This window comes from Ammospiza nelsoni, chromosome 1, assembly GCF_027579445.1.
Source record: "Ammospiza nelsoni isolate bAmmNel1 chromosome 1, bAmmNel1.pri, whole genome shotgun sequence".
Lineage (NCBI taxonomy): Eukaryota > Metazoa > Chordata > Aves > Passeriformes > Passerellidae > Ammospiza > Ammospiza nelsoni.
In genome coordinates, this window is record NC_080633.1 from 108,219,757 (window position 1) to 108,363,935 (window position 144,179).

The following is a 144,179-nucleotide window of genomic DNA, read 5'->3' on the forward strand; positions in this document are numbered from 1 at the left end:
TTTCTTTAAGAGAGTTCAAGTTTTAATGTGTTAAAATCCTTTGATACCTTTATGCAAAATTGGGCAGAGAATAAAGACTCCCTTGAAGAGCTGATCAGCGGGAAGTCTCAAGAAGGAAGGGTAGGAAGAGGAGAATGCATACAGAGAATGGAAAACAGAGCTTGCTCCTCTCTTCAGGAGCTTCAGTGATACATTTACATGCATTCTGGCAGAAGCTTTCTTTTAGAGAAAAGACAGAAAAGGACCTTCCTAGAAACAAAATAGGTGACTATATGTAGGCAGGCTATGTATTTAATGAAGCAGACTTACTGAGGAAAAAATCCTTATATTGTTGCTTCCTGCTCAATGCAATTTTCATTTTTAACTTCACGTCTCTTAAAATTTGGAAAACTCCTCCATTATCACCTCATCTCTCTTTGAAGGAGTAGCAAGTACTATCACCAGCACAGAACTGAGCTACTGCAGGCTGTGGGCCACGTGCTGTCCATGGGAGTTGGTGGCTCGATGCTGAAAGAAGAAGCTGGAGTAAGGAGAATGTGTAGCTACATTAGACACACCAGGAGCTGTGTAAATACAGCGTGGGCTACTCAACATCTCGTAGCTGAAGCAATTTTCCTCTACTGATGTGAATAAGCCACGGTTGGAGGCTTATAGCCCATGTGAGCACCTGCCTTGTGTCAAGCTGAGGTGGTAATCAGGCTTGTGCTACCTCTTGTCAGGGCCAGTCTGTAATTTTCTGTGCCTTGCCTTTCACCAGCCCATTCCTTAGCCCTTTGCAGACTGGGTTGGTGGGTGGTGCAAGCTCAAAGAGGCCTCATCTCACACAGCTCTCAGTCTTTGCTTCTAATTTGAAAGCTTTAGCCTTCTTTACTACAGGGAAAAAAAAACCTGAAAGTGACCCAAACATCAGGTACAGAGGGCAAATATTAAAAGTAAGCTTGTTTTTGCCTTTGAAATTCCACACTTCTTAGAAGCTGTTGGGGAGTGATGCCCCAGAGCTGGGGAGGATGGCTCCAGAAAAAGATCCCCTCGAGTGTTCAATCAGCCCTTCACAGCAGTCTGCTCGGGATGCTGGAACAGAAATCAGCGTTTCGAGTTTTTTTTCCCATGCGGTAAAGAAGAACCTGTGGGAAGGTCCTGCCTATGTCCTTACACAAAACCAGGATATCCAGTTATTAGTGAGAGATCCCTCCAGGGCAAGCTCAAATTTTGCAACACTTCCCAAGGCAGGGAAAATGCCCTGGGCTAGGGCAGTCTTGGGAAGAGAATGAGTCAGGAGCCCTTTCTTTTCTTCCTTTCTTTCTTTATTCCTTTCTTTCCTCTCTTTCTTTCTCTCTTTCTCTCTCCCTTTCTTTTCTTTTTATCTTCTCTGTAGTCATGCTCAAATAAAAACTTTGTAGGAATGAACACTTTGCAGAGACCCGGCTGTTCCAGACCTCCCTGTGCCTGGGTGAGGCTCCTCCACCTCCCGAGCCAGACTCCTTCCTTTTTAGACTTTTTCTCCTCAACAGGATCAACTTTCTGCAGTTCTGAGCCATGTCTGGGAGCAGGGCTGACCCCAGGTGCAGCATCCCCCAAGGAAGAAAGCCCGCGAGGTGCCACCCAGCCCTGGCAGAGTGGAAGGGTGATTCTTTGGTGATTCTTTCCCCTCCCTCAGAAACACACGGATGATTTAAAGAAGGGATAAAGAAGAGATTTAAAATTCCTGTTCAGCTGTCACCCGCCTTGGGCGGCACCTGACACGCGGGAGCAGCCGAATCAGCACAGGGCTGTGGCAGGGTGGGTGGCACAGGGCCGATGGATGGCGGGCGCTGCCGTTCGACCCTCCGGCAGCTCCTGCGCCCCGGGAAGGGCGGAGAGGCTGCGCTGGCGGAGGCAGCCTTGAGAAAGCTCCGCCTTGGCTCGGGGCCCAGAGGAGCCAGCACCACCCTGCTGCCCCAGGGCCGCCGGGCCTGCCCGGCCCGGCCCAGCCCCAGGGAAAGGCCCTGCCCTGGGGAAGGCGCTTCCCCTCGACGCGCCGGCGGCTCTTGGCCAGAGGGAGGGTGGGACGCCTGGCTGGGGGGGTGTGAGCCCTCAGTAAGCCATGATTCCCTGGGTACTCCCTGGGTACATGGCACCAGCCTCCTCTGGCACATCTCTCATTGAGGTCTCCTTGAGAAGCCAGTCTGCATGGCGGGGCAGTAAGCCATGTGTGAGGGGCTCGAGCTCCTCACGTCGGGATGCAGCACAAGTACTCCCTGGCTCTTGTAACAAACATCTCCAGGCAGATCTGACCAACATGCAGTGGCTCTGCTCCCAATCTTGTCCTCTCCACCTGTTTTCTGTGGTGTTGGATCTCCTTTCCACCAGTTCTTTATCCCTACAGCTGCCTTAGTTTTGCATCTTTCCCCCCTGCTCGTGCCTTGCACAAACCTGCTGTAGCACTGCCTGCCTTCCCTTGCTGTTCTCCCCAGCCTTCCCTTTCTCAATGTTTTAAACCCTGGGATGATATTTTAAAAGTATAAGGTGTACCCCCAGTAATAAACAATGCTGGGATAGTGGTGGCAGCAGATGAGGACAAGGCTGAGGTACTCAACAATTTTTTGGCTTCAATGGCAACCTCTCTTCCACATCACGCAATTGGATGGACAGCAGGATGAGGACTTGGGGAGCAACGTGTTTTCCACTGTGTAAGCATGACCACCTGAGGAACCTGAATGTACATAAGTCTTCCAGAATCCTGAGGGAGTTGGCTGATGTAGTTGTCAAGCCACTCTCCATGATATTTGAAAAGTCATGCCACTCAACTGAAAACTTAGATGACTGGAAAAAAAGGAAACATGTACTCATGTCTGGGAAGAGTAGAATGGGGGACTTTGGGAACTATGGACCTGTCAGTCTCACCTTCATGCCTGGGAAGATCATGGAATAGATCCTCCCAGAAGCTGCGCTAAGGAACATGAAGAACAGGGACATGATTCAGGACAGCCATCACAGCTTCCCCAAGGGCGAGTCCTGCCTGACCAACCCAGTGGCCTTCTATGATGGAGTGACTGCATCAATGAACAAGGGAAGGGCTACAGATGTCATCTAACTGAGTATCTGTAAAACCTTTGACACAATATCCTACAACATGCTTCTCTCTAAATTAAAGAGAGAACAGTCCACCCAATTTGGTGGATGAACTATTAGATGGATAAGAAATTGGTTGGATGATCATATCTGGAGGATAGTGGTCTATGGATCAGAGCCCTGAAGGAAATCAGTGACAAGTGGTGTCCCACAGGGGTCCATATTGGGACTGGTGTCACTTAATATCTTCATTAATGACATAGACAGAAGATCAAGTGCACCTTCAGCAAGTTTGCAGATGACACGTAGCTGAGTGGTGCAGTTGACACACCTGAAGGATGCTATCCAGAGGGACCTGGACAAGCTCAAAAAGTAGGCCCATGGAAACCTCATAAGATTTAACAAGACCAAGTGCAAGTGCTGCACCTGGGTTGGGGCAACCCCAGACATGAGTGCAGATGGGGGAAGAAGTCACTGAGAGCAGCACTGATGAGAAGGACTTGGTGGTTCTGGTGGATGAGAGGCTGGACATGAGCAGGCAACATGTACTTGCAGCCTGGAAAACCATCTGTGTCCTGAGCTGCATCAAATGCAGCATGGTCAGAGGATCAAGGAAGGTGATTCAGCCCCTCTGCTCCGCTATGATGATTCTGTGAATTCTGAACTGGGAAGGAACTGTCTGCTTCATCCAGACACCCTCCAGCCTGACTTGAACTTCTGTGCTTAAGCAAAACCCAAGTGAAATGCTCATGGACCAGCAACACCCAGACCAGGTGCTTCCACCTTCATCTCTCACAGCTGTTGGGAACTTCTGCTCTGCCAGAAGGCCTGCCTTCCTCTTCAGCTTCCATGGCTGCTCTGATTCTCCTCCCCATCCCTCAAATAATTTGTTTCCCTTGGATGACTGCCATCCCTTCTGAGCCTTCTTCAGGTTTGCTGCTTTGATTGCCTTCCACGGGAGACGTCTCCTGCACAAGCAAGTCCTCAGCTGCCCCTTGTCTGAGCTGAAAGCTCACAAAGTTTATCGCAAACCTGTTGTCCAGGCAGGAGTTCTGAGCACTTGGGGGTTCCTGTGGACGTGTCAAGACATTAAATCAATTTGAACAGGGCTAAAATAGGGCTGTTACTTTCTCTCCCATTATCTTTGTTAATGAGTAGCAGTGCCAGTCCTGTGGTATTTGTGATCTTGAGAGCTTCCAAACCTTGAATGTAACTTCTCAAGAGCCTTGAGGAGTGCTGCCTGCAAAAGTCTCTGCTGTCATTTCTGCCTTTCCAAGGTGTCAGAGAAGCAGGTTCCCTTTTTCCCAGGGAAGGACAGCTGAGGTGGAGCAGGTTTCCTTCCCTAGATTCCTGTGTGCACCTCCTGCAGAAAGAAGGCACACTGTCCCAGGCAGCTGCAGTGCTTCTAGGCTATTAAGCTGTTTCAGATGTCTCGTTCAAGTTGGGCTTTGCTGTGATGCCAATAAAAACTTGCTGGTGTTAGGCTTCTGCTGCATCACGGAGAATGCCATGAGAAGGAAGCGTTCACTTTTCAGCAGCTGAAACCCTGCTCTGGGGATTTCCCTCCATCTAGTTTTTGGTAGTTCCCTTTCCCAGTGTGCCATCCTCTGTGGATGTCCATGGCCCATTGCTTGAGGCAATGTAGACCAAGGACAGCACTATATCTTACCTTCCTAAGATTTACCACAACAAAACCTTTTCCTGAAATTGGCTGTGAATCCCAAACTGACTGAAAGGTCACGTCTTGTGACACCTCCGAGCATGTGGGGCCACTATGGGGTGGCACTTTGCAAACCCTCTCCCTCATCCTTTTGCTTCCTGATTCTGCTCTGTGTTCAAATGGGCAGGGAGCTCTCAGAGAAAATGGAAAACAGTCTCCACTCCCATGGGTTCATGGTTTTGCCTTCCATTGTGCCAAGAGCAGGCTGTCTGAGGGAATACAAATGGTGCTCAGCACAGGGCTTGGATAATTAATACTGTTTCTTTCAGCTACAGTATTACTTATGCCTCTGGTTGATATCTACAGTGATAAAGATACAGTCATTTCTGTGACTGAACAAAAGAAATATATGGAAGGAAAAAATGGAATTTTTGCTGTTTGAAATTAATATGGGCCCAAAACTCTCACATTAAATCTCCCAGAACAAAACCATCCTATTTTCATGACCCCAGGAAAGGCCCTTAGATGCTCTCCTAGGAGCTTATGTGCCTCCCTGTACCCCGACCTCCCTCCCCAGGGCAGCTGGGGAGGACAGGGGCTTACCTTTCCCACAAAAACATGTGGGGACAGATAGGTCACATCCACCACAATGGTACAGGGCTTGTCTGCCACCCCCAGCATGGCTGCAGTGGGGAGACAGCATTTTCCTGCTGCTCCTTGGGGAAAAAAAACCCTTGCTCAGTGTATCCTGCCCCAAGGCAAAGCAAAAGCCATGAGGAGTCGCTCCAACCTGCTGTGGTTGGTTTAGACTATAAAATTGTGGGGGATTTTTTTTTGCTGTTATTTAGTGAGCAACTCACTGTGAATTTAATAGATGAGTTTTGCTATCAGTAACAACCCCCCTAACCCCCAAGCAGTTTATTTCATGTGTACAAGAGTAAAAAGAGGGAAAAGCAAGAACACCTCTGGGGAAAATAAGGGGTTGGGAAATGTCTGTAAGTGTAAGCACAGGATTGCCAAACCCACATGTTCAAAAAGTATGAATCAGATCTCCAGGAATCACAAGACTGGTGGTCTGAATTCCAAGTATGAAATCTGGGCAGTTCCTGAAGGGTATTTCCCTCCATGTTTTCAATGCTCTAGGGGAAGCTGTATGCCCTCCCTTGGGGAGAGAGTGTTGGTGGGCTGGAGTTGAGGCTTACACATGCTTATAAATCCATCCTCCCTTTGCTGGAGCCTGATGTGGTTGTGATGCCCTCCAAATCCCTCAAGCCTGCCTTGTTGCAGTGCTCTCCCCACTGTGGGGCATTGCTGCTGCTCCCACTTATCCCTGATGCGCTGCCTGGAAGCACAGCCAAGCCCCAGTGCCCACCTTGCCACAGCGGGCAACGACAGCTGCTTGTACCAGGATTATTCTCCTCTCTGTGGATAGGTGGTGAGGAAGAGGCATCTTTATTTAGTCCTCAGACTTTAAGAGGAGAGAGATACAGCTTTGAATAGTCCAAAGATGTTCTTAGCCAGGGCCATAAAGCCAGCTCGGCACTGCCCGAGGTAGGGAGAGCTGCCTGCAACACCTGTTCTGGAGGGACATCAATTGTTTTTCTGTACTCTGCAGGAGCTTGCTTTAAGACAAAGCTGAAGCTTTTTTATCTGGGGGTACAAATTAATACCTCCTCCCTCAAAGTTACTCAAAACCCCCAAAAACCTGAGAAGAAGAGTGCTGTGGCAGACTTCCTTTGTACTAGACCAAGTGGCCCAATTTGTTGGTGCCTGAGCCCCCAGGCAGAGAGCAGCCTTCGCCCACACCTCCAAATATGGATGTGCTGGCAGGAGAGAGAAGCTTCCTCTGTCTCCTGTCTCACTTGAGGGCCTCTAGATCTATAACTGATCTAAACTGCAGTTGCCCAACTCGGCCTTGCAGAGTCAGCTTTGCTGCAAGTCCTTTCTTGTTTCCCTCTGGAGTCCCTCAGTTACCATCTGCGCCACAAGGTCGGTCCTTGCAAGCTCTTTGGTCATGCTACAGCTGCTCAGCTACAGCTGTCCCCACCGAAGGAGCAGCATGACCATGGGAATCACTCCCTTCCTGGGTGATTGGCTACACAGCACCATGAGATGGCCTACCCAAGCCCAGCATGGTAGTGTTGCTTCCCTGTGCTGGACCAACTTCTTTTCTGTTTCAGCAGAAGCCACTCTCATCTTTGTGTGTTGCCTCCTTGTTGCTCTTACCTCTCAACTCGTACCAGTCAGGACTCATTAGTGTGAAATGTGGGGAAATCCCAGGCTGCATGGCTCTTCCTGAGCTTCTGTTGGCTAGGCAGATCACCTGTTGCAGGGAGAGGATTCAGGAGTTAGAGGGAATTGCATGCAAATGGGAAGAGCAACCAAAGAGCCCCAATTCTCCCAGATCTGCTGAGGCTAAAGACTGCAGCTGGCATTGCACCTGTTTTGGTGAGGGGTGGAGCTGTGGCTGTGCAATGGGTAAACCTCACAGCCTTTCTCCTTCAAAGCCAAGCATCATATTTTGCTCCAAAGCACTTGTACCACCCACCTGTGAAAGAGGAGTACCGGTGACTTCCAACTGGATGGACAGCAACCAGCAGGCAGCGAAACCACTCACATCTAACAGGAGCTGCAGCTCTTGTAATGGTAGCTGATGAGCAGAAGCTGGTCGGTTTCCAGGGCAGGAATGACTCACAGCCCATCTATGATTACCTGTGAGTCCTCATGCCCGGCTCCCAGCTCCCCAGGGCCTGGTGCAGCAACGTCTGCTTCCTGAGTTCAGTGAAAGGGAAAAGGTGCCTTGCTCCCTGTTGATGAGTGTGGATTAATCCATGCTTACCCTAGGTTGGAGGTAATACCAGTAGCACCACTCCCTCCTGCTGCATATCAAGTTTGGGAGTATCCTGGCCTGAAAGACCAGACTTATTAGCCTGACCCATAAGTGAAGCATCTGCATCAAAGAGGACGCAAGATTAACATGTACATGGACAGCTCGTGGCAGTGACCTTTTGTAACTATGCCTGCTTGCCTCGTTACAGGCCCTTTGTCTGGTAGATGGACTCATTTACCCATCTAAATACACACTTGCCAGCAGGAGTCAAACACAGTGCATAAAGTGCTGGAGAAACCGGAAGAGCAAAATGTGTCCAGCATACATGGCAATGCCAGGAGAAGAAGCACCGTTGGAGCCCAGAGAACAGACCCAGCCATATCACAGCATAGTTCTTGCTTTGATTCCTCTTCCCCCAGTCCCTCTATAGCCACAGCTGTCTGAAGGGGAGAGAAAAAGAACAGAAGTCCCTCTCAGTGCTCACTGCAATTGTGTAGTGATGTGCAATCACAAGAGCCCACGCTGTGGCTTGGAGCAAGGTGGTGGGACCTTGGGACCTTTGGCTGCTCTCAGGCCAGCTCTCTGCATTGTGGTGTCTCCAGAGCAGGAAAGTTCGCACACTCTCTCTCTTTCACTCTCAATGTACAGCTGGCCCTCACAACCCTCTCTCGTTTGCAACAACAGAGCAACCTATGTGGGCCATGCTTCCTAGAGCATCTGCCAACACAAGACTTGAGCCTCCTGCTCTCCCACAGTGCTGGCTCCAGGGATAAAGCATGTGGACATGACAAAGAAGTCTCTGCCTGTTCCCTCCCAGCAGGAGCTCCGCTACAGTTAGATCTTCATCTGAGTGCTGCTCTAGGTCTGCACAGTGAGCACCCTCCAGATCTCTGTGGAGTTCCCACTCTTCCTGGGGACCAGGAGTGCAGGGTGCTAGGCTTAGCATACCAAGCTCTTATCCACATTGCAAGCCTGGTGAGTGATCCCTACTTGCTAGGTTTCCTGATATGTTTTTCCATGTCCAGATGCTGCCCACAACCTGTCTGGAGAGCCATTCCCCACAGCTGCCTTGTACACTTCTCCCACTTGTCTCTCTCTTGTGAGTTGCATGCAGAGTGGATATTTTGAGATTTGGAATGTCAGTCCACAAGCAGCAAGTGAGCACTTTACCTGTTCCAAGCTCCCCATTAGGTTTTTCAGTGTATACAGACTCTGAAGAGCTATCAAGTTGTTTCTATGACAGAGTACCTGTCTGGTTGTAGCTACATGTGCCATCACTGCTGAATTCTTCTCTTCTTTGAACGGAGAGGAATTTCCCATCCTTGCAGTGAGCTTTCACTCATGAAAGAGCACTTAGTGTGGACAAGATGGCCTCACAAGTGATGGCTCCATTCTGGAGTTCTGAATACTGCTGACTCTTCAAAAGACTGGATTTGCTGCTCAGCCTTTCCCTCAGAGTAGCAGCCCTTATCCAGCTAAATTCAGCTGGGGGAATTCCACCTGTAAGATGTGCAAGTAAGGGCAAAGACATCCTTTGCCTTGTCCCTGTTAAGTTTCTGCTCCCCAAGGCCTTGCTTTCTCTGTTGGTAGCTCCTGCATGCAGCAGCAAGTCTGCTCCCCGCGTGTTTCACTAAAGCCAAGATGCCCACACATTTTTTCCATTGTGAACCTGGCTTCATCCCTGCCAGCTCATGCAAGCAGCTATTGTTAAGTAATTGTTTGAGTCATCCACTGAGCCCACACCCAAGCAGGCTTTTCAGATTTAGAACATGGGAGATTCACTGCTGTTGGCGTGGCTTTGGGGTACCCTACCTCTTGCCTCTGCCCAGGAGGATGGCAGCAATGAACACACTCCAGATGGGCTGTTTCATACCCATCCTTGCTTTCCCAGCCTCCAGCCACCAGTAACAGAAACTTAATGCAATACAGAAGAGCCACCAGCTTGCACCCAAGCTGGAGCAAGGGGTTTTTCTCGTGATGCTCCTGGATTTCAGAGGTATTCCTTTCTTCCCCTTTTCTCCCTATCTCCACTGTCATTACCAGAACAAATGTCAGAGCTGCTTCCCTCACCAGTGATGATGCTTCCCCCTCAACCCTACTTGATGAGTGGGGTTTATACTTGAATTTTAGTTTGGCACAGTTGCTACTCCTCAACCCTGCCAATTATAGGATTTGAGAAGTTCATTATGGAGCCCTAAGTTTTCATATGGTCATTCTGGCTGACACCACACTTTTTACCACCTTTTTACGTACACAGCCAAAATACTTGGCATTTATTCAGAAGAGGGAAGATTAAAAACCCAACTGAAAAAAAAAAAAAAAAACAACCAAAAAAACCCCAAAAAACAAACCACCAAAAAAAAAAAAAAAAAAAAACAAACCAAAAAAAAAACCCCAGGAAAAAACCCAAAGTGAATTACTAAAGTTTATAAGGCTAATACTTTATAGGGCTAGTATGCACAGGCCTGGGGCCTTCAAGATAATATAATCTAATACTTGGAGATCCCCTGATGAAAGGCACTATATATGCAAAGTGCTTTATAAACATTAATTAGTTAATGTTGAAAATTTTGCCCAGGGCAAAAAAAAAAAAAAAAATCCTACCAAAAATCCCCCTTCCCTCCCTCTCTCTAGTCCCTAACTATACAAAGTTAATGATTCTGTGTGTGCAAACTTAGAGTACATTTTAATTCTGTTTACTTCTGGGGAAATGGAAGCACTGGAAGTACTTTCATATACATTATGCTTCTGCAAGCATTAGTAACATGGTGGCTTCTCCTATTGAGGGCTTTAATCTCCATGAATGAGGACACCCCAACATCTACAGCATAACTTTGGACCACAGTGTTTACAGTAAAACTGCCCAGGCTCTACTCACTCATCCCTGCATAGTCTGTAGTCACCAAGCAACCAAGCAACCAACACACCAACCCATGTGTGAAGGTTTTTGTGACAATAGTTTCCATTCCAAGCCACCTTTTCAAACCATGGGCAATCAACAGGTGGTTTCAGTGTCATCACCACGTCACATGTCACCACATAATGTATGCAGAGGGAGCAATGGACAAAGTAATACACGTCTTGCTTATCACAAAAGGAAGGAGTCTGAAGGACAGAGCAGACCTTGCAGGATGAAGATGTGTTTCAAAGTAGGTGGTGTAAAAGGCAACAAGTTCTGCATTCAGTGATATTTCCAGCAATGATATTCCAGGTATATTTCATCTCTCCTTCATGATCTTTCCCAGGGAAACATTCAGCTTTTACATAACACTAGGGGTTGTTTTCGCTGGAAGCCCACATCTGCTATGGCATAGTAGTCCACCACAGTCCATCCCACTCCTTTCAGAGCACTGTGCTCACTTCCTGGCTTTGCAAAGCTTAGGGACCCTCATAGGTATCACTTCTCCTGAAAAAACCCTTTCTATCCCTGACAAGGCCTTTACATAGTCCACTCAAGCAAGTCTGCAGCGTGCATGCTCCTAGTATGCCACAAACTACCAAATCAGCTGCCTGACTTGAACTTGTCTTTACCACATCCACCAGCAAAGGACTGGTGGATGTGGTAAAGAGAATGTCCTATGGCCAGGGTGGGTGACTGCTTCCCACCACTCTTCTCCCAGGTGCAAGGGCAGCAAAGACCCCAAGAGAAGAAGATGTGCGGTCACACCCCTTCCCTGAAAAGCTGGTGGTATCTTCTGGAGTCCTTCTTCCCCATCTGTCATGTTGGAACCCCAAACTCATGCCTGTCAACCCAGACACTGGGATAAAAGTGCTTGATGGAGCAGGAGAAACGTTATTGACTGAGAGGCAGAATGCAATCTTCTTGCAGGAACAGGGCTGAGCCCAGCAGGGGTTTTCAGGGCTGGGTCAATCAGGTGTCCATAGCAGTGGCTGAATGCAGAGAGACCTTTTATCCTGCATCTGATGCCTTCCCTGCCAGCCGGGTTTTTGCAGGCATCTGATCTTTTCCCAGCACCCACAGCACCTTGTGCTGCCTCCCTGACAATGGATCTTTGGTGGGGGATGCTTTTCCTTTCCTTCTCCTGGGTCCTGGGGGTCTCAAGGGTTGCTCTTAGGATTTTGGCACCCACAGTACCACCCTGTGAGATGTTGCTGTGCACTAGCAGCAGGACACTAAGCCAGACATTTTCTGTCTGCCTGGACTGTCTCTGGGAGAGGCAGTATCCAGGGATGAGACCATGGCAAGGTACCACCCTTTCCCTTAGCCTCAGACTTAGTAACTGGTATGGGCTAAGTATTCAAGTGAAGTGGAGTCAGCCCAAGTGACCACAGGGGTGGCTGTCTTGTGCCTCCAGCACTTGGCAGCCAGGCAGCTGCATGGCTTGGGAATGCATCTGCTCTCCAGCAGCCCGTGAAGAGGTGACTTATTGAGCTTCACTGCATGTGGGTGCAGCACTGTGCTTGGCAGGTGAAATGATGGGGCTGAGGAATTGATGCATTCCCAAGGATCTCAGCTTTCATCACAGCCCCCCTTACTATCAATGGCAGCTATTGATGGAGTCTTTGGAGAATCAAAGGCTGTGAAGGTTTGCTCTGGTCTGTTCCAATCACTGCCACCTCTGGGCACAGCCAGGGTTCAGCTGAACATGCGACTCAGGTGAGTCATCTTGGGGGAGTTTTGCCTGTACACGAAAGCAGGATGAACTAGCGGAGAACAGTCGCTTACACATGTGTAATACGGATGTACCTGAATGAGCTAAGCTATACTTTCATCTTGTGCAGTTAGGAATGTTTAATTTTAATCCTGTGTCAATGGGGAAAAAAATTGTATGAAGTCCTAATAAATAAGTTATGCTGCCAAGTGCTCAGATCAGCACATCCTAGCTCGAAGCAGTACAGAAGAAGCCGCCTTCCAGCACTGCAGACTGCTTTAAAACATCCCTTCAAATAGATGTTGTTGCAAGCCACTGATACCATTGCTATTGTGTTGGCTTCAGATCATGAAGCATTTGCCATTCTGAGGGTGTGCAACTCTGAGGAAGAAGAAAAATGAGAAATATTTAGTATTATTTGATGATCAACTTGAGAACTCTTGAAGAACCCTGATTTTTCAAAATCATTGTGCATTTGCTCTCAGACAGCCTGGCTGCTTTCAGGTGTATCACGCTGGGCACATGCCAAGGCAACCACTGAAATTGCAAGTCTGCTTGGAAAATCTAGATGGGAGATTGTGATGGAGGAAACTGTCTGTGCTGCTATTGCTGAAGTTACTGATTTTTACCTCCTCTGTTTTTAAATTACTTTGTAGCATTATTTGCTCTCAAAGAGACAGCTAGGAATGCAAGGAGAAACTGGAGACTGGAAGCATGTTGTATATTGCTATGGGCAAAAGACTTGATTTTCCTGGGATTTCTTGGATGCTCAGACCCTGGTTAAGTTCCAGGGACAACAACTAGCACAGGGAACTGTTGTGTGTAGGTCAGATACCACCAGTTTCACCAAAGGTGTTGGTCTGTGCCCCAGCAGAATATTTGCAATTGTATTAGGACAGAAGCTGTTTACCATCCACTGATGAACTTTTATGTGTAAAACGTCCCTTTCAATTTGGGCTGAAGCAGACACTTGCTTTGATAGTTATATGAAAAAACCCTTAACTTTGCTTTGGGATATTTATAACCAAAACACGCAGAATTATTGCAGCATAAAATCTGCTTCACTGGGTCTTGGTGATATAAAAAAGGCAAAAAAAAAAAGAAGAGGAAGAAAAAGAAGGGTAATATAATAAAGAAAAAAAAGACAGATGAGTACACAGAACACACTCCAGATCTACAGCACTATATTGTCCCAGCATTGCCACCAATTCAATTTAAATCCTAAGGAAAAAGCTAATGCTATTGAAGCACTGCAAATTAACAACAGCCCTGGCCTTGTACATCACCCCTTCACAACAACCAGCCCATCAAACACCTTTGTGGCTCCACACAAAGACAGAGTGGAGGAAAAGTGAAATGGTTTCTCATCCTCTGCCCTGCCAGAGGCAAGTGCCAGCTCTCACTGTTGTAAACTGTAAGGCAAGGCAATCTGCAGTGCTATGGAAAGAAAACAAATACCACAGTAGTAGGCAGGCAGGCAGGCAGAATGAGACAGAGATATTTTTAATTGATGCTAGAGGAACATAAATAAATGAAGCTGGCATTAAGCAGCACAGCCCTTTTTCTCTCTCTGCCAGGTACCCATTTACCCAGGCTCATAACCAAAGGCCAACATGACATCAGAAGCCCTGTGGTGTTTTGCCTTTGGGCAACAGCCGGTAAAACTGGTTTCATCTGGCAGATGAGCATGTGAGCTGAGGTAATTGGTGTGTTCTTTTCTGCTTCAGATTCCTTATCTCATCCTGAATATTCCCATAACCTCCCTTTTTCCAGCCCCTTTTGTTTCTCAACAAAAAAAATATTTACATTGAAATAAACAGTGGGAGCCTCTAGATCGCATAGAGAGACAGGGTGCTGGTAACTTTGCGAACAAAGAGCAGTGCAGTGACAGCTGCAGGAAGGATAAGCTGGAAAGGGGGGCTTTTTTTACCGGGGCTGTTCCTGAACAGGAGGGGTTGGAACTGACAACATTTGATAGAGGAGCCTCACTCAAAACCAGCTGCCCTTCCATTTTTCTTTCACTCCTGAGGTGCATTTGGATTCTTTTTCTGAGGTGTTTTGCAGCTGCAGAATAAAACCCAACTGAATGTGATCAGAGCACAATGTGGCAATCTTTCTACACACCAAGGCTGAAAACAACCAGGGCTGACCATTCCTAGGGCTGTATTAGCAGTGCTTTGGCAGCACAGCCATCCCAGGCTATGCAGAGGTTGGGCAGACTTCCTGCAGGCATCCCTGCAGGCATCACATCTCTGACTGCTTTGCTCACTTGAAGAGAGCAGGGTCACAGAATAAATCCTGCCAGCAAAACTGTATTTTCTAACATATCACTGAATGTACATTACTGGTGGTTTTGTTGGATTATCTGTGTGGATGAATGACTTCACCCAAAGCAGTTGTCATTTAGGGATGGCCACAGCATGTCTGCAGGATACATGTGCTCAGAACACAACTGTGGGGCAGCACCATAGCCAGGTAATGTGTGACTGGGTAATCTGGGGGATTGGATGGAGATTTCTGGTTTGTTTGGAACATATGAACCTCTACAATCTTCCCCTGGAAAGAAGTTGGAAGGCAAAAGAAGGTTTTCTCCTTCCTTCCCTTTAAATATACTACTGATATGTATAAATGTAGCTGAAGGACTGGGCACCATGCCTAGCAGGGACATGCTGGGGATAAGGTTCCAGGTAGGATGCTGCCTCCATCTCTGTAACTTAAGGAAATGCGGCCTGCTTTTCAGAAGCATTGTTCTTTCTACTTATAGGTCCCTTTGGAGCTAAGAGATGCTGAAAGCATGGAGAAGCTTGGGAAATCTAGCAGTAGACAAACCCAGACACTTGGGTTTAGCCTCTCACATTTTGAATGTTCTCCCTCTTCTCCTATGGAAATCACTGATGAAACTTCCCAGTAAAGTGGAGATGGATCCCAGTCTGTTAATGCTGACATATTAAGGGGGATAAGAAAATGCAGAACATAAGATAGAAAAAAGAGCCTCCAACCTGCTAAACAAGGCTAAAACACAAATCCAGTGGTTATGTTAAACAGTCCAAATGAAAATTATCCAAATGTACAGGATTATAGAAGAAAGAAAACAGACAACTGGAAGGAGATGATGAAAAATGGGCTAAGGGAGGAGGAAGATATAAAAGGTGGGAAATTAATTGGAAAACCCACATGCAGATGAGAGAGAGGCCGAAGAAGATGTAGAAGGAGGATACAAGTGTAGGAAGGTTGGTGTGAAACACAGCTAGTTCTGGGTACAGGCACCCATAAGGGGGCTTTGACATCTGGCTCTGAGCCTCACAAATGACAGGAAGAAACACTTAGAGGAGTGTGGACACCTCCAGAGAGGCTGGAAAATGTCTGAGCTCTTTGTAGTCTCTGTGGAAAAAGACATAGGGGAAAATGGAGCAGGAAAGGAATGGAGGGGGGGTCCCTTGTCTGGCCCACTTTACTGGACATGCCCCAGAGATCAAGCCTGGACAGGTGCTGCAGGAGTTCCTGCTTTTCCCTGAGGGGCTTCAGGGTTTCTAGCAAGACTGAGAAGCCAAGGTCAGGGATGTGGTCCAAGCAGTGAGCAGGGCAAACCCAGATGGCTCCTCCAGAACATCTCCCTACCCAGACACAAAAACCTCCTACCACATCCCGCTTTGCACCCCACTGCTGCTCCCAGCCCACAGTCCAGCACTACAGGGCTACCCAAGACCTGAGCAGGAAGCCAAAGGGCTGCAGCCTGCGCTGCTCTCCACCTCAACATGGCACACAGATATTTGGGAGCCTGAGGATGGAGGAGACTTCTGAGCTTGTCAAGGAGGGTGGCTCTTCCCTCAGATTCAGCCCCACAGTGACAGCACATGATGCTCCCTGTCTGCCAGGTTTTAAACCAGATCCACACAGACAAAACTGGGAGCACTGTTTGACCTCTCCTACTATCCTTGTCCTCTCTCCTGCACTGAGAATGATTTGGCCAGGGTCTTAGCTGCAGAAGGACATGCCTCCCACTGCTTCTCCCTTTGGTGAAATACTAACCAGCACACCACTTCGGCAAGGAGACAAATGCCTCAGGTTCTGAAAACACATTTTGGACTTTTAAGAAGAGTGAAATGAGGCAGCTGCCCATTGTGGGCAATTTAGCTTAATGTGATATTGAATTCAGCTGTTTAATACACCCAGATGCTCCAGCAGTGAGTGTATAAAAAACCCCAACTTCAATAAATAATGAAGAATTTTTTTCTGTTTGTTTCCTTTTTTAATGAAAATGGCAAACTATTTGCTACTGTACATCTGCATCAGTTATTTAACATGACATCTTGCTGTAGTAATAATCCATCACCATCCAGTATTACATATGGATTCATAAAAGGGTTTATGCTTGTGTTGGTGCTTTTGCTGTCTGCCAAACTAATTATATACATTTTACAATAAATTATACATATTGAGCTGAGAACCTGCTGTGCTAATTGCTCACATTTTTGTAGGGGAAAAATGTGGTCATGGAGTGTTTTTTTTCATTTTGAGCATATTGAGAACATGGTAGAAGAAGACGCTATGTCTTCAGTTTTCAGAGCTGAAAAATCAATATTTAGCCCTACAATAAGTAAAACAAACAAAAAATCAGGAAGAGAGAACTTGGGGGAAGCTTTCTCTGGTGTATTCTTGCCCCTCTGTGTCTTCACTTGGTGAGGTAGGGAAATACAAACACAATTTCATTACTGTGGGTGTCCCATGAAATGAAGACTGAACTTCTACTGTACCAAAAGGTAAGGGCACCTGAAATGCCTCCAAAATCAGGACCCCACAAAGATGTGAAGGAGCTCTGCATCTGGCTTTCTTGAAGTTCTTTTTTTGCTCTTCAGCAACAGTGACATGTAATTATGAGATACAACTTCACTGTTCACAGAATTTCTGTGAGTAATACTTTAAATAGAGTTTATTGCATTAAGCCCAGCACTTCCACCCAACGGCTTTCAAGTCCCATTAGGACAGAATTCCCATTCTGCTCCCTACTGAAAAAAATGTTAAAGATGTCTCTTGATTGAAAAGAAAGAGAGACAGAATTGAATCTCCAGATAATATAACAATGGCACCAAGTAAAGAGGGCCACATCTCACACTTGAGGGAACTTTCACATTACAGTCAGTCCAGTCTTCTTGGAAATGACAGAAAACATAGAATGGTTGAAGTTGGAAGTGGTCTCTAGAGATCATCTTGTTCACCTGGCACAAGCAGAGCCAGCTTGAGCCCATTGCCCAGGACTGTGTCCAGATGCCTTTTGATCTCCAGGGACCCAGAGGATTTGCCTGATGCTGGAACAGGGAGCTGGGCACCCAGAACCCCTGCTGGCAGCAACACCTCTCCCAGCCCCAGCAGTGAGTACAGGCACTGCCCTGGGCTGCTGCACGGTTACAGCTGTAACATTTTTGGGTGGTTTCCCATCACTGGTGCTGCTCCTGCAGCTCTCACTCATGCAGCAAAGCCCCTTTAGCTGGGCAGGACACTGTCACAAAGGCTCTGTGGTCACTGGTGCCAAGCAGTCACCACATCTGCTGTGTGGAGCACCAGCTGAGGCTGGACCAGAGCAGGCTGCTGAGACAAAAATAAAGCCAAACACTGAGGACAAGTAAACGCCCTAATTTTTAAAGACATGCATTGAAAGGGTTGGCTCATCTTGTATTGCAGCTGTTATCAGGCCAATAAGAAAAGCAAGGAATAAAAGCAAAAAACCAAAGACATGGCTAAATCTCTCAAGTTGAAAAAAAAAAAAGACTACTTTTTAAATGAAGGCATATCAACTAAAAAAATCCCCAAAGATTAAGAGTAACATTTGCTACAAATGTATAGAACATCCTGGTCCTCAAAACACTACGAGCCCATATCATGTCTTTGATGGAAGAGGTTAGAAAAAGACCCATAGCATATACAACAGGGAACAGGAAATTAGCATTTCCTAAACACTTTTAAAGTGTGCACTTTTTTACCCTAGAAAAACAAACTATATGCTGTTCTGATTGATTTATTATCTCAGCATTGCCCTTCAGGCTCAGTGGATATATTAACATTAAGCAGGTAAAGACTTAGGAATAATTTAAAATAGAGTTTACAGCAGCTGCAGATCTGACTGAATTCTGCTGTGAGATCGTGAAAAAGACAGAAATGCTCCGTTAAATTTACAGCAAAAGACAGTTGAGTTTAAGTATGTTAGTGAGAAGAGGCTGAGACTCACTTCGGGCATGAATTCTCTGCCAAGCTGGCACATGAACATCATGGTGCATTTGGTTTGGTCTCACAGAGAAGGTCCTTCCTCAGAGCCTGACATTCCTTCCCTCTCCAAAGAGCAATGGACGATTTTTCCCTTTCACCAAGGAGCAGATCTATCAGGAATGAACTTAGATGCATGAAATATGTTGAACCCACCAAGGTACATGCACTGTATTTGGTTTTCCTTAAACATTGTTTCTTTGTACTTCCTTGCTAGCCTTCAAAGTATGCCAAGTACTCTGCTCATGCAATATCTGGTTTCAGGCAAACCAGCATGGCAGTTTGCCTGAGCTGAGAAAATATGCTTGAACTCAGCATTCACAGGCGGCTTCAACATCCTAAGGAAAATGCTTTGTTATTGTAGCCTGAAAGTATGTCACAAACATGAATAGAATTATACACTTGCTCTCCCTCACCCTCAATCCTCTTTACCTGAGGAAAAAATTATACACTTCCAATTACAGGGCCAGTTAAAATCAATACAAAGGTAGGAGAAAACAGATCATTTTTCTTATGGAAGTAACTGTTTTCATTAATTTTTCATTAGTCCTGCTTTTGTGGTGCTATCCATCACTGAAGAAGCTGGTATGCAGTAGATTACATTTAGGTTATCTTACATGCTTCCAGGATTTAGTAGATATTGCCCGATAAAACTGTGAGCTTTATGGCTTTGACTTACATCTATCAATAATGCATCAGAAGAGAATTTTTCTGCAGAACAGCTGTCCCTGATCCAAGCAGCTTTCTTCTGGAATAGCTGCACTGGTTACAGCAGAGATGATAGCACAGCTTTTACTCATCTAAAGGCTTCAACTGTGAGAAAGATGAGCGGATGCTTAAGGAGGAAGATAATCCATGAGGGTTTGAGCCCTAGTTTCCCACTGTTGTAATTTTTATTGTGGAGCATTTGAAGCTGGGACCCAGCCGTGCCTTGCCCCATCTCAACAACCACACCTGGAAAACATTCCTGCCATCCTGGCATGCAGCAGGATTTTGTTGTGACCACTGTATGAACAAACAAAGCTCTTTCACAAAATGTTCCTTCACCCATTTTAACGCCTGAGTTCTGTGTTAAGGAACATAACCATAAACAAATGATAGTCCCTATTGAAGAGCTGAGACAGAGAAAGAAAATGAAGTAGACCATCAGTTGAATTCACTTAAAACATGTAAGGTAAAGGAAATTTTATTTCATTTAATTTATTTTTCTCTCACTTTGGAAGGAATTAGAAAAAGAAATCAAAAGGTGTGTCAAGCATAACATGGTTGTAATGCTAACATTTTAAGCTCATTCAGACATCCCAGCAATGCCTTCTATGTGCTTGAATAGCTTAAAACTCTCAGCTTAAAAAAATAAATACGTCACAGTTCTCCTTGGTTTCCAACTCTTTGTGTGCTGCAAGAGGGCTTGTGGAAAAGGACAGCTAAGTGGGACTCCAGATGTGCAGTTTGAGACTCAAGTGAGTGACAGTCAAGCTTCTTCAGCCTCCCCAGCTGCAAGGTGAGTTTATTGCTGCCTTCTTCACTTAGAAGTAGAGAGATGCTTAATTGAAGCTCTGTACAATGCTTTGAAGAGACCAAGAATTGCATTAGGGCCAAAGTTATTACTCTTGAGCTGCCCAGGCACAGCCCCCAGCAGAAGAAAAACAAGCCTCCTGAGCTGGAGAAAGTGAGGGAAAGAAATGCACAGCTGCTTTTGGTTTTAATGTAAGCCACCCAGAACTGAAATATTTATTCAGAAGCAGCAGGGATTAGTGAAATTATGGCTCCAGATCTTCAGAACAAGCATCCGTGCTCTACTTGTTTTGCCTTTTGTTTTTGCAATTTCTTGGCAGTTAATCAAATGAAGTATCACACATCCACTGCTGAGCCTCACTGAGCCCTGTGGTTTGACCTGAAGTCAGAAAGAATGCAGTACATGAATTTAGGGGACTTCATCATATGCAGTTTTTGCTTTAAGTCAATGTCACCCTGTCTTTTAGACTGCATCCTAATGGTAAGGAGGCAAGGCCAGCCATCCCATACTTCACATTTTCCTCAGGAAAATTAATAACAGCACTGACAAGCTACATAACAGAAGCCACAAGACCATTTAGGGTTGTAGATGAGATCATTTATCAGTCCAGACTCCAGAGCACAGAGACAAATGTCCCTCTCTCCATCTGTCCTCAGACCAGCAAGCCAGAGCTGTGCTCTGAGGACCACAGGACAGGGATCAATGGGCTGGGCCATGGCACCAGCACTCCGTGCTCCCCAGGAAGCACAAATCCAGCCTGCTCATACTAGCAACAGCCTCTCCAGAGAGAACTCATGTATATGGAGCTTCAATGAGGCTGAGAGAGAAGAGTCTCATCAACCCATACTTCCACTGACCTGCAGTGGAAAATATTGTATTTTTAGAAGCAACGGAGATGACATACTATTGCTGTGGATGCAATGGCACTGACAGCCCATGGCCACACTGCACCCCTTGGGCTTCTGACTGGGGTGTGAGGCAAGTTCACCATGAGTATGGAGGGCAGAAGATGGGATCTGGCCCATAATCTCCAACATCACCTGAAAAGTATTACACCCTATTATTTTAGGGGCACAGGACTCCTTTTAGGTCCCTAGTCAAAAAAATATGAAAAATCCCCAAACAAATGAACAAAAAAAACAAAACAAAACCCCCAAAAACCAACTAAACAAAAAACCCCAAACAAACAAAACAACTCCCAAAACAGATTAAAGGAAAAGTGGGCTTTTCTCCATTTGTCAGATGACATTTCCATTTCTGGAGCCCTTACTTGTGCAAACAGAAGATGCTTCAGCAGGTTAGCACTTGGGTTTCCTCACAGCATCAATGTTAACATCCTAGTTACCAGATAGCTGAGCTAGCTCAGCTTATAAGAGGATGAACTTGTGTACCATGTGCCTGCATTTTTTCTTTTTAAGAGGAGTTAGGGCTATGATTTTAGCAAATTCAGCCTCAAATAGAGGACCCCTTTTCTAAGTCAGTTTTGGGGTCTTCAAAAAAACAGATCAATGGGGCAGCAGCCAAAGCCAACACTGGGACCTGGTGCAACATATTGATTTTTGGTGGTGGCGATCCCTCCAGACCCTCAAGAAACAATAAACCATTCAAACTGAAATCTGAGAAAAAGCAACTGGTCTACAGACCCTAAGGATTCCACTTAGTTTCACTTCCACTGTAAACAAACCTCAGGCAGCTTGAATGCCGACATACAAATACCAGTTGTCCAAAGAAATAATTCATAATATAGAATTCTGCAGTGAAAAAATGACAGATGGAAATAAATGTTTTTATTTCTCTGAAAAACTGACCATTGGTCAATAAAAATGCTTTCCTCACCCCCCAAAATCCAACCCTTCCCCCGCCAACTCATGCAATAGAAACATTAAAGAAAAATTCAATTGACAAGTCATTTGGATGTCAGTAAAAACCCTGTAATTAGTATAGAAATCAATTTTTAAAGCTTGCTGCAAAAAATTATGCTTATGAACAAAATGTTTGACTTCAAATTGAATTCAGTGCCTGTTCAGCATAAAGGAAAATAATTGAATGGGTGGCTCAACTTTCATGTTTTTGGAGTTTACTAAGTTTTCCCCATTGGTTTTCATTATGCATTTTAGTGGGCATCATAAAACAATGTGTCAACTCGACTTGCTTGTGCCAGTCAAGCACTGAGATGATCAGCTTCCTTCTCTAGACATAGGGCAACAGAGAGGAGAATCCTTCATTGGGCCAGAGTGCCTGGCTAGTACCTACCTGAAGACAGAATAAATTAGCAGCACCTATTTACCTGTGCTGCTTCTGGAAAGAGAGATTAACCCAGTGACAAAGCAGGACTTCACTTTCTCCAGCACAGAGTAAATTGGTTCAGTCTCCAATGGGACACTCAGTTCACCAAAGCATGCCAGGATCCATACTTACATTATGCAGTGTTTGGTACATTCAGGGGAAGAACTAAACCCTGGATCAATGGCTGTTGTAGAAATCCAACATTCTCATTACCCAAAGAAAAGGTGAGGACCAAATTCCTCTGCCTGTGTCTCGCTGTGGGAAGGGGAGTTGGTGCCATCTGCAATCTCTGCACGTCTGCAGGAGTTCTCCTGGCAGCTGCTTAACCAACTTGCTGAAGTACCACGTTGGCAGCTACCACTCACTGCAGTTCTGCCTCTTGTTATTAAAAACATCAATGGCATAAAATGGAGTCAACACTTTCTAATAAAAAATTAGATCAATTTAGATGTCAAAATTGCTAACCTCCAAAGACAAGCTGACAGTAATCTGGTCCTTCTTGGTTCCCCCCACTCCCCCCACATTCCTGGAGAAATTGCTCATTTGTTTGTTGATCAGTTTTTCTAAAGAACATTTTAAAAACACATGGTTATAAACCTCAATTGCAAACAGGACTAATCTCTTTTGCTCTCTAAAAATCTACAGCCAGCTTATTCCTGCATACATTTTTCATCAGCCATTACTTTGAATATTCATGACCTCTTACTCCATGACCACATTGTAACTGCAGAGACATTTACATTCAGGGTCTCAGAGTTATTTTTGACTCCATCAACAACAAAAGCAGGCTTGGTGAGAGGATGCCCAGCCAGCTGAGGACTTGGAAGGAGCACAGTGATATCTTTAAGGTCATTGACTTGGACAGGTACACGCTGAGCAAGCAAAACCACCAGGAGAGCACAACCTGCTGGCTCTGAGAGCCACATGTTGGAGAGCATCAGAGGCAAAGCTCCTGTGCAGAGGCTGCAGGCAGTGTGGGCCCTGCCAGCACTGGGGGGACACCTTTGGGGCTGCTGATGCAGCAGGCTTGCAGGGTTTGCTTGCCAAGGAGCAGGGAAAGGAGCTGCACCCCTCCCAGCTCCAGCCTGCACAGCAGTCTCTGAAGAATCACATCACCTTGCACTGGGACCCATGGACTCTCAAACCCACGGGGACTGGCATCTTTTTGGACAACACAAATTTCATCACTCCCAACAGTTTGAAGATCTGTTAAAAATATTTATTTCCCTGGGTTTTAGCTTTCCAACTTCTATGCAGACTAACAACCGAATTGTGGGCAGTAAGAGCAAGCATTTGTTTATTTTGTAAGAGGACTTCTTGCTGCTAATTGAAAACAAGCATTTTCAATGAGGCAGCTGTTTCAGTACTGTGAATAGACAGATCAGCATCACATTGAAGATCTAATAACCCACTAATGAACCTTAATTTTTAGAGGCCCCTCCCTCACCCATTTTCACACTTAAGTAATTCCAAACCATTGATATGTGATGCCAGTTATTTAAAGATGTCCTCAGACACATTTTAATAAAAACCAGAAAAAATGTAACTTTTTCTTTTTGTTAGACTATATTGGAACCTTGTTACATGTATCTAACAGTTTCTCTTTTTCTTTCTTAAATAAATAGCAAAGTGTCACTAAAATGAATGGACTGCCAGCACCATTGCGTTGATAGAAATTTCCACACCAGGATGAACACACATATTCTGTAACAGTGCAAAAAAGGAGACTTTGGAGGAAAGGTGGTGGTTGCTGGTGCATCAACCCGTGAGCAGTCTGTGCAGTGGCATTGGGATGTGGTGCCTCTGCAAAATCCTACAGGCCTGGAGCCCGTGCCTGCAGAGGTGGCCCCAAAGAGACTTTGCAAGAGAGCAGCTGGCAGGGCTTCCAATGCAGAACGTGGAATTACTGCCTGCTACCCAGGGACACAGCCGAGGCTGGCCATGTCACTCTCTGACAGAACAACGGCTTGAAATGAGGGAAATGAGCAACCTGAAAACCAAGCAGGCTAACACTCAGCAGGGCAAGGGCTTGGAGAGTCAAAGCTGCCAACTCCTTAATCAAGAGGGAACGATGCAAGGATTCGCTGTTACACTGAAGGTTACAGAACAAGGTGTCATTTTTTCATGGGTTTCCCTGGGCTGAGCTGGTGTTATTTTGATGTCTGACCAACAATTTCTCTTCCAGCTGGGACAGTGCTGAAGGAACAGCAGCCATGTGCACCACACCAGAATATCCCTCAACAGCTTCTGCTGCCTTAAACTCACTCCACCCTGTGCAGGCAGTTCTGCCTGCCCACTGCCTTGCCCCTCTACATGCTGGAGTGCAGTGCGATCCCCCTCTCTGCTTCTGTTGGCTTAAACCAGACCCTTGTTATTTTAAACAGGAGTTTATTGTATTTAATACATTATAAAATTTGAAAAAATTGTAGGAAAGCAGCAGATTCAAACCAGAGCATCTCTACCAAATATTAATTATTCTGGCCCCCTTTGAAAAACACAAAACAAAACAACAAAAAAAACTCATTCAAAAGAAAAGTTAACCTTTCACATCTGTGAGGGCTGACAAAAAGTGTGCGACTTCTGTACAAACTACATTTAAAATTTCAGCTTTCCAATGCAATGGATGGTCGTCTCCTGAACACCTGCCCATCCACCTCTAAAAAAGACAGACATAAACCTCCATATGCAAATAAAGTTGAGTCAAGGTGTGTACACATTAAAAAGTGGCTGGCTGTTTGGCAATGAAAATGGGTGAAGAACAGTCCATGAATCCCCCCCGGCAATGGCTTGTACACCGTTAAGTGGGCCCGGGAAGGGCCTGGAACACTTAATGGCCATCACAGCACCAACCTCATCTACCACATTTTGTCATTGCATTTCCTACCCTTTGACATATACATACATATATATATGTACAGACATACATATACATACATATTTTTTTTATGTGTGTGTGTGTTTTCTTTTATACCTTGAGGTTATTATTATTATCACTACTATTCCAAGTGTTCCCATATGAATTCAGGTGTGGTCTCTATATTTGATATAAATGTGTCTTTTATTCAATTTTAGTTCCAGGACTTGTTTGGAGTCCAAACTGCACATGAAATGTCCCCCTTTTTGTTTTTCCTCTTTGTTTTCCTTTTTTTTTTTTTTTGCATAAAGAAACATGTCCATTTTAGTCCAGAGGCTCTTGCTTTATTCGAATGACAGAGGGTGCACGAGATGTCCTTCTGAGTTCTCGTCTCAGTACGTATTCACTGAATTGGGAAGAGTCCACTCCACCTCCACATGAGCCAACAATCTCAAACCCTCTTTGCTGTAACCTCTCAAGTACCTGCAAAAAGAGGAAACAAACACCAATGTATAAGTAAATTAACAGATTATTTGCAGTGCAATGATAATAACTGCTGTTTTCAAATGGATTCAGTCATGGGGAAAAAAAGTGGTTACACAGCTTAACTGTACTGGATTGATTTCTGCTGACTATGGCCACTGAGCAGAGAAAAAAAATGAAGAAAAATTTATTTTATTTTTTTAGTACTGTCAATAAATCCAGTCTTCTTCTGCCCACAGAAACAGGACTAGAAAAACACATTCTCTGCTTTACAGAATTTACAACACAAAAGGGCAAATACATGATTGCACAGCAGATGCTGAGCAAACACCACAATGAAATGGTGACAGTGTAGATAACAATGGTCATAATTTCAGAAAACCTACCATGATATTTACTAGAGACTTAAAAACCAACTCTTTGTTACTTCTATCATCATCTTCACCTGTTCTAGGCTTCCTTTGCCTTGCCTGTGAAGGTGATTTCCTGGGATTTACCAGAGTCAGCCTGCTAAACCCAAGGAACAGGCTGATGCTCCTGGACCCCAGAGGATGTGGGACCCTCTATTCAGACCTCACAAGGGCTGTGCTGGAATCTGGTGCCTACCATGGCTTCCCCAGCTGTTTCACCAGTTGTGAAACTGGCTTGCATGCATGCTGGGACAACACTGGCAAGCAGAATGGCAGAAGACTGCAAAGGACTAGGGCAGGGGAAGAAGAAAGCTGAGGTTTAAAAATGCTTCAAAGAAGACATGCCACATCTTTACATAAAATGCTTCAGGTTGGCAAATGTCTTTCCAAAGTACTTGAGCATGGCTAACTGCACAGCAGTCATATAAAAAAGGAAGGGATAGGAAAAGAGACCTGGAAACAGTGATCAAAACACATGTGATCTGTAGCTTTTAACAATATATGCCAAAATCCCCTGCCCCTGCCCAAATGTGTCAGTGCAAGCCACTGGAAAAAAGAACAGGAGAACTTGTTCTCCTGAGAAAAAATATGGTGGAAGTAACTCTGGAAACTAGCTCAGCCCTGGACAATCCATTTGGTCTGTACCTCATCCTTCAGGTCTATTGGTAGTCCTTTCCTGTCTCCCATTTTTATTAGTACTGGGAGATACTTATATCCTCCCATTACCAATGTGGGATCATTACACAAGCCTGTACATATTTTGCCACTCTAACTCAGGTTTTTCACATCAGTAAATATGCTTTGTAATTCTTATTTGTGCAACAAAAATGTAAGCATCAGAATAAGTGACAAAGTGCTGAAGGACACAACTGCCTTGATAACTGTCATGTGATATAGCTAAGCAGTCATCCTTGAAACTTCTTTTCAGCTGTAATCTGACATCTAAGGCTGTCCTAAATTTGCATTAATCTCTATGACAAACAATTTTGATGTTTCAGCATGACAGTCAAGGCCAGTAAGAGACAACTGTCCAAGCCTAACTTGAGTTAGATAGGTCTAGATAGGTCTCTCTGGAGCCTTGTGTTAAGTGCTAGCACAGGTGTAGTGCCTGGCCAGCCTTCAGTGTGCCTCAGTGCTTCATCTGGACAAAAAGAGGCTCAGGGGTGACCTTCTAAAACTACCTGAAAAGAGGCTGTAGCAAGGTGGGTGTCAGGCTCTTCTACCAGGAAACCAGCAACAGGTCAAGAGGAAATGGCCTCAAGATGCACCAGGGGGCATTCAGGTTGGGTTGGACATCAGAAAGAATTTCTTCACCATGAGGGTGGTTCAGCATTGGAATGGACTACCCAGGGCAGTGGTGGAGTCACCATCCCTGGAAATATTCAAGAAATGACTGGATGTGGCACTTAGTGCTGTGGTTTAGTTGACATGGTGGTAATTGATCAAAGGCTGAACTTGTTGATCTTGTAGATCTTTTCCAGCCTTAATGACTGTGATTCTCTACCTGGACAGTGGGACCTGGCAGATGAAAAGATGCCAAGCTCAGCTTGCAAGCCTGTTCTGTAAAAGAATTCACCCATGAGCCTGCAGCACTTAGGAGGTGTGTTTAAGTCAAACAGCATCAATTGTGCCATTGATGATTTCACATGGGAAGTGCTGGCTATGCAGGATGTGTTAACTAGGGGCAGGCAGGTGTCTGAGGCTGGTTGCTTTTAACCAACAAAGGATAAAAACATAACAGTAACACTGCAGTTGATTATAATTATTCCAGGAATTATCTGCATTTGTCTCCCAGATTTTTTCTTATCCCTTATCCATTTTATAACATCTACTGATTTTAGACATTGCTAAATTGCATCATAGAATACTTTGAGTTTAAAGGAACCTTTAAAAATCATCAAGTTCAACCCCTCTGCAATGAGGAGAGACATCTATAACTAAATCAGGCTGCTCAGAGCCCTGTCCAGCCTGACCCTTGAATATTTCCATGGATGGGGCATCCACCACCTCTCTGGGCAATCTGTTCCAGTGTTTCATGACCCTCACTGAAAAATTTTCCTCCTTTCATCTAGTAAAAACCTACCCTATTTTAGTTTAAATCATTATCCCTTGTCCTATCAATTGGAACAGGTCTCTACTATGCTATAAAAAATCAGGAAAAAACACTGGAAGTGCAAGTGAAGGGTTTTCCCTATGATCACGGAAAATTCTAACACTACTGTAGTTTGTTTGCAAAGAGATTTGAATTGATACATAAATTAAATGGAGATACATGAATTAAGTGGATTAAATGGTGATACATTAATTAAATGGAGAAAGACAACTCGACACACAGAAGTTAAGTAACTTGCTCAAAGCCTCCAGCTGATTCTGCTCACCAAAACGCTCCAGTGACATGGAACAGGGTCAGCCCCTGGCACCTGGCCAGCAGCTCCCTTTCAAAAACTGCCCGTGTGACGTCTTACCTGAACTGAGTTGAGGTGACAGTATCCGTTCAGCGGGAAGCGGATGACGTGTGTGGAGTCGTGGTTCCAGCCGGCGTTGACAGAGTTACACATCACATCCCCGATCTCCGGGAACACCTCCTCTATCAATGACTTATCTCCACTCAGCGTAATCCTCTCGCCGAGATCTGGGGCCACTCGCACCACCAGGCACTCGCAGGACTTTGAGAAGCGGCCGCTCTCCCGGTCCTGTTTCCACCGTTCCATCTCTCCTAGCATGGGCTGAAGCTGGAAATACTTTGCTTCTTCATATAACAAGCTGTAGTCCTGAAAGACACACACATTAAGAGAGGCATTGCTAATGTGGTGCTTAAGGTAGATGGATATTCAGGCCGACGCTGCTCTAGGTTTGGAACCCTTTGGACAGAGCTCCTCATGACTGTGTAGGAAGGTGTAATAAAGTAACAGTGCAAGCAAAAAATAACCATCAGCTCTCGGGGGTCTCTGTGGTCACAATGACCCCGAGATATGTTAGTCTCTTTGCCCAGCCTGGCAGCTGAAGAAGGAGTCAGGATTCTTCTGTTTTTGTTCTCAAGGTTGTTTATTATTTCTTATCTATAACACTCTTTCTCCGACCTGCTGAGGTCTGTCTGGCAGGTTGGGTTGAGGCACACTGACTGCCTTCAAAGGTGGTGTTCTCTTTTATACTAAAAACTACATGTCCATTATTTACAATAATTTCCAAATACCGATCACCTATGTTAGACAGTGTGTTTCTACTCTAAACCAATCTAAAAGTGTCAACATCACCCAGAAGATGGAGGCTAAGAAGAAGAAGGAAGAAGGACAAGGCACGCCCAAATCCCTCCATCTTGGCTTCTGAACCCACAGTCTAAAAACTCAAAATTCTACATTTTCACCCTGTGATAAATTCACTAACACTCTATTCAAACTCTTGTGGCTTGCACATCTTCATACAAAGTTGGTAATTGTTTTTTCCAAGGGCTAAAATCGAAGGCACAGGTGTTTTTGACTCTGTGCCAAGGTTTCCAAGCCCCCTGTCAGGGTTTCAAGTCCTCCAGGGCAGCCAGAGAAATTTCCCAGATTCCAACAATCAGCTACTCGGAACACAATGAGTATAGCAGCACTTGCAAAAGTAAGGCTATGCTTGCTCAACTCCCTTCTGCAAAAAAAAAAAAAAAATCCCACTTTTCCCCATATTTCATCCCCACAGTGATGTCATATAATAATGATCTCATTGAACAGATGGAACAGAATTCAATCAGGATTCAGAAAATTCATCACTAGGATCCATTGTGTCTTACAGCAATACTAGCAGGCATTATAACAGGTATAAGAATGTAAATGAGGAAGCCTGCAATGTTTGTTAGTGTAAAATGATTCAGATATTTGCATAATGTTTGCACATATTAGTGCATTTTAAAAATTAAGTATTTTTTAATACTTCCCTATTTTGCCACTAGTATTGTTTACTACATCATCTCAAATGCCAGAGCAGAGGGAATGCATTTATAGGCATAGCCACTGCAGAAGTAATTTAGAACTGATGATGTGGAGTCTGCCTACTGCCATTTTTTAAATTTAAAAAATGTTTTTAAAAAATCTTATTTTTCTAGGTGTAAGAGCATAAAACCATTTGGAAAATATTTATACAGAGAAAAGAGATACATAAGAATTAGGGATGAGAGAGAAACAGAATGACAAGAGAAGCCTGGTAACAGTCAGTATGGTCCTGAATTTGAACTAGAAACCAAATATTTGATGAGGACACCTAAATCACGGTAAAAATACTAAATACTGCTTACACTTATTGTGTAACAAAAAAAAAGTAATGTAACACATATATTTCTAAGAAACAAGAAACCCTGTTCATTTTAATCACTGTTTTTTTTGTACACCTTAAAGCATAACTGGGGAGGACACCCCTTTGAACATCACAGTTGGGTGAACTTGCCAGGAATTACATTTTTAATTTCAACACAGCTACAGTATATTTATGTGTTTAAAAAGCTCTACATATGTAATTTCTTAATACTGCATGAAAGGTGGCTTTTCCTTTTTCTATATTTCTGATTACCTGCAGGAGAAGTGCCGAGAGCAGCACAAAGCCATGCTAAGGCTTCAAAAGAAGGAAGTGATGCTTATCTGTTTTCTCCAAACTCCACATTATTCAGGGAGATCTGCCCTTGTCACTAGGGGAGTAGCAAGGATGTGTCTACAGCAGATGATTCAAAGCTTGCTGAAATACAGCTCTTGAACTCAGCCTCACACCTGTTATGCCCAAATGCCTGAAAAACCGTCTCAGCTAGGAGGGGAAAAGGACTGAATACCAGTCCTGCTGCTCTATCCCTGCTTCATCACCCATCACCTCTCCTGTCCAATCCCAACTGCTGCATTTCCTGCAGTGAACCAGGTGGTCATGAAGTGAAGGTAAGGATCTGTTCCGACTGAAGACCCCATATATATACCCTCATACCTACTAGCAGATAAACATCGCATGGATTCTGAGGCTCTGCCTCTGTAAGCTTTGTCTGACATTGAAATACCACTAATTCAATTTGTTACTAAAAACTAAAAAAAAAAAAACCTAAAAAAAAAGCAAGCACTTTATTCAAGTTTAAATAATAAACATAGAACAATTCATTCCTGACTAAAACTCCAAAATTAAATTTGCAGTACGCATTCAAGACATTACCATGTGTGCAGTTTATTTTGTCAATATTGTGATTCACACACCATTTTCTGAATTTCAGTGTGGGAGTGGAAACTGGAGCTGCTGCAATCATTGGGGAAGCATAAAATTGGATGAAAGGACAAATAATCAGTAAAGCTCATGAGCAGTCAGTTGCAGATTGTCACTTCTGTTTCCAGGAGTATGGTACAACATTTAATTTCCCTGGGTCAAATCTGGCAAGGTTGCTTTATTACCACTATAGCCAGGAGGGGAAAGTTTAATATTGATGCCACTCTAGGAAAGGAAGACACCACTTTAGCAACCCCATTCTTACTTTTGCCATGTACCTGAAATCAAACACCATACCCTGCAAGTCCACCTTCCTTATCCAGGCCTCTCTTTTGACTACACACCAGATACTTGCTTTACCAAGGTGCATGCAAAACACCCAAGTCCCTTGAAATCTCACCTTGAAATCATCAGGAATGAGGAGTTTTGATGTCCTTAAGAAATTCAAGATATATCTGAACATCTGCCCATCTCTGTCGATGAAATAATGCTGCTTGAGACTGTCGAGGACAATGGGCTCTGTGCCATCGAAAAGCCGGCCAATTCTGGAGAGGAAACAAGAGACAAGGAGCACAGTCAGACCAAGCTCTGCTCAAGAGCTGCTCAAATAGCCCAGCACTACAAAACCCTCCCATGCACACTTCACTGAAGCAGCTCTGTGGCTTTGTTTCATTAGAAAAGGGCTGGTTTCAAACCACTGTGTAAGCCACATATTTTCTAGCATAGCCTCATTAAGTTCCAAGCAGCACAGCTGGGGAGGTGGAAGGGAAGAAGCCAGGCCAGCAGCCTCTCCCACTCACCTCACTGCCCCAATCTGTATCTCATAAGATGACAATGACTCAATTATTTTGGACACCTCTTTTGATAGTCCCCTTCAGCACAGCCCATCCCCTCTAGATGCTCCAACGCCCTGAACTGACTCATTCTGTTTTATAGAGCACTTAGGAAACCCGATTTAGTTTGGATTGCATAGGGAACTTGATTTAGTTTGGATTTAGTTTGGAAACTGTACCTGGGGAATAGTTTGGCTTGGTTCTTTGCTTAGTTTTCACTTGTTTTTAAACTCAGGTCACTTTTTGGATACTATTTACTGCAACCAACATTAGGGCAGGCACAGCTAAGGTGAGGGGCAGCACATAGTGGTAATGTAAAGATGGGGGTGCAGAGTTGATAACATTTCAATGTGAGGTAATTCTTTAATGTAAAAGTTAAGTTCTTGTGGCAGGTATCAAGCAGAACACCCAAATAATACAGAAAAATGTCTCAGCTTTTAGACAACACCCATTGACCACCAGAACCACACAGCCACTTAGAGAGCCTCCTCTTGGCAACAGGTCTTGCAACATCAACCACTGAGTACACATACATTTCTGCATGTGGGCCTCCCAAACCAGCTTTAGTTAGAGCAATAGGAAGGGCTGAAAAAGCCAAACAAAACCCTCAGAGTGACACCAAATAGATGTTTTGTTACTGCACTGGGGCATTTGCAAAACATTCCTGAGTCACTGATGGTTTCCCAATGAAATGAGCAGGAGTGACTGGCAGGTCTGATTTTGTGTGCCTGTTCACATGTCTGTAGTGCAATGTGGAAGCACTTTTTGTCAACAAACAGTCACAGCACACTGTTTTTGTTTTGTTTTAAAAGCAGTGAATAAACAACAAACCCCCACTACCAGCAATAAAAAAAAGCCACCAAATACTCAGAGGTGATCAGCCCTCCTGGCTGCACAAAGCACCCCAGGCTGAGATGCCCCATCCAGTGGCCAGCAGAAGGGGATATCCAGAAGGGATTCAAGAGGCAAAAGTCAGAAGTGGCTCCCAAGGAGGGGGAGGCAGCAGGGCTTGCAGCAGGGCCTCAGGGAACTGCAGAGGGCAGGGCTCCAGGCAACCATACACTGTGTTGCATCAACAGCCAAATATCCTCCCTTTGAAAATGGCACAGGCAGCCCAAATTGAGTTTGGAACAATGTCTGTGCCTGGAGCAGGTATATATATATACGTTGTGAACAGAATACAAATCTCATCTATAGCTTCTCACCAGCTGGGAGGAGACCAGAAAACAAATAAAACTCCATTAACCCCAGCTGGCCATTTACAATTCTGTAATAAATGCATGAACCAATTCAAGTTGCATGAAATCTGTAACATATAACAAATTAAATATATTTTGCATCATGAGCAGGTACAGAACACTTTTTTTTCAAAGCCATCCCTTGAACTATTCGAGCTTTCTTCCTCAAAGACTTGTTACTGCCTGCCCTGCTGCTCAAAAGCTGCGACAGCCCATATAACACAGGCTCCTGTTCACGTGGTGTATGAGCCACATTTTATGTCTAATATGGAAGTACTCGGCATTTAGAATTAATTTTCCCCCATACTCAAGCATGTCATCTTCAAATTTATCATGGAATTCACACACAAAACATGTATTTGGCCAAGTCAGTCATTACTGAAATGTATAATTGTAATTGGTTTCTGCAGCATTTTCCTAGTTCTAAATTACTTATATAATTACATATTTTAAACCTCTAGGCTTTTTGTCTCCATTTTATTAATTGTTTAGAGAAGAGCAAGATAGTATCAGAGGACGGAGCCTTCAGACAAAACCATAATGCTGAGGAGAGTGCTAAGCCACTGGGAGTGCTACCTGGGACCTGAATGGCTTTGGGAATGGACTGGAAGTGTTAACAGAAAGCGCTGCCTCGGTGCTCTGCTGCTCTGCAGCAGCAACAGCAGCAGCAGCAGCAAAATCCCAGGAACTGCAAAGTCCCAACTCCCTCCTGACTCCCCTCCCAGGATCACTCTGCAATACACTTTCACATATTAAAACAGCTTTGGAAGGGTAGACCCCCAGCAGAGACTTCTGTAAAGAAAATATTTTTTTTTTCCTTTTCAGATGGAAAAATGCAGATTACAGCATCCTTCATGTGGCCTTCAAGGAAAAAACCTGAGGTACGATGGGATCCAAATCTGGTGACATGGTCCTGGTTCCTAATCTGCATTTGCTACATCCATCAGGAGAGGAGACTGGGCTATGCCAGGATCTAGGGAACAACCAGCATCCTCACCTTCCAGCATCCTCACCAGGAACTCCTGTGTTCCCAGGGGCACAGTGGGAAGCACTCTCTCATGCCTCCCCTGTCACCTCCTCTGTACAATACAATTTGATCACCATCCTTCCTGCCACCCAAAGCTTTGCTGGCACTCCTGCTGGGTCTCACACTGGGATTATACATGCTTAAGAGACACCAGTTTGCTAGCACAAGAAAGGACTGGTAAGTCATTGCAATTTCACTTCCCAAGAAAACCTGAAAGATGTTTTTCCCCATCTTCTTCTTGACAATGTTGGCTGATGACTGGCAAAGACACCTTTCTGTTTTAAATGACAAATACATAACAGCTGAATGGAGTTTCGAGACAGGAGAGCACTTTGAAGGAGGCTTGCAAAATAAGATGATAATTATATGCAGAATTAGCCAAATATCAAGGGTAAAGGATAAGAAACTGTAGTCCATTTACAAGAAAATGTGCTTCTGAAATATTTAATTAAAACTAACAGGCAGGAATTTTCCATATATCAGGAAAATTAACGTCCCATGGGTTGAAAGTGTGACCTCCAATGTGTAATAATTAATGTCTGTGGCTTCATTCCTTTATTCATCATATTCCACTGTCAGAAATCGAATGCTTCAAGGGTTGAAAATATAACCAGTGGAAAACCCTGCTTCCATGTGAGAATTTGGTTTTACTTAAAGGACACAAACTAGGTATAGCTACAAGCCCTCGTTTACTGGAGAAAAAACAACAAGGAATGGAAAATATAATTGTTTTAATTCCATAAAATACTACAGAGATGGATGTTCCCACACATCAGCACTCCTGTAACAGCATTTCTATACCAAAAAACTAGCACAGGAAGATGATTGCTTGTAGGATTTCTCAATTTCTTCAGAAAAAAGTCCTACTTGTCAAGCATAAAAATATACTGTCTGCAGCAGAACTGTATACATAGTGTGCTTATAGCCTTGATCTCTCGTTGTATAAATATTTAAATATATTATTATTATTATACACATAAAGAGAAAAGACTTCACTTTAGTATATTCTGCCTCAGCTGGAAATGTGGGAAAGCAGCAATAATTAGGAACAAGATGCCCAGTAGTAATTAAACGAGTCAATTATTGCAAAACTCTCTTAATGCCAAGAAAAAATGACAGAGTTCTACCAAGTGTTTTACTGGCTTCACTGGACAGAGCTAAAATTCTTCATTTCTGTAATCAAAAGGATCCAATGAACATGGAAAAGCTGCAAGCCTTGATGTTTACAAACATGCAGAATATTACATTACTTTCAAACTAAGGTAAAAATAAACATTTCTCCTCTGAGAAAATACAGGTTTCTTATAATTGAATATATTCAGCATATAATTTCTTCTATTAACATCTTTATCAGAGGACACTACAAACTAACTGAAAATATTTTGCAATACACTACTTTCAACAGTTCTGAGCTGTCAGAGTTCTGTGCGCCCACGTCTTTCACAGAACAAGAAAAAGGGAGGAAAAGTGGTGAGAAGTCCTTTTTTTAACCCATCAGAGGGGGCTGTGCAGCAGGAGGAGCAGCAGTGGTGCCCTGGAACCTGCAACCCCACACTAATGGCAAGGCAAGTAACTGTCTGGATTTCACTGAGGGAGGATATTCAGCAGCTAGCAAAGAGCAAAATACTCATGAAAACACATTTCTTTCCCTCTAATGATGAATCACATGACAAAGTAAATGTATTTTATTTGAAATCTTACTCATCTGGTTGGAGCCACTGCAGCAAAGGGATTGGAAGTTTGGTCCTTAAAAGTTAAGTGCAAGTTTTATTTTCACATCATTATATTTATGTGGCTAATGGGAATGCTTATTTAACACTCTGGAGTGTGAGGAGAGTGAGTTGTAACGAGCTTTTACTTTTTTTTTCCTCTGCAACTTTTTAGTTCGAGCCATCCTTATTAATTTCTTTTCATTTTCTTTTACTGAGTGCTCAAAGGCAATTTGCATAAGAGTCCATTATAAATGAGATCTGTTTAATGGTATGCTCATCTCATGGCTATTTAATTTTACTTCCTCATATGTCTAAATTATATAATTTTGCACTGTCCCCTAGCAGCTAGTACAGTTGAAGTGGTGTCCATGCCAGTGAGAAATGTTATCCTACCCAAGTGGAGAATTATGAGTTCCTATTCTTTTTTTCCAGAGAACCACTTTGACAGTATCAACCTGCTTTTATTTTTTGAATAACTCACATAATTTGGATCCACAGAGACTGAATACATAGCAACCTTTATAATTCTGCATAACAAAAGTTGGCTCATAAACATAACAGAATACATTTGCAATTTTCAGGAACATATATTACGAAAACCACATTTTAACCAAATACCCTGTTGTAATCTCTTGCTCTCAGTGCTATTATAATTTGTTCTTATCTTTTTCTTCTTACATTTAATTTAAGGTTTCATGTCCATGAGTCTCAAGAATTTCTTGGCACATACAGTTCCTACATTATGAGAAGATGGATTAATACAAATAATTATAAAGCAAAGGTAACAGGGGAAAAATGCATTAAAACCTAAAAGCTCATTAAACCTTCTATAGAAAAAGTATTTATATAGGATCCAAAATTACAGAGAAGAAGAATGTACGGGAAGAAGTATTTAAACACCAGTTCTTACAAGATGTTAAAAAAAAAAGTTACATGGCATTTTAAAGAGCCAGATAAATGCCAAATCCTGAGTAAAAGGATGTCAGACCTTTGTAGAAATATTTGCTAAAGATTAAGGAACTGAATCATTTACATGAAGAAGATTTCAAACATCTTAAGATTGTTACTTCAGCATGACAGTAAAAGAAAAGGTGGGGACAAGCTCAGAGGGCTCATAAGGCATTTAGAAGGAAGTGAGATAGACAAAAAATGGTGAATAATCTTAAAGGCAGAGCAAAGTATGCGAAGAGCAGATGGGAAGGATCTGAAATGATGAGTGACAGGGTATCATCAGGGAACACACTAGAGACAAAAAAAACCCCAAAAAAACAAACAACTAAGAAAAAAGAGAGAAACATGGGATTTGCTACAACCTGCCTGATCAGAGGGAGCATCAGGAGCAGAGATGAAAGCCAATCAGACATATTACAAAATGAACTAATAGCTGCTGGATCTAATCCAGATGGACAAACTGACACATTAACTGGAAAAGTATGAATTGCACAACATGGTGTAGTCATGTTGCAGGAATGCTACTGACACGAGAGCAAACTACGTCTGTCTACGCCACAGATGAGTGTGGAGAATGAGAGACAGGTATGGAAATGACAGCGGAACAAACGTGGACACATGGGTCACTGCAAACACAGGGGTGCATTAAAAAATGGATGGCCAAGGATCCACAAGTCAATAGAAACACCCTAACCTCTGTTTGCCCGAAACAGAAATTTTTCCAAAAGAAACTAAAAGCTGTATTTTCCCTCCTAAAGAGGTGACCTAGCCACCTAGGAGTTTCACACCAGAACTAATGATTACACCATGAAATAGAGCTAATACAGCAACTCCCCTGGTGCACAGAACATACTGGTGGGCTGACAGTCACCCTGGTGGGTGTAGGGTGCTCAAATGTTCCACAGAAGTCAGTCCAAAAATGTAGCCTCTGTCACTGGCGTCCCTCGGGATGTTCAAACCCTCATTCCCAAACCATGGAATCAGGACCATCATCTGCCCAGACACAAAGGGCACTGGTAGAAATGCTGACATTTCAGAACAGAAAGGAGTAAATGGTTGGGATGGGATCTTGAGAGCTGTTGGCTCATGACCAGAGAACAGTATTTGCAGGTAGATGGAAACCATCTCCCACATTGCAAGATGGTAACAAGGGTGAGACCAGGAAAGCACTACCCCAGACCATGGATGGGCCAGGGAGTTTCTGTTTACCATATTCCTTCTCTCTCTGCTCTGGTGAACCAGGGAGATGCAGAACTGATAAGAGGAACAGGCTGAAACCCTAATCTGCATTTTTTCACACAAGGCTGGGCAGGTAAGTGTTTTAAAAGCAATTTCAATACTGTGTCAGCCAAATCTCCTGGATCTTTAGGCTGCATTACAGGCTTCATATGTGGTTGAGAGGGGTCTATCCACTGCTCACCAGTTGTTTTCCCACCCCAAACCACGATCTTTATACCACAAACCCCATCACTTTTAAGAAAGTGAGGTTCCTCCATCTGACAGACACTTCCCAAGACATGTACAGACCATTCACTTAAGAGCTGGACTTGATGATCCTTGTGGATCCATTCCAATTCAGAATATCCTGTGACTGAATACATCCCTGATCCTCACAGTTTTGCTTGCCTTCAGATACCAACACACCTTCAAGTACTTTTGCTACCATACAGATACATCTCCAGAAAACTTAAGCCTTGCAATCCCCAATTTGGGGGATTGCTTGTCTGTTTCTTCAGCCAAGCCACAGACTGGTGCCACAGCCCCTCTGTTCCTCTAGGACTTTGAGACACTTCTGGGAGCAGCCAGCACCCTGAGTGACCCACCTGCCAAATCTTGGAGACTCAGAGCAGGGCAGGAGGCTGCAGATGCCTGCCATCATCCCTCTCATCACAGAGGGCAATTCACTCAAGGTATTTGTGAGGACATCAGGCAATAAGGAGCTACACACATGGGCTTCCCTGCACACCCAGAGACCATAGCCACAGCTTGAGCACCAGGATTTTAACCTTTTAAAATGCCATCTCTACTATTCTGTCTTTTCAGGCTTGTCCATGCACTGGATATAACAGTGAAGAAGAAGAAGAAGAAGAAGAAGAAGAAGAACAGTCTACAAGCCTTTTAAGCCCCACATCTCCTACAGTGTTTGGTATCTTGCAAATAAGTCCTTAAACAACTTTCTAGTTTTCCAGAGCATATCAAAACCACTTTTCCTAAAATTACTTAAACCAATGAAATGTTAAATCAATTATTCATGCAAATACTTTTGCCATCTCTGTTTTTTGTAACCAAGTTTTCTTGGCAATGATAACATTTCACAGAAAAAATTAACAAATACTCTCTTTGCTTGCCAAGATGATTTTACTAAGCTTGAATCCGATTTCATTGAGGTATGTTATTTGTTTTATCTTGAGGGAAGCTGCCTATTAAGTTAGTAGCAACCGTGTCCTTTTGCTTGTGATATGGTTATTACTGAGCTATCAGGAGTACCTTTAAGTTATTAGAGTGCAATGGCAAATTAAGTACTTTGCGTCATAATTAGCTAATAACTTTTGAATTATATTTTAATCATGTTTAAGATGGCCAGGTTGGCTGTGAGTGCAGATAATGGAGGATAGGAGCAGAACAGGAGTGTTTATCATTCAATACCAAAAGCCAGAAAGTAGGTAAACTGGTGGATGCACAACATCCCAAAGGCCATTATAATCTATATATTCAGAACACTGAGCTCTTCACAGGCAGCAATGTAAAAAAGTAGAACTTGTGTCTTAGGATCACATTTAAGTAAAAAGCAAAAAATATATCAGTTTCAACTCAGCCTCCTTTGAGCCTGTGAACTTTTTGTTTTTTAATAAAATGATGGTTAACAGTACCCATCCTCAAATCACTGTTGATAAACCTGTTCATGCAGACTCCATGAACAGAGGACACCATTAAAGCAGCTTGGAAAAAACTACAAGAGCCATTTCCCTTTCAAAACTCAGGATCAAGAAAAACCAAACAACCAACAAAAAACCTTCTCAGAATAGGGGAAATCCTTTGATGTATTCCTTTGTACATCAAGTTTGCCCCTCAGCTTTCATGAATTTCATTCAAACCACCACTAGTTCTCAGTATTTCCTCTGTATCCTTGAGAAGACTCAGCATCAAAATTCCACATACAAATCACTGGAAATCAGGAAGCACTCCAAGTTTCTCCATGAAATGCCTTAGAAAAGTAATGGCAGAACAAGTTCTGGATCCAAACCCAATAGAGATCCCACTACAGCATGTATATGATTTGTAGAAACAGTAAGGGGTTGCTAATTCTGCCACTTTCCAGGATGTTACTTTGAGAACCTGCCATCACTCTCACATGCCTGGAACCTCTTTCTGTATAAATTGCAAACACGGCAATGAAACCATAATGAATTAAGCTTTCCAAGATCTTCCCAACTATGACTACTTAGGCAGAAATCACATCTATGTTGTTTTGTTAACTGCTGCCTTCTCTAAGAGAAAGGACAGTGCGTTTCCATAGACAAGACAAGAATACACTTGCCTTCCCCTTTGCAAGAGTTGCACAAGACCCTTCTTCATTGCAGCCCATAAAAGCAGGAGACTGCACAATTAACCTCTGTGTGCTCTGTGGGGGATTCTACAGGAACTGCTTCCTGAGAGAGAGAAAGAGGCCACCACTGCATTAAAGCCTAAGTAAAAGCTTCCCATTAATGAATAAAATTCAGAGAGACAAAGCGCTTCTAAAACTTTTACATGTCTGTGTCTTAACTATGTTTGTGCCTGTGTCCCAAGAAAACACCACCCTCCAGAGCCCAGAATGAAGCAATGAAGTATTCCCAAACATCCTCACTTTTCTGCTTTCAATAAATACCCATGAAAGTCACACACAAACTTTGTAACATCCTTTGTAAGTGTGGTTCACACAGAGAACAACAATTTGCTGCTGTTAGTTTGGGCAGCAGAAGCCTGTAAAACACATTACCAGGTCCCAGCCCTGCTGCTGAGCTAGGGCTTGGACTGTCAGAAGACAAATTTGCCAGGGAATGTGGAAAAGATGTTCAGTCTGATTTTTACAATCCCTACACAAACAGACAATGGAGAAAAAAATGCATGTACAAAGAACAATATTAAGTTAGTCAAAACAAGCTTCACAAGTTAAGGTACGTCAGATATTAGAGATGCTCCTGCAAGTCACATTTGCAAACCTCCCTTTGTGTGAAGGATTTCAGACTTTGGATTTTAATGATCCACTCTTTTCTCACAGCACCCTAACTTGGCACCCAAGCCAGGCAGAAGCCAGGGTTGTACAGCCTAGCAGGCTGTTGCCTATGGGACCCCTGCTTCATCTGCTGGAGCTCTAATGGATGAGGAAGGGGCTGCAGGAAGGGAAAATGGGTAAGGTACATGGGGGCTGACCTAGAAAAAGGGACTCTGTCCAAGCATTTCCTCTGTGATGCTACCACTAAGCACACCTGCCCTAATTTTTAAGCTCGTTTGAGTGAAGCAAGAAGGGACCAGACTAAGGAACATTGTGAAGAAAACACACAAGAATGACTCTTCAGAACAGGGCTCAAGTAATATGCAGAGAATACAGCCCAAAGGACACATGCTGAACAGAGGAGGAACAGGAGATGCTGATGACATGTTGAGTAAATAAGCAACACATCTCTCTGCACAGAGGCAGAGAAATGTATTGGAGATAATATTAATACACATATACTATGAAAACGGCAAAAGTTACCCTGGCTGCTCAAATAACATTCTTTTCCTATAAAGCTTACTTTAATTGCAATGAGAGAAGCTGCAAGGCTATCTACCCAACTGCACATTTATTATACTTCAAATATTAGTGTTTTCCCTTACTTAGCCCACCTGCTCAGAGATTCCTCTACCCAGACAGAAAGCAGTACGTTCAGAATAACACCCTAGATTACAAATTCCTCTAGAAGGGCAATCCATACAGCATAAAAGCATACACAACAGAGGCAAGGAAGAGGGGAGTGTTATGAGCACAGAATTAAATATGGGAAACACAAGACCATACACTGCTCTTTTCTTGATTAACTCACATCCATTACAATTACATTGCTGTGATTCCTCATGTGGACACACAAAAGTGTCTACATAGAGAAACGTGTTTATACCCGTATAACTCATTCCCATACATTTCCATGTTTAATCACTTCCATGCTAGAGGTTGCAGTGATTTATGCACTTCAGTAACTAGAAAAATCACACCATTAACCAAATCAGCTCATACAGAACCTGCGTGCTAATCAAGTTAAGAGGACAGGAAAGTCCACCTAAAACATCTTAGACAGTGGCTATGAGCAATAAATAATGCTTATTGCACAGATTAGAAATGCCAAAGCCACACCTGAACATTTTGCTGGTGGTGGGGTGATAAAATAACACACAGATAACATTATTTCCATTGACAAACTTACATATACAAAACAGTGGCTTTATTGTTTATTAAATTAGATGCTGCCATGGTGTAATCATCCCTGCAGCCATACCAAACCAAACAGTAGGTCAGATGCAATCCTGTGGAGGAGGTAGAGAGAGGAGAAAGGAAGAGAAGTGAGACACAGCACAGAAGCAATAGAGCCCCATAAACTAGTGGTGCAAGGAATTAATCTATGGATGTAAAAACAGATGCCATAACTGTAGAAAGCAAAATCTGCAAAAATACCACATGACAAAAGTAAATGTTACAACATGGTTCCTTTAATAAACAACATCCAGGGTGTGATTCAGCTGCCTGTTGCCACTAGAGATACTCTAGGGCATCCCAAAGTGCTGGGTGATGGCACAGGGACATTACTGCAGGCTTGTGCCCCGCTGGAGCAGCCACAGAGTCCAAGCAGAAACTGCACAGGCGTCAGCTTCACATGTCAAGGTGAGTGTATCCCACTCACAAAAATGACCAGAAACTAACTGTACCAAATTAAACAAAATCTAACATTCTTCCTAAACACTCTTTTCAATTCTTAAAAAGTCAGGCTCTATTAAATAAAAAATTACAAATTTATATGATATTAAGTTCAGAGCAAAAGTTTGTAGTGCTCCTAAATTGCACAGGAATTTGCAACATTTTCAATTTAAGAGTTCTTTTACCCGGCAGGTCAGGTTACTCTCACACAGAGGAGCTGACTGGTCTGAGCTTCCTCCTGAGCTACAGCTTCACTACATGAATACAGAGGAGTGACATCCAAAGTCACATTTAGGAGCCCTGCTTCCTAAATGCAGGCAGTCAGCCTCAAGTGTTTTAGTAGGGTGTTGAGGTGAGCTGACTGTAGAATCAGGCTACAGCCCAAGGACAGACAGAGACTGCTGTGGAGGGCAGCCCACCCACACGGGGCTGGCTCTCATCCACGCACACCTTGTGCACCACCGCAGCAGTGATGGTGCACCCCAAAGATTGCAACAGCTCTGTCACGCAGCGACTGATAAATGCTGAATGCAGGTGGGAAATGATCTGTGGAGAAACACTCAAACAAGCTCAACTCTATCAGTCTGGAGGATTTACAGCAGTGAGGAGATATGTCCTACACCCGTTGTGATCTTCCTGGTGGAAACCAGCACAACGCAATAGTAAAAATCTTCCTGGGGTGGTTCCAGGCTGCTAATAAACAAGAAAATGCCTATTAAGCTGAGCGCTGCTTTGGAACTAATAGAAATATGCTGCTGATGAGGCAGACTACTGCTTGAGTTTGTAGGTTTTCATTGTTGCATTCACTTAACTGTGAGGCTTTTCTCTAAAAAGAGGAAAATATAACTACACTTGGAACAACAGAAGCGAAAAAAGCACCATTTTCTAAGGGACTCTCCATACTGCATCTGCCCTTTTTTCCAGATGTTAGTAACACCACACAACCCTCATATAAATGAATTAAGTTGCAGCTTGCACTAATACTGGGAAAAAAAAACTTCTCAAGAAGCAACAGGGATATGTACACCAAAAGACCAGGATTTCCTTAACAACAAGAAGAAAAAACAGCTAAGAATTTACTGAGAAAAATAATGAATCGCAAACCTACAGTTTTTTAGAACAATGCAAGTTCTAATACAGGCATTTTTGGGGACAGAAAACTGTTCCAGAAAGTTCTCCTCCCCTCTGTTGAAAATCAAACATATTACAACCACCTTGCATTATTCCTTCCACTTGTGTACTTAGTTAATACCAATGCTTTTTGCTGTATATGTGAATGTAATAAAATTTTAATTTTGCAGAAATCCAGGTGTCTTGGTAGATTTCTGATTTTTTTTTTTCTTTCCTCTCCCCAAGGCATAGATATAAATTGTTTTCTGCTATCTTTACAGGAGATCTACGGAACCACGTTATCGAAAGTTGCAGAAGACTGAAAATAGTTTAGGGTAATCAAGAGCTGCACTGTTTCATCAAAGCCCCATCTCTCCAAAAGCCACTGGTGTTGCAAACAGTTTGGGGCTATAGCTTGATTTTGATTATTTTCCATTACCTTCCTAAAAACCTCCTCTTTTCGTGGCAGGCAGAAGCCAATTAGCACCATGAAAGGAAGAAGTCTGGAGAAAGATAATGTGTTAAAACGACCAACTTTGACTAGGAAGTCAGACCATCAAATTAAATATTGCTAACCACCCTATGCACAAGAGTCTGTATTTATTTGTTTTAACCTCACCGTCAATGATGGAAGCTGACAGTGCAGTTCTTGGCCCCTCACTTTTGCGCAGCTTTTCTTCCCTCAGTGTACACCACAAGACAACTACCCACAAGTAATGACGGAGGCAAAATGGAACTGAGTTTCCCAGTTGTCCAGCAGAAGGCAGAACCTACTGGTGAGCACCATGATGGGTTTTAACAGGAGGGAAAAGGCATCTGAGGTCAGGCTGGGCTCTTGTATCACCACTGATACTGCAGCAGCACAGTCAACAAGAGCAGCAAGACCACAGGGCTCATTTGCTTGCAGCTGCCCCTTGAATCAGATGCTTTCCCCAAGCCCTACTGCTCAGCAGCTGTGCCCACTCCATCCCTGAATCCTGCAGCCCACCCAGAGCTCCAGCCACAGTGGGTGCAGGCACACAATCCGTCTTTGCTGCCTCTAATTGCCACCAACATCTATCTGTGTGCTTTGATGTCAGAAGACCTCCGGCAGAGACCTGCCCCAGGGATTAATGCTGCAGTAAAGAACGAGTCTGCCACTCACACTGGTAACACAAAGGCATCAACAGCTTTGCAGGGATCCCTGAGAAGAGTTTACAGAGAACTGAGCCTCACAACAGGATGACAAAAGGAAGGGGTATTTCTCCACTGTGCTTCAAGAGTTGGTTGATCTTCAAGGAAAATCCTCTGCTAAACAAATACTGAGGGGCTCAGAAACAGCCAGCATGTGACTGTGGACAGCAGCTCAGGCTGCTTTGCAAGATTGAAGTCAGACACAATATGTTTGCTCTTCATGGTCTGTGAACGCAGGCAAAATTAAATTCCACATCTAACTTTGGGAGCACATCACTGGCTTATTATTTATTAGAAATAAAGACTCAGACATGACAATGAAGGAGCTTCACTTCAACTCTGAAGCAGGGAGAGCTGACAGCAACACTTTCTTGCTGGCTGAAGCATGTGGAGTCACTGCAGAGCAGGGGCATCAACTCCCTCCACACTACCTGCCCTACCACTGCCAATATTTTGTTACTACGGCAGAATAATATTAGGACATCAGTGAGGAAAATAAACTCTCTGCTATGATGGATGTGCATTTAGTCAGCAATGTGCTACAACAAACTTGACCTTTATCAGGACTAGATGTCACTGACTGCTTTTTTGGGATATCACCCCATTTATTGTGTTCTGTCTACAGCCTTTGCAATTTCCAACCGATAAAACTTTCATCACCTTTCCCAATGGAAGCGCACTGCAAAGAAAAATATTCTGTCATGCAAGGTCAAGGGACAGAGCCCTTCCTGCAGTCCTTCACAGCAACAGAAAGGGGTATTGGAAGAAACACTCCCAGAAGAGCTGCAGATGAGTTGTCCCAAAGTGAAACAGCCGGGCACAGCCCAGCAGAGTTTCTGCAGGCTCAGGTTCAGGTTTGCAGAACAACATGACTCATTTTTCTTCTCTGAATAGGAACTGCACTGCCAACTTTACATTTTTACACGGTACCAAACTATGTTCTTCATCACTCCCAGGGCCATTCATGTTTATCAGGTTTCCAGGTTTTCATTAATAAACAAAAGGAAGAAGGGCTTATGCCTCTGATTTAACTACTTTGCATTTTAATAGGAAATAATAAACCGACCCACATGGAAGCTAAACACAATTGAAAGTTGCACCCAAACCAGTGCTTTATGCCTTGTCATGATAGCAGACAGCAGCAACTTCCAATAGCATCTTTTTCATCCTTCATTTTGTTGAGCCTACCCAAGAGAGTAGCATGAAACATACCTGATTAGGGCTTTTATTTCTACTTCCCAAGAGGGGAATTAAATGCTCACCTAGAATCAGACCTCTGTGGTCTGGAGAGCAGCATCCATTCAGCTACACCATTAATCCAAAGTGGAAGTGGGGAAGTGCAATTGTAGCTCTGCTGATGAGTTTATCGAGGTTAGCTACTAAGCAAGGGAAGGCCAGTATGAGAGGCATGGCCCAAGGCCCAGCTTTATGAGACTGCAATATTAGAAACCGGGAAAATGAGAATGTCTGATGAAAAGTGGAGCCTCCAAATACGCTTTAGCTACAGAAAAGCAGCAGTTTTTCTCCTTTCCCTTTCCCATAAGCTCTTCCAAAGGGGAAATAAGCAGGCAGGTATCCTTCCTGCCACTGTTTTGACAGCTTCAATCTGCTTAGAATAACATTTGTCACCACTTCCCTACTCATGCATCTCCTTTGCATCTCCAGCCATGGACACTGGGCTTTTCTCTGTGGCAGCATGATGGAGCCAGAGTGGCTCCCCATGGCATTACTGCAGCAGGGCTGGAAGCTGCCATGAGCAGAGCACCACCCTCATCAGGTTTTGAAAGGCCAGAGGGAAGATTATCACTCAGGGGAGCTCATACACAGGAGAGGCCAGTAAAGCAAAATTAAACCTTAATATTCTGCAAATGATAAGGACATTGTTATTGAAAATGTTAGCAAGGCATGAGAAAAACGTACTTAAAAGTCAGTCACTGGCACATCAGGAGTCAATTGTGCTGGGCAGCAAAATATTCAGAAAAAAAATAAGGTGAATATAAATATAGCTTACATGTTTGAAAGTAAACATTAACTGCTTTTCACATGCTTTATGGCAACTTCAGTCCTGTGCAGCTGTAGCCACAGCACTTGGAGAAAAAGCAAAACATCTCGTTATTTCAAACAAACACGAGCAGTTTCATGTGACAAGCTCCAAGTAAAAAATGAAAAAAATATTTCTAAAACTCCCACATTATACCGCTAGTAAACTAGAATTTCATAGCAAAAGTGAATAGCTTTTCAGCTTCTGAGGCTGGAGAAATTACCATCATGGTGATATCTAATCTCTCCCCAGAAGTCAAGAATTATGACTAAACCCTTCCAACATAGATATAGCCTGAAATTCTATGTCAGAAGTATGTCCAATTGCATTTGGCAATCCTTAGCCAAGAGAGAGGCTGACTATAATTGGATGAATATTTGAAGTGCTTCATTATTCATGTAGGAAGGCTAGGTAAAAAGTGTTTTGTAGTCCCAAGACACTGGAGGGTGTGTGTTATTGGGTAATAACCAATTAGGAATGTTGACAGCACTCTGCCTTTGGGATCACCCTGGCCAGCAAAGCATCTGGGTGTATGTTGTTGTGCAAAGGCACACACCCTCTGCCTACTGCTCAGTTTATTTAAGCTAGGCTTTCACCAAAGGAAATGGAGGACACCCCAAAGGATGTGTGTTTGACAGCACAGTTACATTCAGAAATAGTGCTTCTTTGTTGTTCTGTCTTCCAAAAAAACACACCTTTTTCAGTAGTATTTCTGAATTACTGATGCTACTGGTTATTGAAAACAAATTCCAGTTCTTCTGTTTTACTGCTCATAATCCAGCAAAAGAGCAATATTCTTACTATTTCCAGTAAGGAAACACTGATGGCAAGAGATCAGCTCCTACCCCTGTAATCTGGTAAAAAACTCCACTGTGCTGCTATAAATACTTCAAACTCAGAACAACAGAAATCAATGATTTTCCTTTCATGCTAGCCTAAGAAAAACATATGAATCATTAGTAGAGACATGCAAAGATTTTTAAAACTTCAGCATTTAAAAACTAACAATCCTGACACTTGCTCATGAGAACCAGAAAACCAACACCAATTGAGGTAATGGTAGAGCAGTTCAACCCTATTACTACCTCCCACAACAAGGGTAGAAGGTAGTCATGGTACAAACACTGGTTTTTATTTGCTCCTTTATTATCTTTATCATTGTAATGAAAAAAAAAACCCTGCAAATTTACGTTCTCATTGAAAGCAAAGACATTACTGTACAAGCTGCCCAACAGGACTTTCTTACCACAAAAGAAACACTCAAAACTTTTCCTGAAAGATTTGCTTTTCAAACATGCAAAATTCAATATGCTATAAGGAGGAACATATCAGTTTTTCTGCAGCTCTCATTTTCTGGCTTGTATCACATTTAGCCTGTCCTGTGGCACTGAGAGTACTGCAGCATTTTCTCTGAAATCCCCCAAATGCCCCCTCACCCTCTCCCCCATGCATCACCAAGACGATGATGTTTTGATGAAGCATCAAGCACGGGCTCTCGAGATAATGGATTCAATGGGATACACTTAAAAGATCATTTTTCTCTTTTGTATTGACTGCTTGCACTGCTCTGAGACAGGAAGGGCTTTCATTTTTTATGTAAGCTGCAAGACCCCGAGGGTCCTCTAAACTGTTTAAGAGGGATCAATTTTCAGATGGGTAAAGGGGCCCAGCAGACCGTCACGGTTTGGAGCACCTTCTTCCCCTCCTATCACTGACAAGTTTGGGCAAACCTAAAACCAGCTCCCAGCTGAGCCACTCTGGCATGGCAGAGCTTCCCACTGTTTGGGATTTATGGTTAGCACTCCAACAGAACCATAATTTATAGTGTGCATGGAACAAAATAGGAAAAAAAAGTTTCACAGAAGCAAAATAATCACGGGGGCTGACGGAGATAAACAGCAATAGAGCTGCTAAGCAAAGCAGTGCTTGGCACTGGCACAGGGGCAGGAAACCATTGCCCCATGACAAGGGTTTAATGCAGTGACATTGCTGCAATTACACCCAGGCAACCTAACAAAACAAATTTATTGTACGGCACAAAATATTTCCAATTCAACATTGCAACATTTATTTTTTAATTGCAGAACAAAGAACAACTTTTGGGGTGTGGAAGGACATAATCCATCATTTGCTCTGAAGTGACACACTTATGGCAAATGCTGTATATTATAACTTTCTATGCCACAATAAGCAACTACAAGCAATTTCTTAGGCAAGGAATGCAAAGGGTTTGGGTGTGGTTCTGTGAGATAGTGCTTATCCCTCCATCTCCCTCTGTGTCAGCAGGGAGCCAAAGGCAAGCCACATGTTGCTGCACTGGGACTTCAATCACTCCTGTTTTGCATGTGTCACACAGCTTGTGACAGCCTTTCACCTGCAACACGCCTCATGTGGAAAGAGTTTTTACCGTTCAAATATGGCCTGAACGAGAACTTAAATACAATTTTTAATTAAAAGGAATGAGATGTTAATAGGTCACTTAAAGAACAATTATGTCTACCGTTTGATTGACAGGATTCTCACATTTTATCAAGAAAACCCCATTGTGGTCTAGGAGGTAGAATTTATCTTTCCAAATTGCTGAACTGTAGAAGCGTATCCCATTGCATTTAACACTGCTTTGTGCAACTATCTCACCTTCTGAATAAAACCCTTTCATCTTTCTGTCACTCTCCCCCTTTACCTCTTTTAATCCTTTGCAAACTGAAAGTTTTTGATTCACAGAAGCTGAATTGCCAGTGTTGCTCTCCATCACCGAATGCCTGTTCTGCAAAATGCAGCAGTGTGAAGAAATTGCAAAGATAGGTCTTCAGTAATTAGCTTGGGTACCAGCCGTGGCACAGCTGAGTTTGCTGGAAGCAGGAAAAACGAGTCCAGGTGGAGTGTTGCGCTGGATTGCTTTGAGCACCGGAGCTACCCAAGTGTCTGCACACACGCTGCTGCACGGAGGAAGGGCTGGATGGCAAAGTGACTGTGAGCCCACTGCTCTCCTAAAGGCATGTCCCTGCAAAGCAGTCCACAAGTAGCAGCTACAAGCTCAGCTTATAATGCTTTCAAATGGTTACAGAAGCCCGTTGGTTCTCAGAAGCAGAAAGTGCCTTGAAACTGCCCAGAAAAGTGCTCACATTTTCTGCAGAGAGCTGCAACTGTGCTGGAAGAGTCCTACAGACCCAAGCTAATGTACACATTAGGGCTAGAAACAATGTATTTGATACTGATTTAAAGAATCAGTGAAAGGAATCAATGTGAATGAGTCTCAGAGACATCCCTGAACTGATGTCACTAAGAGCAAAAGCAGTATCTGAGATATCCTTAAAACATGCTGGCTGCTTATCTATTCTAAGACAGCTCACTATTAACAAGAGCCAGAAAACCATACATGTGTGGGGGGAAAAGGACAAGCAAGCCAGCAGTGTGCTTTGATCTGGTCAGGTAAAGATCACTTGTGACCTCTGTGAGCTCTGACTCCTTCCAACAGAGATAGAAAAGTGTGTACGAAAAAGAAATGAAGACAATGCAACGAGGGACTTTACTTGACAGAAGTAGGGCCAATGCTCAGAGCAGAACAGGGACAGAAAAAAAGATACTGAAAGGCAAGAGTCAAAGAGACATCAACATCTTGCATGGTGTAGACAAAGGCCAAAAAAAAAGAGTTGAGAACAAAAGACAAAAGGAGAATAAAGCTTGCCAGATGACACTTGTCTGGTTATGATATTTGAATAAACTGCAGACTGGTTAAGTTACAAGAAAAGTTCACATAACAGGAACTGGTGACATTCCCTTGGCCAACACAACATTTGTGCCTTATTTGCATTTAAATGACTGCAGATAACCATTGAGTCCTGAGCAGTTTTCACCATTTCCTATGCAACCTCTGCAAATACATCCCCAAATGGCAAGCATACTTGTATACATGAAACCCAGCCAGAAGGCTGATCATCACCAGAAAGAAGTAAGCCAGAAGTTGGAATCTATATCCTAAAGCTTCAAACACACCCAAGAGGTGGCCGGGTGTTGACAGCAAAACTGGAAGCCAAATGTGTTAGCTTCTGCAATTATGTATGTACTAGATGCCAATTTGCTTAGCAACTATATTGCAATTTATGAAAGACCAACGAAGTACAAACAGTTTATGTGGGAGCAGAATGAAAACCTTGTGCTAACACACGCCTTGCCATCAGGAACCTCTGTAAGTACAGCAAAAGGCAAAACAAACCACTGAACCTCATGACTATGGTTCAAACCTGGGCCCTAAGAGAAGTGACCAATAAGCAGAATACTTCTGTGCCACCTCAGTTCCTAATGGGATTTTTTCTTATTAGGTCAGTGAGACCCAGAGACTCAGAATATTGTTTTATCTTCCCAGGTATTGGTCAGGCAGAGCAAGAAATACTGCTTGGGTGCCTTCAGTCTCGCTTATGAAACCATGCTATTGGGCAGAAAAATACAAAAGTTGTAAGGTTCCCATCCACAAATTTCCATCCACCAAGGATTCCAAGCAGCCTTTGCAATCAAATGATTTCTCAAAGCACAGGCCCTTAAACTAGTTATTGACAACCTCCCCTCTGCTGGACTTACAGGCTGATCCAACCCCTACAAACCCACATAAGCCAACTGGCAAAGGAATCCCTACACTGATTATATGGCTATGGATTTTCTTCTTTCCCCTCAAGAAAAAATGATTGTTACTTCTGAGGATTACTAGCCTCAGAAATAAGGAGCTGAAGTCTTTAGCTTTCTAACACTGCTGAACATAGACACTTATTCCTCTGAACATATTTCCTTATTCACTGTCATAGCCAGGCAGCCAGAACAAGCATGTAATGAACCCCTGTAGCATCAAGTCTGCACATCTACTTTCCCTGGCTCTGCATATATGCAAAGAGCTCTCCAACAAGCCACTATCTTGATTTTACTGTCATTTTACAGATTTGAATGCAAAAGCATCGAACAAGTACAGGACACCACTTTTTACCCTCCAAATAAATACACATAAGCCCATTTTTACAGACATTTAGAACAGGAAGACAGATATCAATTTGTGCCCTTTTCAGTGATGACTCACCACCAGTTACTGACCACATGATGTGAGAACCTGCTAAGCTGATGGTGCCATTTCTTTCACCAGTCACCAGCCACAAGCAACAGCAGCAACTTGCTGACCTTGCAAATTAAACATATTACAGGACTACAATTTGAAAAATATTTACTTCTACTGAGGCAACAGTGATGACTGACCTGTGGTGATCATTAATTGAGGCAAAATGAGGTCAATATATACACTAAATTCAATATACATACCTAGAGCTACAATTAATCTTGGTTCAGCCAGGACCAGAAAATACCCCTCCAAGCTCTTTATTGACAGATGTGTGTTGCAAGAGAGCTCTCTTTAAAATATCAGTTGTGTGAATTCTCTGAATTTCTTTAAATAGGCATGAACCATAGTATCATTCGCAGTTCTGTTTCCATTTTCTGTCCAAGTCTGTGTATGTGGTTACACCAACCAACACAACTGCACTGCCTGACTGTGTTCAGTCTGGTCCTCATGAATCAACAGTTAATTTTTTATTAATACATGTTACTGATGATACCAACATCATCAACCTCTATCTCAGTCACTCGATCTATAAATATTTATGCTTAGAGACAGTAATCTTCTACACTTTCAATCATCATCGCAAAGCACTCTACAAATTGCTTTTTTGTTAACCTTCATAGGAAGCAAGTGAAGCTCAAAGTTAAGTCCGTTATCTTGGGTCACAGAACAGGTCAGTGACAGTCAATGTATTTCCCTATCCCAAGCCCTCACTCTTCCTTGCCACAAGACCATGCAGCAATCAAATGATGAAATATAAAAGGTGAATAACGAGATGAGTAAAACAGGATCGATAACAAAGACTGAGCTGACCCTCTGCCAACTTCTTCTGCCTATCTCCCTCCTGCCAGGAATGTTACAAAACATTAAAAAGCTGTGACCTGGACCATTCATGCTAATACAGCAGACAAAGCTGGTTACAGCAATACTGAAAATTTTCACAGAGGCTTGCTCTTACACAGAAGCTTGCCCTTGATGTTGCTGTTCTAGAAAGATACAGATAGATCTGTACCTCTCAGGAAGATAAATCCAAATAAGGACAGTGGAAATAAAGATGCAGTAACACCCACTCTCTCAATTTTTCCTTTAAAAACCCAAATAACCAAATGCTCATTAGTTAGAAAATTTTGTATTTCTTCAAGTTTAGCACAACTTAGAGAAGTTTGGGAGGCACTTTCCAAGGTGAGCAGGAAAGTTGTGACAGGGTGCTTTCATGGAGGTGTTACAGAGGGAGGCCTATGCAAAGTGCAGACCACCCTCACCTCAGCAGGTCTCCTACCAAGACAGGAGTCTCCAGCATGGTGCAGCAATTTGCAGGAGTTTGAGCTAAGGCCATTTTGTCAGTTTGTTTTGGACCTGGGGACTGATAGCAGAAACTGCCAGAGCTGTGATACAGGCAAGCAGTGCTGCCTGATTCACAGTACATCCTTGGAAGTCTACCTACACAACTTGTGGAGGATAAGTCTTTCTTGCAAACTGTCAAAAAAGGCCAAGGACAATCTCCTAAGTAATTCTGTGCTCTTGATGCAAAAGAAACCCTTACCAATAAAAAAAAATAAAAAATGCCAGTGTCCTAACTGGATCCAAGTGTGTGAAATTTAATTTCCCTGAGGGCTGAGAGTGAAGATTGGGTAAGAAAACTTGGACACGAATGGATTGGTTCATATGAAAACCTGAAATTGCCCTGGGCAGAAATATGGAAGGATTGTGAAATACTGTATAAGAAGAATCCATCTTCATATGCAGGGAGTAACTCAAGATGGGAGATGTAGCAACACAAACAGATACTCCAAAAGGCTCTACAAAGTTATATACAAGTTTTAAGTGATTTTTTCCCATTCTGTGGTGGGAATATAGGAGTGGCAATCCAATGCCATAGTGTTATGCAAATATTTGTACCAGATGACTTGGACAGACCTAATTAAAAGTTCAGATGCTTTGAGCATACAAGATATACAACAGTGCTGATATTGCTGATATCAGAGATATCAGACAGCTGATGCTTGTATGATCAAAGTTCAACATCTTCCCATTCAGCTCTGATATTCAGTTGAGGTTGTCCCAGCCTGGTGCACAATAACTTTTGGTAGATGCCGTGCAGACAGCATTAAGGCTGAGAGATGTAGGAATGCCAACTCCAAGCAAAGGGTTCAATCCTGCTGCAAGATGATCGTGTGCTGGAAGGAGAGTAGGCTGCTGGGGTTAAAGTATCAGAGCTAACCAGCCACAGCTTCCTCTCCTCACAATCATAAATCCTAACACCTCAACCTGTTCTCCTCAAGCTTTTTGGTGACCCTTTTTTTGGGAACAAAGGCACTGCATGCATGTGCCTGAGCTCTTGGGGGAGAAAGGCTCCTTTGGCAGACCCTCATCTTGGATCTTTCTTTCCTGGAATAAGTTTTTTTTTTCCCCTGGGCAGTAGGAAAAAAAAAAAGTATTTAAAAAAATCTTTATTTTCGAAAAGCAAGCGATTAAAAAAATTTTTTGGACACCCAAGTCTTTAACAGATAGCTGACTGTTGCCAGATACTAACCTGAAGATCTAGTAACTTCAAGTAAACCAAAGGTTGTACAATCTTTGCAGGGCTGAATGCACCAAGGTCTACAGTCTCAGTGGAGAGAGCTACATAGATGGCTGCATACCTGCTCCCTCCTCAGACTTTAAAAAAAAAATGCTATTTATTTCAGCAGAGAGACCTCACATTAGGTCTTCTTGGTAGACAGGCTGATTCAAACTTAGGCTTCTTCCCAAAGCCTAAGTCTGGCAAATTGTATTATTGAGCTTCATGAAACCATGTTTGAGGCATGGTCCCACTGGTTTCTTGGGGGAATCTGAAGCCTGTTGATGAGCTTAAGTATTCATAAGGGATTTTCCTTGTGAAAACTATAGGTCTCCCTTGTCTAGATTATAACTAGGCTCTTTGAAATTATATGCTACTAGATTTTAAAATTAATTTTGAGGGTTTTTAAAAGCATTATTTTAGCTTCAGAATTTGTAATTCTAGGATTACTCAATTCAAACCGTCCATTAGATAAGCTGCTTGTCTGTCAGAGTGCTTCACTGAGTCAGCTTTTGCCCAAAACACAGATCAGGTCTGATTCTTTGGCTTCTTCAAGCACAAGAGCATTTGAGAGAAACCCACAATTGTCTTTCCGAAGCAAAGGGCAGGGATCCAGCAACAGTAGCAAGACACTTTTACAGTCACACCAAGGTTTCTTTGGAGGGATGAATAGGTATCTGTCAGTAGGCATTTTACATGTCAAGGCACAAACCAGGTTGGGGAACCTAACAGAAGAATTATGGAAAATGATCCCTTTCAAGCTACAAGTCTTTACCTGATATCATTTAAGGAATTCTTTTTTAAAGTGCTCTTTCCAATTCGTGCTCTACTGTCCAGGAAGAAGAAAACAGCGAGGTACAAGATGAGGGCTGTTGACTCCAAAAGGAGAAGGAAGAGTGCACTTGCTCCAAAGCAGAGACTGCTCCATCAGAATAGGTCTCCCTCACACCAGCAAGTCAGCGTGACTCCAGAGCTGCTGGTTTGAATATCACCCTTTCAATCTCACAAAGAAAGATGACTCTGGTACCTGGCCCACAGATGAAAGGTTCATTTTAGGCTTCTGGCCCTTAGACTACATGTAATACGAGTCAGAAACCTAATGACTTTCGTGTCTCAACCTGTTACAGGCTGGAGCCTGTAACTGATGCCTTGACTCATCCCTGGAGCAGTGCTCTTTCAGGCAAGATAATCAAGACCTCATAGACAATACTTCATATAACAGTAAGTCTCAGGAGGTTTCAACTGGCCCAAAAATATCAATGAGACCTTCCTTGGTTTTGATAGCATTCACACACGTGATATTGGCAGAAAAAGAAATATACAAGCAATGTTGACAAAAACCTTGTGAGTAATGAAGTTAGAGTCTAGCTAGATATGAAACTGACCAGGTCAGACTTCAAGAAACAATTTGTATTAATGTCTGAATATTACTGGATAATTTTTACCTAGCACTCTCTCTATATAAATATGTACAGATATATATACACACATATATACATCCCAATCCTCCACTGGAAAAATCCTCCTGGCAAAATCTCAGACAAAACCCAAACAACTATATCATGATTACTGGCATATTGCTTCATGCCATTGTCTTGACATTCAAACGAGTATAGTAATTGCTCTTTTGAAGCTGCTAATGTTAAAAAAATCTCTCAAGCTCTGGAAGTGGCTGGGAATTCCAGGTTCTAACAGCTAAGCTGGAAATATTCACTCATCAAGAGGTTCAAAAGACACTGTCAGAACTGAAACACAAACACATGTCAGAACGACTTGAAACAGAATGACTATAACTCAGAGTTTGGGTTTTCTTTAAATTATGTTTGAAGAGCTTTTAAAATGTTTAATTTATTAAACTGGCTTTGATACTACAGGCATAGCTTTCACTTTCAAGTGCTACAATGGCTCAATTGAGCACAGAATACATTAAGCTTAAATTCCACTGCCACCAGACACATTTTTGAATGACATTTTAGTGTTTCTTCACTTGAACTAATATACTCTCTCTGTGAATTTGACATGAAAACAGAAGCAGCAGCCTCTCATTCTGCATACACAACAGTGTCAGACACCATCACTGCTCCAACTACGAAAAAATTCACAAAGTCATCACAACTACTAGGAGCTGAACACAAGAAGCTTCTAAAAAAAACCCCAAAAGACCAGATTTGGTTTTCTAAGAACAGTTCAAGTTTTCCCAGACATTACTTCAATCTCTCCCGGCAGACCCAGGCTCTGGCATGGCTCCTTTTGCTCCCCTCTGCCGGGTTTCCTTGAGGAGGCTGTCACAAGAAGGGCCATGTGCCTCGCTGTGTGTAGGGCTCTCTCTCTTCCTCCAGCCTGTCAGGAGCACTGCCTGAGCCCACCTAACACTGTGAGCTGGTGATGCAGAGGCAGCAGCATCAATGAAACCCAGGCTTTGAACAAGCCATGTCCCATGAAGTGGGCTTTGTGCCCTTTGAAAAGGCAGGTCAGAGCTGTGGCATCAAGAAACTGAGAATCTTCCCCCTCAGACTGGAGAGAACACAATGGAAGCACTGCCTGCCCTCTGGAGCAGGACTGGGCAGCAAAGGGCAAGGTAGAGATTTGTACTGTGGACACAATGACTGCCTGCTGTCTCATGACCAACCCTGAGAGTTCCAGCCACACTGCTTGTCTGCCAGCACCACCAGGTAATGCCCACACACACTGCTAAATGCACTCTAGATTTCTTAGAGATGTGCTCTTGTTTTAGCTAGTCTACAGGCACCGTTTGTACACACATGCAGCAGTTCTCTGCTTAATATCAGTGAGCTACCAGAGTCACAAATACTTCATTCAAAAGGTACATGAGAGTTAAGAGCCTATTATTTGAAAAGTCCTAAAAGTATTCAGTTAATACTGTCCTGGAGTTTATTTCATTCAACCTTGCCTTTGCCTCGAGTGACACATCTGAAATGGAGTGTTGACAGCACAGGAGAGTGGTTACTGTTCCAAAAGAAACAAAACAAATACTCCAACACCCCCACCTTTGGGATTAAATGCAGTATCACTACAGTTTTTGAATGTAACAAACCACAGCATGGGTGCCTTGGCACAAACCCAGAATCCTAGGTAGTAGAAAGTAAGTGCTCTTTTCTCCCAGCTTTGTTTCAGTACACACGCATCAGGATTTGCAGAAGTGCCATTTGTCAGGAACACAGTGGAGCAGGGAAACAAAAGTCAGTCTCTAACTGCCTACTAACAAAGAAAGCTAATTTAATTTTGAAACAAAAGGAGCTAAATTCATCATTCTGAGAGAGCCCCAGGACGTCCAAGCACGAAAAGGAGTTTGCCAAAGACATGCAGAAGAAGCTTTTTAAAGTTACCTGGAATCGGGATATTTTGTAAGCGTGGCCAGGCTGCTGGTATACATGTGCCCACCCACATCAATGTGAACTGGTGCGTTGGATTTTGTGAGCTGTGCTGGAGTGGGGATGCCTTGATTGTTCAATGGAGATGCAGGGGATCTAGTGATCAGAGGTCTTGACATATTGGGCCGACTGTCCTGTGAAAAGATAGACCCGGGTTAATGATCTCCTTACAAACCTTACAGAAACCCCCAGTCTTAAATCAGTAGGACTGTCTCATAGCCTCAGATTACGACTTTTAACTTAGTAAAGCACAGACAAATATTCGGCAGTTTTTAAAACTAATCCAGTTCGGAGAGTTTGAAATGGCTACATTTTAAATGAGTGGGGCAAAACGCACTGATAGAACCCACAAAGAAGAAATCACGTTCTAAATCAAGTTTTTCCTGAACACTATTCGCAACAGTCAATCCATACCAACAAAAAGGGTCATTCTCATTTTTAAGAGCTGATGAAAGCACTGACAGAAAGAGGTACAGACACAAAGACTGAGAGCAATTATTTTTCTCAACTGAGACAACCCCAGGTAGACTTTCTGTTCCTTCCCAAGCCCTCCGTCACTGCCATACCACCAGAACAGGAATACAAACCCTCAACTCCTCCATCCTGCACACTCTTCTCTTGAATTCCCAATTCACATAGCACAGGAACAGAAGCAGAAACACCTGGACTAGTCAACTGCTCATGGACTGCAGACCACTGGACATCGACAGCCTTTGAGAAAGACATTTTCCATTTAAAAGTTATACGTATGGCGACAGCTGCCCCGGCGTGCCGCGCATAGGCTGCAGGTGTGAGCGGCTCCCCGGGCTGTGCGCGGCGCGGAGCCGATGCTCCGCCGATGAAACCAAACCAACTTTGGGAGCGCTGAGCAGCGCGGAGCGGAGCCGATGCTCCGCCGATGAGCCAACTTTGAGCCGCGGCAATGGGCGCGCAGCAGCGGCGCGGAGCGGAGCCGATGCTCCGCGGATGAACCAACTTTGGGAGCGCTGCAGCTGTAGCAGCAGCAGCGCGGAGCGGAGCGGAGCGGAGAGGAGCGAGCGGCGGCCGCCTGCGCGCTGCGGGCGGGGCAGGGCAGGGCAGGGCAGGGCAGGGCGGTGAGCTGGAGCCAGGAAGGCAGGCGGCAGGCAAAGTTGGGGATTAAAATAGAAATGCGTTCTCGAGAGCGGTTTTGAGACAACGCCGCTTTCGACTGAAGGACAGCTCCGCGCGGGGTGGAATCTTATAGGGATGCCCTGAGAACTAAAAGCCCTTGCAAATGACCGAGTTTTACATTTAAAAGGTAAGCAAAGCAGCGAGAAGTCAGATACACTTCATCACAAAACTCCCTTTGTTCTTTCAACACCGTCTTTCAGCTGCGCAGAGTAATGGATTCCTTGTAAACATCTCCTCGGAGCCAGGCAGCCAACCTCAGCAAAGCTCACCGCGGCCATCAGAGAGTCACGGGCGCTCGCACCAGCCCAGCCCGCCGCCCCCAAAAACCAGCGTTTCTCCATTTTCCATGGCTGTTCAAGGGCTCACATCACAAAGGCAACGTGAGCCAGGTAATCGTCTGGCTGAAATGATTTACAGGCCGACGTTGCACAATAAATCCCAGTAGTGTGTAACAGAAGGCATCTATAAACCACAAGGTACTTAACTAATTTTCTTCATAAGCAAAAGCAAGCTTCGGTCTAATACTGATAAAAACTAAGGGAATGAAGAAAAACATCTAGTTTAGATGTTGGGGGGAGGGAAGGGTTGGGTTTCTTCTCTTTCTTTATAAGCAGAAGTTAATATAAATCTGCAGAAATACCAGGCTTAATCACTACAATTGCTGGAGGAGGTGCCTGCAGCGCAAAGAAGACAAGTCCAGACAAAATAAGGTACACACGCTATGCAAAACTAATGTCTGCTACAAATGCTATGTGGTACAACCACCACCCAAGATGCTACTGATCTGCAGAGCGGTATTTAGTAAAATAATGAAGAAAAAATTAAAAACAACAACTACAAAGGTGAAAGTAAGAAGTCAAGGATTGATACAAACTACGGGTGGGGAGAGCATGCGTTGGATGATTAGCAAGCAGGAGGAAAGCAGCAGGTCTGAGGAACACATTTCAGTGCTTAAAAGCAGACAGTTTGGCAAAAATGAAGATAACATTATCAATGAAAGTTGAGACTAAAACAAAAACCAAATTCTGTAACTTGTATGAGACAGACAACAGCATGTCCCTTCATAGGATCCTCTCTGGCAGCAAAAACATAGCTCTCTTGCAATTTCGCACAGTGCAGCACCACCACCGAGTCTGTCACAGTTTTTCAATTGGACACATTCTCCTGTATACCCTGCCTGGGGCTGCTCGAGAGAAAATGAACAGATTTGCAGGGTTAATATTGTAGTTAGGCTGGAGCCTCATTCAGTGTAGCTGTGATAGCACTGGCTGCACAAAACAGTAGAAGAATGTATAGTATAAACATCACTGCCAGGATGGGAGATAGGTTGGAGGACCGTGGGCATTTTAAAAGGCAAAAGAACCCACAAAGCATAAGAAAAGGGAACCAGTTTCCAAACCCAAGTCATAACCAAGCTGCCGTTTACACAGTTTACCTACTAAAACTCCCAAGAAATAAAAACGCTTTATAGTAAAACCTTTTGCTCTTTTATTTCATCCTCCTCCTTTTCAACATTTCCTCTTCAAGTTACCTGTGTTTATTGTGCCTCATGAAACAAAAGTTCTTCTTCTCAGTGGCTGATATTAAGCACAATAATGCTAACCTTGCTCCAGTCTCAGCCCACAAAGCACATTTCCCTGCATAAAAACAGTTCAGTACCATTTTGGAGATACTTTGAAATCAAACAATTGTATTTCTACTGAAGTTGCCCCTGAGAAACAAAAGCAAAAATGGGATTCAGAGAAGCAAGTCCATAAAAAAATCCCATTTTTTCAATGTGGTACAACTCAATAGCACTGTCAGAGCACAGAAGATCACCATCCAATGGGTACAGCATTTAACAGATCAGAGTTATATAACTACATTAGTTAAATCACTGTATTGCTCAGCTATGGAAAGGATAACACAGGGGCAAACAGTCTCTGAAGAAATATATGGCTTGAGTTGGATTACTGCAAATGTGGAAGTGAACAAGCTTTGGAAAAAAGTAATTAAAACAAAGCACTGCTGGTAAGCTAAGCTTCCACCACCTAATGTGATTACAAATACAATTCCTTAGCAAGAATTACAGGTGGAGAGAAAGGAGTCAGGGAAACTAAACTCAATGGGCTCCAGCAAGCTATCTGGAGCAGCTGACAATGAAAGGAATCAAAAAGCTCTTCAGAAACCTTTCTTGGTGTCAGGCAGGTGAGACATGAGCCCAGGAACGGGTTCGGAGCTCAGCCACAGCCATTCCCACACAGGAGATCACAGAGGTTGCTGTCTGCCTTGGGAACTGCATCAGCTTTGTTCATGAGTGGGGCACAAAGCACCTGCACTGGCTGGATGGGCACTGACCCTCCTGAGCTGCCAACAGGCTGACCCCTCATAACTTTCCTTCTCAAACATTTTATTATTTATCCCACAAAAAAATTAAGTAAGAACAGAAAATACAGCTTTATAGCAGTTCCATGGACCAAAATACTTCAAATACCCTGTAAAACATTTATCATTATTATCCAGATGATCCTCCAACAACTTTTCATAAAAATTAGTTCCCACTTTCACTCAGAATGAGTGAAACTATGTAATCAAAAGTGCCAAAATCTGTGTGCTAGGTAGGCTAAAGGCCATTAAGTTGTCTAAAACTTTTCAGTTTTGGTTTAGCACACAAAAGCACTGCTCTTAGGACAGTTTGGGGCTCCTCTACTTCATTGTTGATATTTGAAGGAGCCTTTCCACAACAAGCAGCTCACAGGCACAGGTCTTTAGAGTATATCTGAATCTGCTTCACATTTTCTGCTCTAGGCAAGCCCTCCTGGAGGCTCAACAAAAGGAAAAGCAGCCCTGCTTTAACTGCTCCTCCTGGAATTTACAAAAATCCGTACAATTTAGAAGCTTTCCTATCAAAGGGGGCCAAGGATCATGGAGCTTACAAATCCCTTCTCTTCTTCCTGCCTTTTCTTCTATACCATCTTCTCCCTAATTCCTCTCAAAAACATTGTTGAAGAGTAAGTCTTTACACCTGGATTGAAGCAAACCACAGTAGCTGCAGCGCTGAGATGTGCACTCGTGCAACTGGACTACCAAACGACAATAACACAGGAACCATGTCAATGTTCTGGCAGCAAGTGGAAGGAAAAGGAGATATCTGAGGAACATGAGTCACTACAATGTGCTAAGTGTACAAAAATCAAAGAGATGGGAGGCTTACTCCTCCCCTTAAAATATTAGCACTGGTGTCCTAAGTGTTATTTACACCCTGTGGTCTTGAGTAAAGTCATCCTGGTTTCCCTCTTAAGACAGAAACATTGACAAAAACCATGCCACCACAAGACAAGCCAAGCTAAGCTCAGTTCAGGCACAGAAGGACCGACATTCAAGCACAAACTGCCTGCCTGACTCACCAGACTGTGTGGATTATTTTAGTTTGCAGGTCAAGACACTGCTGGCTGGAATTATTTTAGCCAATGCCTTCCCTGTAAGCCAGCCCAGCCCAACCAGAAGTGTATATGCTACTCAGTAGTGTATGTATTCCCTGTCAAAGCCCCAGCAATTACTGCTGAGAAACTCAAATTTACACATTTCTAACTCCCTTGGAGTTTTGAGGGAGGTGAGGGTAAGCTTAACTGTTATAGACATTAGAACAAAAAATCATGCAGTAGTTTATTCTAAAGTATCAAGTCAGTCTGTGTTCATTATCCTTTTTACACAACAGAGAGACATGAGACAGATGCTTCTCCTCACAAAAGCTTGGTGCCCAGGAACAACTGCAAACAGCAGTTAACACATCCACATCAGCCACATCCAGCAGAAGAGTCTGAACACATATATCCCACTGCATGGGGAATGAATCCAAACAGCAAACAAACTTCAGAAGCTGGTGTCAAATCCCTTCTCCTCCAACACAGAGCAGAAATCACTCAAGTGTCAGGGACATATGTGTGCCTGCACTCTAAAATAAACAGCAGGCTGATCTCTGGGGTGCCTGTGGGATGGGGGAAAGTGCAGCTCGAGAACCTCATCCAAACCAGGAACATTAGGACCGCTCTTGGATTTGGCTCCTGCACAAGTGTCCCCATTTTGAAGATGCACTTTTTCAAAACAAACATTTCATTAAAGATTAAAAAAATCATCATCATCAGGTCTCACCACAATGCTTAGACAAGTACCCCCGCCCCCTTTTTTGAATTCAGCAAAAAGAGTTGCCACAACAAAGAGGCTGGAGAAAGTATTTATTCAACATAAACAGTATCACTATAGTACAAACAGCACTTTTGGAAGGTGTAGCAAGCAGGCAGAGATACAAAGCTACATGTCCAAGAAACCCAGGAGCTTATCCTGCTGGCAGGGGAAAATCGCACCCTGGGTACCTCTATGGGCTGGTGATGTCCTCACACCAAATTCTCTAGCTGTGGCTCTGGTACTCAGCATCTACAGAAGACACCAGCTGTGCTGGCCCCTCAGACAGAGCCCTCAAGGTGGTCAGAGATGACTGAGTGCACCACACAGAGCATGCAAACTGCATTTTGATCTCAAGGTGTGCATGCCATCATGGCGCTTTCTCTTCACCTTCATTCTGAAGAGCCCAGAAGCACAAAGAAATTGCTCAGATCTTTGTCAAAAAGTCTTTACATGTAAGCACATCCATCCTTTTCTTCTGCTTCTTCACCCTGACACCAATGGTTGGTAGCTCCCTGAGGACATGGTTGGGCTTTACTGCTGCCACTGGGTCTGCAAAACAAAGAAACAGCCCATTGTTTTCCCCAGCAAAAATATGCCGACTGCACAGTCATGCTTTGCCTTTCATCAATATAATACAACTGCCCTTTCTCTCACAGCTGCAAGGTTTAGGATTGCTGACTCTGAACATTAGGAATTATGTTTATAAGGCAAAGCTCCAGAACAATTGTGTTTGAGCGTCACACGAGAAACAGGCCCAAAACACAATCAGCTGCAATTCAATGCCACAGTAAGCTAAGACACACCAGGTCCACTGAGACTCAATAGTAGTGCTAGATTTATTATTCTAAATCTCTAAAGCTTCATTTTAAACCCTGAATGTCTGTCAATATACAACAGAAGGTCAAATTATCCTATGCAAGACTGTCAAATACAATGGAGAGCTTGAAAAGCAGGAAGGTTTTCTGGATATGCTGAGCCACTGAATTGCAGAAGATCTACTATGCCAAGCAGCTGCTCACTCCTCACACCACAAGTGCCATGCTTGGGGCACTCAGTATTATTTGCAGAAATACAAGCAGCAATGCATTTTAGAAAGGGGGGTGTCACAAGACCACCTGAGAGAGGGGACAGAGATACCCAGAAGGGTCCTTCATAGCCAGAGTGTGGGGTATAGTTCATTGTGAAACAAAAACCTTGGCTGAAACTCTTTCCTGAAGGTGTCAGGAACAGTATTGGGCTGTCCTCTCTGTATCCTGAAATAGTCCAATTGCTCAAGCCTACAAAGGTGATAAATACACCTCTGGTCACACCAGAGTGGCCACAGCAGGGGTGACTGGAGCACTTACCTGATGGGACAATTTTAACTGGTACATTCTCCTTGTCCCAGAGTCACTGTCCCTGGAGGGAAGCGCTGATCTGGCCCCTCAAGACAGGGGTCCCTTGCAGCACATCCCAAATTCTGGCTGCTTTCAGCCTTCTCCTCCTGGAGATGCTGGCACTGCAGAGCACATACACATGCTAAGTGCTGCAAGCGCTGGAGAGGTGTGGTGGCATTTCCTTGGGAAAATGAGCCTTGCTGGGATTTCAGAGCTGACCAGGACCTAGAATAAATGACACAGGTGCAGAGAACCAAATGCAAGGCAAAGGGTTGAAGGAAGTGAGGTATTTGATTGTGCTGGGTGGAGAAAGCTGCCTACCTGGAAACGCAGGACAGTTAAAAACCACCCTTGGACAAGAGCTTGGAGGCACCTTGATAATTCCAGAGCCCAGGAGCCAAGTCTATAGCACACAACCAGCTTGAGCAGAACAGCTCTAACCACACTTTCATCAGAAACTTGTCATTGAGCCCTTAAGAAAAATCTTTAGGTGGAGAAAAAAAAATCATGGATAATGGCAGAAGTCAAATGAGGGCCTGTGCCTACACCAGTACAGCAGTTAAGGCGAGTCCAAAAACCTGGCAAAATTTACAGAGGCAGGATGTATCTTCTCAAGTGCTTATGAAGTTCTCTGAAAACCTCCCTAAGCCTCGAAACTGCAGACAAAAGTTTAATACCTCCCTCAAAATATTTTATAAGTTTGCACTCTTTATGGAATATTAACTCAGCCCCTTGCTTGTTTGGGTGAGTAGTGCTGAGGTCAGCCCAAATGTTGTCATTTATTACATCCAGGTTCTTCTGCACTGCCTACCCATTTCTTCCCTGGGTCAAAGCACAGCCCTTCTGTAGGAGGTGGCTGATTTGCACACTTGCTGTGCTTGGGTCAAGCAAGTGGCAAACATGGCCAGCACAGAATCTGACTGAAGCCTCTAATAGAAGCAGGATCTTTGGAATACATGCAACCCACTGTATTATTAAAAAAAAAACAAATGAAACTTGGGGGTCTAGCCCAGATTCACTACCCCCAAACACAAACACTTGGGCTTTCACAATGGAAGAACTTCTACAGCCTTTAGAGGTGCCGATTCAATTCTCACTCAGCAAAAGCGCCCATTTAATTTACAAGCAAAACCGGATTTGAAAGCTGCTCCCAGTTAGTGCACAGCACACCACTGCCCACCTGACACTCTAATCACAGGGTGCTCACCCCAGGATGCAGCAGGCAAAAACATCCCTTAACCAGGCTGGAGGACACAGTGTTTAGATGCAGCAGGACATGGGACCAAAGGTAACAGACTTGCTATGACGCTGCTACGGGTGTCCTATGATAGGGGCAGGCTGGACAGCTGGCATTTCAGGCCACTGGCTCCACCAAGGGCTTGTCTGTTCTGCACCAGCATCTACTCAAATTAGCAATGAAACCAAGTTAGGAATGAAAGTGTAACTCCTGAGCTGTGCCACCTGAGCTGGACATGACCAGTTCAAAATATTTCATGAGGTACACAATGCAGTGTAGTGTACACAATGCAGTGCTCCAGTCACCTTCACTCAAATTTCTTTATTCTCACTTGCAAGAGGGACAAGTATCCCATCAGATACTGCAGAAACAAGCCATTAAGCATGAAGTGCTCCCTTGTCTGAGCACAGAATGACTGCAGACATTGTGGACACTTAAAAAAAAAAAAAAAAAAAAAGGAGGAAACACTGAAACACTATTAAAAGATGAACAGTCCCTGGGAAAGGCTTCCAGGTCTGAAGAGCCTTCAGCAGCCTGGCAGCCCTGCCCAAACACTACAGCTTGATACTAAAGTCTTTGCTTCTGCTGCCCTGAGGACAGTTTCATTTACTTTCCTTTAAACCTGGAAAATAGGTCGCTTTTCTTCTCGTACCTCTATCAAACCTCAGGTAGCAGAGAAAACGTGAATTTACTTGTACTTCATAGGAAAGCAAGCACACACAAAGGGAGCTCCACCTTTTGCAAAGGGCAGAGATCACAGGCTACTTCCCCACCATACAAGGCTTCACTCATTCCAGCGAGAAGCACAGATCCAAATATCTTGGACCACTTCATCCCTGCTGCAAGAGGTTTGGCATGCCAGCTACTTTGCAGACAACATACCTGAATGCTCTGGGGCTCCATTCAGAGCCTACAGCTCCTCCCTGCAAGAGACAGCCACTCAGTCAGCTCTCCCCAGTCCCAGGGAATAGCCCAGCACAGAGCAGTCAACAGCTCCCAGTGCCTCTGAGAGGGAAGCAGCATCTGCCAGCTCATCTCCTGCACCAGGGAAGGCAGGAATGTGACAGCCACCTTCACCACATACACACACACGGGGTTTGGGCCAGGAACAGCTATGGGAACAAACAGGGGAACTCTGAACACTGCAATCCATCTTTCAACTGTTCCCAAGTAGACTACTTGTAGGTTGAGATTTATTAATAATGTAATTTTTAGTCAGACTTTTCACTCAAGCGCTGTTGCCTTTTATCCACTTCTAGCAGGCACTCTACATGTATTTTGCAAGAGTCTTCACAAAAGGAAAAGGGAGAAACAACAACAAACACTCCCTCCTGGGTTTAGAAGGAAAGGACTTCTCTTTGCCAGAACCATGCTGATATATTTGAATGCTAAGTCAAACAAATCCTCACAAATGGTGTCAAGATTTAAGTGGGAAAGAAACCAAATGGTTACATCTTCTTGGACCAAATTTGCAATCTGTCCAATAATCTTCTGGTGAGAAGTAACACTAAAAAACAAGCATTGTTAAAATCTGTTTTGTTTGCAAGGTAAGATCCTATCAGCAGTACATGAATAAAGATTAATGTCTTGAATTGTAGTTGTATCTGAAGATTTCAAAGACCCATAAAAATGTAGACTTCAGTGGGATAACTGGAAGATTGTCATGAATTGCCAGAATTTGAGAAATGGGTTTCTCTTCTTTAGATTTGACTCACAAACTGAACAAAAAGAAGCCTGTACTGCCTTATTTGAAGTCAGTTTACACTCCAGTTTGAATAGCACCTGCCCTTGGGTATGTTCCAGAAGAACATCTACCTTTCCACAAAGGGAGGCTAACACCCATTGTAAAACTTCCAGAGGCACATTAGATGTCTGTTCTCCCCCCAGCGATTTCACCCTTAGAAGTAGAAGGAACGCTGCCAGTTACAGCCTGTGCTGAGGAAACATGAGTTATAATTTTACCCTGGGAAAATTGCTGAACTGGGAGCTTCTGGTGTGGCATAGGTCTTGCCTTCGCAATCCAATGGTTCTTTTGATTCAGAGAGGCTTTGAAAGGGTGGTGATGAAAAACATAGCCTCTCCCTTTGAATCAGCCAGCTGCCTGCTTTCCTTTGCACTTTTAAATTTGGTTTATTAATTTGCCTAGGAGCAGAAAGAAACAGCACTGACCCATCTAGAGAAGATATCTACTTCAGACCAAACATGAAAACAAAAAAACACCCCCACTTGTGGACTACCTGAAGAATTTTGTATCTAGAATCACCTTTACCACACTTAAGAAAAATACAAGAAACTCTTTACTGGGTCTCCTGGCCATATTAAGAGGAAAAAGGTAAGGGACAAAAGGATCTGATAGAACCACACATTTGAAACGTAATACACAAGAGCTCTAAGCACTCTCCAGATGTTTCTTGAAGCCACCAGTAATAAAATATTCTCAGCTGGAATTGCAATTTTGAAGACATTGAGTCCATTTGGTAATTATGGCAGTAGCCAGTAAAACAGTTTCATCTATAACCTGACTGCAGGAAAAAGGCATGAAAGTGCTTTGAAGCCACACATTTGTAATTATCTAATTTATGATAAAGATGTAAACACAACCACAATTTTGAAAGTCACAGCTCAGTCTCATAGAGAATTAGAAATAGGGTGTGAAATTGTAATATTAAATTATACATTCCTCACTCTGAGATCAATGAAACACCATGAGCAAAAAACCCTGACCTTCAGGACCCCTGTGTCACTCAGTTTTCTTTCTTTCTTTCTTTCTCATCTATTCCCCTTCCAACAAGTCTCTGAAGCTGAACTTAGCAAAGCAATGCCCCAGTCTCACTAAATGATAATTTATCAAAACCCCACTGGAGGGACAGAGACTGCCAAGAGGGAGAACAGTGCAAGGAAAGGGTGAGAGTTGAACTTACTGAGATGACAGGCTTTTTGGAGGTTCTTGTCAAGATGGGCTGCAATAGGGAGCATTTACCCGCCTCTCCCATGCTTTTCCAGGGCTAGCTGGGAATTTTTCCTCTCCTCTTGTAACTCCCATTAAAATTATCAGCCTACAGATTTCATAACAAGCAGGAGAACGAAAAACCCCAAACATTATCGTGAGAGGAATCGTATTATGATTAACGATTTCAAAATGCCTGTGGGTTACTTAATACCTTGGGACAGGCAGCATAACACCACAAGGGTGTCACTGCATGGGGGCAGGAAACAGCCCCCTGCTAAAAACATACACAAGGCAGCACACAGCAATGGGGGCTTCTCCCCAGAGCTCTGGGAATGGGCTATGCATGTGGCACATGAAACCTGCACTCAAACCCACTGGTGACCCAGACACTTCTCTACCCCCGCCCTGCTCCAAAATCTGTCCACCTTTGAGTTTAAATCCCTTACAGAAGCAGGTATGTTTCTGGGTGGCTGGTAGGAAGATGCTGAAATCCCAAACTAAGCTAAATACAGCTGTGAGTAAATTCAAAAGGCTCCTTCAATGCAGTAACACATGACGGTTTTTCATTTCACTTTGCCTCTTTTCTGGTGTTTGGAGTTTTCTTTAATGCTGGAAATGTATTCAGGGAGGAACAGAGAAAGTCATATGCCCACCGTTCCCTATGAGGGTCAAGTAGCAGTTCTGTTTTGTTAGTGTGAAGGGCAGGATTCAAGGAAAGGAGAACGCAGGAGTCTGCTCTGGCAGGCAAAAAGAGTGCTTGGCAACACAACGACCATATGGCACATGAACAAAGCATATTTTAGATCTGGTTCATTTGATTCCATTATACGTAAAAGATACCCAAAGATCCATGGCTAAGAAATACAATTTTGGTTATTGTTTTTAGACCCGTAGGGATTTCCCCAAGTAGTCCTTGTAGCTTATATGATAAAAACATCCATTTGGCAGCTAATTTTAGCATTTTTTACCCACAGGGGTGATTAACCCCAAATCTATATAACCCTGTGCTATATGCTAACAGCAGCCATCATTGCCTCTGCCAACCTCATGAAGCAGCAATCCACTATTTAGTTGTCTCTTATTCAGTCTCTGCTAAATAGCTCAGCAAACTCTGAATTTTATATTAAAAGGCTTTTACTTGATCCAACACCAAATCAGACCATGCATACTACCTCAGAAGAATGGATGAAATCTACATTATATACAATATGCACTCATTTGGATGGCATAGCCTGCTTCTAAGTCTGTGTTAATACTTCTCTGGTCATTACTAAAACACAAAACACCAGTGGCTGGGCAACAAAAGGACATGAAAATGTTTAAAGAAGCAGCAAAACCCATGCTGATCAATCAAAGGTAAATGCCTGTCTCATTTTCTCTAGCTACTAGCTTTTATTGCCTCTAATGTACAAGACATGTCAATAAAAATTGAAAATAAAAACATTGGCATACACCAAGAGTCACCCTATCTATGTCATTGCACAGAGAAGAATCACATCCTTAGATGATTCCAAGGGACACCTCAAACTTAAACCAGCAAACAGCGGCTTCATCAAGAAAACAAAAGATAAACATAATAAAGGTACATTATTTTCAAAACACACAGAAGTTAAGTGAGACAACCCTGGACACAGGCTGTCGCCTGCCACAGCTGGAGCAGCCACCAAGGGGCAAGAGGCATTTGGCTGTGAAATAAATGTCTCCTCTGCCAGGCTGCCCTGTAATGGGGCTCCCAGAGAAGCTGGCAGTGGCCAGGAGGCTCAGCTCAGCTCACTCAAATTGCTGTTGAGGCAGTGAGCTTTGGATGAACTTACCCTCACTCAGAATAATACTTGAAGAAATCTTTTGTTGTGTTTGTAGGGAAGCAGGGGAAGACGAAGACTTCATTTAACCAAAACTAGAGGAAAGAAACTCACTGAAAATTTTGAGTGGTAATAATCAGTAAGACCGTGCTGATCAGGGGCCTCTCTAGGCCCAAACAGAGTTTTGAACCTATCTTCCGCAATACAGAAAACACAACTTTAAAGAAGGATAAAGACTACAAGATTGGGGACAAAAAATATTTTAAAAATTCATTAAAAGAACAGTTTTGAGTATCAAAAGTATGAAAGGGGTCAGGTTCAGAAAACCATCAACTATGATGAAATTATTTTTTTAAACCATTTGCAAGAAACCCACCACATTCCAATAGGGACCTGAATAATGGAAGAAACATTCACAAGAGGAAAAATTGACAGGTAAAGGGACAACTGTACATGGCAACACATCCAGAGTCTTTAAAAAACCAATCTCAGATAACGTATAGGAGATAATTGTGAAGGATTTTTTCTGGAACTAGGTAAATTTGAGGGAAACATCAAGAAGGCCTGACAGCTTGGGTCTCACTTCATGCTAGCCACTCAGGAGCAGTGGAGGAAACCATCAGCTCTCTCCTGAAAAGGTGTGGAAAGGGAGGAAAGCAGAGGCTGAAGCACTAGCTTTCCTGAAAAGGGCAAGGACAGAGTGCAACAGAGACAGGAGCACATGATGGGAGTAGGAAACCAAAGAATCCCCTTTTGAAACAACAAAGTCCTTCAAGGAAAAGGAAAGAGCAGACAGAAGAAGGAGAAGGCATAAAATTGCCAAGAGTGGGGGAAAAAAACAAAACCAAAAGCACACTCCTCCCAAATGCCAAACATTTCAGTTCACAGGTCTCTCCTCCAGAAAAAATATTTGAGAAGCTTGGCTTCAAGAACAGAAGATTTGTAATGTCAGAAAAAAAGGAGCATTTGAAACAAACAGGAAGGGTTCAGGAGTCTTGTGGTGATCACCCAGCAGAGCATAAGAGAACTTAACTTCAGTAACAATCCCAAAGTTGTAGATTGCCTCAGCTATCTTCCATCCCATTACAAATACAGTGAACTAGACACTTGACTTCTGATGAACACCATCTTAGAGTGGAAGAACCAAAAGGGAATAGCTTGAGGAGAGGTTTATCCATGGGGAAAGGGACTAGAGTGGAAGGATGAATGGCTAAATTTTGTTTTTCAGCATTAAAAACAGACCTCATGATTTCCACCCACACTGCCTTGCACAACGAACAGAACTTCAATCCAGAAATCAACAACGGGTGAGGGTATGAGTGTGCCTTATTCCACATATTTGAAAGGCAGCATGGAATGAGGTGTGGCAAGTGAAATTCCTAACTCCAGCCCTGGCCAGGAAAGATGGCTGGATGCCAACCATGCCATGAAGGTCTTGTCATATAAAATTCAAGTAAGTCCTGAGGTGCCCAACACTTTCTCACATTGAGGTGTGCCACAGAAAAAAATTATATCAGACTCACAGGGTTTGATAGCCACAGGAGTCTTGCCTGCCACATGCTTGCTTCAACAAAACCTCTCAACCCATCTCAGAGTGATGAGTCTTACAAAGTGCTCAGCATCAAGTGGCTTCACCGAGAATAACACAGTCCTGCCAACAGCAGCCTCGCTCAACCAGAAGCAAGTCTGGAAGTTTCTATGATGCTGACACTGTGGAATCCAGAAATAAGGATGGAGGTTCACCTCATGAAGGCACAATGAAGCAAGCCAGGAGGTTCATCTAGGACTGAGAAACCCTGAAGAAATGTGAATGCATGGCTGAGCTTGAGCAGTAGCAGTTACGTTATAAATGGTTTTAAACACAACAAAGGAATGGAAGATAAGCAGACAAACTCTAATACTCATATGCAAATTAGAATCAATGATGATGATTGATTTTTAGAAAGGTTCTAACGATACAATGCCAAATAATTCTTCCCACTTTCAGCCTGACACCATTTAGTGTATATTTAATTTAAAAAAACCCTGAGTATGGTTTTTTCTTCTCCCCCTTTTTCCACACTGACGTTTGTTTGCATTACATCTATTTTGAGCTAAATTAAATAGGAGAAGCAGAGTTTTGATTCAGTAGTAGCAATAAATGGGGTTAGCCTGGCATTGATCTGTGTAAAGGGGCCAAAGCTAGGACTGCCAGAAGCAAAACATGGTCAGTGAACTCTGCAGCACAAAGAGTGACCCTGCAGCTGAATTCCTAGCCCTGATTACAACAGAAAGAGACTTGCTTTCTTGAACAAAGAGTATTTCAGGCAGCAGATTAGCAACAGAAAGTCTACTTGCAATGGCAGTCAGAGGAAACTGACCAAAATTAAGAACCACAGCAGACTGGAGGATTTTTTAAAGCCTCTGAACAGTCCAAAACAAATGCCTGCCTTACCCTGCGTTTCTTGTATACCATTATCAAGTCCAAGTGCTGAAGAAACAATATTTTTCTTTTGCATTTCAGTTAAATAGCTTTAAGTTAGTAAAGTGTGAAGCAGGGAAGATGAGCCAAAATCTTGTTAAGGATAGCATGCCAAAAAAGTTCCCTTGAAGACTAAGAACATTTATCTTGCAGCCCTACAGAAAGGGCAATCACATTTACTCTAAGAGGAAAGGCTCTTTTTATAAATCACGCTTTAAATTCAGCCAGCAAATTTGTACAGAAGGAGAATTTCACAATCCTTAGGAAACACGGATCAAATTCGCTCGCTCTCTGGGCGTTTGAGCTGTTGTGCAACGCAGAGCAGGGAGAGCACAGCAGTAAATCTGCCCTCATGACTACCAAGTTTAATCACAGTGTATCTGCAATGGAGAACAAAGTGCCTCTTATTCCCACTGCACTGTGATCCCACCAGATCTCGAGCCAGGCAGGGTCGGCTCAGGCCAGCTTTTGGCCAGGGGCTGGCAGAGCACTGGAATCAGCCATTCCGAGGTTGAAGCAAGCTCACGTCTCACTCCCAGCGAGGCCAATTCACACAGGGGAAGCACACAAGGTGCTGGGCACACAGTCATCCCTAGCATCACCTTCAGCCACTGCTCCCAATGCTTTGGCAGGTCTGCTGGCTATCCACAGGTCCTGCACACAGTGAGAGGCTGGCAAGAAGCACAGCCCTGCCGAGGGATCCAAGGCTGCTGAGCAGCAATGCTTCTTTTATCCTCATTTTTTAACCCAGGACATCTGGGTGGCATGGTGCAGCATAGCCAGAGCTCACCCATGCTGGAAATCCTGAGGCAGGGCTGATGCCCAGCAGTGCAGCCCAACTCCTCATGCTGGCTTCACCAGGAGCAGTGGGGATCTCAGCCCCCAGGGCAGTGAGAGAAACAGAGGAGCACTCATTATCACTGCTTTGTCTTTCAACCTATTTCTTTTCCATATTTTACATGAGCATTTCCTTAAAGGCAAGGATCGCAAAACATTGAGCCGTGTCAAATCCTTATGTATAAGCTATTAAAGGTCTTCAGCCCATTTTCCCTGCACAAAGTCCCACTATGCAATTTTTGCTTGCTTCTTTACCAAGGAGAAAGAAGCAAGGTGAAGACCCACAGAGGAAAGGGGGGAGGTTTTAAAGAATATGTTGGCATACTGACAGCCTGCAAAAAAATTAAGTCAGAAATCTGTAAGACAGCACCTTGGCTTTTTTAATGCTGCTTGTTTGGTTTGCCACTTTTATTAGGGGTTGATTACATCCCTCTCTTGAGTTTTGCGGTGGCTGCAATGTCAGAGTGCGGGACGTGGTTGTCATGACTGGGAACTTGCTGACTGATTTACAAGAACATACAAACCAACATAACCAGAAGATTTTTATTATTCACTCATGTTCTAAATGTTCCTTTCACCTTTCATTGAATAAATCTTGAGAAAATGAAGATTTATTTCTAGTTTTAAATTCAGCTTCCCTTTTGGAGAAGGGTGCCTAAGCATAATATATATACCTTTGCATGGAAGAATCACCCCACAATATCCCTCTGAACAGCTCGAGGTCAATATACCCACATTGGTAACAGCATCTTAAAATTAGGTTGTCATTTTAACTGTTTAGTGGGCATTGAGCCATCTCAAATAGATCAGTTCATTATTAAAAGTGGCAATTATTGTAAATTATACTCTTCATAAGGGCAGCTACCTAAGCTTTAAATATGTTATGGTACCTCCCTGACCATTGCCTTTAAATGAGGATAGCTGAGGGCTCAGACATCATCATGCAGCAAATAGCTGTGCAATTTCGGACAACTCTTTTAACCACTCCTCTCCCCAGGGCTACCACCCCCATAGCACAGCTGGCAAAACAGACTGCATGCCCCTGCCTCCTCTTCTCCAGTTCACAGAATAAACGTGGCCACTCAAGTTACCAGTGACAGTGACAGCACCCAAAAAACCCAAATCCCTTGACCGAGGTTTGTTGTAGCTGCTGAAGTGCAGGCACACGGTTCCTTTTGCTGACTCCACAAGGGAGCAAAAGCCTTCCACAAAGGAGGAGGGCAGCCGAGGGCAGTAATATCAAGCTCAGATTTGCCAGGGCTTGTCTGTCAGAGGACAAAGTTTTGCATTTTAACCACTTTTGGCACATTCCACATTCGGTATTTTCAGGAGCTTTCTAGGATGTTTATGAAACAACTGCAGGGTAGGCAAGTAAATTGATGGCGGCTCAAAGAATGCCTTCCACATTCTTCTCCCATGCTCTTACCGTTGAAGTAAATGAAGATGTAGTTTATGTTTCTGTAATTACAGTTTGTTAAAAGGAGAACAGGTTGTTAAGTTATGGTAAGGAGCCCATGAGCCTGTCCTCTGCTTTGAATACCACAGCAATGTAGATTTTACTGAATAAAAAGACCAGTCAAAACATTACTCAGAGAGGATCTACACTCTGATGCCATACAGCATAGTCTGCAATAGTCACATTAATAAAACCAATCAATTGGAAATTATTCTTATGAGAGCTATTTTAACATAAGTCAACACTGTCAAGTTTCAGTCATCTCATATTTACTGAAAGGATACTGCTACACATTTGCTCTATGACATTTCTGTACCATACATCATCAGCTGTTTGCTTTTAATCCTGCATTTCCCCCATTAAATACTTACAGCATCTATACAGCCTCGTAAAACTCCAGTACAAAAGAATAAGCCACCAGAACTTTTCCCCATACATTACTTACCAACTTAACTATGTAACACAATGTGAAAGGTTTATGCACACCAGCTGGGTCTCATTACAGCTAAGTTTCTGTCTTTTTAAAGTGTACTTTATCTGGAATGCTGAAGTCCCTTAGAATTTCACTTTAAAATACTGAGCTGACATACCCACAACTCTCTACTGGAGGATGCTAACTCAGTAAATAGGTTCACAAATCAAATCTGTTGACACTTATTTCTGGAGTTTAAAATGCATCAGGTTCAATTCAAATATCTGAAGCCCAAATAAATGAACACCTCAGCCCAATTCAGCCTTTCCTCCTAAGCATCACTACAACTAGAGATACTACTCCTTGTACAGTATGAAAACCAGCAAGAAAAGTAAGAAAGGAAGAGTTTCAAGATAGCATTGGTATCACCTCCCTACTGATTGGTACTGAGGTTCAGAGGTACACCAGCTTTATATAGCAAGATACATCTAAAAAGCAGGAATCTGAGCTGTGATGCATTCAGTAGGAAGATGATCAAAGAGTTTGCTAAATACCCACATGAACCAAAGAAAGCTTGTCAAACATTTTGGTATTACCAGTTGAGAGATTCCTGTTCAATCGTGAGGCAAGAATTGCGGTTTAATAAAAGCACAGAACAAAACCAAGCATAAAAAAAAATCATGTGCAGTGATTTTATTTTTGTTGTATATTTGACTGTAATTACTGTCTTAAGTACTTTAATTGCCTGGCATCTCCTCAAGCGCCTTGCCTGTGGGGAGGGGAGGGAAGGCAGGGCAGTTTACAGTTTGTTATTAATGAATGAAGTACAAACAAGTTTACCTTGTCTGTAATCAACATTCCCATCAAAACAGTTTGAGAGGAAGATGTAAAGGGGTCCATACATCCCACAGGCCCAATGTGACTCTGTTAATATCTGCTTCTTAAAGGTTAACGTGCTTCTGACATGTCACACCTCAGAGGGAGAAGTGGCAAATATCTTTATAACACCCACATGAAAAGCATCACCTATCTGTCTATTTGTGTTCTCTTCTACAGACATCTGTTCCTGGCCACTGATGAGGGGATGGGGAATGGGGACAGTCCCCATATGACCTTCCTTGCATGCACTATAGTGAAAATAGGATATGCAAGAAAATCTCTAGGGTCCTTTACAATAGTGCTGGAATGACACACATCCAGTCCTTTTTCACTGGAAATAATTTTTGCCTGGAGTGGAAATGGAGTGGAGGGAAGCAAGAATAAATTACGAGAAGCAGCTCACACAGGATAAAATAAAATATAATTGTCTGCTTCATTAAGAAATTATTAGAGACAAGAAGCCATAAGTAAAAGTCAGTGAGTTATATGAAAAAGATGGTGAAGCCAGGAGGATGGAGAAGCAAACTGCTATTTTTCACAATTAATGAAAGACACAGGGTGTAGAAATTTGGCCATTAGTCCTGTTTTTCCTCTGAAATTGGTACAGGAGTCTGCTGCTTTGAGGTAACATCACATCAACAGCCTAGCAGACTACGCAGGCAAAAAGTGCACCACTGGCAGAGCAAGGTTTCTCTTGTGGCTGTCACCCTGCCCTGCCAGTCAGGAGCTCACCTCTGGGGCAAGAGCAACTCTTCACCACCCAGGCTGCCAACAGCAGGGACAGCCAGCATGAGTTCATGACAACCAACATGCAAGGATACTTGCCCACTAAGACCCAGCAGGCTGAGACTGCTAATTTTCTCAAAAGTCACAAAAAATGTGCTTTAGGAACAGCTAACACGCTTTCATTTTCACAGATGGGGACCTTTTTCCCCACCCCCTTTTTTTGACTCTTTCACTAGTGCAGCCAGAATAACATCTCTGCCATCTATCCTGTATCCTGCTTACAGCCTTCCATTAGCTGGTACAGCATCTCCAACATTGTCATCTCCTGTGTCTTGAAAACATGACTTACTTTTGTGGCACTGCCCCACTGGCAGCACACTTGTTGCTCCAGGGAAGCTTCATGTTGTGATGGCCACTTTTCTCCACAGTTAAACACAATTTTCAAGTCACAAAATGGCCAGCATATTTGACAGTTTCTCCAAAGCACATTCCTTATACAACTGTGCTCAAAGCATCCTCCTATCATTGTTAAAAAAGCAGATATTGCTGATCAGATAAACACTTCCCTTGAGTAAGTTTCTTACAAAATGCACAACCATGTATCTTGATATAGCAGCATATATAAAGCATGAAAGCAGACCCTGTAAATATTGATTTGAGCCTCCTACTCATGCAGATGCAACTTGATAGAAGAGATCATAAAAGTTTAAAATATATTTATGAAAAGAGTGGGGTACAGAATGATAGCAGCTTAACTTCCTCTCAAGAATGGGATGCTGAAAGCTAGCACCCAGCCATCTACCTACCAACAAGAAATTCCTGACTTCTCAGAGCTGTGACACCATGTGTTTCCTTAGGGGGGGGGAAAAAAATGTGTTTTGATCAAGCACACCACCATGGCATTTAAGGCTGTCATGTAACATGAACCGACTACACAAGAGAAATTCAGTCATTACCATACAGAGAACAGACTAGCATGCACAAGTCATTTTGGATGCAGACAGCTATTCATGCAAATGATTCAACAACTCTACTATTCCACTAGGAAACTGTGAGTCAGATAAACATGGGAAAAGCAAGACACTCCAATTGTCTCCCCTTGACTTCCCAAGTGCGCTCCCACCAGAGAGTGGAACTGCTCTCCCTGCTTGGCTTCATCCAGGTGGGATGAAGCTGTCTTTGAAAGCAGGAACCCACCAGGGTTCTTCTCAGGAATTTTATGGAGTAGCTTAAGGATTAAGAGAGTTTATGACTAGCTTCTACAGTGCTCTGATCAAAACCATGCTTTTCCCACTTCCTCAGTGAGCTTTAATAAGATGTGAATGAGAAATTGATCTGGACACTTTAGTTTACAAGGAGTATTTCAAGTAGCTTGAGGAAACTACTTTATTGTCCATTAGGCATAAAACCAAACACAATGCTTACAGGCCATTTTACCACTGTGCTGACAGCAGATTTCTTTCAGAATACATACCCAAAAACCAAGGCTTGTTCCAATACAAAACTCTACAGGAAACAACGGTTTAAATTTCACATTTTTGAAGGTTAAAGGAAAAAACCCTTTAGATTTTAGTTCCCCTAAGAGGCAATAATACAACACACTTAATTTAAGTCCCACTCACTTTTTTTTAACTCACACTAAAGTTGAAGAAAACTCAGATTTCCCTCTCGGCCCCTTAACTGTTCTTTTATACTTTTATCTAGCTTTTCTACTTTAAAGAAAAATATGCATAGTTCTTATTTGCCATCCCTCTGGGTCCACCTTTTCCTTGATCAGATTTTGTTTCAGTGCACCAACTAAATTTGTTAGTTAGCATTAGGAAAGAAGGATGTTTTTCCCCCTAATTTCTTCCTCCAATTTTAGCCCCTCTCCAAACAGAGACATTATCTTTTGATCTTTTGATCTTTGAATCCATTAAACCAATTCAGCAGAAGCACACTGGCATACAGAAGTTAATCTAGTTCCCCAAATGATATGCTGCAACAAGGTAGTTGGTAAAGTATTCTCACCCTGCTCTTCCTCTCCTTCTTATTTTCCATTTCAACTTATTACTTCCATCTCTTTCTTCTCACAAAGTAATCATGCTCTGCCTTCAAAATCCTGCTAGCTCAGTTATTTAACCTTTCTGGCCTCCTGATAGGTTGGAAAGCTCCTTTCCCCTTCTAAAATCTAATTGCTTCAGATAAAATAAATAACAGCTATTTCAGACCACTATAATTAACACTAAAGACAATTAAAGCTTTTCAGGTGGGGCTTTTTTGGAGCTTTTTTGATTATATAAAGATTGGGGTGAGGGGAAAGATATTTAATTTTTCCTTCTAGCATTAGTTCCCTTTTTGGGAGGGGAGCCTGAGAAGAGCTGCAGAACCCTGAGCCACAGGCAGGGCTGCATGGCCACTGCTCCAGAGGCAGTGGAAATAAAATAGGCAGAATGCTCCTGTGGCTGGAGCCTGAACCAGCTCCCTGCAGGAGGGACAGGCCATGGAGGGCACTGCCAGCCCTGTGCCAGGCCATGGAGGCACTGCCAGGCCCCGTGCCAGGCCATGGAGGCACTGCCAGGCCCCGTGCCAGGCCATGGAGGCACTGCCAGCCCTGTGCCAGGCCATGGAGACACTGCCAGCCCCTGTGCCGGGCCATGGAGGCACTGCCAGCCCCTGTGCCAGGCCATGGAGGCACTGCCAGCCCCCGTGCCAGGCCATGGGGAGCACTGCCAGCCCCCGTGCCAGGCCATGGGGAGCACTGCCAGCCCTGTGCCAGGCCATGGAGGCACTGCCAGCCCCTGTGCCAGGCCATGGAGGGCACTGCCAGCCCCTGTGCCAGGCCATGGAGACACTGCCAGCCCTGTGCCAGGCCATGGGGAGCACTGCCAGCCCCCGTGCCAGGCCATGGGGAGCACTGCCAGCCCCTGTGCCAGGCCATGGAGGCACTGCCAGCCCCTGTGCTAGGCCATGGAGGCACTGCCAGCCCCTGTGCCAGGCCATGGGGAGCACTGCCAGCCCTGTGCCAGGCCATGGAGGCACTGCCAGCCCCCGTGCCAGGCCATGGAGGCACTGCCAGCCCTGTGCCAGGCCATGGAGGCACTGCCAGCCCCCGTGCCAGGCCATGGGGAGCACTGCCAGCCCCTGTGCCAGGCCATGGAGGCACTGCCAGCCCCCGTGCCAGGCCATGGAGGCACTGCCAGCCCTGTGCCAGGCCATGGAGGGCACTGCCAGCCCCCGTGCCAGGCCATGGAGGCACTGCCAGCCCCTGTGCCAGGCCATGGAGGCACTGCCAGCCCCCGTGCCAGGCCATGGGGAGCACTGCCAGCCCCCGTGCCAGGCCATGGGGAGCACTGCCAGCCCTGTGCCAGGCCATGGAGGCACTGCCAGCCCCTGTGCCAGGCCATGGAGGGCACTGCCAGCCCCTGTGCCAGGCCATGGAGACACTGCCAGCCCTGTGCCAGGCCATGGAGGCACTGCCAGCCCCTGTGCCAGGCCATGGGGAGCACTGCCAGCCCTGTGCCAGGCCATGGAGGCACTGCCAGCCCCCGTGCCAGGCCATGGAGGCACTGCCAGCCCCCGTGCCAGGCCATGGAGGCACTGCCAGCCCTGTGCCAGGCCATGGAGACACTGCCAGCCCCCGTGCCGGGCCATGGAGGCACTGCCAGCCCTGTGCCAGGCCATGGAGACACTGCCAGGCCCCGTGCCAGGCCATGGAGGCACTGCCAGCCCTGTGCCAGGCCATGGAGGCACTGCCAGCCCTGTGCCAGGCCATGGGGAGCACTGCCAGCCGTGTGCCAGGCCAGGGGCAGCTGCTGACAGGGTTAGGGGAGCTGGGTAGCTCTGGCAGCTCTGCTGCTGGTAATCTATGCAGAACAATGCCACAACACCAGAGCATCCCACAGCAACTAGGTTGGTAAGAAGACAACCCTGTAGCAAAAGAAGCATCCAGTCAAATCAGTCCTGCACTTTACAGATATAAAAATGCCTTAATAAGTTAGAATAGTCAGCTGAGTTACCAAGCAGGAGGAGGTGGAGGAGTGTGGTTTGCTGTTTTAGCAAAAATTTGGACATGGGCCTTCTGTATTAAAAAAAAAATAATCTCATCTATTATATTTTTTTCCTGGAAAGATACAGATTTGACCTGATGCCTTTGTATCTCTCAACAATTAAAACAACATACACAAGCTTCTGAATATTTTACATGGCAATCACAGTTACTACCATATCATTATCCTGTACTGTAAATCTAGCCTACTATTACATTCATGATTCTGATTATATCCACTGGCAGTCTGGAAGTGAATATACTGAGAAAAACTGAGTGGTTAAAGTTCTACTTTAGCACAAGAAGGAGAGATCTTTTCTTAATTCATTACCACAATGAATTAAATTCAAACTCTAAAGTCTTGAATTATCCTCCTCTGTACCATGGGGATAATTTTGCCAGTTCCACAGTAGTGTAGTGCTACTTCCACACATCAATACAATGCATTAACAACTCAACTAATACTATGTTTACTATTGAGTCTCTGCACATTCTATATGCCATGCTCATTTTGACACATTTGTACTTCCTAGCTTGAATAAACCTCATTTTCCTTAGCTTTTTAAAAATTCCTTACTTTTGATACTTTCCAATGCCTAAACCTGAACAGAACAGCTTGTATCTAGAGTACTTTCAGTGGAAACAACCAAAAAACTTGTATTCAAGTGCATTTCAAAAGTAACACACTAAAAGTCTCATGAAAAAGGTAACTTACAAAGACTTCTAAGAGATAAAACCAGTAATAAGGTTACTTTGAAAGTGTGTCAAATACCCCAAAAGGAAAGCAAAACTACAAAGTTCTGAAAGGACATAAAAGTTTTATTCTTGCTTTTCAAAAATCAAACTGTAACTGTGTTACACATACTGCTCTGAATTGGCAGCAGCTTCAGCAAGCCGATTTTGCAGCAATTTGAGGCTGACACCGAAACCATGTTAGTCCCATTCTACCTATTTTATTTTCAAATGGTACTTGAGGAGGAAGAAAAGCAGATTCAAAGACAAGGGAATTTTGCATTGCCATCCCTGCTAAGGAATATGACTTTTTCAAGTGTTTGTGCTGGGAAAAAAAAAAAAAAATCATAATCATATTCTTACCAGATCCAGTCAGTTCTAGAGAACTTAAGTTTTCCTCACATGATTTCATGGACCACATAGCTTTGTCTTATCTGTTCTTCCTCAAAGAACATTTACTTTTGCCCTCCCAAGTAGTCAGTCACTGATCAGTGTGTGTTTTCAGAGAAAGTGTTTTGGTTTTTTTTCCCAAGAAACTGTATTTTCAAAGAGATAATCAGCAAGATACATACTTCAGCATTATTAAGAGACAAGAGAAAATAAACCTAAAAGCTCAACAGATCATTCTGAACTGCTGATTAGTCAAACTGTGCAAGCTTAGAGCATCTTGTTATTTCCCCCATCCCTTAAAAAGCATTTTAAGAACTTGAGCAAGATGTGAACCTGGTCTTGCAACAATCTAGGAGATCATGCAGAAACTACTGTATCATGACAAGACAAGACATTTTCTAAACTCAAGATGGAAACTAGTACTGATCAACTTGATAAAAGCCTACAAAAAGCATCACCACAAACAGCCAGTATCACTGTCATATCTGAGATAAGGAGGAATAGCACACAAGGTTTTTGTGTGACTAGCCAGTGCTGCTAGTTATAAACATTAGAAACACAGGGAAACCCTCAAAAAGGCAATCAGTTGAAGGAGGCTCCCTCTTTATCTGAATTGCCAACAGTTTGTACTACAGCCATAGGATTCTGTTAGGACATCTGTGCTCCCATTTACACTTTCCAACTTGTCAACCCAACTCTCAGCTAGGTCCTCCCCATTTGGCATCAAAACTAGATGGGTTAATTACAGCACTTCAGATGACTCGAATTCTTCTGAATGGGGCGATTTCAATACAAGGGAGGGAATTTATCAGGCATGCCACAGGTGAAACAGCCAGCCCTTGTTAAGAAGGAAGGAAGGAAGGAAGCTATTTAAGTCAACTTCATCTTCCTTGCTTCTCCCTCTTCCCCACATTTCAGACAAAAGATCAAGAAGAGTCTCAAGCCATTCCAAATAGAAATGAAATGAGGAGGGCAACACGAGTGGATTTCCCCTTCTCTTTCACACTAAACCCACACACCAATGCTCCCACCCCCACACTGGCCAGACACACCACACACTTCTGCTGCTACTTCTCCAGGGCAGCTTCCAACCAGAGGATGCTCAGTAATTAACCACTGGTGCTACTGAGCCCAAGAGTTCCAATGCTGTCCCTTGGTGTGCACTGCAGACACCTCAGCACCCATGAAACAAGAGCTCTCACCAGCAAGGTGAGGACAAGCTGGTCTGGTCACCCTGCATCACAGTAAGGGCTCAGTATGACCACACTGGACTTGAATGACTCAAAGCCAAGGCATCAGACACAGGATGCTGCCCTTACTGCAGACCGACCTCCCTCGGCCACTTTTGAAGCCTCCTAGAACCTACAGAGAAAAATCAACAGCAGCAGCAGAAGCAGCTAAAAATATCACTGTGGTGAGTAAAAGCTCAGGATTCAGCTGAAGGGTGTTGAGAAATCACTCTTGAAATTATTCCAGTAATCTCTCATTTTGAATAAACATAAGCGGACACGCACACACAAAAGGCTTAAAAGAAGGTGGTTTAGGAATTTCTGCATTACATTTCTGACAGGCTGACACAGAAGTGCTAACTGAGTACACACAGGTGCAAATTTGCAGGGGAGCCTGAGAGCTGTGGCTCCTTCATTAGAACTACCAAGCAGAAGAGTCTCAAGTGCAAAGGCTCCTCTTCCTCTCACTCCTGATATCAAAAACCAAACTAAAACAAACAACAGCATCATCAGACCTGGTCCCTGGGCACTCTGACGAGGAGAGTGAGAAGTGAAGCACTGTGGTAGAGTTAAGCTCAGCTCAGAAATCACCCTAGCACCTCCACAAGACTTTCTGGATAAGGAAATAGAAAAAGGAATGCCAAAATTCCTTTGGAAAGGAAAGCCAAAATGCAGCTTTACACCTTGCCTCCTGTAAAGAGTTTTCTGCTCTCTTCCCTTTACACAGACAAATGCTCCAGCCTGTGTTACCTGAACAGTATCAAACAACCTTTGTTCCACCACGAGCTATCCTCACTACCAAAATGCTTCACTCAGTCCCCATCTCTTATGTCCACCTTGGGGAAGGACTGGTTTCCTACAGCTGTTGACACTGTTTGAAGAGCAGTGATTACCTCCTTCCAGAAGTCACACACTAATGCATTATATCCAGCCTACATGACCTATTTTAAGTACCAAGAACATTGCAAACCACATCAGAACACTCAGGGTAGGATTTGAACCGAGTCAGAAGTCCCAAAAAGGTGCTAGCTCAGAACTGTGCTATATGGAGCACACGTGTCCTAAACATACAGTGAAAAAAACAAATATATATATAAACAAAATCCATACATTGGTAAAGTGAATGAGGCTAGAAAATGTCATTCAATTTCCATTTCATTAAAATGATCTGTCCTAGCTACAGAAGTGTACTGGTGCACATAACAGGCAACCTTATAAATTAACTAAGAATTTATTGGAAATGTTTATAATACATTTGTGCACTGCAATTTTGATTATTTTTGAAACTAGAAGTTGTATTAAGAACACATCAAAGATACTTGTTCTCATCGGGGATCAAGTCCTTAGCAAGTTTGAAGGTTTTCAGATCAACTAAAATTGGCTGAATGCAAAGCATGTAAATTTCTAAAAGCCCAGAAAAGCCATTTTTCCTTGTTGATAATACCCCCAAAACAACCAGAACATAATTCAATTGTGCATCTTCCAATGTTACTTTCAGATCAAGGTATTACAAGAAGTTCCAATCCCTTCCTTATTCCCCATTCTAATGCCTAGAAGATTCTGAAAGCATTCCCTGGAAACATGATTATATATTTTTACTGTCTCAACACTAATAAATCTCTTCCACATCAGATAAAATGCAGTTACCAACACTTGTCCCTTGAATCCAAAATATGATAAAAAAATTATCTTGCACATACATATTTGGCTACATGCCCTTAACAATTTCCTTCTGAAAAGAAGGGTGCATTTGTTGCTTCAGAAACAGAGAAGCAAAATAATAAGAAAGGACGCGGGGAAAAAGATGAACAGAAAGGTTTCGAAAGTGACTGAAAATCTACAACATCTCTAATTAGGTTCCAGCTTCCAACACAATGGTGGGGGTACCATGGCCTGTTATCAAGTTTATAGCCAAGGGCACAAGACAATACAACCCCACATTCAATTTAATTACAGCCTATGGCTTTTGCAGTAGTGGTATGTTTCAAAGGGTTTAAGCACTCATTTATTTCTACACCATACATGAAATAAAGCAGCTCCCTGTCACACAGACTCACCAATTAGACTGAGCCGTTTCTGATCTCTTGCTCTCTAGAAACAGAGCAGTGGGCAATGGGAAATCTTTTACAGGATAATCACAGAATACTTTTTATGTTAAAAAAAAAATATCAGCTCTCTGCTGCCTTTAAGCTTGTGCGTTTTATCTTTGATGTGCACAGAGTACCAACATAAGTAATTTCAGATTCTATAGGATGTAAAAGAGTGTCAAAATACAGCAGCACCTTCAGTGATGTTGTTTTTTTTCTCCTGATTGTATCACAAAAGTCATATTTATTTGAGCTACAAGGAACTGGTCACCTCTTGCATTCCTGCCATCGCTGAAGGCTGGACAAAGCAAGTTCTCTGACCAGTTCATGTGATGCAACTAAATAAAATTAGTATAACTTCTAAAAAGGAAAAATATTTTGAAAAATTAAGCGATAGTAGAAATCACCAGCTGAAATAGTTGCACAATTTAATACCTCAAACATATCATGCCAATGCAACCAAGAGGACCTACAAAGAGAGTATTGGACCTTTAGCTCCACAGCCACCATTCTAAATGCATGTATCAAAACTCCATCCTTGGATCTGCTCTGAAATACTCTCCCAAGCCACCTAAAATCAACTCCCTAACAGCTCATTCAACATGGACCAACCTCAGTCAAGGAAAGAAAAGCCAGTTCCCTTCATTCCTTTCAGTGCATGTACTGCCCCCAAAGCTGCATATAAGATTACTACACCTAATCTCTATTCTGCTTGTTTTGTACTCATCTTGGGAAACACTCACATGCCTAGCAAGCTTCATCTTCATTATAAGGAATGTATCCTGGGATATCCTACTTCCTTAAAAAGAAAAACCCTATCTTCCTTCAACAATCTTTAGAAGCACTCAGTTACAAATAACACTGACTTCCACCCAAAAGAGCCATAGCCAGGATTCCTGCATTTCACTACAGAGATTGATATGAAAGCTTTGGGGACCAAACTTTACACCACTACTACCTTATCCCCCTGCCCTCCAAGGATTTCAGAGTAATTTTGATGAGTATTAGGTATAACAGTCCCTTCCACAAATCTGCTTTCCACATCTGTAACTCAGCAGAAGATCATAAACCTTCCTAATTAAAAAATCTGTAAGTAACAAAGTAACAAACAGCAGGCTCAACGGTAGATACAATTTCTTAAACCATAGATTAGAGTTTCTTTAATCCTTACGTTCTATGATTTAAACCTCAGCGCTTCTTTTAAAAATGAAAATTAGAAAACTGTGGATTTTCTTGCAACCTGGGATAATCTGGTAATCAAAGAGAAGAGCACTAACCATGCAGTAGGGCAGCCAGCACAGCACTAACCTCTGAAACCTGATCAATAGCAGCACTGTCACAAGAACTAACAAGGTCTTTAGCGGTCATCAGTCTTAACAGCCACTGTACTTCAAGCCCTTGAGATAGGGATATTGCTGCATCTATTACCCTGCAGAACTAAAGCCTAGCATCCTTACACCACCATCCTCAGCGTCCTTTCCTGAAGCGACCTGATCAGTTCTCCTGCCCTGCACACTGGGGAAGCACCTACCAACCATTCTGGTCAGAGTTCTAGAGATACTTGCACAAAACACAAGTCTATTTTGTGGCCAATTAGGAAATGTGCAGGATGTTCCTAGATCAGATTCTTATCTACTTCCTCCAAAATCCAACACTAAAAGGGGTTAGACTTGTCAGCTACTTTTGATTTGCTCCCGGTTGTGCCTACTGTCTACTCCTATTCCTCACGTTCTATTGTTCTGCCTTCTTTTGCAAAACCTGCAGCCAGAACTAGATTTCTGGTTCAGGTCAAAGGAAGCCCTTCAAAGAGAATATAAGGCAATGAAAAGGCATGTGCCAGATCAAAAGACAGCAAAAAGGGCAACTCTGAATTTAAAGCAGAAGGAAAAAAAAAAAAAAAAAAAAAAAAAAAAAAAAAAAAAAAAAGGCATTTCAGGATTCCCCAAAACAGCTAAGACAAATGCACATGGTTCAGGTTTTAATGACCAAGCTTTTGGTAGATATCTTAATAGCTAATAAATTCTTCATAAACAGGCCAGAGAAACACAACTGAGTTACAGAACAAATGTAACCAAAGCATTTGCAAGTGACAGGCAGCTTTCCTCCCCCCTGGCAGAGGCCAAACTATTTTCCTACACCTATTTTTGGGTATTACTACTGTGGTAAGTTCAGCATGTACCAGATCTATAAAACCCAAAAGCTACCACCACATTGTAGCACCAAAAGTTCAAGCTTTAGCTATTGTTCATCTTTCAGCAGCATGGGAGATGAACAACAGCCAAATTACATCTCTCTGTCATCAACTTGAACTGAAGTACTGCTGTCAGTGGCAGGAAAATTGCTACACTTCAGAGCAAATAAGAGCTGAAAAGAAAGTTGTGCCATGATGGCAGTGCTGTATGCTTAAAATACACTATAAATGCTGCTCTTAAGGTTAAAACCTAAAGCAATAGTTGGATCAAGATGAACATTTAATGTACCTTTCCTGAGCTCTGGAGGAGGCTCCTACCAACTCAGTGTTGAAAAGACAATTTGGGGCTAAACAAAAAATGGAAGCTACAACACAAAAGCATAAAATCAACATTCTTGCTCAGACAGTCCATGCAAATTGAAGACATCCCATTTAGTACTTTCATATTCCACACTTTGCTAAATGCTATTAAAAAAAAAAATCAAAACTCACAGTATAAGGAATATATGCTAAGATACCCACACATTATGCCACCACTTTTCACCACAGTATTGCACAAATCCATGAGTTCTGCACAATCTGTCCCCTGGAAGACTAGTTACAAAGACAACCAATAAACCACAAACTTATGACCTTCATGTTTTCAAGGAATCAGTAATATTTGTCAACAGTGGAATTTACTGTCATGGTACTTGATGAGATATATTCAGTAAAAAGGCCTAGAAACTCTTTGTTTATAATTAAGCAATAATGATTGAGGGCCAGGGCATTTCCTGGGGATTAATGACCAGGCTGGGAGAGCCAATGGCTTGAGGCAATGCCTTGGGCCATTAACCTCAGCCAGTCATTAATTTCCCCAGGAAATGCCCTGGACCTCGATTAGTGTAAGTATCATAAAAGGTAGCTAGAGAGAAAAAGTTTAGCATTAACAGTCTCCCAAGGAAATCCATTCCACAACCAGTATTTTTTCATTTTGTCACATCCCAGAAGTGCATAAGTTAAGACTGACACAAGAAAAATTGGTGATAAAAACGGAAAAAAAAAAAAAAAGAAAAGAGATACTTTTTTTTCTGTTATAGATTTACATTAATGAGGTTTGTAGCAAAGGCAAGATTCAGCTACAAAAGTGAGTGGGCACCTTGTTTAACTCGTGAAATTATGAATGGAGGTGAACATTTTCATATAATTACTGATAAAACTCACATTGTCTAGTTCTATTACCCTCGCTGACTGCTCGTTTTCTTTCTTGATACACTTAGGAAGACAGCAGATGCCTGTGCACTCTATTTTAGCTATTTCTCCCTGTCTCCTCACAGCCCACTGCTAATGAGAATTACAGCTCCAAACGCTTCCCGCAGGAAGCTCAGCTTTGCAACAAACACTACAGCAGCTGGATTTCTCCTCGCCTAAGCTTTCTGCAAGTGTGAAAGGATTTGTGGGCCAGGGTAGAAATAGAGCTCTCTAGTCTGACAACTGAAAGTACCAGGACGCCTCATTTAACAGGTTAAAGACACACACACACTCCCTGACCACTGACTGCTCTGCCCAGTTCCCTCTTCCCCTTCCCAGACGCACATGCAGCGCTCCTCCTCAAAAGCTGAACTGTGCCCGAAGTTCCAAAATTGCTTTCAAGACCGTTAAAAGCAAGGGGAAGAGGAATCTAGGGTTAAATACAGCGAGGAGCATTAGCTTTTACCTGGAATAATGAGCTAGAACAAAAACATTATCTGCACATAATCAAGCCTCTAAGCCATTCAGAGACACCAGATACACACAGCAGGGGATCAAGCTACAGCACTCCACTGAAGTGGTCCAAAAAAGCCTCCTCGAAAGAAAGGAGAGGTCACAGGTACATTAAAGAACATAGATGCTTATGCAGGCATTCGCTGGGAGCCCTGCCCTCCCCCTCCCCACCCCAATTAGCCTTCAGGCTGGTTGATTAGTTGGCAAACTCTTTGAAAGGGTCAGTCTGTCCAGAACTGGTATTTCCACTCGGGAAACAGCTCAGGCATGTCATATACCTGTGCCTGCCCCGCGCCGCGCTCCCCGGCTGACGGCGGCGATCCCTGTTATTACTTGACACAAGAATGTCGGAGGGGTTTCGTAATCATGTAGGGCAGCCAGCAGTAATGTTCTTGCCCGAAACGCGGTATTTTATGGGGCACAACGTAACTGCGTACGCTTTACAGATTCACTTGGAATGGCTTCCAAACTTCAAGGCAATTGCAGAGGTGCAGCGAGGCTTTAATTGAAGTAATTTAGCTCCGGCGCTCCAACACCCGAGAGGAAAGTGCTTTTGGAGGGGACGGGGGGCAGGCACCAGCACGCACTGGCACACGGCACAGGGGGCTCTGCAAGGCACACATCAAGGCACAGCTCAGCAGCGTTTTCCACAACACCGTTTTACCTTAACCAAACACATCTAATGAATTTGGGCTCATTCCACGGCTAAGCTGCACCTAAACCCGTTTAATTGTGCTCTTACTGTATATTTCGCCACTATGGTAACTAAGGCAAGTAAAGCCAATTTGCCTTAAAAAAAAAAAAAAAAAAAAAAAAGGATCACTGCCAGGAAACAGAGCTATTTTAAATAAACAGATACAAGATGAATGCAATTGCCATATTAACCCTCTTGTTAACTTCTGAAGTTTAAAATTACACCCTCATTACTAGTGTGTAATTGAGTATTCTCCCGGCTGTTTCTTGCATTTGAGGTTATTCAAATAGTTCATTAGCACATCAAGAACACCACACACACTAATGATACCTGATGCCCCTATCTACTGTTCTGGCCCGACTTTCGACATCTTCCGCAAAAAGAGAAATAAAAGAGGGGGGAAAGAACTAAAAAGGAGGAAAAGGGGAGCCCATAGGGCTGAGCTCTCGGTGCTGCCACTGAGGGGGAGCATGGCAGCACCCAGGCACCAGTCAAGTCCAACACCCAGGCACACAGTGAGTGGCCACTGGACCAGTGGCAGGGCATGAAGAGACTGAGGGGGGCAAGTAAGTTGGATAACTCGCGTCTGGGCTCTCTGGGTGCCTGAAGAGTGAGCGTGACCCAAGAGCCACCCCAGTGCTGGCAGTATGCCTGAGTGCCCAGCCTTGGGGCAAGAAAGGAGGGGGGCAGTGCAGACTATGTGGGGCAGGGTGAGGGGCTGCCACTTTTTTTCTCTTTTTTTTTTTTCCTTTTTCTTTTTCCGGTTACCTGTGTGGGGGTAACAATAGCAGGTGAAACTACTGTGGGTGAGGTGGTGCTTCTGTGCCCGTTTGCTTCGGGGAGGAGGTGAGGCAAGGGGTCGTGTTTCACTGAGACCACCACCACGGCGGGCGCAGCGGCATCCAGGGGCTCGGCGGGGCGGCGGCAGAGTCTTTTTGGGGAGGCAGAGGGCCCACAGGCATCGCCGCCGGCCGCAGCCCCTGCCGGGAACACGGCCTCGTAGAGCGCCCGCTTGGCCGGGGCCACTGCGGCCGCTTCTGCTTTCACCGGCGCAGCGTCCCCGTCTTTGGGCAGCACGTAGGGGTTGGCAGCGGGCGGCCGCGGCCGAGGCCCACCATTGAGGGGGGCAGGGGTGTAGCAGCCCCCGCCAGCGGGGTGGTGGAGGAGGTGGTGGTGGTGGGGAGGGGGGTGGTGGTGCTGGGGTGGCTGCAGTCCTCCCAGCTTGGTGCCAATGCCAGCGATACTGTTGAGGGTGGCAATGGAGACGGCACCGATGCAGTGGTTGGTGTAGGTCTTGGAGAGCTTGGCCGCCTTGGAGAGCATCTGCATGCGGGTACCCAGGAGGTTCTTCCCGATGGCCTTGTTCTCGTACCAGGTGATGTCCCCCTCGCTGCAGTGGTCCCGTGGGCGTTGGAAGAAGGCCTTGCAGAGGGGGTTGCGCTTGGAGAGGTACTTGACAAAGCTGGCATAGGGGCAGAACTCTGTGCCAGTCTCATACATGCGAGGCAGGTTCTCCTCATCGCTGCTCTCCGCCCGCTTCTTGCTCCAGGAGGACGAGCGTGACTTGTGGTAGGGCCCCAGCGCCTTGAAGTAGACAAACTTGCGTCCGTCCTCATCCACGGCCAGCCCAAACGAGTCCTCCTCCAGCTCCCGCTGGTTCTCCCGGCCGCGGGTGCAGAAGTACATGCAGGTCTCAAACCAGACCTTGTTGAGGAGCCCGAAGGGGCTCTGGGTGCTGAAGACGCTGCACGTGTAGAGCTTGCGGAGGTCGGCGCGGGTGATGGCCTGCTTCTGCACCACCGGCCCGGCGCCCTGCTCCTCCAGCTTGCGGATGACAGCGGCCAGGGTGAGGTTGGCGGCGCGCAGCTCGGGGTCCTTGGTGAGGTCGAGGGTGCGGCAGTAGGGCGGCTCGTTGAGGTAGCGGTTGAGGGAGCTGCGGATGCTGATGAGGGAGGACTTGGAGTAGAGCTGCCCGCTCTTGGAGCGCGCCTCGGCGTAGAAGGAGCGCAGGACCCGGCAGAGCGCCCCCTTGTCCATGGTCTCGAAGTCGGGGCTCTGCGCCTTCTCGCTGAGGTACTCGCGGAAGATGCGCACGGCGTAGCGGGTGGCCAGCCGCGTGTTCTCGCTCAGCCGCGCCCGCTCCGGCCGCTGCAGCAGCAGGGCCGCCTCCAGCTCCGCGTCCTCCGCCGCCCCCCCGGGGCCGCCGCCGCCGCCGCCCCCCGGGGCAGCCGCCGCGGCGCCCCCCGGGGCAGCCCCGACGCCGCTGCTGCCGCCGCCCGGCGTACGGCCCGGGGCGGGCGGCAGCGGCTCCGTCTCCTCCTCGCCGTCCCACTCCAGACCCATCTCCTCTTCCTCCTCCTCCTCGTCCAGCAGCAGCCCCCCATCGGCTCCGTCCTCCTCCTCCTCGTCCCCCGTTATCTGCACCTCCTGGATCTCATCCTCCTCCTCGCCCTCCTCCTCCTCGCCGGCGCTGCAGTAGCGGTGCGGGCGGGGGGCGACGCCGCGGCCGGACGGCCGGTCCCCCGCATTGTTCCCGCCGCCTCCGCCGCGTCCGCCGCCCCCTCCGCCGCCGCCGCTCCACTCTCCGCCGCCGCCGCCGCTGCCAGGCATTCTCGCCATATTGCCGTCTCCCTGCCAGTCCTCGGGCAGGGCGCATGCGCTATATTGGACCGCAGCGCTGGAGCGCTTTTGTGTTTTAATGACCTTCAGCTACCGGGAGGCAAAGCCGGGCTCTTAAAGGGGCCGCGCTCCCACTGGCGGCGGCGGGGAAGGGGCGGGAGAGGCTGGCATGGATGGGGAGGAGGCTGAGTCGCGCTGAGGGGGTACCGCGGGGAAGGGAGCGCTACTTACCGCGCCCGCCGCTCACCTCGGGTCCGTCCCGTCGAGCAACGCTGACGGGCGCCGGGAGCGGGGGGGACGCGCCGGGCAGGTGCGCCCCGGCCCGGAGGCTCCCTCGCCACCCCCGGCGCCCGTCCCACCTCCCCATCCCCGAAAAAGAAAGCACTCCGCCTGTGGAGCGGCTCTCTCGGTAGGGACGGACCGCCACCGAGCTGCTACGACGCCTCGCACCTCCTCATTCCACAGTAACTTAAACACAGACCAAAAAGGAAAAAAAAAAAAAAAAAAAAAGAAACCCCGCAAAGCGAAGAAAAGAAAAAAACAAACAAAAACCCAAACGAAACCCAACCCCCCCCCCACAGAAAAGGCTCGGGCTGTGCCTTTCCGCAGCACGGCTCAGACCTCGATAGGATGCTGCCGGGGAGCGGGCGGAGGAGCCGGCCCCGTTCCCCGCCTGCCGCGCTGCCGCGACATCGCTGCCGCCGACCTCGCACCTTTAATCGGGCGCCCGGATTTCGGTCCAGGGGCTCGGGAGGAGACGGGCGCTCGGGGCATTGCATCCGTGCGGCTTGCAGTCCGCCCGGGAACAGCCAGTCGGTCGCCGCGGCGCTCGCTTGGCTGGCGGGAGCCCCGGCGAGGCTGGCTGCGGAGAGGGAGCAATGAGGGCTCGGGGGCTGACGGGCGCTCCGGGCCGCCCTCCTGCTCGCCGGGGCTGCAGACCTCAGGGTAGCCGGAGGGGCCTCGGCCCCCCCGTGCCGCCGCTGCCTCCCACCGCGCCCGCCGCGCTCTTCCTCCGCTACCCTCCTCCGCGACGGAGCCAAACCCGAGGGGGCTCCCGCCACCGCGCCGGGGTGCGGAGCCGCCGGACCCAGAACCACCCGACACTTCGCGGGTGTTTTCGCAGAGGGGAGCCCCGGAGCGGCGCGGCGCGGGCGGGGGGCGCGGAGCCCCGCTCAGCCCTGCCCCCCCCGCCCGGCTGTGCCGCGGGAAGGCGGCTGCTGCACGCTGCCTTCCTCAGCCTCCTGCCCGGGAAGGGACCGGGCCGGGCTGCGCTCGGGCACGAACCAGGGCATGAGCCTGCCGCGGGGAGAGGAGCCTGTCCCACTCGGGACGAGGGGGGTCCCCGCTGGTAGCCCCCCAACTCTCCAAACCAAAGGACCCCACAGAACTCCCCGTGCTATTTAGCCGGGCCATTTCTTTTATTCGGTACGATGAAATAAATATTCATTGCGACTGCTGGCTACACCTGAAATTATAGCCCTAATTGCAGAGCTGTTGGCCTGAGTTACCACATTTGCTGCTTACTCATCCGTAGGAATCGCTCAGCGCCGGGCCCCGGCCGCGGTGCTTCCCCCGGGAGGGCTCGGTGCCCGCCGGTGCCGGGCGGTGCCGAGCCCCGTGCCCTCTCCCCCGGGGCAGGGACCGACGGCCACGGACGGGGCGGCCCCGACAGCCCCAGCTCCCGCCGTCCGGGAAACGTGGGATGCCAAAGAAGGGATGTGCAAATTGTTGAGCAAATTAGGCCAATTCGAAATAAATAAGCGCTGCGGGAAGAGAGCCTGCCACTCCCGGGAAATAATTGAAGAGAAAGCCGGCACTGTTATATTGATGTAAGCCTGGAGTAATTACACGGAGGTCAAAGTTGTTGCACGCACTACAGAAGTTGTGCTCACTCTGTAGTTTGAGAGCGGATTATGTTCCCTCTCAGGTCGATGGCACATATATAAAATTCTGCATTTTTTTCCCTATGCACGTAAGAGGATATAAATAAGGATTTTTTTCCCCCCTTTCCTTGTCATACTCTATCTGTAACCTAATCCTGAAACAAAGTCTCAAAGACCGTCCCATGAGATGGACCAAATGCTGAAACAGATAGCTAAAACAAACAGTACCTTGTTGTGGTTAAAAGCTAAATTCCCCAGACAAGCTCCTTTTAGGAGCTATTACAACCCACCCTAGAAGACAGAGAACTGCAGGGTTTGCAGCATAAACTTTTTTTACAGACATGATTTTTCTTTATTGTTCCTGTAAATGCTAAAAATTATGTGATCGGCATTGACCTTTGATTTTGTTTTACGATGGTGGAAGAAACTTTTTTTTAAAGACCTTTTCAGAGCCATATGAGTGCAAAAGGTAATTGAATATTTTTTTTTAACTTTAAAAAATATGAACACGAGGTTGACAGCTTCTGTACTTGGATGTTCATTTAATCACCATTTTCTGATTGCGGGAGGTGAACTGTGTTGACAGACTTGCAGATGAATATGCAGCCCAGTATACGAATAGTAAGTATAAAGGACATAAAGAACTTGCAGTGAGGTTGGAGGGGAAAAATGTATACGGAGCATCCGTATTACACACATCAACTGGAAGCACCTCAGCAGCCAGGGGGAATTTAGAGAGTAGCAAGTGAGGTGTTCAGAGCGCTGCAGGTGCCCGTAACTGGGAAGACACATGCATAAGTTATATACCTCTATAATCTATATGCAAATAGGTAAGTTAATCATATACATATATGTTAACTTACCTATCTATGTTCCTAAAAATAGCATTTAGCCTAGTCAGTTGTATTCCAGAAGTTTAAATCCTATTGTTCAAGCTCTCCAGTTAGATAAGGTAATCGAACTGCATTCCAAAACTGACAGAGTTGCACAAGGTTGTCTAATGTGAGCTGGCACATAACATTAAACTTACATCCACTCCACCCTCCACGTCACTAATCAGAGGTTTATCCTGCTGAGAGCTCCGTGCAGGCACAGACAGCATTCTGCATTCTCCCCTAGGACTCAAGGTTTGAGGCTGATTATCAAATAGGTCCTGTCCTCACTTGGAGAATACATTTTATTACTGCTGTCAGTAAAGAAGATGTGATACCCACGGAACACTAATCATGGACTGGCCTCACCACGGATTATCCTTACGAGGACTTGGAGATCAGTTCATATACCACGGAATGAGCATGCCAGTTTAAAAACCAAAACAACCTCCTCCATGAGTCAGTTGGTTCATAATAAAGGTAGTGTTACCACATTAGCAAATAGTTTCAGGTCTTTCTTCACTTCTTTTTTAAGCTGCTCTTGCCCCTGGGCTCGCCCCTGGCAAGCAGAGAGCTTGCTAGAGCAGCGTTCTTTGACAATCGGCTATTGTGCTTAAGCTTTCCACAGCCCAATTCTCCTTCAGACTAACAAAACCTTCTTCTCCCGTAGCCTCTGTAAGTGATTATTTCGTTACAACCACCTAAACCTTCGTGCTTCGGTGAGCCTTGGTAGGTGTTTCATCATGAGGCTTCACGAGGAACTAAACTGGAATACCCCAAAAGCCTACAAGCAAAGAAAAACCATCGGGTCCGTTTGCTTCTTAGGATCCTGTCTAGGCATCTAGAAAAGTTTATTTAAAAAATACTGCTTGAAACAAGCTTGTGGGTTAACCCTAACGCTGGCCACCAGGCATTTTTTAAAGAAAATAACTTTTTCTCCACATACACTTTTACTGTTAAAAATACAATAAACATTTTTAAATGTGGTAATACGTTTTCTAAACATAAGATGTTTTCACTGTAGGGGCAGGCTATGTGGAAATTGGTATGAGAAATCCATATTGACACTACAGAACTAGAAGGCAAATAACACTTGGGACTCTTGGAAAATTCACTTAGGGAAAAAGCATGTCCTAGAAATCCTTCTCCCACCCAGAAACATGCAGTTTTGAGATAAGCTTTTTTAGCATTTCAGAACTGTCACTTCAAATGCTAATTCCGTTTTTATTTTACTCTTTTATTTTTGTATATTATATTTCTAGTTGTTTCATTACTTCTTCATACTAGGGACATCTAATGCTAACATGTAGTGTGCTATAACAAGTGTGCTATAACAGATTTAAATCTCCTTTATTTAATTTTTTTTCTTTTTTTTTTTTTAGCATCTCCCATCTGCGTGGCAATGAAACAGCTTCATATAACTCAACAAAGGAGACATTGATTTAGTAAAGTGAGGATGTATCCATCAGCACTAAGTTGCAGCTGTTCTTAATGGATTTTAAAATACAAAAGCTATTTCACCTCTTGGATTGTCATATTAAGAAATGTTAGTAGTAGTTGCACATATCAAAGCACCAGCTACCAGCCAAACCTTGTGAAAGGTGAAGGCAGCATCAAGCCAGCCCCCTTGTGAAGCTCCCCAATGCTAATTGAAAGCCTATTTCCCCAGTATGCTCCTATTTTATTTTTTTCCCCCTGCAGGTATTTGCCGTTACTCACTCACATTTTTTGTTTTGTTGTTTTTTGGGTTTTTTTTTCTTTTTACAAAAGCAATTTTTCTGATACTGAGGCCACGATTTGTTTCCCAATTGCTTTGTTTTCAAAATAAACCAGAGAAACCCCAAGCCATCATCTTTGCAAGAAAGCACACATTCAGTGCTTGGCAAACTAAAAGGCAAGACTTTGCAAATCACCTTTATTTTCAGTGTCAAGCAGCTGGAGAACTTTTGCTTCCAAAAATATGGAAGAGCTATGTTGTCAGACAGCTTAGAGAGAGGCAGGTAATAAACTGCATTGTGCTGCATAAAGGTTTTAAGGGTCTTTTAAAATGTGCTGGAGGTAAGTTGCCAGGAGATATATTAAAGCTTTTATTTAGCTGTATTTCAGTTTGTGTTTGTCTTTGTTTCTCTGGTGTTGAGGCACTTGAAACAAATTGGCTGGTCTGTGTGGCACAGTGGTAGCTGGTTAAAGTTGCTGTAGTGGTTGTCTGATCATTTCTATGAACTACTGACACCAAGCAACCTTATGTGTTAGTGGCACAAAATTTGCTCTCCATGGAGGCAGAAAGAGCTCTTTCTACCCAGGCTGATAACTGGTTAGTTTTTATTCCTTCTCAACCGAGTCCATACATCCTACATGAAGGTGATGGAAATTTAGAAGGACATAGCCAGTAACTCAAGAAAGGGAGCTCCAAAGAGAGGGATCCCTGTGAAACCACAAAGCTTACGGGTGTTGTAGGTCTAAGTACAACTTTTTTACTTCATACAGTGTTTTAAGTACTATGTAATAGAGCATAACTTTATGCTGTATTGGATATGGAGTTCTAGAAATCCTATTTTCTGATCATAATCTTCCAGTAAAAGTTTATTTTGAGCTATGAGCTCCGGCTGGAAGTCACACTGGGCTGGATGAGGTCTACAAATGCAGGGAGGGACAACTGGTTATATGATAACAAGATCTGGCTAAGAAAACTCCTTAAACATTGCTTTAAGAAAAAAGGGGAAAAAGCCTGAATCCAAACAAGAATTTAATAACATGAGACTCTGAAAAAGTGCACTTTCCCACTTGTTTCTGTCCCATATGGATTTTATCTTGGGTTCCTTTCACCATCCCCATTGCATGACCCAAAGCTTCTGTGTTCCCATGAGGTGTGCTGAGCACTGATTCCTGCACAGGACCAGAGGCAGAGCTTTATACCCCATGGAACTTATTCATACCAGGCTTTTCTCAGAGCATGGGGTCCCCAAGGGACAGGACAACAGCTGGCCTAGAGCCCAGCATGGAAAAGGGAATCTTCTTTTGACCGTCGACTAGTGGCTTTAAAGCCTCTTTATGGAATGAATTCACTGTCAATATACTTTTGTTTTGATTTAGTGACTGAAATAAACTGATTATTCCCCTTTTCCACCAGTATTATGTCTGTGTCATCATGAATTTGGAAATTCCCTTTCAGGTATTTATGTAGCAAAAACCCCAGTACCAATGGTCTGTCTTCTTGGATTTTCTCTTCTCAATTGAGTTATCTCAGCTGGGTTGACACAAACCCAATTTAAGCAACTTTAGAATTGTGTGAGTTCAAAGGAAGCCCACAGAGGGTGTATACACACTGTTAAACAGTGCCACAGCCCTGCTCAGGCTGTCACCCAGACCCACCTTTCCACTGCTGTTGAATTTTAAGTTACACTAACTTGTAAAGCAGCATTCGAGTAGAAGGGAATAAATTCATAGGTCATATGAAAGAAGAGTGCTGGGATAAAAAAAGTATTGCAATGTTTACTGCCAGACCCTATCACCTCCTTTATCAGCATGGTTTAATTCATACCAAGAAAAAAATGGTAGAAAATGTGGCAGAATATTTAAAAATAAGGGAAGTCCTTTATGCAAAACCACTTGCATTAATTAAATGTTCCCACTGTATCTGTCTTCAAATGAAACTGGGGGTAAAGCCTCAGGATACTGTCAGGACTTTCATTTGAGGTTTAAAGCCAGAGGCCATAAAGGACCTTTCAGGTCTCTTTGCAGTTTGCACCTGCATTTTGCTGCATTTTAAGTTATAGAGAGTAAAGCCTGGAAAAGTAGAAAACCTGAAATTCAGAGAAAGGAAAAAGAAAATTGATAAAGTTTAGTGAAAAGACTGGATATATTGGATATACTTCTCTTTTTCCAGCATCAGGTAATAAAATAGATGAAAAATACCTTCTAGCATCTGGTAAGCATCAGTATTTTGTAAGAGTCTGGCATTAAAAACACCCCAACAAACCACTTCTGCAACTGTTGAGAATCCTTAACTGCAGAGCTTTTTTGTCCAGCCTGAATTGTACTGGGCTTTGAATAGCCTTGCTTTTTTCTATCTATGAAAGGTTAAGCTGGGCATGAATCAAAGTTTTCTTATTTGAAGATCAAGGCTAAAACTCAATTTCTTTTTACAGAACAAAAGGTATCATCAAATAAATTAAAATAATCTAAAAAATCCTAGAGCCAAGACTTTGCACATTCATGAATTATACAGTTACCAGCAGGTAGTTATTTGCTAGTAAAGACTCTGCTTTTAGTAGAAATGAGTATTGTTAAAATAAGCAAGAGAAAAATTACAAGCTCTTCCTTTGCCTTGGACAAAACAAGGTCACATTTGCAATTTGCAGTGCTTGATCTCTCCCTTAGCAATCTTGGCAAAGGTTTATTGAGTTATTCTGAGTAATTTCCTTCAAGTTATGAGTGTGTCACTTGGTCTGTTACGGACCTGCTCCTTCAGTTTACTCTGCTGTTTACCTGTGAATTGTCACACTTGTTCTTGCAGATCAGTGTCAAAAGAGAGGAAAAAAAATAAAGCAGTGTTTAAAATCAAAGCTTCAGCGTGGAAGGATATAAAGTGTGAAATCCAGACCCATTGCTTTCATTCTGGCTTTAGTGATCATAGAAACCTGCTGTAGGGCAGGACTAATCTGCCAGAAAATTATTATTGAGCCCTGGTAACTCAGATATATGTGCAGACTTGAAAACGTTGTTCTTTGTGCCAACTCCAGGTCCTACAAGAACCTCACACGGTATCCTACACCTGGCTCAGAAATACGCTGGAAAGAGGAGGAGGTTTGTTAATTCCCAAGCAGCTGTGAACAATTTAATCTCTTTGCAAACAGCCCAGCATCCTATTCCAATTGAGAGTTTCTTGGGGGATGGAGAGCTGGAAGAGCTGGTGAGAGATAATAGGGTCTTTCTTTCAAGGCCATTCCTACGGACTTGGCCTCAACAGTAGCATCTTGATGGCAGGGTTGCCAAATCTCAGAGCCTCACGATACTTGGTTGGAGTTTCCTTCTCAATATGCTGGAACTGAGAGGTTTGAAATTAGTCTTTGGCAGACAACTTTGAAAGCTTGAATTACTTCTCTGTAAATACTTGGAAATCAGGAGGCAAGCCACAGTTTTGCAATTTTAGAAAGAAGAAATCCCTGTGATTTAAAGATATGATTAAGATTTTATTCTGAACGCTGGTGGTTGGAACTCCTGGGATTTCCCAGATAAAATTGCCTTGAGAACTGAGCTGCTAACTTGAATTGGTTTTCTGGACAAGTCTCTAAATTACTAACTTTTTTGCCTTACATAATTTCTTAATCAAAAAATCACCATCCAAATCCTACACACAAGCCAGTTTTGCTACCTCTTTGGCAATATGTGTAGAAGAGTCAGAGAATCACAAAGAACTACTTCAAAAAGTTCATATCCAGATTTCTTTGAGTTCTCAGAACCACGAACTTTTTTTGTTCTGATTATCAGAAGGTCTCTGCACTTAAAAATGGTTGTATAGGTATTTAAGCCAGCTGTACTTTTAAACAGGCTTGCACCTGATATGGTTTCCATGGGAGCTGCTTGGTCCTTAGCCATTTGCAAACATGGCTGCTAATGTAGATAATTAAATTAGAGTTAGTGAACACAGTGTTCTTCTGAACAGCTGACCTTCGCTCATTCTGGCACACGGTAGTAGAGTGAAGGGAAATACATTCTTTCTATGCTTTACATTTTCTGTACCACTTTTTTCTTTCCCTTAAGACTAGATAGGTATGACTTTCTGGATACTTTACCAAAATCTCCTACTATTTCAGCAGTTACCCTTGGATCGTTCCGCACAACTCCAGACGGAGCATTTAATCAACTTAGTTCCTGTGTTTTCACTGGAGTTCCCAAATTTTCAACCTTTTCTTTTGTCCAGCAAGATATATTGGGCTTGGCTTACACTAAAATGTTTCATAATATTCTCTAAGAACTAGTTTTATTCAATCAGAAAGCAGTGGAGTTTAAGTACTTAGGAATGCCAGTCATATCTAAAGTGTAGAGGCAAAATTCTAGGAGCTTTGTTTGTAAAGCTAAATGGATCAAAGTATCTGGAACAATTTTAATTTTTGGGGGGCAGGCACTGTATTTCAAAGGAAGTTGTAGATTAATTTTGTTAACCCATTGCTTCAAATGAGTTTGTCAGATCCCATATAGAGAGGGACGGGATTTTGGCTACTGAATTCCAGTTTGGCCACTAGTGCCTGGGCTAATTAGGGATGGGTAGGGAGAACCCCACACGCAGCTGAATAAACTAGAAAACTCCTGATGTCCTACTGAGGTCAGCAGCACTGATTAGCATCCACAGACAGGAAATCTGTTTGAACCTGCCTGCTTTGCTTCCTGGGTTTGATCACATCCAAACTCACTGGATGTGAGAAAGCAATTCTGAAGCTATATCATGCCAGAAGCACATGGTGGGATGCTCATGGGCCAGCCTGTCCACCCAGGACTTGTATAATCATTCCCACTTACTGGGGTTGCTGAAATTCTGTTGTATGGAGGACACAAACCCAGAGGCCTTTTGGCTGCTCAGCAGAACGAGTCTGACCCTTGCAGGGGTCCCTGTCTGCCTGGCTCTTAAGCTCTGTGAAGTCCAAGAAGCCTGGTACTACTCTAGGAAGTCATGTTGAGAATTCCAGCTCCCTGCAGTAGTACCAGACACACACAGAAGCTACAAACCGCCTCCACACTGGGGAATTTTGCCAGATCTTAATTTCTTTGTACTTTTTGTCCATGAACTCTGAGCTTTCATGAAGCTTCTCCCTAGTACCATGGACAAATGCCACTACCTCCCTGCTCTGTGCTGCTCAAAAGCCCACCTGAGGTATAGACTGCTGAATTCTGGTTTTGTTCATGCTCTCTGAAGGACTGCTCCATCTCTTAAGCTTTCTCTGGAGCTGGGTGACAGTTGATAAAACAACAAATATATATAAGCCTAATACTTTTTCAGTATTTTCGGCTAAATTATTGGAGTAATATCTGAAAGCTTATAGTGTGTTATCTGCTGGTCAACAGAAAAATTCTGATATTAAGAAATAAGAAAAGTTTTCACCATTTAAAAGGTTCAGAAATGTAAAGCAACATTTTCCAGCATAATTTGAATGTAAGTACTGTGGTATTTGTATTAGGCAAGACTCCTCAATACTACAGACTACACAATACTACAGACTACACAATACTACAGACTACACAATACATCAGTAATAAAACATTTTTAAATGAAAAGTGGCAAATATTGGTCCTACAATAGTAGTTTCTCAAAGTCCTATGCATAAATGATTGCTTTAATAGGCAAGCTATCACTTGCCCATATGAAAATTTATCCTTCATTTTAACCTCAGAGAGAGAATTGTTCCTCTCAATTTCTTCTGCTTTGCAGAAAGGACATGAAACAAACAGGAAATGTTGTGAATGTTCTACAACTTCAGCTGGAATAAAAAAAAATAAACCAAAGGAACAAACCACTTCAGCTGAAAACCGACTAATAGAAATAAGGAAACAATCAAAAACAGTTAATAAAACTTCTGGCTTTGATGACACAATTGTTTTACACAGTGCTAAAAGAGTGTATCTCTCAAGTGTGTGTAAAATGTTGCCAAATCACAGAATAGTATGCAGAAATGGGCAGGGATTTAATTGCATTGGCATAACCAGTTTGAAGACACTTGGCTGGATAATGAAGACCAAACTTTTATCATGTGGAAATTACCTATTTCTTATAAAGCACCTATTACCTAATCCTGCAAAGTACTTCAAGAAACACTCCAAAAGCAAGAAAAGAGAATCTAAGACCACTGGTTGCACCTGTCTCTTTGCATCCAGCCATGAAGAACATCCTTCTGTTCTGGGCTGACACTGCCTGGGTTGACTCTGTTGAATCTGCCAACAGAATAAGGCTTAGCAAATAGACTGGGGAAAGGAGAATTCTGTCTCAGCTGTTTGCAGTCATCTGAGAGCTTCTGGTGATCCATGCCACTCTGTTTGTGCTCACTGCAAAATGCATACACCTTGGGGGAAAATATTAGTAATCTGGGCACAAGAGCTAAAAACTTTCCGGTAGAATAATCTGAATCACAGATTTGGCTTGGTTTCCTCATGGAAGAAATAGAAAGTCCCCTTGCTCTGTGAAATCAACCATCATTCAACTAACTATTATATTTTTAAAGGACATTCTCAGTAAACTGCAAGGATGCCAAGACTGCTGCTGTGTCCTAATGATATATGTGAGACCTTAATGTGGATACAGAGCTCAGGGTCATGAAGATTTTCCTAGGAGAGAGCAAGAACTCTAGAAAATCTACCACCACATTAGCAAAATTAGCAATGTTGAGGGGAACTCTTCTTGGACTCATGACAACTAGTCTGACTCATTATAACTTAAAAGTCATAACAGAGAGAAGTAAAATTTCACCACAGACATTCCTCTTGAGTAAAGACCTCCCCCTTGCCAAAAAAACCACCCCAACCAAACCCCACAGAAATCCAGACCAAACAGATGGCTCTTTCATCCATTAGCATCCTGTCTTGCTCCTTTTGAACCACTGCCACTGCTGTATCAGAAGAGATTTGATACTGGGATATCAGGGCTGGGCTGGGTTAACCAAGATGGAGCAACAATGAACAACAGGAAAAGGTGGGGAGCTGAAGCTGTACCACAAAAGGACTTTAAATAGTGCTGAAATTACTCCCACTCAGGTTGTGCTTTTCTCTAACAATCTCTGTGTGCCCTCTAAGTTTGTTGGCAGTTAGCCAAACCCTTAGAGCCCTAAGGCCATCCTATTATCAATCAGTCTGCAATTCTCCAAAATCTTGCTGAGAGGAGCATTTAACAGAGGAAGATGTGGTCTGGTTGCCTGCAGTTCTCCCCGTCAGCAGACCGAGCGGATAGAAAGAGTCACTGTAGCAGCATTCCTGTAGCCCTGATCCATTTATGTTCCTTTGGCACATGCAGGCATATTCATGAGCTCTATATCCAAAACAGGTGAATTATTCTCAGCAGCAAAACTAAATTTGAATTCTTGTCCTAGTAAAGGGCAGGAGTGGACAAGGTTCAGGGAAAGAGCATATTTGACACAGAAAAGGGAGGGGACAGATGTAATAGAGGCATAAAAGGATGCTGCAGAACCAGATTTCCTTCATCCCACAGCTGACAAGAGGTGGGATTTGCCTCTTTTCCCTCCCAGCAGTGACTCTGCCTTGGTGAAGGCAGCAGCAGGAGCAAGTTTCATTTTCTAGGGCTCTAGCACAGATGACACAGACTTGGAACCAGAGCTGATTTGTTCCTCAAGGCAATCTGCTGCCCTCAGCAGCTTCTGTGCTGTTAGAGCCTTGGGTCAGCTCTGTTCAAAACCTCCAGCAACCTTCTCTCAAGACAAACTCCTGGAGTCACAGGTGAAGCCTAAGTAAATTTGCTGTGCCTGCAGAGAGGATTTCTCCTGGGACACCTGATAAGGACTCCAAACAGTGGTTCCAAGCAGCACATATCTTGCAGTTACCTTCATTAGATAGGACCACTTTGCCCCAAAGGTGGCTGAAAGTGAACAAAAATTCTGTTTTAAGGCACACCAAGGGTTCTCTCATTTGTCGTATTTACAACTCTCAAAGGGGTACAAAATGTAATAGTTTCTCTTTGTTCACTCCAGTTGAAAGAAACTAGAAATTTAATTTTGATGCCACTGTCAACAGAGCAGTCTTGAGCTGGTAAATCCGGCTGATAATTATCCTTCACCTGGGACTCTTCTTTCTTACTCTTCTAAGATAAACTCCTCAGTTTTTCCCCTCTTCCTTGTGCATCATAGACAGGTAACTGAAATGCTACACATCAGTCCCAGCTTGGCGAGTGCTTCCCCTCCTCATTCATCCTCCACTCTCTCCAAATCACATCATGCTTTCTCCCATGCCCTTTCCCTCACCACCTGTTCTTCCTTTGGGAATGAGCAGAATCACATACCCATCTGCCTTAACTGTTTCCTATGTTTCTGCTAGGAGAGATTGGAAAGATGAAAGACAGGGAAAAGTGGTGCAGAAAATACACTGAACTGATAGGTGAAGCTACACTGAACATGCCTTCTACAATCTCCTGCTTCTGCTTTATCTCTTCTCCTTTGCAATCCTGTGGAAAACAGGAGGAAATAAAACACTGCATGGCTGTCAGCTTCAAAGCAGGTGAAAAGAAAAACCCCTTCCTCTCTGAGCTGTGATTACATCTCATGATAGATGACTTCCCACACTTCTCTGGGAGAATCCCTGGCTGCTCTCTTGTTCCTATGGGCCCACACAAACAGCTGAACAAAGAGCAGTAATATCTGTGGGAAAGACAGGATGATTTTATCCCTCTTTCTCCAAGTTTCTTAATTTTTCTATAACCCTGCCTGCCTCCTCAGGAGGTTCCAGCTCCTCACTTTGGCACATGGTGCCCAACGATTGTAATGCTCTACCAAAGGTGGCACCAAGCACTGCAGTCCTGCCAGGACTGCTGTCCTTAGCCATGTGTGGGGGAATTTCTCTGCTTTCAGCCACGTGTTCTTGCTGATGTTTGGGTTAAACAGTGCCCAGCTCTTGCTAATCTCTGGTATTCATGACAACATGATGTTCCAAAACAAAGCATGAAGAAAGAGATGAAACCTGGATTATTTTTCAAATAGTGTGTTTGGGAGTAGTCACTTAACTTCTGGGTTTGAGTTTTCAGGCTGCAATAATTTTCAAGTCCTGTTCTACCTTTCCCTTCTCTTACTGCCTTATCCGTTTATCCTCCACTTCAAACATAAAGGCTAAGTATCCTTCATCCCAAACATAAAGGATGATTGTTCTTCCCCTTTTAAATCCAGGAATCTCTTTAATCCTGGATGTGAGACAATGGGAAACATATTAGGAGGTGAGAGGAGAGGCTTGGCAACACAAGAGAGAATGCACTAAACCAGTTATTTATTTTTCAATCGTTAAACTCCACACCCCAGAGTTACTGGTCTTTATGGCAGCCTGGTCAAATAGAAAAAGACACAGAAGGGCAGAGGAGAAAGGTCCTATGTTTCCAAACTGATGCATGGACAAGGTGCCAAATGATTGCATTTCATTCATTTGCCACAAACTGGGTTAGCTTTGAGCTTGAAGGAGAGAGAATAGCAGGTTTTTAAGTACTGCTTCTGGGTCTGGCATCAACATTTCTGTTGCCATAATGAGTCAGACATCAGAGGCAATACACATGAAAGGATGCAGGCCAATGCCTAGGCAAACAGAAATGGGAAAGCAGAATTGAAAAATAAGTGCACATGTCAGGGAAGAAGGACTCCATCCTCACAAAACTTCTGAAATTATATTCTCAATTTCCTTTTTTTCATCAAATAAATTCACTTTAAAATAAACCCACTACCACCACCACCACCAACACAAAAACGCCTCTAGGATTCTGGGCAAAGTTAATCTGCCAGAGGCAAAGTTTGTTCTGTTAATGGCCATTTGCCATGTACCAATGCCACAGTCCCCAAATGCTCTTGCACATTTCCCATCAGGCAAGCACACACACAATTAAGAACATTTGAGCAGTCATCCTTAGAACTGTGAAAAACATTAATCCTTAAATGAAGGGAAATCAGTCTTCTGAGCCACAGAAACCATGGCCTCAGATGCTCCTTCCCTTTGCCTTCAGCGAGGGCTCCTGAAGGGCTGCTGGATGATAAGGGGTAGATAACTAGCTCTGGCAACAGACCATGGGTGGGAAGGGCATTGATAGAAAACATTTCAAGCTCTGATTTGCACCCTTTCTTGGGGGCTTCACTGGGAACTTAGGGCAGTCCAGAGACACATATTTGGCACATTTCAGCTGTCAAGTAACTTCTTGCTGTCTTATGCCTCACATTTCCATTGTCTTTTTTTCCTCCTTTCTTTTTCAGACCATCCCTTCTTTTCTGACTCCTAGGTATCATCATTACCTAGAGTCAATGTGCATTGCTTGGTGCTCTTCTTTACTATTCCTGTACTATTCCTTCTCCAACACTTTATCAAACATAAGTGTCACAAAGAAAATATTTATTCCAAGAAGTTCTAGTGATCTGCTAATCAACTAGTACAAAATATCAACTACAGAACTCTAGAAGATCTCCCATGTCCCTTCCTGTCCTCTGTTACTAGGCTTCCTTTACTATATCAGGACTTGCCTGTTGACAGTTTTAATAATGTGACCGATTAATGGGGAAGTTTTCATTTTATTTTGCCCAACAATTGTACTGATAGAGACTCATCACTGTTAGCACAGTTGCACTGATGTGAAGATACAAGTGGGCATCACCTCCTTGGTCTTGGGTTAGATGACAGAAACTGCTTTCCATCTTGGGGATCAGAGCTGCAAAATTTTGTCTTGCAAAATTACGCAACATAAAAACTTCTACTAAAGCACAGAGAATTCAATAACCATGTATATAATCCCCTGGTACCTCCATTGCTACAGTGTTAGATAGTGTTGATGCAACACAAGCCAAAATGGTGAGGTCACTGTTCCAAAAGGAGCACAGTAATGAGGTCCAATATCCACAAAGAACTTGCACTCACATGTCATTGTTCTGGAGTCAGTTAATGAATAACATGGATTAGCTCCTTGTGCCTTATGGACATAATATCAAAAATGTAGGGATGCACAGAGACACTGTAGGGATTTTGGATTAGATTCTATTCTTTAGTGTTGGAAAACAAAGGTCTTACAGAATATTAAAAACGTGTTGAATTCCTGACTCCGCTGCCAAGAACCAGCCACCATTTTACATTTACTGCCTTGGTATTTCAGGCCATGCCTGCCTTGTGTGTTCCCATGCGTGTGCTGAAAATAAAGAGAACGTGATAAGGCAGCAGAAAGATCATTAAGCTTTGATCTGAAAAGGGATCCTGACTCTCTTATGCTGCTGAGAGTTTGTGGGCACCAAAGAGAATATGGTAAGTCTGCTCAGCAAACTATAGGAGTGACATTAATACAAGTTACCCAACACCAGAGCCTTCCATGCAGCCACAGCTAAAATAAATCTGTTTCGCCACTAATTAGCTTAAAGCCAGCATAGCTATGTTGCTTCTCCTACTGCCACATTTTCTTTTGCACTTAATGATCTAATCACATCCTCCTTTTTCTAGAGGGCCTTTGCCTCATTCAGTGCCCAGGATGGATGCGACTCATTGAATAGGCATCTGCAGTCCGACAGTTTGTCTCAGATTTGCCTGGAGGTGAAGATACATCCTTTGATTATATCCCTGGCTCTGCTGCAAAGTTTCTGTGTAAGGGTACTGGACTAGCAACTTAAACCAAATAAAGTGGGCACAAAAACCCTCTACTTTTTTTTGCCGTAGGTGTCTGATTGTAATGACTTGAGATTTGTGAAAGAGCTAAGTGCTCATTACATGTAACTGGGGCAGAATGCTGCAAAATGCTAAATACTCTGGAAAATAGAGACACTCAGAGGTTCAAAATTAAAACTGGTAAAGCAGTGTTATCCATGATCTCCCTGGATTCCCTTTCCTGTATCCAAAATACTTCTTCCAGCATAGGGACAGTGTGACAGAAACAAGTACACATCTGGGAAATTATAGTTTTGAGGTTTCAAATCCCCATTAGGACAAAAGGAAAACCATTCTCAGGTCTGAAGGGTGAACCTCTGTCTCATACAGGTTCCGGGTGTTTAGGCTCTCCTATGTAGTTGCTCAAATCAGCAGACTTTTGGTACTTCTAGATCATTTGTCCACTCAGTTTAACCAAGAAGGGTTTGCCCTTTGTGATTTAATCAAAACTGAAAAATTCCTGCAAAAACCTTCAGTTTTGACAGACCTTTTCTCGTCAGACAAGTGTTTTGTACATATTTCCTATCTGAACTGCTGAGAGTATGGCAGGGCTCTGGGATGAGTGTGCCAGTCCCACTGAACAAGTTTTTGTTTGCAAGAGTTGTTGCTCTGGGAGAAGTCAAAGTAGGCTTGCAAAGGCATGTCTGGAGCTCATCTGAACTGTTCTGTATCAACTACAGATGCTCCACAATTCCAGGGAGGCTCTCCTGGCTCAGGACATCACGCCAAGCTACAGACCCAGAGGGTGACCAATTTCCTTGGTAAGCCCAGTAACTCTGGGCCATCCATCCAACCTCAAGGCCCGCAGGTTTGCGCAGAAGGTGACACTGCTTCAGGCTTAAAGTTGCCAATGGATACAACATTACATAAAGCATTTGAATGAAGCTGGCACCTATGTAAATGTCAAAGCTTCATACCTTCTTCACATACATACATCCCTGTCCACACCACATCTGAATCTCTTCAAGGAGAAGACCTTAAGTGTCTCAGAAGAGAGATCACCTGTCCTTCAAGGCTGATGTCCAAGGGCAGCCAGGAGCCTCCTAAGCAGCCCTATTTACTAGGTACTTACAAAGCAGGTGTATTCAAAGCTGTTCCAAGGAGAGGAGACACTCATCTCATCCCTCTTGGACTCCAGCCAGGATATTTCTATCTCCTTTCCCAGCAAACCTTCCCACTTTCAGAAGACAACAAAATTTAGGCAAGACTACAAAAGAGATGGAAAGATTTCGGGAGGCTGTGGCAGCAGCTACAGCCTTTGCTGTCTGGGTTCTGGGCACATCACCTCTAAGAGGGATAAGTGCAACCTGGCATTTCAATAATATTACTGTGGGAGCGGTTCTTTTCTGCAGCATGCTACAGTTTCTTGTGCAGCCTCAAATTTGGGATCATTTTGACATCTGGTCTGTGGCACTCATCCATCTGTTGTAACTGAGTAGGTGTTGGGTGGGGTTGACAGGAGAGACTTGTTTAAGTGCTTGTTTTCATTCTGTGGAGGAATGGCAGAGCCAGTTCAGTAATTAATTAAATACTCATCTTAAAAAAAAAAAAAAAAAAAAAAAAAAAGGTGTGTGCTAATATTTTAAAGAAATGGTGAATAAGGCAGCTGGCACTTCTCACTGCTGAAATGTGGGGACATTGTTCCCATTTCTGCTTGGTTCCATTTGTTTTAGGATACCTTCCTCATTGGACTGGCTCTCTGGTTTCTATTCCTGACTCAGCCAATTGCCTCCTGGCTGAATTTGGATAGGTCACTCCATCTTTTGTGCAGCAGTTTTCCTCTCTGGAAAATACATTCAAAGTAAAACACCTCTTTTTTATAAATTTTGAAATCTGCTGTTAAAAAATGCAACAGGATAGGTGGCCAATATCATTACTAACATTATATTAATTTGTGGGTTTTCTATTCAAATAATCATCATTTTTACGATGACTTTGCTATCATCTGCTCATAGCAAAAGAAAGGTTCTGAGCACAGTGAAAACAAATCCACAACTTCTATAGTTGACTCTCTGTGTCTTCTGGGAACTTGTTTCTCTCATTTCACTCAGAACAGAGCACAAAAATACATCTCCTTGTTTAACTGTCTGCTCATAATGCTCCCACCATTCACAAATGCATGGTGCACTGAGCAACCACGTCCTTCCCTGTGAGTGACTAGGGAAGGTTCCACCTGCTCTGTTTTAACTTCTGGACAGACCTTGGTGTTCATTTCTTTGCCTTAGGACAGTGACTCCTGCTGTTCTGTTTGCCAGTCTGCTGGGATGTAGTTGTGCTTTGTATTTAGCAATGAGTTTTACCCTGCTCTCTGATCAGTTTATGGATTGAAGAAGTTATTGACAACACTTGAAAATGCCTTCAGTATTACATCTAGTTGCAGATGTACTAGATAACCAAGGGAACAGGGGAACTCCCTATGGATAGCTAAATATAGCAATTTTTGTCCAGCATGTCTGATCCTGTGAGGTTCTGATCACCTCCATAAAACCCTGGCACAGGCAGGGATGCTTGGAGCAGCTTGCAAACTGCTGTTTTGTGACTGGCAGATATGAATGCCACATTCATTAATCCCAGAATACACAAAGATGTGCACCAAGCTGTGGAGGCTACACAGTCTGTGCTTGTGAACAGAAAACTGTGCAATGTGACTTTTCACTTTCTCCTGTACACACAGCAAGAGGTGTTAGCCCAGGAGAGCTTGTGGGAAGGCATTGGATATTGAATGTTTTGTGTTTTCTGGTGGCCTCTAAATTCTGGAATCTCAGGATTTAGAGACCACCAGAGCTTAGCAACTTTGCACCTAAGATTATCAGTCCTGTTATAAAAAACAAAAATCAAGTCCTGGGCTTTCAAATGCAGTTTCTTCTAAAAGACTCTGTTAGAGAAGATCAGAAGCATCCACTGGGGACATTGATTAAGAAGAACAAAATGCAATCTCTTTTTTTCCGTTTTGTTTTGTTTTAGATAATAAAAAAAATTAATCAGTGTTGGTAATATCACCCTGAAGGTATCTACCATTTTACCTGTAATGTTACTCTTTGCCAGGGAAAGGTGGAGGAATTAAATGGATTTTATTTGTAGATCACGTTAGGCAGAGAGGTTTCATATGATTATTAGCTTGCAGACTAAAGCATGTACTGTATGTTGAAACTAAATTCTGTTTCTCTGCTGTGATTTCCGCCATAAGTTTCTTCTCTAAATTATTTCCCTCTCTGTAATTTCCTCTGGTGACTCCTGACCCACTAGCTCCAAAATTACAGATAGAAGCATTTTGAACTTCAGTCATTCACAAGACATTCATAATCCTGACATCCCACAAATACTGTATTTGGTGTGAGATGAAAGGAACTTTTTCACTGCTTTAATCATGTCCTATTCATTTCTATAAATGAGGATTTCTCTTTATTCAAGCATCTCTCCATTTCTTTCTTGCCCACTCCAGGACTGACAAAATTCCAAATGACTCATAACAAACCGAACACTTTTTGCAGCAGAACATGATCACTGCAGGAGTAAGGGAAGGAAAATGCACAAGAGCAGTGAAAGGAACCTTTGGATTACAAAATTTAGTCATTTTTATAGGAAAAAAAATGTGAAGGCTGCAGTACAGTTCTCCTTAAAACTGGATCACAGCTTTGTTGTAAGGCACAAAGTCCCATTTTTGTACAGCCTTCTCTCCTAAAGACCAACCCTGGGTGAACCTCACTGTGCCAGTCCATGCTGAGCTCAATTATATTTGCTGTCTGTTATAGAATCCTCAGATCATAGAATAGTTTGGGTTGGAAGGGATCATTAAAGGTCATCTACTCCATCCTGCACCATGGAGTTTCCATTTAGTATCAAAATGGAATTCTGCTTATCAGCTGTAGACTTTCTGGCTTTATGTTTCCTTTTGCATTTCTGATCTGTGTGAGATCATTGCCCTGGCTGGTTCAGTATGCAAAGGCAGGGAAATAAACATGGAAATAAACATGGAAATAGGTAGGAGTGATGCAGCAGCCAGTTCTAGCCAAGAATTAAAAAAACCCTGAATCTTCAAGGAATAACACTGGGGTTTTTTTTACAAACTAACACTGCTACACAAAACATTTCCTAATATTGTGGAGGAGCAAAATGAAAGACTGAATTTATTTTCCCAATTGATTATATAATTTACTTTTACGATATGTTCTGTCTCCTCTCTCAACAAACCAGCTCTTTTGGTGCATTTTGGGTCCATTCTGTGTTTAACTCTTGTTCAGCAGGGTGACCAGACCAGCTCACTCGGGTGAGGAGCCTGCCTGTGTTAAGGGAGCCCCTCTCGCTGCTCTCCAGGCTCTGGTGCTGCCTGGAGCCTCTCCAGCTTTGCCTTCAAGGGACTGAGCACCAGTAAGTAAGAGGGTTTAAGAGGTTTTTCATAACCGGAGAGTGTTTTCAGAGAACACAAAATATTTCCTCTCATATTTGGCACTTTCCATGTTGGCAAAGCAATAAAATTAATGCCACTTTCCTCTTCAACTCAGTTTATTTGGTACCCCAAGTTTTTCAGAGTCATCTCTCCCTGGATGACCAAGGGGCCAGATAATTTTCCCAATGTTGATATGTTTATATGTCCCACCTTATTGTTCTGATAATTCATCAAAGCATTCTACTGGCTTCCTTGCCAACCTTTCATTTTTCATTCCTGCAACAGTTCCTTTGTTTTGTAAAACAGATCTAGGGCAGAATTTCACATCTCACTTCATGATTTAGATTTTCTTAACATCTTCTGAGATAAATAATCAAAGACTTTCTGAAATTTCCTTAAAACTTTATATTAAATGGTTCTCCATAATCACTGAGAACTTCAAGATTTTTTTGGAAAATTATAAAAGGCATGTTTCACTGTTACTGGATCAGCCATGCTTAGCATTAAGAAGATTTTTTTAGTTTGCTAACATATACCTCAATATTTCTTTCTTTTTCATTTGGTTGAGATGATCCTGATTTTAAAGTAAAATACATGCAATGATCCATTGCTTTGGTATAGCAGAATAGCCTATTTGTAAGGGGAACTTGCATGATTTTGTTAACAGCTATCAGTCTTGATTGATGCCATCTGCTCTGGGAGGTTTGTTACTTTAGCATGTCAATCCTACAGTTTCTCTTCTGATACCTCAGTGTTTGACAGGCACCCATCTACAGTAATTAAATGGAATATCTAGAGACTGACTGCATTTTCAATTGGTAAAGACTGATGGGAGGATATAATGTAGTCTCTACAATTGTAGCTTGTCATTTTTAACTGCTCCTTTGATCCAGCATATTCACTAATTCTGTTTTAGATATTTTAATTTCTCATTTGTTTGTAGAAATGTGTCTCTTTGCATTTGAAATATCCTCTCAGTTCTCCTTCCTTTTCCCTTGCCATTTTACGTTCCTGTCTTTTGGGTTAGCCAGGGCTAGATTTCCTTTTCCTGAAGGTTACCTGTTTGGTTCATCATGCTGTGTTTGTTATTTCTAGCCTTCCTGCTTCCTTTTTGGTTTCAGGGTATGCATACCTTCTGTGATGCAATTATGGTAAGCTTAAGTAGTTCCATGTTGAGGGTTTGTAATGACTCCACTTCTGACTCCTTCTCTGCACTTCTGTCCAGCTCTCTCTTCCCTCCAAATGCAAGAAATTTTAAGGATTATATTTTAATTGCAGCGCAGTTTAAGTGTTATATTGTTATTAGGCTTCTATCTGCACCCGAGGAGGCTTTATATGATGTTCTGTATTTCCTGTCTTTGAGCAGGCTGGGGGGGTAATTGTGTAGTAGCTTCTTTATTTAGGACTGGCCCAGACCCAAGTCTCTACACTTCCAGAAACTGCATGAAGTGCAGTTGTGACACAAACAAGCAACAAATACGATTTCAAATAAAGGTCCTGCCAAGGCGCTTTGAAGGGAAATGATGAATTCAGATTGGTCAGACCATTCGATGCTGCAGCAGGCTTCAGTGAGTTCAAGGGCACTAGCAGGGTTTTGGGTAAAAGCTGGGTGTGTTATCAGGCTGGTGGTATCCAGAAAGGTAAGAGTTGCTTTGTTTTTTTTACACCATGATCCTGTTTAACCATGTTTGCTAAACAAGCAGCTGGGAAAAAAGAAAAATGCTGGTTCAAGACCAAGAGACACACATGCTTTGTTTTAGCATCTCTCTGCCATGGTAGGACAAACTGCTTTAATCAGTTTCAAAAACCATGCACAGCTCTGGAACCCAGAGGAAAAATAGAAGCATTTAAAGGAAAATGCCCGGAGCACTGAGAAGGGGAGGAAAGGGAGGAAAGAAGTGACATCTTGCCTTCTGCTCACTCACTGACAGGAGGAATATGATCTGTACAGGGAGGAAAAATTAGGAAAGGGTCAGGCAAAGCTCTGACTATGAACAAATAGTTTGCATGTAGAGCCTGGCTATGAGTGACACCAGATCACTGGACTGCAAAGATGCAACCAAATTCACACAGGTCCATCTTAGATTGGGGAACCTGGGAGTGCTCCAAGTCTGGATGAGTTGGATCCAGTTCCATCCCACTTCCCTTCCCCGCAGGGAACATGGCAGCCAGGGGGGAGCTGTGCATCCTTCAAACCTCATTGCCAGTTTGGGCATCTCAGGAGCACAGCAGGGCACAAAAGTCACTGCACACGGTGGAGGCCACTTCAGAGAGAGTGTCACCGACTTCAGAGAGAGTGTCATTGACTTCAGAGAGAGTGTCATCAACTTCAGAGAGTGTCATCAACTTCAGCATGGTGGGGTGGGCCCTATTTGGCTGTGGCTGACTGAAGTCAATTGGAAAAGTCTCCTTCCTGATGCAAGTGCAGGACTGACACCTTTACAGAGAATAAGCAACAATCTCCAGCTTTATGTTAAGTCCTCTGTGGCCATGGCAATACGACAACACTACATTCACTGGAATTCAGCTTTGAAAGGGGTTGCACAAAAGAAAACAACAGCACCACCATACTTTTTAGGAGAAAACTAAAGAAGACTTTTTTTTTTGAAACTGACCCTTGGCAGCTTGTTTAAAAGAGCTTGAAACTATCTGAACTACACAAGAAGGAAAAAAAAAAAAAAAGAAGAAAGAAAAACATGCCCACAAGGGCTGAAAAATCACTTCAGTAATAGATGGCTTTTAACTTTACATCAGAAAATGTTTGGCAGGCATAATTTTAAAGTGTTAGGAAAATGTGTGTGATGACTGTTTGGGTGAAAGAGCAAATGTAGTCCACAGTGAGATTTATCAAATGTTCACATAAGCAATCAGAATCTGGCAGGGCCAGCTGCCCGTGGAGAGGGGCAAAGAGGATCACAGCTCTAAACTTTGAAAATTTAATGAAGCCCACTGACTTCTCACAGGAAGTTTTTTTGAGCATGTTCATGTGTCATGGGAATGCAAGTGAGCAGAAGGCTATGACAAAATGCCAGCTATAAGGCATAAGGGAAACAAAGCACTGCAAACCCCACCAAAATCCAAACCATCCTTTTTCTTTTTGAAAGCTGCAAATATTCTTGATGTCTCAACACCCCTGAGCATCCTTATGTGTTATCCTCAATCACACAAACAAGGCTATTGACCTGAATGGGGTTATCAGGAGTCTTCCAGGATTGGCCTCTTTTCACAGAGACCACAAGAGCACCAAATTTCCTTGGGCTTGCACAGGAATATGTACAGAGGCTTGAGCTCCAGTGGAAGGAGCAGACAGTGCTGTCTGGGGGCTTCATGAAAGCAGGAGCTGACTATCTGTTTACAAAGGGAAAGAGGGACATCAAGTAAAAAAAAAAAAAAAAAAAAAAAAGGAGCTATGGGGCTAGGGGGAAAACAAGCAGATAAAAAATAAATCAGTGTAAAGAACGACGTAGTTTTCCTTAGTTTTATGCTACAAATGTCAAAGCAGCTTGCTTTTGTCATTCTGCTGGAATAGTATCCTATCAAAGTGTATTTTTCCATTTTTCCAGCATCTTTTGTGGCACAAGAAGATTTTAAAAGAAAGGTTTTATAGTTCAGACACCTCATAGATCTCTCCTCCCACTGCTTGACACATGACCTTTTTGCAGCGAGCGATGACACTTGGGAAGGTGTGTGCTGGAGAGATTCCTTGGAGTGTGGGGCTGTGACAGCCCCATGTACACCCATCCGGAGTGCTCCTGGCTCCTGTGTGCCAGAAACGAGGCACCAAATGCCACACCCAGGCAGCAAGGTGTGCAGACCTGATGTGGGCTTTTGGAGAGTGACAGAGGTGCTAAAAATATGTAACAGCCAGGCCCTGCTGTAAACGTCAGATGGGTGAGTCTCATGCTCCTTTTAAGAGCCTTGACAGGTTGTGGATAATCAGTTTGTGTAGGCTAGAGGCAAGCCAGCAATACCTTGGTCCAGATCCCACACGTGGGAAGTATGAATGGGAGTTGGGCGTACCTTGTGTCTCCCAGGAACAGGCTGTGTCCTACATGTAAAAAGTCAGAATTCCATCCTGTTTTTCACTTTCGTCAGAACTGCGCTGACTTTCCAAATCCCCAAGGATACATGAAAGTCATATGTCTGTTTGGCCCAAATTGCCAGCAACTCATACTTTCCATACGAAGCTCACCATAAAATAACAAAAAAGAAATTACTTAATTGAATATGTTTGGAACCTAATATCAGAGGAGTGTAACAAATAGGAAACAGTCAAGCACCATACAATCAAAGAGTTAGGGAGAAGTTACAAATTTCAACACACATGCAGCTGCCTTGAGGAAAAACAACCAAAACCACTACATTTAACATGGCTATGCATCTAGAATAATTTCCATCTAGACATGGAGAAACACTTAACATATATTGCTTGAGATTTCCCTGTTGTATTTTCTGGAACTAAAAGGGAAACTGTGGAACTCTGCAGCCAAGTGATTAGTCTAAGGTCATAGGGCAGGAGATGTGGAAGAAGAAATTTGGAGTCTCAGTAATGTACTTTAACCACAATACAATCCTTCAGTCTCTTTCACACTGATGACTTTGGAACTAGCTTTAAAAGATCCAGTGAGAAGCAAGATGGGAGTGATAGATAGCTACACTAGATAGCTAAAGGCAACAAAAAAGATTAGAGACATGTGGGGGTATTTCTAAACAAAAAGATTAAAACCAGAACTATTTCATTTAGAAAGGAAAACAGTAAAAGATGATGGAATTGAGGTATATAAAATAATGAATGGTGTGAAGGAGAAATCAGATGCCCTTCATAAAACAAGAGGGCACCTAATGGAATTAAAAAAGACATTAGCTTATAAATGAATAAGGATATCACTCCACAGCTTATCTCTCAGCAACCTGTGGAACTCTCAGTTGCAGGACATTGATGCAAGTACTTGAGGAAGACTAAAGAAAAAAGGAAAGACTGTATGCAGCCAGTAATAAGCACAGATTTTTGAGTTAAAGAAAATGCTTCTTCAAAGCCACAGTTCTCCCTGAAAGGACCACCTGTCTCCCTGAGAAAGAGCTAACAGTTTTATTCCTGACCGGAGTTCTTCCCAAACAGGGACACTCCTGCATATTGGTTCCTCAAGACGTCTTTTCCTTGAAAAAGCATTACCAGCCTCAGAAATTCAGTTTTCTGCTAATAGCAAAAATCACATCCTCATTTTACCTCCAGGAATCCCAAGCTATTTTTGTACCACAGAGGCCACTGCAAGGAAAAGCTGGAGGATATGGCAGGTTGCACTTTCTCATTTTGTCTCTCAGCTCACATCTGCAGCCATCTTGAACTCCACTGCTTCTTTCCCCCTCCTCCAGAGCCAAGCTGCAGATCCATGTAAGATTTCACCTGAATTTTGTCAGTGACCATCTCTTGAATGCCTAGAATAAACCCATTGGCCCCACAGGCTGGAGTCCTGCTTGCCCCAGCTCTCCCTTTTGACTCTGTTTGAATTCCTCCCTTGGACTTTCACCATTCTTCAAGGCTCTCCCCAACTTCCTAGCATCTGTGAGCTCCCTTTGATAACCAGGGTGTAAATTGTCCTCTGCCCAATTAGTCAGCCCTTTTCTCATTTTCTCCTGTAAGGGTCTCCAAGACTTCACCTCCAGCCATCAGCTGGGACAGCTGTCCGCTGTCCATCACTCTGGGCAAAGCGATCACATCCCTCAGACAGATGTTAACAAGCCAGCCCTCCCAGATGTCTCAACTCCAGCTGTCCCTTGATAACCACGGGAGGGGGTAAAACATAACTATAAATCTATAAAACTTTTCTTAACGTATATACATTATACTTGTCTATTAATTGTGAGAGTCAATTACTCATCTATCACACTTCACCTACAGCCACCAGCTGCGACAGCTGCCCTGCTGTCCATCACTCTGGGCCCTCTCCCATACAGATGTTGAGCCTGTCAAATCCCTTTCCTGCCGTCCCACTTAGAGCAGAACAGGCTGCTGTAGATAAATGGAATCACACCTGCCCGTTAGTGGCAAGCCAGGAATGTCTGTTTACCTTGTGTGAGTGGTCCTTAGCGCATGGATTATCTCTCGTTAGTGTTTAGAAAGGATTGGGTGTAATGGGTACATAATGGGCTTCAGAAACGATAACGATCTGTGAATTATTCAGCACCGGTCCCTTGTGCTGAACGGCCCATCAACGTTTGTTAGGGCAACTTAACCTCTTGGGGAGTCTTGCCTTGTTAAGAAAGCATTCTGGGGAGACTCGCATCGTATTTTAGCTAGAGACCCATATTTCACTCCATTCCATTCCCTAGGTCCTGGCGAACCGGGCGCTCCTCCCTCCTTCCCTTGGCAGCTCTGGGATCATGCTGATGGACCTGTATTCCCCTTGTGAGCACCTCTTCCACCTAATGCCGCTGCCAAGTTCAGTTCAGGGAGGGAAACAAAGCTGTTTTAAGGCAAAGTGCTCTTAGGAAGCAAACTTGCAGCTGCTTCGGCTTGGCTTCCACCAGTTACTCGGAGTTATTATACTCATCACCTGCCGCTCCTGTCCTCTCCTCTCCCTGCTCTCCTGGCAACGCCGATGACAAGCAGATATTATTAATTGTGGAATTAATTGTGCTCTGCTGCAGGAGGGGAGATGGTCCTGCCCCACCAGGATTTACAGACCGGACATGAAAGCAAATCAGCACGCTGAAAGTTGACTGGGTGGCTGGATGATGGAGAGGATGTTTTTAAGTTAAGTTTGTAAGGAAGTAAGAAAAAGAAAAATGGGCTTTTTGCTCATGTTTCTTTGCTGAATCTCCCACCTCCTTCTTACAGAACGTGTTGGAAATAAAGTGAATGCCACTAAAGAAATCATAGGAAAACTGTAAGCATTATAGGCTTAATTTGGAAAAAATTAAGAACTATAGAAAGAGAAATAGTTTTGCAGATGGAATGAAAATAAACTAAGGACCCTATGTGAAGCACAAATCAGAAATTCCTTCCATTGACAAAACTTATGCAAAATTTTCACTGATTATAAAAACAGATACTGATTTTTTTTTCTATGAAAAATTCTGTTTTCAGAATAGGTTTCTGTCAGTTGGCATTTATCAAATTTCTACCTAAGGAATATTCAAAATAAATAGTGGTTTTCGGGTATGGAAATTGATTGTTGATACATATATCTATACATACACACACACACACATATATAAAAATGTGTATATTTTTTAAAAAAGCAAGCTATTTGGTCCATTGACAGAAACGTTGATGAAAAACTTAGTCAATCATAGCCTATTACTCACAACTAAGGTCACAGAGGTACCTTTTTGGCAATATTCTCCAAGTAGCCCAGGTTTTAAAGGCATGCACAAAACAGAGTATTACCAAATGTAAGGTCTCACTTTAAATGCTGCATCTTCTAGATAATGCATATGAAAGTGTTCTGGGAAACTATTGCCTAAACAGGCCCAGTTTATATCCACAATTTTTGTCATTTAGCTTGAATAGCTACTTCTCTCCTCTCTGGGATTCACTACCTGTGTGATTTGAGAGGGAATTTTCACATCACTTTGCAGACTGCACATTGCTAAAAAAGACATTCAAGCCTTTTCTAATCTCCTTTCAAAAGACAGACTGTCCATTCCCCAGTCAGCCTTCTAGCTGTGGTTCCAGCTCAAGCTCACTCTCCTCAAAGATGAATGCTTGGAGATGCACACTGTGCTACAGATTAGGTTTCAGCCGTGACTTATGCAGAAATACTAACATTTCCTCCTGTCTGCTGGAGATATTTTGCCTGACAGAGCCAACCTCCCATCATTTCTGCCTGATCCCATCATGATGTGGCTTCAGAGATCACCTGTGAGAAGTAAAAGCTGACAGGTGAGGTCTGACAAAGCCCAGTACTGCAGTTCTGTTCCCACAGCAGCAGCCTGTTAGATAGAGGCAACCACAATCACAGTCAGAAGTGGGATCCACATGCCTGTGGCTCTGTCCTGCAAATCACCCTGAACTATGCCAGGGAAAATAAGGGAAAACCCATAGATGCCTATCCTGAGCCTGAGGTTTGAGACAGAACTGAGTCATAAACGCTGGCTGAGGGGGAACAACCACAGGTGTAAAGGTCCTGTCTGACAATGAGAAGCAGAAAGAGCGGTATTAACCTGTGTGGGACAGAACTCCTTTTCCTATCATCTTCAAGCAACCCTGCTGTTGAGAGGTGTTTTTTTAAAGTTTGGGGGTATTTTTAAAGGCTTTTCCTTACCCATAAGTGCACTGGGCAAGGAAGCCTAGTTGAGTAAAAGCCACTAAATAACTTGTCAGGGTGAGTTGTCCTTTGTCCCAGCAAGCACTCCTAAAGTTTGCATCCCTCACCTGCAGACTTCGGCTGCCTACAAACCACCTGCAAAGTCTGCACAAACCTGCCAACCACATCAAACCCTGACTTCCAGCGCCCGTGGGGGAAGGCAGCCAGCTGAGGAGCTGTCAGGAAGAGGTTATCAGGTGAGCCATTCGCTTCATAAACACGGGATTACAACTGAACTTTCTACAGCATCAGCTTTGGCTCATTTGGATATGGGATGTTGCTCATTTGATTACTGCATTAACAGCATGATTGAAATGCACATTAGAGAAACCAAGATTATTAAAGCTACAGCATACATCATCAATATGGAATGTGCTAATGGCTTTCACTTCTAGATTTTTTTGAAGGTGTTATCAGCTAGGAAGATAGTAGCTACTCCCTTCTCCTCCCTAGACATTCTCTAAACATACATAATCAACCTAATCTCTGCCAGTAGAGAAAGAAGAGATCTCTGCCTGCACGAGTAGTAAAGGTGGGCAAAATAAAAATGAAGATGTACAGTTTATATTGGTCTCCTTCTAAAATCAAACTTATTTCTTTAAAAAAAACCCCGTATTCTATGGAAAGCGGGACAATAGAAATCTGTATTTTAACACAGAAAAACAAATTAATGCTTTGTGAAACAACACAGAAGTCAATGGCACTATACCAGAGATGAATTTTACCCAGGCTGTAAAAAGAAAACATAAATGCAACACAGACCAACAGAAAAGATTCCATTCAGAGTAAGAATTATGTTTCTGTCAGAAAAAAACCAACAACTAACTAAATTTATTTCCTGGAAGGAGATCCAACTTGGCTCCGCTGCAACAGCGTTAAAAGGATCCAAAATAAGTAACAACAGGCATCTCTGCTAAAATTTGCTTCTGATCAACATTATTTTTCCTCTGGTACAAGAGAAGAGTAGAACATGTTCTGCAAGTGAGGCACAGTAGTTTACTGCACAGAACATGAGAAAGGAGGCGAAAGCTCAGGCAGTTCAACCTCTGCTCAGCCAGGGAGCCAGTACAAGGTCTTAAACAAACCATATGCACTCTGTAGAGCTAATTCCCAACTAAATGCTCTCTACTTCAGACATATAAGCTCAAATTGGAGCAGGGGGAGGGGGTGGAATAGTCTTAATTACACCCAAATTCTGTGCCTGCTTCCCCACACATGGGGATGTCAGGTCAGACCCTCAGTGCAGCGATGTCAGCAACACTTGGGGGAATGTCAGCTCCCTGAAGTACCAGCATCTTCCTAAATTCATCTGATGACATGAAAGCAGGAACTTCATATTGTGCTTCAATGGAGGCAGTTTGTATATACCAGGACACATAAATAGATGAAGAGTAAAGTACAACAACCACAATCTGTACATCTGTGTCTGCTTTATGGTATCCTGAAAATATTTCTAAAGTAGTTGGAATAGAGAAAGCAGAAATTATCATTCCTTCCCAGCTAGGCTCATGTGAAATGCTATCTGACTGTGACTGGCAGATTTGGTATTTCGTTAATTGTGGGAGATCCCACTTTGAATAATGTACAAACATTTGTTATGATCAGTGAATATTTCCCTTCACATCGCATTTTCTCCACACATAAACTTACCATAATCCAATAAAGAGCAAGTCTTCTACATGCAGCCTTTCCACTCTGCAGGGGAAAGCCTGGTTTTATTTTGCAAACAACGTTCATGCAATTTTTCATTTCTGCCTGAGTGAGATCTGCAATGAATGGAAGTTTTCCTCATGCAAAATCTTAGGGTGTTCTTAGGGTGTTCCAACAAAAAACTGAAGTCTTCATTCAGAGACATTTAGCATGAAATGCTTCTCAGAATCCTGAGTAAGAAAAACTGCACTAGACATGAGGAAATCCTTCATTTAAAAAAGCCCACAATATCAAAACCCAACCAGGGAACTACACTGAGGTGACAAATGAAACTGTAATGGGGAAAAAAAGAGAAGAATAATCAAAAGCCAACTGAATCCTAAAGTTTCACAGTAATGTGTCTTCCAAAAGTGGATGTACACCAAATACTCTCCCTAAAATCTTGCATCTAATTCACTCATGGTCAAAATGGAACTTACAATAAGTCAGTGTTTCTAAGGGACAGAGGAACACATAAGGTCCAAACTTGACTTAAATCCAGAAGAATTCCACTGAAATCAATGGTTACAGCAGTACAAATCAGCAAGAGATCTAAATCTGTCCTAGCTGATTCCAGATCTATCTTTTATTTGCTATATGGCTTCAGGCAAGTCAGTGACCTTCTTTTTATTTCTCAGTTTCTCCATCCGTAAAATAGTGATAATATTGTTGTAATACATGAAGATTGGGGGGACTAATTATTTCTCTAACACGGTATGGATATGGAAATTTCTCGGGATCAATGATTTTTAGTCACCTCCATCATCTTTATTGACTCTTTATAATCTTAATACTTGGCTTTTTGCTTGCTTGCATGTTTCTCTTTTAAAAACCACAAGCCATTGCCTGGCATCCTTATTTCAAGTTTTACACTGTTTACTTCCATGGCAGGGTTCACATGAGAAAACCGAGTACAAAATTTGGAATTGGCCCCAACAACAAACGGGGAGGCTATTTCAAACAAAACTCATAAAACACTGCATGAAATTAATACCGTTTACCTTCGTTTTTCCAAGAGTGCGGTTTATTAACCGATGCCCAAACAACCAGGGCACAAACAAGAAAGTCGCAAATCTTTCTTCACCCTTATTTGAACAAAGCACGCTGCGCTGGCATTTGAAGGGACAGCCGGTTTTGTTCAAACAGTTAAAGCGGGGAAAAATAAATAATGAAGAACAACCCAACCTGAAAACACTCTCACGTCTGACAGCTCTGAGAGGGACCTCTAGCGTGTGCTAGAACATTTTGTGTTGTGCTTCGGGCGCAATTAATACACCAAAATCACCGCAGTCATTTTGAATAGGCAAAGGGAACTTTCGCCAAGCGCCTCCGACCCGCGAGGCCTGCATCCTTCCGCGGGCCGAGCATCCTTCCGCGGGCGCTGCCCAAACTATTAAACCGACACTTTTTTTTTCTTTTTTCCTTTTTTCCTTTTTTTTTTCCCCTTTTTTTTTTTTTTTTTTTTTTCTTTCTTTTTGCCCGCCGCCCTCAGCGTGCGCAAGGAGCCAGCTTCCCCCGGTCACCCCGGAGTTTCCCCATCCCCACGCCCGCAGCTCCCTGCCCCCTTCCGTCCACGGCCCCCGGGAGCTCGGGGGCAGCTGAAGCTGGAAAGTTGCGGTCCAGGCCCAGCTTTTCCTGCAGGCTCTTGACCGGGAACAACAATTACGGGAGCCACCGGCCGCACCGCGTCCCCCCCGCGCACCGGGCGCTGCCTGCGGGCACCGGGCGGCCCCTTCCCTTCCCTTCCCTTCCCTTCCCTTCCCTTCCCTTCCCTTCCCTTCCCTTCCCTTCCCTTCCCTTCCCTTCCCTTCCCTTCCCGGGAGCAGCCGCGCTCCTCGGCAGCCCCCGCCGCCCAGAGAGCGAAGCGTTTCGCCCATCTTTAATTCCCCCGAACAGTCCGAGCACGCTCAGTGCCCGCGGGGCGCGCTCCCATAAACTTGTACCGCGCTGATTGGAAACAGGCGGCGGGCGGCTTGCTTTCTTCTTCCTTTTTCTTTTTTAATTTTTTTTTTTTTTAATTTTTGGGTTTTTTTCTTTTTTTAGCCGGCGGACCCGGCTCCCTCATCCGGGCCGGCGTCGGGCACAGGGGACGGGGCAGCGCTGTCTGTCCCGGGGGGCACCCGCGGTCCCGGCGCGGAGGGAGAACGCGGGGCCGCCCTTCCCTCCGCCGCCCCGGCAACAAAGGGCGCCGCGGGGCGCTCCGGAGGGGGCGCGGGCACGGGGGAAGGTGCCTCCCGCTCTCACAGACACACAGACACACACACAATGGCGGCCCCCTCCCGCAGCCCGGCGAGAACAATGCCGGGCGCGCAGCCCCAGCGCGGAAACACTCACGTTTAAATTGAACACATCCCCCCACCTTCCCTCCCTCCCCCCCGCCCCGCGCACACCGCCGCCGCCCGAGTCCCCCCATGGCAGCAGCGGCGGCGGGGAAAGGAGGCGCCCCCCGCGCGGCCGCCTCCCTCCTTCCCTCCTTCCCTCCTTCCCGCTCCCTCCGTGCCGCCGCCCGCCTCCCCGCGGCGCTGCGCGGGGGCGCGGGTTGCGCGGGGGAGCGCGGCGGGCGAGGCGGCCGCGCCGCGTCCCCGCGCGGGGTGCGAGCGCCCGGCACATGCGTGGAAGCGAGAGGCGCCCGAGTCCCTCCGCACCCTCCGCTGCAAACAACAACAATCCCGAGCAGCCCTTACCTGGAACATCGGAGCCGCCAAAGTGTCCCTCTTTTTTTTTTCTTTTCTTTTTTTTTTTTTTTCCCCTCTCCCCCCTTCCTTTTTTTTTTTTTTTTTTTTTTTTTTTTCTTTCTTTCTTTCCTTTCCCCCTTCTTTCTCCCCTTTCCCCCCACAACTCACACTTCCGATATTTCTCTCTCCCGGCAGCGGTCTGCTCTCCTCGCTACACCAGAGAGAAATGCAATAGCTTGGCTAAGGTAGACAGAGCAAAATACAGAGAATAGTTGCTCCAGGGCTTTGAAACCCCTCAAGGCAAGGATCAGGATACAATTAGCTCATGTCTCTACCTCCAGTCTGAATCAATCTCCGAAATAAAAGTTAAATTAAATTAACTGATCACACGGGCATAAAATTGATCTCCTTCGAAACGTGCATATAGAAAGATACATATATATATCGCGTGTATATTTTTTCGGATTTTTTTTGGTGGAAAAAACAGTCTCATTCCAGCCTACAACTTGCTTTTTACTCTCCTCTTGCACAGAAAAGCTGATTTTAATCGTTGTGATTAGTTTTGATGTAACGTTTCCGCGGGCGATTTCTGCAAATGGATGGAGTGTTTCTTTGCCAGAAGAGGGAAAAGCAGCAGATGATGATAATTATAAGGATTGTTGGTTGTTTCTTTCTTCCTTTCTGTCTCTCTCTTTCTTTTTATTTGTATTTAGCTCTGTCTCTTCACTTTCTCGAGTTGACCTGACATTGCCATTGCACTAAGGTCGCACAACTTGTTGATTAGGATCACCTCCCGTTTTGATCGAGGGATATGGGATAATTTGGCAGTGGAGCAACACATTTTCTGTTCCCTTGGCTATATAACTTCCCAAATGACGTGTATAAAAATAAGCACATGGAGTCTGCTTTGCCCCAGTCGAGTCTGAATCAATGCCTGGGGGTGATACACAAACTCATTTCAAATGTTCAACCATGCAGAATTGCAAAAAGATTGAAGGAGTTGCACTGCATTTTTAAAATTTTTCTGTATGTGTCTATCTATATTTATTTTTTTTAAAGCAGCAAAATTAAAATAAAACAAATCCGTGTAAGCAAATCCTGGAATTTACCACTTAGGTTCATGTGACATCTTTCCAAACGCTACTAACTTTCCTTCTCCAATTACCCAATTACAATGGAGCCTTGCCTTTTTAATTTTCTTTACCCTGCAGTTTGCAGCCGCCCTCTCCTGAAGACAACGAAACCGTAAATAGACAAATAATTTACAAATCTTATTCTTAGTCACTTTTCCCTTATTCCACCTTTATTTACCTCCCACGCCACTGTGTGTTGCTTTGTTTGAAGCCTCTGCGCAGAGAAGCTGTATTAATTTGTTGTTGCTGTTAGAGTGGACTGTTTTGTCATAAACCCACGGGTCACCTCCCATTAGTGTCACATCCTCGCTGTATACTTTTGTGAAACGGTATGTTTCTAAGCACTTCACAGTCCATTAATTCAGGGACTTTACTGACATTTCTGAGGAGAAAGACCAGGCTACGAGGCCAAAGCTGCCCAGTAAAGCCCCTGAACAGAGCCAGACTTGTCCAGAGAATATCTGCAATTAGCTGTTTATGATACGTTTTTAGTATTTTAGAGAAAGTAATGCAAAATATAACAATCGTCTTTTCTCCTACGGCAGCTGCCGCAGCCTGAGGAATGACTAATTCCCTTGCTTAAAAAGGCATCCAACCCAGTGCATTCTTTTTGGTTTTCCTTTTTTCTTTAAGCGATAAGCCTAAATAACATGGTAGGACTTCCCATGTAGGAATCCCGCACCATTTGCGAATGCTTTGTCATTCTGTTGTAACCAGAACAAATAGGTTAATTAACCAGGAATGGCTGACAGAAATTAAAAGGAAGAGCTGGAGTAATCGCACGCTTACGTGCCCCAAGAAACGTGGCTTCATCTTCAAATTCTATTTTTAATATTCTTCCAAAAAGTAGCAGCGCACGAGAGGGAAAACTCCCCTCAGCCATATGCCCCTTCCCCAGCTGGGTTTGTATGAAACAGGATCATTGCAACCCTTACTAATGTTATGCAGCTTGGGCACAGTGATTTTAAAGTACTTAAAGCTGTTTCAACAATTTAAAGGTTCTCATGGTTTGTCACTTCACAGTAAAGAAAAATTTCAGTTTTTCATCCAGATGAAATAAAACCTTACATAAAGTCAAGTACACCTGTGTCATGACCCAACTTTATTTCTGTATTACAATGTGTCAACACACACACACAAAAAATTATGGTCTGTGTATGTGACTTTTAAATGCTTCACTGCACTTCTCTTTCTAATAAATAAATAAAGCCATGCCAGCAGCCTGGCACTCATTAGTGACCTGCATAGTACAGAGAAAAGTAATCAGAAAAGGAACTAACTTTAAATTCAAGCTAGCAAATGGGTATTATGGTGAAAAGGGAAGAAAAATAGCAATATAGCATCCTTTAAAAATATGAAAAATATCCTTGTACAGTTATTTTACCTGCAGCAAGGAGTTTATCAAATGATGTCAGCACTAGATAAGAAAAGGTATATTTTCTCATGAAGTAAAAAATCATATTATTTTTTACCTTAAGGAGGCTCATTTGGTAAAACTTTCGTCTCCAAGACAGAAAATCATGGGCTGAAGTGGGATAGGGTAAATGCCCACAGGGGCAGCTGCAAGCCCTTTTGGGTAGATATTGCTGCTTCAGTTTGTCCACTACCATCTCAAGATGGGACTGCAGCATGGTTCTTCCCTCTACACGGGGATACAAAATATAAAGGCACATGAGTAAAATGGAGATTTACTCAAAGAAGTCGCTATTAACTGCTCCACTGAAGTACTATCTGCATCTCTCTTCACATGCAAATTAAACGTTTCCATAGTAAGTCCCCAGAAGAGGAGAGAGACCCTGGCTCTGGTTATTCTTTCTTCTCACAGTCTGCAGTATCCTCAGCCTTCACTGTCTAATCTCAGGCCTGAGTTTACTACTGATGAGGCCAAACTCTGATGTAGGGATGTATTTTGACATTGGTAATGTTCACTAAATATAAATATAACCCATACAGGCTGCCACATATATCTAAATAAGATAGCAGTGTTTACCTTTATTAACTCCTGGGAGGTAATTTGCATACAAAGGAGAACACATTAAACCAAATTCTGTTCCATTTTACTTGGCGTTATCTTTTTTTAAACAGGTTTATAAAAACTACAACATGTTTGTGCATTATGAATATTTTACTGATGCTGAATAGCAACCTTAATGAGCTCAATCTGAGCTCAGTGTTGGACTTCTGAATTTTTCCTCAAATCATCACCTGTTCACAATTAGCCTCTGGAAAACTACAGTAGTTTTTCCATATAATTGTCAATGTTAACAGTTTGGAAAATTGCAGCTTTTGAACAGGCAGGTTTCCCAACGGCTGCAGATCATATGTGTCCACTTGCTAAAGGGCATTATTTCTGATTTAGCTATAATCCTGTCTGGAAACAAGTACTTTGGCTCTTCTCAGGAAGGCCCTCTTGTCAGCTTGACCTTCTCTTAAGAGTTCCATCCTGCAGTTCATGGACTTCATGTGTGCTGAAGTCTTGTTTCAAAAATACTGAGAAGAGCAACTTAGTATGGAAATATAAAGCTAGCAACCATTGCCTGCACTAGATATTTTGTCAGTAGGTCTTTTTTCCTTTGAGAAAAATAAAAAGGATTTTGCATTGCATTTGAATGAGGGAGATTTATAAACACACTTTTCCAGATTGGTTTTCCCCAAGGAATGTTAAAAATAATGTATCTTTTTCTTTATTACCAGCAATATTTTGATGCAGTATTTGAAGAAATAGATTTTGTTATTTAGCCGTGAAATGGATTGAACAGTGTGAACCCTACCAAACAGTGAAGTAGCCTAAGCAACAACATCCCTGCTGTATTTGTGAGAATTCCAGGGTATTGGATCTTCTATAGGAAGGGAACTGATCTTGAGCAGCAGCAAGTGCTTCTACCATATTTCTACAATAGTCTACCATATTCCTACAATAGCACTGCTTGCACTAATGTCCTTTTGCTGCTGGTTAAACAAGACCAAGTTGAACAAAACTATTTCTACATCCCACTACACTTCCTGGTTATGCGGTTGTCCCTGTGTTATGCAATGCAAATCCATACAGAAACAGGAATGGTGGATTTCCTTGTGGATCCCTTAGCTCTGGCCTCATGTCATGACCAGATATGGCAGTTCTGCCTGCCAGTCACTGTAAGAGGGGATGATGGCTCTCTCTGCATCCCAGCACCAAAATCTCTTGTACTGCAAGCTTCTTCAGTTGTCTGCTTCAGAGAGTAACATCAGACTTGTTGAGTCACTGTTTTAAGGTGAAATAGCAGCACTAGAATGGGACATGAGGCTCATTTTTTGTAATTTTATCATTGGTATGAAAACTCCCAAAGTGAACTCCCTTGTCCAGAAACATAAATTTTTACAGAAGGAGTGTACAAAACTTGCTCCCTTGTCAAGCTATGGATAATCTTACAGCCTGGATGGGTTATCAAGGGATCACAGAGTAGTTTCACAGAAAGCCTCTCTTAGGTATTGGGGGCTGTTTTGTGAGTGTCTTTTGGAAGCCTTTAGCACTTCAAAATCTCTCTGCCAGCAATGGAGGCTAGAGGTGCTAAAACCTCTAGCAAATCACAACACTTGTGGATAGGTTAAAAAGGTTAGAGTGTTGCCTTTGAGCATGTAGGTTTGAAAACGCGCACCCTACCCTGGTGTCATTGCCTCCCATGTGCATAGGCATTTATAATTAACTTTGGGAAATTCTCTGCATTTCTCTCATGTTCTCTGTGTTTCTCTTCCCTCCCCAGTTATTCTTTCCCCTGAGAAGCAGCTCCTCTGCTTGCTTGGTAATTGCTGAGGCTTTCTGGGGGGCACAAGAGGATAGTGCCACGCTTTGTTTCCTACCTTCAGACATTTCTCTACAGAAAACCTGTCTCTGCTGCAAAGCAGGTGAGAAACGACCCATTCTAAACAACTTGTGAGGGCAGAGGCAAGTCAGAGTTCACCTCTGCTCCTGCTGTCTTTTACTCTGACTGGATTTCCCCAATGCACATTAGAAACCTCTACCCCTCACTGCAAGCCAGATGGTTTTTTTTCAGATTAGTCAATTTGTCAATTAGTCTTTTGCAAAAGGATTAATACCCTCTTACAGTTACTGTAAGCTTTTCTGGGCTGGATCATGTGAAATACAGCAGGGTTGGATATGGAAGGAGCCTCAGATAGTCTCACTGTTCAGAGAGACTGTGCAGAATTCAGGGCATAACTGATAATGTATCTCATGAGATTGTACAAATTGCTCTAAGATCATTCCAATTTAACTGCTCAACTCATTCTAATTAAAGACCACACTGAGGAAAAGTGGGTAAAATGTGCTTTTGTGGGTATGTGTGTGTAGGTTGGGAGAGAAGGGAAATCGTAAGGAGACAAGCATTTGATTAACTTGTTTTGCTTTTTCATATTTCAATAGCCTATAACAGAAAACATGGTTTCTACAGGTAGTATAATATGCTTCATTCTCAGTTCATTTAGTCCAGAAACACTCAGTTTTACTTCATGGTCCTATTGCCTGGGCCAGAACTGCTCATGAGAAGCCCTGCAATACAATGGAAGTACCTTCAGGGCACCATAGAAATTTATGTTAGTGTATCTCTTTGTGCATCCTTTGGGTGTCAGAATCTCTCTGCATTCCTACCTATAAAAATTATTCCCTGAGCACACCTATATACACAGACACAATGAGCAGTGGTATTTGGTATTGTTAAATAATAAAACACACCAACAACCTTCCCTCGTGGGTTTTTAACATTAAAACTACCATTCTCAGAAGTGTTACTCAAGTGTACCTTGAGATTTCAGAAAGAAAATTGACATTGATGTTACAGCATTCACTTTCAACAGAGATGTGTTTCTAAACACTCTCCTCCAGAAAATGTGTGATTCAGCATAATATGGAAATACATGAAGATTATTATTTGAAGTATGAATTTCTACCCAAGATACCATCCTACTGAACTGAGGAAATATTTCAGAGTGATACACAATACAGCTGCAAGAGAAACTCAGGCTGTGAAATCTGGATTTGTGTCTATGTTTTAAATAGCCCAAAGTCTGGGAGTGGGTATTATGATCTGGGGTTTTCAAGGATCTGGTTAAAGAAAGGGTCAGATCACAGAATGTGACTGGGGCTGTTGCTTCATCCACCCTTCAGGAATAGTGTATTCCAAGTCTTTAGAATTCCAAATACTGCTTGTAAGGACTGACCTGCAGATTTTGGAACCAGATTAGTTTTCAAGAATCATTGTAGAGTAAGTGTGTCTTGTCAAAAGGATGTTTGAAGGAGATACTCACTACCCTTCTGCTAAAGAAGTAGCAAGTGTCTGAAACAATCCCTTTCCAAAGCAAAAGCATTTATCATTTGTATTGTATTTATGTGTGGCAGAAATTATGTTATGCCTTCAACATTATACGTGAGCTTTGAAAAACTGGTGTTGCTAGCATCTCCTGTTCTTTCTTTGTAGAAACAGGAATCTGTAGAAAGTAGTGGAGCTTTTCTGTTTCGAATAATTTGGAGAAATCCACTTTTAAATTCATAATATTTTTCTCCCAGCCACTTCCTGAAAAGCAACCCTTTTTCACGTACTGATTTTATATCACTGTAATTTTTTGGGTTTGCAGGGAATTACAGGATCTGGGCTACTCTGGCCATATTTGATGGATGAATTTATGCAAAGGAGGGAAGTTGCTTAAATGTTAAGTACTGTGTGTCTCCTCCTTGGTTCCATATATAGTGTATATATCCCAGCTGCAGTTATAAAGGTAATTTTCATGTTTTATTAATGTCTGAGTAGCTATTTTTATATAAGAAAAATGTAAATGTATATAGTAGGCGGTGATAGACAACAGTATTTTTTTGGGTGATGATAGCAGTCAGGGATATGAGCCTTGTGGCCTCATCACAATCCATATTTGTTAATTTCTTGGTCAAAACCAGCGGCTTTACCAGAAGCTCATCGATATTTTAATCCATGCCCTGCTGGTCCTATCACAGCTGCTGGAGGGGCATGAAGAGACCTACAAGTTAAAGAGGATTTTAGTTGACTGCCTGTGAAAATAAACACAGTCACATCTCCTAAGGCAGAGGCTGAAAATGTCTGCCAGGGAAAAATGTCCATCTGGCAAAACTCTCCCTCTGATGCCACAGTCAATGAAAATTGCTGTGCTAGTTCATGCAAAGGCAATACTGCCATACTTACCTCCGGGCAACCTTGCTCCATCCAGACCAGCAGAAGACAGATGTTGAGAGAAGTCCCTCCTGCTAGACTGCTCTGGGTTTTTTTGTGGTATTTCTTCTAGTCTTCAGCGTTTTGGTGAGCAACAGAACCACGGAGAGTACACAGGAAAGGGAGAGAGGTGATATGATGATCACCAAGTATAAATCCAGAGATAATTCAAAGAAGGTGGCACAAAAGAGGCATCTCAAAAGTAAGAGAACATCAGCAGGAAAGCATTGCTGCCAAGGTGACTCCTATGCTAGGAACACTTCCCTGACAGATATAAAGGCAAACCGTGCTGGCAAGGAATCAGTGGCTTGATGTAGTTGGCATAGCTGCTGGTGCAAGGAAAGGAGAAGGGCTTGGCCCAGGCAGCTGATTGCCTTCTCCTCTCCCCGCAATTACACTACCTGTGTGCACTGAGAGCTACTCCAAAGTGAAAACAACCTACTGCAGATGCACCCACAGTGCCAAAGGTGGCTCATCCCTCTGTGTTCTGAACTTCTCTTCTGCAGGAGAAAATGCTGCTAATGCAGCAGCTACCTTCACTCTTGTGACATCAGCCAGCAGAGAATAGCAGTTCCCAAAATGATCAGGAAGGATTACAAATGCTGAGAAAATATTCCTTTGGCTTTGCCTGGTGATTTGCTGCCACTTATCAATGGCTTGGCTGTGGTATTGTCTCTTTTGATTTCTCTCTTAGCTTTTGTTTTCAATTTGCCTTTTAAACTCAGTGGTCAGTTAAACCCACACTGATGCCTAGGAGTGATCCTCGGTCATTTCTCTATGCTATCATACAGACAGACATGGAAATGTACTGGTTGTGACTGTGCACCAAATTCAAGCCAAACTTAAATCTAAGTAAAAGCTATGAGGTCACAGAGAAAACCCTGCCAATGTTTATTCCCTTATAGTCATCCAAGATAAATTTCATTTGATCCAAATTCAGGATACACCAAAGCTTTTCAGTTCCTCTAAGGGTTCTCACAGTCCTCTTCAATGGCACGGGACAATGAGTATCAGCAAGTGTCACTCACTCACTGTTTATTTTCCTCTGCCACCTCACGAGGGCAAACACTCCTTGAGGGAGGTTTTGGTGTCCCCTCTGGGAGCAATTCATTGTCCTTCTGTCTCAACAGCAGCCACACCCAAAACCTGAAGGACCTGGGCAGGTCCTGGGGTCCTTTAATAGCTGTGGAAAGAGAGTTGGTGTATGCAGACTTTTCAGGAACAAGTTGAACTAAACTAGGTGGAGTCTGTGTCAAAACTGGTTTCATTTTTCTTCTGGTTTTCATTTTCTGTAGCATGCCTTAGAGTTTATTGGTCATGACTTCCCAGGAAGCTAAGTGTCCCTGCTTCCCTGGGAGAATCCAGTGAATACTCTTTCAGCTGCTTTGCAAACATTGACAAACTAATCCATGCAATACCCCTCGAGATAGGAAAACGAGGCAGAGAGATTATATGACTTGCCTAAAGCCACAGAAGGAATAAGTGTCAGGGGTATTATGAACAGGGCATATAGATCAAAGGAAATACAATGAGCACTCAGGAGTTCCTGTCTCCCAGTTTGCTTTTTACAACAGAGAACAACACTACTTTTCTACTGTGTAGCTTTTACAGGATTTTTTTAGTAAAGGATCTTGTCAAAAGCTTGAAGGAAATCCAAATAAATCATTTTAACTATAATATATTGGTGTGGATGACTTCTGTTTGTGAAAGGAATTTACGTGCTTGCCGGATTTCAAGGAGAAATTATGTAAGATCACAAAGGCACAATCTATTTCTCCAGTAAAGTTAATACAACAACTTTCCTCTATGGTCTAAGCTATACAGCTGCAGGATTTGTTTTTATGTATGTGTTTTCAGTCTTTTTAATTAATTTAGCTGCAAAACTTTACTAAGTTGTGAACTTCCTTGTAATGAATGCTTGGCTTTCAACAACAGCACTTCAGGGAACAAGGAACCTGCAAATGGATGTGTACCACATACCACCCCTCTGGATTTTTTGGACAGTTACTTGGTACTTCAGGGGCTTGTATTTCCCAAGAAAAAATAATTTTCATGGCAACTGCACTCCTTGTCAAACTGAAGTCAATAGCAAAGTTCCTATAGAACTAAATACCCCAGGTTTGTATTTCTCATTTCTATCTTGATCTCAAATTAATTTTACTGTGGGGATCATATTATAGATCCAAAGTGTAAGCTTGTGGAAACAAGAATACTGTAAATTCATATTACCTTTAGTACTGGCAACAAATATGTTGTGTTACTTTTTTTTCAAGTTTTAAAATTTTCTTGGCTTATGAGAACTTCTTTAGAGGAATAGTAATACTGGATACTCCTCTGTGTATATCTGTATGTGTGTATAAGCACATACATATCTATCTGTGAGCAGCAGAGTCAAAGCTATGCACAAACCTCTCTATTTACTAATTTTAAAATTATGAGCTATACAATCAATCCTTTATTCAGAATGGCTTTCTCCAACTGAGTTTTGAAAAAATATTTTTAAAGAAAGATGGGACAATCAGAAAGACTGCTTGGCAGACTGCAGAGAGAATTGCTGGAAGATGTGTAAACACACATCTTGTCTTAAATGTCTGAGTTGGATCACGGAGTGCCTGGAGGCTCTCTTCAGGTCCAGGTGCTCATCACCAGCTCAGCCCCTGGGTGCTCCTGGGTGACTGCAGATGGCAGCCACCCTTGCCCACAGTGGGATCACCGGTGATGGGAGATGACATGTTCCCTGGTCACTATTTGGAGATGATCTCATCTTTTCAAAGGGTGTTTTCTACATTTGACTTGCTGGATTCTGCAGAGTAGTGACAATTGATTGCTTTTTACTGATTCTTTTTAGCATGGAAGTGCCATTAGGATCCTCCTTAGAGAGACTCCTCACAATACCAGAATGTTGTGCTCAGTGTTGGGCTCCTCACTACAAGACATTGAGGTGCTGGAGTGTGTCCAGAGAGGGGCAATGGAGCTGGTGGAGAGTTAAGAGCACCACTCTGGTGAGGAGCAGCCGAGGGAACTGGGGTGTCCGGAGAAAAGGTGATTCAATAAGGGAGACCTTATCTCAAGTTGCACCAAGGGAGGATTAGATTGGATATTAGGAAAAATTTCTTCACCAAAAGGGTTGCCAAACACTGGAACAGGTTGTCCAGGGAAGCAGTTGAGTCACCATCCCTGGAGGTATTTAAGAGGTGTGTAGATGTGGCACTTAGGGTTTAGTGGTGGACTTGCATAATTTGTTGGACTCAATGATCTTAAAGGTCTTTTCCAACCAAAATTATTCTATTCCATGATTCTACAATAGCAACAAGTTCATTCTCTGGTTTAAAGACTTTTATTTTGCCCTTCAGCCCTGCTTATTCTTTTGCACTCTTTGCACAAGTGCAATGATACTTAGCACATGTTTAAATGCTATGATGAGCTGGGGCTTAAACCCTCCATACTGTGCTGATCATTACACTGATTAAGGGTTAAGGTGGCAATTAAAATTTGCTGTTTGGAAAAAGGAGTTGTTTTTGACAAAATTGTTAGGATGGTCATTAATTTGAGCATACTTACTATTGTATGACTTGACAGAAATGCATGTTTTATTCCTCCAGCACAAAGTGAAAATAAACAGCAGCAAAAGGGAACCCCTTGCTTGTGGGGATGCTGGTGCTTCCAGAATGTCTGGGTCATAGCATCTCAGAAAAATGCTGCTCCCAGCCAATCATACAAACTAAACTGGCAGTAGGGAAAATAGTTGCTGTCCTTGCCATGCTGAATTCTGCAGGTAATTCTGTACCAGGCTGCCTTTGCGTGTATGGAAAGCATTCCTTCTAGTGTCACTTGCCACATCATTTGAGCATAATGTTTGTAGCACATCTCTTAGCTATGATGTTTAAATAAACACAGTCCCTACATGTTTGGATTTTTTTTTTTTGTTGTTATTGTTGGTTTGGCTTTTTGGGAGTTTGTTTTAATTTTTTTTTTTCAATTTCTTAATGCCTGGTTATACCCTGTGCATTCACAGCGTAAACGCCTAAACCCCACAGTTGTATTTAGTTTTGGTTTGCTGAGCTTCATTTCAGATTTGAGAGGACTCTGAAGGGTAGGTGATGTTGTGCCACCCCAGGCACATTTTGGCAGGTGCTGGCACAATTTCCAGGGCTCCTGGGGACTGCAGTTGCCCTGCAGGCATGGGCGGGCCTTTGCATTTTTTCTGCCTCACTGGGCTTAGAGCTTAGCAGGCTCACCTTGCTCCCTAATCATGCATTTCTTTGCTTTTCTGCTGTGCTTCCTAGCTGGAGAGTGCTGCTTTTTCACTCTTTAACTGAGTATCCTGAGTGGCAGTCATTGCCTCCTTAGGTTCACCTTCTTAACTCCTGCTTAGAAATGACAGGAGCTCAAAGTATCTGAAAGGTGAACAAACAGATCTGAACTGTGTGGATACAGAATAAGACAGGTAAGTGTAAGAAGGAAAATTTTGCTCTACTTGCATGCATTTGATCAATTTGCCATTTGATTTGTTATTCTGACGCCAAAGCCTTTAAGGGAGAAAAGAGGTCTCATCTGATTACACCCAGCTGACTCCAGCAGCGATTTGTTTACCAAGCTGAAATACCTTTAAATTTGGGTAACACCTCCCTTGTGAATGAGATTAATACGCCCAGTGTGAAGGTGTAAGTGTTGCTTCATCCCTGCTGTCACAACTGCATTGATGACATCTTCCAGGAATCAACAAAATCATCTTGGACTTACCACGAAGATTCACATGGCAGGGAGCTAATGCAGGAAAGGAACAGCAGCCCTGGTTGAACTCCAGGACAGTGTGTGTCCACAAACACTTTGCTTTCATGGAAATGTATAAATAGTGGTTAGATGGTTTTATATTTTAGGATGAAAAAAAAAGAAAAAAAATCCAGCTACCTAGTAAGTGCTTCAGGGTAATGGCAAATGCAGGATACAGCCCTGAAGGATGGAACAGCCTCATGCCTGGCTCGTGTCAATGACAGCACAAGGTTATCAGCACCATCAGCTCTATCACTAATGACCATCAAGCCAATAAAAGCAGGGATTCTTCTCCTGGTCTAAGAAAACAGCTAGGTGTATTTCTGCCGGATGCCTGACACATTTGATGGCCTGTTTGTCCCACTGCTGCTGATATTAAGATACAAATATTAGTTCTTAATTGAGAGTAATTGTGTGAAAAGATAATGAGAAAATTACCATCTCATAGTTGTCTCACTGACCAGGGACTACAGCACCAGAAATGCAGAATTGTGGCTTGCTTCAGAACAGAGGGGCAAGAGAAACCAGATTGAAGGTAAAATCTTGTAAACACAGTAAAAAATGCAGTTAATATAGGCACTGGTTTTAGCTGAGCTGAGATCTTTGTTCCAAAGCTAAGTAGTTCACAAGAAATTAAATCAAAAGGGTTATGAAACAATGGAGTTTCCTTTAGCTGCTCCTGCTCTTTTGGGCCAAAACCTCAGAAGGCGTCAGCACCCTCTGTAAACGAATCATTCATCATGGAGCCTGCTTTTACTTTTACTTTTGGCATCCCAATAAATAAAATCAATTTAACATTATTTACACAGACACCCTGTAAATGAAATAGTCTGAATCATTTAATCTGAAGATCTGGACCATTATTATTTACGTTAAAAAACTCGGTGTAGAAAGAATCCTCACAATTCTTGTCATTTCCCCAAATGAACCTAAATAATGAAGTGTGTGTCGTGAAAAGAAGTACAGAAGAAGGGAAGAACAAGTATCTTGATAATTAGTCTTGTCCCCTTCTCTCCAGCCAGACTATCCTTAACATCCCTTTTTTAGAAGATGCAATATTAAAATTTTCCAAAGCAGCCTGCTCTAATTATCCAGTGGAATTTACTGTACAGAAACTGTGTAGTTTTATAGTGGAATCTACAGTGTGATCATAAACCAGCCTTGCCGTGTCCTAAATTTTGCGACACAAAGATTGCTTGAAGGAATAACCCCTTTTGTTTGGCACATTGGAGCCCAGATTGCCATGACTGTGGCTCATGTTTTCTTCATGTGTATACATATGTATATATTTTCACTTTCCGCTTCTTTTCATTTCTCTTGGAGCGCTGAGGCTTGTGTATGCACTAGTTTAAAATTTCTGCAGTAGGGGAGCCTAGGAGTTTGCTTTTTTATTTTTTTTTCCTCTGTTTGTTCCCTGAACTCTTCTTGCAGTTTAACAAGTCAAATACAAAACACAGGGGGAATAAACATCCACATGATGGTACCATGCGTGATATGGCATCATTGATTGGATATACTGCATTGGAACATCACACAAAAGAGCCTGTAACGAAAAAAAATCAGTTGCCTGAAGCTTTGAGCTTTCAAATTAGGCTAAAGAGGTTCCCCTGATAACCAGCAGTGTTGAAGCTTTCAGTTATTATTTGGCTGCCCTGGTATCAGTAACAGTTTTCAGTTAGAAGAACCCGGAGACCTAACGCACTGGTAAGGTAACCCACCTGCCCTCTCAATACTTTGGGATCAAAAAGCCTATCTAAAAATCTCCAGTTTACCAAGCATGACTGGGAGCAAATGCAACTCTCCCTTCTTCAACACTATCTCTGTCTGTGCAGCCTATTTTGCATCAAAAGATCCATTTGAAAGTAGAGATCCCTTAGAGCTAAATATTCTAAACTGACAGAAGAATTTCTAGTGGCACACCAGCCTAGAGCCATATTTTTATGAGGACATCACTTTCTATTTCTAAGCTTCAGTATGCACTCATGCTTCCTCATTGCCAGGAGCCATGCCACATCAAGTTGCCTCCTCCCAGCTTTTATGTTTTTTATTCTTTTTTTTTTAATGGAGTCCAGTTTTCTGCCGAATTTATGGCTATCTCCTTGACAAATTGTCAGACACCTATGTCACTGGGATGGAGGTGTCCTGGTGCAGCACAAGCCAGAAAGGACATCGTAGGTATCATTAAAAAATTTATATGGAACAAGCATTTGTAAGTCTGATTAGTCTTGAGGGTTGGGAGAGATTTAAAAACACCCCAAAACCCAGACATGGTATGCAGTATTCAGTCCTTAAGTATAAGCTAGGAACTTGCAACAGACAGGAGCTTTAAGTTCATGGGTCTGACCCCAAGTTGCTTGGCACCTCACAGTGCTGCAGAGGAGGAAAGCTGTGCTGGACCCTTGGCACCAGCAATGCTTTGCAGAGCTGCCCTTGGGTTGCAGTCACCTTAGGGCAAGGCTCCGGACTCCTTGGATGTCTTATTTAGCCCTGAGCCGGCTGCTTGCACTTAAATAAGCTGCCATGGCTTCAGTGTCTGGCTAGAGCCTGGCCAGTCACACTGCTGGGCTTTCATAAACAATAATGGGCCTTCCTCAATTTCATGTCATGGGAAAACACTGCTTTTACAGTAATGAAGCTAATTTTTTTCCCCAATGAAAAGGCATCAGGGTTTAGCTGCTCCCATGCAGTGTCAGGGAGTTTAACATTCGCTAAAAATATTCTCAAGGACTAGCACAGGATTTCAGCCTTAAAAATTCCACATCCATCAAAGAAGGTAGGAATTTTTATGTTAAAAGAAGAAAGATGTGTGCTGTTATAAGTCAGCAACTTAAAATGCCTTTATCTATACAGCCTGCAAGACATCTGCAGAACATTCAGCAATTAAATATGCCCCCAGCTGAACAATAATGTTGCTGCTTGGTCTGCATATAAATTAAGAATGAGTTAAGGGTGTGTGTTCAAGATGGGCTCTGTTGTTGTCAATATCCCCTGCCATAAGCTGCCCTTGAAATCACCCTGGAGTCTGCTAAGGGCACTTGTAAATGTCCCAGCCACATATCTCTTCCCCTCTCACCCCAATAAAAGAGAGTACAGATCCTTGAAAGAGGGATAAGTAGTAATCATTCATCATCTTAGATAGCTTAGATTTTCTCTCAGCCTCCCACAATATGCCTGCTTGGGAGGGACTGAGGAAGAAGAAAGAAAGGCGTAATTTATCCAGGAGTAAATTTATCCAGGTCCCTGATTCATGTGAGTACCAAGCAAGGCTGGGAGTGTCTGGTGAAGCTCCGCTCCCACCACAGTACCAGGGGTTTCCCAGAGGTGCCACCATACCTGGAGGTTGGTTTTTAGGCTGCTGAACTCTCTGCAGCTTTCCTTCCTTGACAGCTTTGACTGGAGTGCAAACAGTCTGTGTTTACTCCCTGTAGCAAATGTCCTGTCCAGCTGTGGTTTGGAGCTCCCAGGTGTGTGTATATCTCTGTGTGTGTGTGCTGGAGGGGCTGGAAAAAAACAGCTGGAGAGGCCCTGCTTTTCTTCCACTGCATCATTTCTGAGGGTGACTAGAGGGTGTTGGCACACCTGTCTACCCATCAAGACTTTACAAATATATATTTTCTCTGGTGCTTTCTGTGTGAGGATCCCAAAGTATTTTCAAGATGTTCAGGTGCTTCTTGAAGCTGTTGTGTTGTTCTGGTGAGGCAGACACCCTGGGAAGGAGCTATGGGTGCCCATAGCTCACACGTGGAGCAGCAACAGCTGCAGTTGCTCAAGGGGCAGCAGCCCTTGCTCAGGTCACTGGCCCATCTCCTCTGCCACAAGTCACCCCTTGCAGGAGCAGAGGGAGTGAGACAGACGCCTGTCCGTGTGTCTGTGGCTCTTGCGGGTGCTGGAGCAATGCTGCACATCCATCCTGGACCCCCAGGAATGCACAGGGAGATGGATCACAGAGGGCACTGGCACATGATGTGACCCTGTGACCCTGCTCAGAGGAGGGGCAGGAACACTCACATCTGCAGCAGCAGGGATGGGTTTGCCAGAGCTCATCGTTCAGGACCCAAGGCATTATTTCTGCTATGACCTAACACCATCCTTATGACTGTAGCACCTTTCTGTTAACATTGAATTGCCTTGAAATTACAACAAAAGATAAAAAAAACCCCAAACATTTAGCTTTTGCCTATTGGGCCTTATTGTCCCACAGAGCAACAGAAGCCACATCTGTACCTGAGAAAGAGAAGCACTGTCTTGCTCATTGCTCTTGGTAGCAGCTTTGTGTGGATAGTCTGGAGAGCACAAGAAAACACGCAGCTACATGGCACAGCACATGGGCCCAGGCACAGTGGGTTTGCAGTAAAAAATCCAGTTGGAGGTTTTTCTTCTGGGCAGAGCTTTCCCTGTCACCTCTCAGCAGGAGAGAGCTGCTTATTCTGTACCTGGATTCTAATTTTTACAATACCTTTCTGTATAAGCACTGCAGAATATCTGTTTTCTTTCAGCAAACTTGTAACAGCAAACAGGTTATACCTCTCTTTCCTAGTCTGATTTTTTTTCTTCTCCTTTTTTTTCATTCATTTTTTTGAGCTATTTGAAAAGAAGGCCTGAATTTTGCCTGGTACAAATATCACTTGACTTGTTAGAGGTGATATAATGGGATAAAGAGACTTAAAGTGTGCAGGGAAACCAGCATGTCTCGATAACAATATAATCTTCTGGGAGAAAGGCACAGAAATATCCAGAAGCAGTAAATATGGTAAGGTATGCATAGGGCAACTCCAGACCATTAGCTAGGGACCCATAATGGAACATTGCCATCTTTAAAGGCATTTTTGTTTCTACAATTTTTATGGCAGTTTTATGGCAATTCTGTAACTACTGTACTTCACTGCTTCACAGTGATTCCTTTTTGTCTCTTGAGACTTTTCTGAGATGTTAAGATGTAATATATGGAGAGAAGAGCAATCGACGCATAGCAAGCTACACATAAAAGAGTCATACAATCAATTGTTCTGATGTCATAAAAGTCACAGTCCACTGATCTGATGTCACTGTGATGGATTGGGAGTTTTAATGCTTCATTTATGGTGTTTAAAAGAAATGTGGGAAGGGGTGGTTATGTCAAAACACATGCCATTCTTAATGTGGCATTAACAGAGCTAAATGGGATGCAGTGATATTTATTTATTTGACCGCAGAAGTGTGAGCCAAGATCAGTGTTAACAGCATAAATGTGACTACTTCTGGGTGCTCTCAGAAACCAGTGGGCAAGAGCCAGGAGCAATGAATATTTACTCCAGCTGAGGATCTCCTCCAATGTTTTAATTAATAATAAGGGAAGTAAGGGCTCAGGCTTGACTTTGCCCCAGGTCAGGGGCACATGGCTGTGGTACCCAAAGAGCAGCCTGGGGGGCTGTGGCTGGTGGTGTTGTGGTCTGCTGCTGCTTCCCACGTGCCTTGGCAAAGGAAATACCCCCAGCTTGCCCTTCC

At 43.5% G+C, this 144,179-nt stretch overlaps 1 protein-coding gene across 3 annotated transcripts; it reads right to left on the reverse strand.

Moving 5' to 3' along the window:
- Positions 1–24,582: 24,582 nt before the first annotated feature.
- KCTD1 (potassium channel tetramerization domain containing 1) lies at positions 24,583–94,271 on the reverse strand. 3 transcript variants are annotated; one of them, XM_059488839.1, is made up of 5 exons: positions 94,114–94,271; positions 58,192–58,370; positions 31,570–31,714; positions 28,427–28,732; positions 24,583–25,551 (listed from the first exon to the last, which is right to left on the reverse strand). In XM_059488839.1, the coding sequence occupies exons 1-5, from the start codon at positions 94,177–94,179 to the stop codon at positions 25,393–25,395; spliced, it is 855 nt and encodes a 284-aa protein (XP_059344822.1). In that variant the 5' UTR covers positions 94,180–94,271; the 3' UTR covers positions 24,583–25,392. The 3 variants fall into 3 exon arrangements, with proteins under 3 accessions (XP_059344822.1, XP_059344839.1, XP_059344831.1); XM_059488856.1 differs by lacking the exon at positions 94,114–94,271 and adding an exon at positions 93,632–93,817; XM_059488848.1 differs by lacking the exon at positions 94,114–94,271 and adding an exon at positions 58,824–59,036.
- Positions 94,272–144,179: the final 49,908 nt, after the last annotated feature.

Excerpts from the sequence above, each read along its gene's own strand:
- KCTD1 (XM_059488839.1), bottom strand. The coding sequence starts at position 94,179 with ATGCAATGCCCCGAGCGCCCGTCTCCTCCCGAGCCCCTGGACCGAAAT. Across the intron at positions 58,371-94,113 it reads ATCCGGGCGCCCGATTAAAG|GACAGTCGGCCCAATATGTC; the intron begins GTGCGAGGTCGG and ends ATCTTTTCACAG. Across the intron at positions 28,733-31,569 it reads TCATTCCTGATGATTTCAAG|GACTACAGCTTGTTATATGA; the intron begins GTGAGATTTCAA and ends TGTGTCTTTCAG.